This window comes from Sus scrofa, chromosome 2, assembly GCF_054392235.1.
Source record: "Sus scrofa isolate SSC_HxYL_T2T_F1_AM1 chromosome 2, Sscrofa_HxYL_maternal_Yorkshire_Landrace_v2.0, whole genome shotgun sequence".
In the NCBI taxonomy this organism is placed as follows: Eukaryota; Metazoa; Chordata; class Mammalia; order Artiodactyla; family Suidae; genus Sus; species Sus scrofa.
Window position 1 is genome coordinate 84693685 of NC_139384.1, and position 133984 is coordinate 84827668.

Genomic DNA, 133984 nt, shown 5'->3' on the forward strand with positions numbered 1-133984 from the left:
CAGTCCCCATTTTATTGTTGAGGAAATGGAGGCACAGAGAGGTGTCGTGTGGCCTGACCAGTCGCACAGCTAGTAAGTGGCCACCCGAGTTTGAACCCTCTGAGTTGAGAGGCACAGCCTGTGCTCAGTATCTCACTTCCCCCACAGGAGCCGTGGAATCCACAGAACCATGCGCCGCCACATGGTACTGTTATTCGCCCATTATACAAATGAAGAAACCGAGGCTCAGAGGAACTGTTGGGCTGTGCTGGGAGGAGACAGCAGGGCCCCAGCCCTAAGCCACGTGCCCAGAATCTGGTCTCTTAACCACTCCAGTCGCCAAAGGCTCTCCAGGCCTCCGTTTCCACATCCATAAGGTGGGTTTAATTGCAGAATCCAGGTTTTTGAGGACCACCTGTGAGGAAGCTTGTAAAGCACCGGCTGTCTGGCCAAACAGTAGGGTCTGAACTGGAAGGAGGGATGTTGATGAGCTGGGGACATAATGGGGACAAAAAGCTTTCCCATCCCTCCCTCTACCAACCTCTCTCCAACCTGGAGCAATTAGATCTGCCCTCCCCCATCGCTGAGCCTGAGCCCCCCTTCCCCCACCCTGCTCCCTTTCCTGGCGGTCACCTAAGTGCCCGCCGACCCCTCCCAGGGAACAGCGCCGCCTCTGTGTCCGGCACGGGGCCAGCATCGCTCCAGGTTTGTCAGCGTTGCCCAGAGACGGGTGGGCAGCCAGCAGGCCCCGCCCCCTGCACGCAGAACCCTGCCCGCCCGGCCCCCAGGACCCCGGATCCAGAACAATGGGCAGGCCAGGAGAGGAGGGGGGCAGGAGGGGCTGGGGCCTTGGGGAGCCTGGGAACGCAGCGGCAGCGGCTGGGGTAGGCGTGCAGGGAGGGGGTCCTGAGATCTGACGGAGGTTGGGGGGCGCTCAGAGAGGGGCGGGAGACGCCCCTGGGAGAAGGGATCTCAGGGGGGAGGGGAGGGGGATTAGCCCCCTCCTCTACAGAGGCTCCAGAAGAAGAGGCCGCCCCCTCCCCCAGGCCATGGGGCTCATGCCGGGAACAGGTGTGGGGGGTTCTGAAGGCAGGACTATAGGGGTACAATCCCTTTCGGAAGTGAAGTGACATCGGGCCGCACCGCTATAAATACGGACACAGCTGGCTGGGGGGAGGGGGCATCAGAGGGAACCTGAAGGACCCGAGAAAAGAGAGGTAGGGTGCGGGATGGGACGCGGCCAAGTTTCTGGGTGACGTGATACCTTTGGGACCCTGGCATCCTGGGGCCCCAGAGGACAGAACTGGGCAGGTCCACAACCTTTCTGAGCCCCGCCCCTCGCCGAGCCCCCTCCACTCTCTCAGCCCCTCCTCTTTCCGTTGCCTTCTCGGCTCCGTAAGCCCCTCCCCTCACTGAGCCCCCTCTTCTATTAGCCCACTCCTCTTTCAGCGCCCTACCCTCTCATCTTTCAACTCCCTGGCGGTAGGGGTGTCCTGAGACAGCCCCTTCGAGCAGTCAGAATGGAAACTTGACTCCCTGGCTGGTGGGGGCTTCCCTGCTTCTTCCTCACTGCAGCAGCCCCGTCATTGTCTGTGACTGGAACAACCAGAGCTTTTTGAAGTTCCGCCCTCCCCTGGCGCCCTGCAGGCCGAATTATCCAGCAAATACCTGCAGAGACACCCCCCCCAACACCCAGTCCCCCGGTTGGTGCCTCATCTGAAACTGCCAGAAAGACCAACATGAATGCATACTCCCTTCACACCCCAGCTTAGACCTCCCAGCCTTCACTTCCCAGATCTAGGAGCCAATTCTGAAATGAAGGATGGGTAGAAATTCTGATTTCATTCATTCATCTTTCATTCATATCATTCAACAAACTTTTAATGAGCATCTCCTGTCTGCAAGCCTGTGCTGGGGCCTGGGGATACAGCTCAGTCTGGTGGGAGAGATGGTCAGCGGGGTGATGGAGCGTCAAAGGGCTGTGATGGGGGCACACCTGCAGTTAAAGGGGTTAAGGAGCTAGTTGGTCTGGGAAGGAAGTCTTCCCACAGGAGCTGTCATCTAAACTGAGGGCTAAAGATATCATCAGGGGCCAAAAGAGAGTGTTCCCGGCAGAGAGGACAAGTGCAAAGGCCCTGAGGCAGGAGCAAGAGCCCCTGGCTTGCAGTCCCAGCTTTACTGTTCATTTGCTGCCTGACCTGGACGAGTGATCATTTCCTTCCAAGCCTTAGTTTCCCAGTGCTCGATGTAGGGCTCAACAAGGCATCTGATACACAACAAGCAGTCTATAAATATTTGCCAAATGTTAATGGAGGAATTGAGGTTCTAGAGGGGTGTCGTGAAAGAGAAGCTTTGTGGCCCCTGTATGGGGGTGGGTGGGTTGGGGCAGCTTGTGACCTTTTTTTCTGGCCAAGGTGCCCCCTTCTCCTGGGCTGCCTCCCCCAGCCCACCCGTCCTCTACCAGCTGTCCCTCCATGTGTGCACCCGCCTGTCAAGAGCAGGCGCCTGTTCCGGAACACCTGATGCTTTGCTGCCCAGGGATTTCAGAGGATAGATCCATGGAAGTTCAGCTGCCGCAGGGGCTTAACCCTGGAGCCTGGGCACCGGGTCTTCAGAGGCCCAACGTTGTCCCCCTTGACCCCAGGGAGAGCCCTGGCACCACTCCCAACCTTAGCTGGAAACACCCCACTTCAGCTCCTAGCTCTGCCCTTGTTTGGCTGTGTGGCCTTGGGAAAGTTGTCAACATCTCTGGTCACTGCCACCACCAATAATAATAACAGCTGATACATCCTCAGTGCATATTTTATGCCCACAACGGTGCTTAGAGCCTTTCTCTGAATGAACTCTATCTTCTAGCAGGATTCTGAGTTCCCAAGTATTGTTGACTCCATTTTATAGATGTAAACACTGAAGCAGAGAGCAAGTTTATATGACTTACAGGGTGAAAAAACCCAATCAGTAATAACTACAATAACACTTATAGTAGAGTTCCCTGGTTGTGCAGCAGGTTAAGGATCCAGTGCTGTCGCTGTGGCTTGGGTTGCTGCTGTGACACAGGTTCGATACCTGGCCTAGGAACTTATGCATGCCATGGGTGCGGCCAAAGGGGAAAAAAAACACATATTGTGTGTTCACTGTGTGCTTTCTTTACATGCATTATGTCATTTATTTCTCCCCCAAACCAAGTGAGGTTGTGGGAACTGCTAGTAGAGGTCCCTTTTTACAGATGTGGAAACTGAGTCCCAGAGAGGGTAAGCAGTTTGCCCAAAGCCACAAAGCTGTATAACAGGGATCACCTGGGGTCAACAATTTATTTTTTCTCTCGTGCCTCTGTAGTAACGCGTAGCCCATTGGGAATACTCTGTGATTAGGACTGTTATTATTATTGCTGTTGCTCTTACGTTATCTTTTTTTCTTTTTTTCTTTTTTAGGGCTGCACCGGCAGCATTTGGAGGTTCCCATGCTAGGAGTCTCATTGGTGCTGTAGCTGCCGGCCAACACCACAGCCACAGCAATGCAGGATCCGAGCTGCGTCTGCAACCTACACCACAGCTCACAGCAGCGCCGGATCCTTAACCCCCTGAGCGAGGCCAGGGATCGCACCTGCGTCTTCATGGATGCTAGTCATATTCGTTAATCCCTGAGCCATGATGGGAACTCCACGTTATCATTGTTATACCCGTTAAGAAAACTTAGAAACAACTTGGAAATGAAGAAAAAGGGAGTGCAGGCAGAGCCTCCCATGTTCCCCTGGGGGGTTGTCCAAAACAACCACCACAGGTGATGATTTCATTTTCACTGCACTGTCCAGAATGGTGCCACCAACCACATACGACTCAGTCAATTGATTTATTTACTTTTGCTTTTTAGGGCCACACCCGTGGCACATGGAGGTTCCCAGGCTAGGAGTCAAATTGGAGCTACAGTTGCCACGATGGGAACCATGATGAGTTACCATGATGGGAACTCTGCGACTCTCAATTTAAATTGAAATCAATTAAGGAGTTTCCGTTGTGGCACAGTGGTTAACGAATCCGACTAGGAACCATGAGGTTGTGGGTTCGATCCCTGCCCTTGCTCAGTGGGTTAAGGATCTGGTGTTGCCGTGAGCTGTGGTGTAGGTTGCAGACTCGGCTCGGATCCCGCGTTGCTGTGGCTCTGGCGTAGGCCTGTGGCTACAGCTCCGATTCGACCCCTAGCCTGGGAACCTCCATATGCCGCGGGAGCGGCCCAAGAAATAGCAAAAAGCCAAAAAAAAAAAAGAAAAAAAAGAAAAAAAGAAAAGGCAAGAAGACAAAAAAAATTGAAATCAATTGAAATGAAATCAAATTAAAAATCCAGTTCCACTCCCACTAGCCACAGTGTAAGTGCTCAGTGGCCCCATGGCTGATGGCTGCTGTATTAGAAAGTGCAGAGTTTGAACATATCTCATCACAGAAAGTTCAATTGCTGAGCACAGCTCTCTGAGAAAATGCTTCTATTTGACGTTGCTCTTTGTTATCTGGTAGGAGCCCAGGCCCTGGGAAGTTACAGTTAACTTGTAGGTTTCTGTCTGGTAGAAAAAAGAACTCCAATTATGGTTTTGTTGCATGTAGGACACTCCCTAGTTTGTATCTAGCCTAATCCTATTCTAACATTCTTAAGAAAGAAAAATCCTAAGAAATACTCAGCTGCTTAAGTGCTCTCAGAAGCAGCTTGACCATTTAACCGATTCCCGGAATAATGAGTTAATTAATCATTGACGAGAGTTTAACTCTGTGTGGGGATGAGTCACATTTTCAACTTTCTGAGTACTGGCCATTGACAGCCCCATTTTGCAAATGGGGAAACTGAAGCCAGTGTCCAAGCCCCAGGGCCCAGTCACTGGAGCCCCTACCTGGCTCTCCACATGTAGGCACCCCCTCCTGGCTCTCAGGAGCAGCGCAGAGAACCTGTCTTTCCTCCCGCAGCAGCGGAGAACCAGGTCAGCCAACCGCTGGGACATCAAAGGGAATCTATAAATACAGCTGCAGGAGGAAAAATAGACACTTTGCTAGCCCCTCCCGGCCGTGGCTTTCTCCCACTCCAGATCTTTCCTGGCTAGGCTCCCACTCTGGTAGCTGGGCCAAAGCCCCCAGCCCCAGGGACCCCTACTGGAAAACAGTGGGGGAAGCCCCCAGCGTGACTTGATTTCCTCGAAGACCTCAAGGTCGTCTTCTCTCCCCTTCCTCTGCCAGGCGACCCAGAAAAGAGGGTTGCCTCTTTTCATCACTGGGCCTAAGGCTGGGAGGTGCAGAAAAGATTCTAAGTCCAGAGGTGAGGGTTGCTGGCTGGTAGGAATCTTTGAATTCCAGAACTTCAGAATCTTCCCTCCTTCTCAGGGAGCATATCGGGCTTCTATGCTGTGTTGGGTGCTGGGGGGCTGGCAAGGCAGACAGTTTAGACTTGGCCAGGGCAGGCAGGAGGGCTTCTTGGAGGAGGTGACATGAGCTGAGGCAGTGGAAGATGGGAGAGATGAGGGGGTAAAGAGCCAAGCAAGAAAAGAGGTTGTAGGGGAAGGGATTCAGAGTCCTCCCAGATTCTTCCCTCTTCCTTGCTCCCCAAATCCCATGTCTCTGCATCCCAAATGCCTCCCAAATCTGCATTTTTCTCTCTACCTGCTCAGCTCCTGCCCTGATCCAGGCCCCCATCATGCTCCCCTAGACTAGCACAGTCACCTCCTCCCTCATCCCCCTGGGCCCATTCCTGCCCTGGGTGCATGGGTCTCTGCAAGGTAGCCAGAGGGACTTTTCCAAGTTAAATCAGATCATCTCACTTGCTCACTATAAACTCTCCCATAGCTCCCTAGTGCCCTTGAACTAAAATCCAATCTTTTCTGCATGTCCCCAATACCTCCCTCCCCTCCCCTCTTCCCTTCCTCCCCATCACTCATTCTGCTCCAGCCACAGGGGCCTCCTGTTGAAGGTCCCGCCCCAGGACCTTTGCACATGTTGTTCCCTCTGCCCTTCTCCTTTCTTCCCCAGACTTACTCCTACTTCTCCTTCAGGTCTCAGTTCGAATGTCACCTCCTCTGAGAAACCCTCCCTGATGCTTCCAGACAGCTGCTGCTCTTCATTCTTTTTTCTTCCTGTCCTTTACAATGATCTGGAATTATTTTAGTCATTTACTCATTTATTGTCTGCCCCAGAGGACAGAGACCCTGCCAGAGACCTCACCTCCGTGAGGTTCAGTTTCCCTGTCTATACAACATGTGGGCTTGTGACAAGCTGCCTGCCTCATTTGTTATTAAAGTTACTATTTCCCTTACAAACTGCTTGTAATCGATATGCAAATTATGTGGATTTTATGTAAATGACACAAGTATTTATTTATTCGCCCCCCCCCCCAAATTCCCAACTGGCCTAAGGGACCCAGAAGCTGGAGGGTGGGTAGCTATCTCAGCCCACATCCCTTGGGGAACTTTGGGGGTAGGGTTGCAGTCTTGGAGGCAGGCAGGAAAAGGCGGGGAGTGAAATCTGGAGACCTGGGAGAAGATCAAGACCAAGACAGGAAGAGAGCAAGATGGAGGAGTTCCCAGGTGGCTCAGCAGGTTAAGGATCCAGCATTTGGAGTTCCTGTTGTGGATCAGCAGGTTAAGAACCCAACTAGTACGCATGAGGATGTGGGTTCAATCCCTTGCTTCGCCCAGTGGGTTAAGGATCTGGTGTTGCCGTGAGCTATGGTGTAGGTCACAGACGTGGCTCGGATCCTGTGTTGCTGTGGCTATGGCCTAGGCTGGCAGCTAAGGCTTGATTTGACCCTTAACCTGGGAACTTCCACGTGCTGTGGGTGCAGCCCTAAAAAGAAAAAGAAAAAAAAAAAAAGGATGCAACATTGTTACTGCAACTCAGGCCACTGCTGTGGCACAAGTTCAGTTCCTGGCCCAGGAGCTAACACATGCTGCAGGCGTGGCCAAAAAGATTTTTTAAAAAGATGGAGAGATGAAGAAGAGGGTGGGGAGATGGAGAAACACAGCGAAAATAGGGAGAGAAGCAGAGAGGGAGACCAGGAGGAATGAGGTAGGAGGACCGGATAGGGGTCCCCTGCCACCTCAGTGTGTGCTGCAGATGGACATGTTGCCCACCACACACTTGAATTTCCTGGAAGAGGAAACTAAGGCAGGACAAGGAGAACTGCTGGCCTCACTGGCATTTGCAGGGCAGGGATGAGAATTGACCCTTGGCTCCCTGGGACCCTGGAGGCAAAGAGGCCTCCTTGACACTTGCCTGGACCCTCAGCCAATACTCCACTGTCTTTATTGAGTGCCCACTGTGTGCCAGGTCTGTGTGGGGCAGTCCTGGGACCAAAACCAAGTTCTTTGACTAAGACAGCTCGGGGCCTCCCTCCCCAACCCCCATCACGTGGCTCCTCACACAACAGCCTCTTCTAACAGGTCAGGAATGGTCCTGCCCCAGGGCCTTTGCACTGGCTATTTCCCCATCCCAAATGTTCTGTTCTTCCCTACATACCTGCCTGATTTTCTCCCTTACCTCCTTTAGGCCTCTGTTCAGGTATCACCTCCTCCATGAGGCCTCCCCAGACCATCTGCCCCAACTTGGGCACTCCCCAACTTCCTTCCCTGCTTAATTTTTCCCCTTAGCATCATCTGGCCCAGAATAGACCTCACTCATTTATGTTGCTTCTTGTCTGTCAACCCCATTGGGACATCAGCTCCAGGAGGCCAGAGGCTTTTTTCTTTTGGCCATGCCCACAGCATGTGGAAGTTCGGGGACCAGAAAGTGAACCTGTGCCCCAGCAGCGACAACACTGGATCTTTAACCCACTGAACCACAAGGGAACTCCAAGGTCAGAGACTTTTGTCTATTCTGTTCACTGCTGTGTACCCAATGACTAGAACATACTGAGCATCCAATAGGTACTCGAGCAATACTTGTTAAATAAGTTCATCTTCTGCCCTGAGCTGTGAGCATTGCCAGGATAGAAGCTGGCTCTCTCTTGGTCACCATGGTGTCCCCAGGACTGCCCAGCAGAGCCTGGTACACAGTAGGTGCTCAGTAAAGTCTGCTGAGTAAATAGACCAATGAGGGTCCAGACCCATGGGCTCAGCTCTGCTTCCTGAAGACACCAGATGTTTTGTAGCCTGTGCTGAGCTTGTCCAAGGTGGGGCCTGAAGGGTAACCAGCCTGGGCGTGGAGGGTGAGCTCAGAGCCCACCAACTACTCCTCCTCACGCTGACATCAGCGTCACTTGAGTCGAGAGCCTTAGTGGCAATGATGGAATCGCCACCAGCTGATGTCATTCACACACACCCTCTACTGTGGCTTTTTTTTTCTCTATAACAGTTTTTTTTTTTTTTTTACTGTGATAAAGTATGCCAAATGTAATATTTATAGTTTTAACTATTTCTAAGTGTTCAATTCAGTGCCATTAAGTACATTCCCATTATTGTGCAACCATCTATCTAGACCCCAAACTTTTCCATCTTCTCAAACTGAAACCCTATCACCATGAAACACCAACTCCTCATCCACTGGTCCCCACCAGCTACTTTCTGTCTTTGTGGATTTGACACCTCTAGGGACCTCCTATAAGTGGAATCTTATGTTTGTCCTTTCCTGTCTGGCTTCTCTCACTCAGCATCACATCCTCCAGGTTCATCCATGTTGCAGCAGGTGTTAGAATTGCCTGCAGAGGAGTTCCCATCATGGCACAGCAGAAACGGATCTAACTAGGAACCATGAGGTTGCGGGTTCAATCCCTGGCCTCGCTCAGTGGGTTAAGGATCTGGCGTTGCCATGAACTGTGGTGTAGGTCACAGAAGTGGCTTGGATCTGACATTGCTGTGACTGTGGCATAGACCAGCAGCTACAGCTCCATTAGACCCCTAGCCTGGGAACCTCCATATGCCTTGGGTACAGCCTAAAAAGACAAAAAAAGGAGTTCCCGTCGTGGCGCAGTGGTTAATGAATCCGACTAGGAACCATGAGGTTGCGGGTTCGGTCCCTGCCCTTGCTCAGTGGGTTAACGATCCAGCGTTGCCGGGAGCTGTGGTGTAGGTTGCAGACGCGGCTCGGATCCCGCGTTGCTGTGGCTCTGGCGTAGGCCGGTGGCTACAGCTCCGATTCGACCCCTAGCCTGGGAACCTCCATATGCCGCGGGAGCGGCCCAAGAAATAGCAACAACAACAACAACAACAACAACAACAACAAAAAAACAAAACAAAAAAAAAAAAACGGGGAGTTACGGTCATGGCGCAGTGGTTAACAAATCTGACTAGGAACCATGAGGTTGCGGGTTCGGTCCCTGGCCTTGCTCAGTGGGTTAAGGATCCGGCATTGCCGTGAGCTGTGGTGTAGGTTGCAGACACGGCTTGGATCCTGCGTTGCTGTGGCTCTGGCGTAGGCCAGGGGCTACAGCTCCAATTCGACCCCTAGCCTGGGAACCTCCATATGCCATGGGAGCGGCCCAAAGAAATAGCAAAAAAAAAAAAAAAAAAAAAGAATTGCCTGCAGAAAGCATGCCCATTCCACTACCAGCTTGCTTGCTTCTGATGATGGGCAACTCATCACTCCATCACTGACTAAAAAATGAAATAATGGAGTTCCCTGGTGGCCTCACTGGTCAAAGATCCAGTGTTGTCAGTACTGTGGCTCAGGTCGCTGCTGTGGCATGGATTCAATTCCTGGCCCTGAAACTTCCATGTGCTGTGGGCACAGCCAAAAATAAAATTAACAAAAGGACTCTCATTGAAAAAAACATTAGCCAAACACTGGAGGATATTCCCAAGAAGAGGGAACAGCAAGTCCAAAGGCCCTGAGATGGAGTTGAGCTCCATATGTTGGCTAGGCTGGAACAGGAGGCTTAGGGGAGGGCAGATTTTGAATAGGGAGATTTTGACACTTTTCCCCCTCCCCCCAAGTGATGCTGGTTCCCTGCCCTCTCTGAGCCTCAGTTTTCTGTACACACCTAGGATAGACCCCAGGGAGCTCAAAGGTCCCTGGGTCCCTCACCACTTACCCCTTCTGGGGACTGGGGTACCCCTTACCTCATTTGCATATGTAGATGAAGTCTTGGGGCAGGGGGTTCTGGGATGACCCTGGACACACCCAGGCCTTTCTGGGGTTCTGAGCTGGAGGAAGTGCTGTCAACTGCTCTAATTTCCACTCATAAATCAGGCAGTGGACACTGCTGCTTACTTCTCTACTGTCTGCTGAGGGTATGTGTGGTGCTTTCAGCTATAGTCAGCTGAAGCCACAAGACTGGGTCCAAGGCGCTGGAAGAGGGTCTCAGGCTGGGCAGCCCCTAGCTGTCCATGCTGGCTGCCTGGCTGCAGGCCTGCTGTGCGCCCAGGCCTCACACTCACCCTCTCCACTGCAATGGAGGGGAACTTGGGCATCCTGGTTTGAATCCCTGTTCTGGCTCAAAATGTGTACAGTATTTGGAGCTGTGCAGTGCACACAGTAGGCACTTAATAAGTGTTCCTGAGGTTATTATGTCACTGGATACCACCCTCCCAGCCTGAAGAGGTGCCTTAGTTTGTCCCCTTTTGCTGCTGAAGAAACTAGTGACCCTGGGCTCACCTTCTGCCCAGCTGGGCCTCAATTTCTCTGTTGGTACAATGAAGGCAGGTACTCAGGCCTCCATCCATCCATTCATTCATTTCTTTTGTTCGACACATTTGTTGAGTGCTTACTGTGTGCCAGGCCCATTCTAGAACCCAGGGACAGAGCCAAGACCAAGGCAGACTGTGGCCTTGCCCTGGCAAAGCTGTTTGTGGGGAAGATAAAAGGGCGAGGAATGGAAAAGGAACAAGTAAATGGATAAGGAGGAGTTCCCCTCGTGGCTCAGCGGAAAGGTATCTGACTATCATCCATGAGGATGCAGGTTTGATCTCTGGCCTTGCTCAGTGGGTCAAGGATCTGGCATTGCCTTGAGCTGTGGTGTAGGTCACAGAAGCAGCTTGGAACTGGCATTGCTATGTCTGTGGCTAGAGGCTACAGCTCCAATTCGATTCCTAGTCTGGGAACCTCCATATGCTTCAGGTATGGCCCTAAAAAAAAAAATAATAATAATCCTATTGGTAAAAAGTACAGCAGGAGTTCCCTGGTGGCTCAGCAGGTTAGGGATCCATAGGTCTAGCCAAAAAAAAAAAAAAAAAGTACAGCAAAGCAATCCTAAGAGAGAAAAGGGGATGATTATTTAGATGGGGGGGGGTGTTGGGGGAACATTTGAGCTGAGACCTGGAGTAGGTGAGGGAGGGAGTGATTCAGAGATCTGGGGCAAGACTACCTCTCTGGGGCAGTGACAGCCAGTGCCAAGGCCCTGAGGCTAGACTGTGTCTGACATGTGGGAGGAACGTCAACAGTCAACATCATCAACATTGAGGAAGGAGGTGTTCAGTGTGGCTGAAACAGTGATGGTGGGGGGGCGGGAGAAGGTGGGGCCTAGGGAAGGACCTAATGAAGGGGGCATAGGACAAGGTCATGGCTTAGGCTCCTAGACACACACCAAGACCTAACTACCATATAGGCCTTCCCCATGGCTGCCCTCTGCCCTCTAGCCCCCATTGGTGCCAGGGTCTCTGAGATTTCTGGATAACAAGCATTTATCAAGTGCCTACTGTGTGCCAGGTGCTGTTCTAGCCAACGAGGACTCATCAGAGAACAAAACGGCTCTGTGGAGGAGACAATAAACAATGTTCGAGTGTGAAAAAGAGTGAATTAAACTAAAGCAGAGTAAGAAGATAGAAAGGGACAGCATGTTGCTATAGGAGCAGGATCAGGGGGGCCTCACTGTCTCACTTTCGAGGTGACATTTGAGCTGAGACTTGATATCTGTGGGAAAAGCATTCCAGGCAGAGAACAGCAAGTGCAAAGGCCCTCAGCAGGACAGGCTCAGTAGAAAAACTACCCATTCTGAGACATATTCAAACCCTTAACAGCTATGCCCCTAGCATTTCAGAGTGGAGCTGCCTCCTCCTCCAGGAAGCCCTCCTGGATCCTCGGCACTTCCAGATGAGAGCAGCAGCCATTAGGTGGCTGAAGAAGCAAGAGAAAGAGGATCTGTGCCAGGCTCCAAGGTGCCCAGCAAAAGGCAAAGAGGAGGTCATCAGGACCCCACTCGCCCAGGTGAGTGACACCAAGTCATTTGCCTGAAGAACCTTCCAAGCTAGGAGATCTCTGAGCCCTTGGCAATGATTCAAAGCATGGAGTTCAAATTCCAGCTTCATTTCCTGGCTGTGTGAGTGGCCAAGCCATTTCTCTCTGGGCCTCAGTTTCCACAACTGAAAATGGGATAATAATAATAGTAGCTATGCTCTAGAGTCATGGGGCTACAGAAGGAAGGTGCTCAGTAAATGTTAGTTCATCATTATAATCATTACCATATGCACAATATGGGGCATTTTCTGGGCTGCAGGCCCAGGGGTGCTGTGTAGTCTCTGGAAAAGGCCACACCCCTTTCTGGCCATCAGAACCCCCAAATCTTCCAGGGGCCCCAGGAGTGTTTTTGAACCAGGGGAAGGGTCCAGGAAAGGAGACCCTCAGCCTGTCTTGCAAGCAGGCGGAGTCAAAGGGCAAGGGGCAGGGGTGGGTCAGGTCCATCTCTCTTTCTCTCTCTCTCTCACACACACACACAACACACACACACACACACACTCGCACGCACGCACATATGCACACACACACACCCCTACCCTCCCACCGTGGGCTCTAGGCGGTTAGCTCTGCGGAGGGACCAGCTGGGCGGATTTAGCCAGCGCATCTGCCACCAGAACAGCTGCCTTTCTGGGGGGGCTGAAGGGGGATTTGGGACGAGGGAAAAATCTGTCCGAGGAGAATCGCGTCTGCGCTGCCCAGCTGCCGGCTCAGACTAGGGGGACACCCCGAATCCGCCAGGACCCTGGGCCCCTCCCCTACTGAGGCCGCCCCCACGTGCCTCTGGGGGAGGGGGCGTCGGGGAGGCCCTGACGTCAGAGGCGGCCTCAACCAATCGCAGCTGCCCCTTCCGAGCCCCGGGGGGATTCCCAGGTCCGAGCTGGGACCCTGGGCGCAACCAGGAAGCTATGACCGCCCCCAACCTGGGCTTAAAAGAGGACCCAGACTGGGGAAACCAAGGCTGGGACCCTCCAAGAAGAGGGAGGATCCTCGTTGCCTCTTCCCAGCCTTTGCCCACGGGTTTGGCCGGCGCAGCCCAGAGAGGGGCAAGGACCCGCGGGAGTCACACAGCGGGGCGGCGAGGCGGGGAGCGCAGATGGGGGCGCGCAGGAGGCCTTGGGGGGCGGGTTCCCTTCCCTGAAGGCGCCAGGCACCCAGGCTGGGCTTAAGCTCAGCCCATTCTCGGGGACCCTACGGCCGCTTGACTCATTCCAGGTCTCCCAGGACCCTTCAGACTCCGGGCCGCAGCCCCGACGCTCTGGGAGGAAAGTGTTGGTGGCTTCGGGCATTGGAAAAACCTGCACCGGATTCCTCCCGGGCCGGAGCTGGATGGGAGCGCAGCGCCGCCCCACCCGGCCTGAGAAACTGAGGCCCAGAAGGGCGAAGCTTTGCTCAGAGTGACACAACTAGGACCTTACTGCTGGCGCTGGTGACCTCGGGCGAGGCCCTGCCCCTCCCTGGACTGCCTGGCTTACCCGGCGGGCAAGCTGTGAACTTCCTGCCACCCTCCTTCAGGTCAAGGCTCAGACAGTCAGGAGCCCAGGGTGGGGGAAGGAGCAGCCCGGTCTGACCTTGCTCTGGTCCAGGGCATGAAAGACCCATTCATGGCTGCTGAAGCCTGGGTGGCAGCTGAGCCGGTCCGTGGAGGTGGGGCCTCCCTCAGGGCCTTTGTCCCAACTTGTCCCTCTGGCTAGTATACCCTTCCCACTACTCCCTGCACCCGAAGTGCTCTGCCAAATCTGCCTATGGCCCTTCTGTTGCCCCCACATCTCCTCCTGGGCCTCCACAATGCCTTCATCTATCTCAGCAGGTATCTCTACCTTGAGTTCTGCAGCCACTGGTTCTTCTCTCTCCCCTGCTAAACTACAGGCAGGAAGCTAGTTTGCTTGTTGACTGCTCACTGCAGGACCCAGCATCCAGTAGATGCTCAATAAAAGTTTGTTGAAGGATGACGTTGCAGAGGAACCCAGTTGGGCCAAGGCTGCAGGTGGGAGGGCATCCCAGGGCGTAGGAACAGCATGCCTACTGGTGTGGAGGTGGAAAGATAATGCAGAGCCTCGATGCCAAGCTGAGGTGCTGGGATTTAGCCCCCCTCCCTTGCCTTGCTGGGGCAGGCCTCAGTCTACCCAGAGGGACGGAGTCCAGAGGCAGGCAGGTGCTGGCTGATTTGCCTGGCACTCGGGCTCAGCCGGAAAGCAGGTCAGAACAAAAACCACTGACAGGAAGGCATGGCTGCTGGCGGAGGTTTGTGGTCTCCGGGATGGCCCCTGGGCAGATGCTGGGGCCTGGAAGAACCGGGTTGTCTCCATGGATGCTAGGGAGGCTGCACTTGGCCCTGGCAGGACCCAGAGTGTCTTGCAGAGCAGGGTTCAAGTTCTGACTCCCACGTCCTCACTGCATCTGGGAAGCCACACAGCCTGCCTGAGCCCCAGGACTGGGACTGCTGGGAGCCCTGGGTGGGACTCAGCAGGTAAGGCACACACCCAGAGGTGCTCAGTAACTGGAGGCAGGAGGGTCAAGGCAAACTTTCGACCTCTCAGTTTCCCATCTAGGGGAGCTCCTGAGGTTGCCCTGAGGACTGAATGACTTGATTTATGCATTGAATATAAACACACAGTAGGTGTGCAAGAAACGCCACTAGATAAATACACAGTAGTAAAACATTTATTGAACACCTCCTGTATACTAGAGATGCCCTAGGGACTAGGATAGCACATAGCCCAGCGTGACACATGGTCACACCCACATGGGGAGGTGCTTGGGGAAGAGAGGAACATTGAAGCCCTGAGAGGGGCTCTTGCCGTTCCAGGTCACAGAAGGGCAGGGAGGTCTCTGAAACAGGAAGGCCAGTTTGTCTTGAAGTCCCAAAGGCTAGGAGCAGGAGTACTCTCCACAGGCTGAGAAGACTGGGACTGCAGTTCCCCCCCGGGGGAACTTTTTCCCAGTCAGGCCCCACTGGCCACTGGTAGGTACCCTTAAGGCCTGTGTACCATGATCTTTGCAGCCAGCTTGCTCTGTTCAAATCCCAGTTCTGCCACTTTCTAACTGGATGACCTTGGACAAGACCACCCCACCACCACTCTGCCTCAGTTTCCTTACCTACCTACTGAGTGTTGTTAAATATAATGCTTGTGGGTTGAATATATGACCTCATAAATGAAGAGGGCCTTGTAGATCCCCAGGGTTCCTGACGCCGCAGCGTCCCCATACCCCGAGAATCTGATAGGGTATGGATCCTTGGGGATGCGGGTCTGGCCAGAGTGGACTGGCGAAGTAAGTCGGGGAGGGGGTCGACAGTTAAGGCTTCCACCTGGACAAAAGCAGGTCATCTTCTCTTCGATCGTTCTTCCACCCCCCCCCCCAGCCTTGCCCCCGCCCCCAGCGTCTCTCCAGCCGCCCACCCGGCTCCGCCCTCCGTTCCGCGCAGCCTTTGCTCCCGGCCGTGTTTTGCGCGGCTCCCGCCCAGCTCGGTGAGGTGGGGGGTGGCCGGGCGCGGAGTGGGGGGGGGCGGAGGTGGCGGAGTCGCGAGTCGCAGCGGCGGCCGCGGCGGGCAGAGGAGATGCGGCCGCGGCGCGCCCCCGGTCCGGCCGCCGCGCAGCGCCTCCCCCGGAGCCGACGCCAGCGCGCGGGGGGCCGGGGCTGAGCCCCCTCCCCCAGCGCAGCGCCGTGGGCCCGGGGGCGGGGAGAGCGCGCGCCCCCAGCCCCCCACCTCCCCACCCGGGGATGCCTGGCTGAGTCGGCCGGGCCGGGACAGGTGCGCGCACGGACCCCCCCCCCCCCGCCACCCGCGCCCTGCCGCCCTCGCGCTCCCTCCCGCGCACTCGCGGCGGCCGCGGCTCCGAGGTAAGCGCCCCGGGGCGTCTGCGAGAGGGGGCTGGGGAGGAGCTATCCTGGGGGTGTCCGTCGGCACGCAGCTGGGGGGCTGAATTGTTGGCAGGGGTGGCCGGGTCAGGCGCTGTAATGAGGGGTCTGGGGGCCCCGCCACTGGGAAGGGAATGGATTTGGGCCGGAGAGGGGGTTTGTGGAGCGCTGTAACCGAAGGATCTGTCAGCAACGCAGCTGAGGAGGGGGCTAGGTTTTAGGGGAGTCGCAGTATGGAGCGGTATAATGGGGGTCCAGGAACAGCGCTTTGAAGGAGCTGGATTGGGGCCTGGGGCGCTGAATGAGACTCCATAATGGGGGTGTCTAATGGCACTGCAGCTGGGGGGGGGTTGGATTGTTGACTGGGGGCCTGTATGTGGAGCTATAATGGGGGTTCAGTCGGCACCGCAGCGGGTGGAGATTTTGTCCGGGGCGGGGGGGGGGGCTGTAGGAGGCACAATAATGGGAGCTCGCCGCTGCGCCGCTGGGGAGCTGGATTTGGGCCCAGGTAGGGGGTTCAGGACAGGCAGGGGGCCTGCTAGCCCAGGGTGGGGGCGGTGTTGGGGGGCGGGGCCCTGAGAGCTAAGTCGAGGGCGACCAGGGGCTGGTGAGGGGGTCCCGGCGCAGTGAGGCCCCTCCGCCCCACTCCGAGGTCCAGCCGCCGCACCTTGGGCGCCCCTGAACCCTCTCCAGCCTCACGCCCGGCCCAGAACAGTCCAGGGCCCGGGCCGCGGGGGAGGGGCCGCAGTGGGGGGGAGACAGTCAGCCGGTCCGTCTGCCCTCGCTGCAGTGGGGGCCCAGGGACTCGGGGGGCCCCCCCAAGAGCTGACAAAGGGACAAAGAAAGCATCTCTTTCCAAGCGCGCCGGGAGGGGTGGGGGGGTGCCAAGTGTGGCCCCCCTCCTGCGGGAGCTGATTGGTCTCTGGGGCGGGGGTCACGTGCCCCCCTGTCCCACTCTCCGCCTCCTGGCACCCTTGGAGTTTGGGGCACCTCCTAGATGGGGCGCTGCCACTGTAGGGAACCTTCGCCCCCGCCTCAGCCCCTAACCGGGGCTATAGACACTGGAGCTGAGAGTATCTGCAAGAGTCTTGAGGCTGGGGGTGACTCCTAGACCTTCAGCCCCGATTTGGTTCTTTCCGACTGAGGTCTTTCACATCCTCCCTCTGAGGTTGTCATCTCTGACTCTCAGACTGGAGGGGAAGTGGGGCTTGGGGTTAGAGGAGGAGGCCCTCAAATTTGGGGAGGGGATCTCTTTGGTGGTTTAAGGAAGAAGAGGGAACTGATGACTGAAGCTTCAGAAGGGCCCCCTAATTTGCAAAATTGCATGGCTTCACGTTTTTCTGGGTTCCCTCGATTCTCAAGAGGCATAGTGCACTCTCCAAAATCTAAGTAGAGTCCCCATGGGCCAGCCCCTCTCCTACAGACACCAGCCAGCCCCTTTCTCACATCCTAGCAGATTTGGTTTCATTCAAGGATGAGATTTTAGTATATCTGGGCAGTTGCCGAAACTCCATTTAGACAGAGTACGGATTGTTGGGGGGATGCCTGGGAGTTGTGCATAGGGTCAGGATTCTCCTGAGAGGGAGTCCTGAGCTCTTGGGGAAGGTAGCTGGGGGTCCCTGTGGCCCATAGGAGACCCCTTGGATATCAGGTAGATGGCAGCCTGGCAGGAAGTCATTAAACTGTAGTTTGTCCACCCTGAACTGGCCCCTTCCCAAGAACATATGGGGGAAACTGAGGCCCAGGGAGGCAGCAGAATGGGCAGAGAGGGAAGCCAGGGCTCTCTGCTGCTGGGGCTGTTAGATAGGGTCAAGGAGGAAAGGAGCCCCCTCATCAGCTGAAACCCAGATGCTAGCCCAAAGGTTTCCTTGGAAACCCAACCCCACCACCACCCTGTGGACTTGGGCAGGGCAGAAATTAGACCTGGAGTTTCCAATGCCCCACCTGGCTCCAAAAAGAAAAAAACAGAAACGCAGCATTGAGAAGTCAGGGACTGAGAGGAGAGGTGCTGCTGTGTGGCCTCAGACAGATTCCTAGCCCTCTCTGGGCTTCAATCTCCCTAGAAGGTGCTCTTGGTTTTAGGACCTGAGTAAGGGGAGGTGAGGCAGCAGAGAGAGGTCCCAAGGAATACCCTGGATTTGTGACTCCCCCTCCCCCTCTCTAGTCCCCACGTGTCCTCTGCCCGGGCTGAGCACCCACAGGGTTCCTGTAGCCTCGTCTGCCTTGTGGTGAGACGGTATCTCCCAGCGGAGGTATTGAGTCACTTGGGAGGGAAGGGGCCATTTATCTCTGTCCGCTGGGTAAAGAAGGTGCTGGAGGTTTGGACTTTAGGAGGGTTTGGCATCTGCAGTGTGCTCAGGGCTTGAGATCTGAGTTGCTGGGGTTACCTGGGGCTGGACCAGGAAGATAGAAATGAAACTGTCCTTGCAAAGGTGACCCTGACGTCAGCTGGCAGGACAGGTAAGCTGGGTCCCTGCGGGCTGAAGGATGTGCTGGCTGATGACCATCTCCTAGGAAGGAAGGTGTCCCTAGCTGACCCTGAGGTGTGGCTCTGTCCTGTGTGCCCAGTCCTTTGCCAGGTGATGATGGAGACCCAGGGGAGATTCAGCCAGGGTCAGGACAGGTGAAAGCAGGGAAGGCTGCCTGGAGGAGGAGATGCTGGCCTTGGGCTTGAAGGACGAGAAGCTCTTTCCAGGAGGAGAGGGGCACAGGGACTCCAGGTGGAGGGAGCAGTGAGGATAGCCATGGAGGAGTGTTTGGGGGAGCCCTGAATGGCTGGACTATTTTAAGGGTGGGAGACAGTAAGCAATGAGGTCTGAGAGGTGGCAGGGGCCATGGATGCCGAGCTGAGGAGTGGGTCTTATCCCTAGGGCAGCAGGGAGTCATGAAAAATTTTAGAGCAGAGAAGGGAATGGGCAGTGTTTCAGAGCAGCCATGAGGAAAGGTAGCTACTAGGAGACAGATTCCTGGAAACCAAGTGAGCTGCTCAAAGGGGTGGAGAGCCACCCATCCTGGGAGGCAGGCAAGTGGGTTTGGGCAGCCATTTTTCCAGAATCGTGGACAAAGGTTTAAGATTCAGTGAATCTGAAACTCTCAGCCTTTAAAGGGGCTGCAGATTCCTAGACCGATTCATCCAAGCCCGGTGTGATTGGGGTTAACTGGATGGGGCCTCATTCAGGAGAAACAGGGACATGGAGGCTCAAGGCAGCTGGGGAGGGGGCTCCAGCCACCTGCCTCACATCCTGTGGTCAAATTATCTTGGAGCTGGCCTCCGGGTAGGGGGCCCAGGGGACAGACCCCCACGCTGGATACCCCCAGCAGCATGAATGGCGCAGGTTTGGTTTGCCAGAGACAGGGTTTGGTGTGTGGCCTGAGAGGTCTGGGCCTGAGCCACATAATTCTCTCTTATTATCACAGTCATTCATCACCTGCCCTTGAGGGATGTCCAGATGAAGTGGCAGGCATTAGAATGCACTAAGGAGGTGACTTGGAAGGCCAAGGACCCCTCTTTTCTCTCCTTGGGCAGGGTTACAGGCCTCCCCCCGACCAGCCATCCTTGCTGCCCCTTCACTGGCCCCAGAGTCCAAAGGTGGCCGCCCCAGGGCCTGCTGGGAGGAAAACCTAGTCTAGTAAGGACTACATTTCCCAGGATGCATCTCGTCCCAGGCTGAGCCTGACTTCCAAGAGCAGATCTAGGAGAGAACTTCCCAACTTCAGCATCCCAGAAAAGGTTGTGGGTCCGTGGGTTCTCAGGAGGGCCATGGGGAACACCTGGTCCAGAGCAGTTGGGAAGATCAATCACTGAACAAATGCTCCCAATGCCCCCCCCCACCATGTGATGCTGGAATTCCAGAGAGGGAGGTTTAACTCTAGTGCTTGGTCAGCCCTCAAGTGTCTTCCAGGATGGGGGAGGGGAAACAGAGGCAGACACTGGCCCTCTTTGCTATGTGGGATTAGAGTTGGGGCAAAACGGGGCTGGGGAAAGCTGGCTCTGCCCAGTGGATCAGGGAAGATGCAATTGAGGAAGGGGCATTGCAGCTAGGACCATGGTGGATGTGTAGGAGTTCACTGGGGAGTGGGGGAAAAGCCACGTATTTTCTGATAGTTTCAGAACCTTCTCCCTTCCTTGAAGGCCCAGTCACAATCCCATGGGGGCAATTAAGACAGCCCCTCTGAATTTTTGCCCTTGGAGGTTACCACAGTGGTTGGATCAGACTTACCTGGGTTTGAATATATCTCATCATGCTTCCTCTCTGAGCCTCGATTCCCTCTTCTGTGAAGCATGGATGCTATTCTTTCTCTCAGAGGGTTGAACGTTTAAGCAAGAGGATGCAGGCAAAATGTCAGGCCTGATCCTGTTCTTTTTTTTTTTTTTTTTGTCTGTTGTCTTTTGTCTTTTTAGGGCTTCACCTGCAGCATATGGAGGTTCCCAGGCTAAGGATCTAATCGGACCTGTTGCCACTGGCCTTCACCAGAGCCACAGCAATGCCAGATCCGAGCCGCGTCTGCGACCTACACCACGGCTCACGGCAACACTGGATTCTTAACCCACTGAGCAGGACCAGGGATCGAACCCGCAACCTCATGGTTCCTAGTTGGATTCATTTCCGCTGCACCACAATGGGAACGCCTGATCCTGTTCTTTTCTTACTCTAGAAAAAGGAATATTTTTGAAAAGCATAAACTTGTGGCCCCTGGCCCTGATCTCACTGGGAGCTGTAGGGTCTTAGTTCTCATTTCATGAGTTGACATTTATTGAGTGCCTACTGCATGCCAGGTGCTGGGAAATCAGTAATGACCAAGGCAAACCAGGCTCTTCCCTTGTGAGAAAGTAAATCAAGTATAACAAATGCCCTGAGGATGACACTGGATGATGTCGCTGAGAAGGGTGGGGCTGTTTTAGCTGATGATGTCAGGGAGGATGTCTCTGAGGAGGTGGCATTTGAACTGAGACCTGGAAAAGGAGCTACTCATGCAGAGAACTGGAGGAAGAGAATTCCGGGCAGAGGGCACAGCCTGTGCAAAGGCCCCGGGGCAGGACCGGGCCTGGCGTGTTGGAGGAACAGGAAGGAGGCCCGTGTGTCTGGAGCAGAGTGAGTGAGGGGGAGAGAGGGAGGAGGGGAGGGCAGAGAGGGAATGGGGGCAGGTCATGCAGGGCCTTGTGGCTACAGGGAAGGACCTGGGCTTTTACTCTGAGGAAAGTGGGAGCCCTGGAGGGCTGTGGGCGGAAGATGGGTGGGACCTGGCTCAGGTATCCACAGGTACCTTCTAGCTGCTGCAGGGAACACAGATTGTGGGCAGCAATGGCCAGAGCTGGGGGATCAGGGTGGAGGGGACTGCTCTGGTCCAGGTGAGCAATGATGGGGACCGGCCAGGCTGAGGCAGTAGAGGGGGAAAGAAGTGGGCAGATCAGGGTAGACCTTGCTGTTTTTTTTCTTTGGCCATGTCATGTAGCAGCTTGATGTGGGTTCTCAGTTCTCACATTGATTGAACCCGGGCTGCAGCAGTGAAAACACTGAATCCTAACTGCTAGACCACCAGGGAACTCCCCTGCTTTCTTTCTTTTTTTTTTTTTAAACTGGAGTATATTGATTTACAGTGTTGTGTTAGTTTCTGGTGTATAGCAAAATGATTCAGTTATCCATATATATGCCTCCTTTTTCATATTATTTTCCATTATGGTTTATTATAGGATATTGAACATAGTTCCCTGTGCTTCACAGTAGGACCTTGTTATCTATTTTATGGATAGTAGTTTGTATCTGCTCATCCCAAACTCATAATTTATCAATCAGGGTAGATTTTGAACTTGTTAGATGTGCAGAGGGACTGAGAGCCCCTTTCTCTGGAGGCAGGTGGCGCTTCGCTTAAGAGTGTGGTGTCTGGACCATAACACCTAGGTTCAAATCCCAGTTTGGCCATGTCCTAGCTGTGCAATCTTGGTCATATTAACTTGCCCACTCTAGGCCTAAATTTTCTCAACCTATAAAATGGCGAGGAAACCTTTTCCCCCTACCCCAACAGTACTTTCTGCAGTAGGTGCTCCATAAATGTTTGCTATTATCCCCTTTTGTGGGTTTTTGTTTGTTTGTTTGTTTGTTTTGAGAGGCTACTCCCATGGCATGTGGAAATTCCTGAACCAGGAATCAAACCCATGCCACAGCCTTGACCCTAACCACGTTAGTGACAATGCCAGATCCTTAACCCACTGAGCCACCAGGGAACTTCCCAGCTATTACTGCCTTTGAATGTCTAAGCCCCAGGCTCTGAGAAGACATGAGGCACAGATTGGGGTGGCAAATTCCCTGAGTTCACTCAGCAAAACAGGGGCTGCTGCCCCTCACTGTTCTCCACTGATGCACAGTTCTCACGCCCCATCCCCCAGAACCCACGTCACTCTGCCAGCATCTCTGCCATTCCTCAGCCCTGACTCACCAGGACTTGTGGTCCACTGTGACCCCAGGGCCATCCCCTAGGACCTATTTCCCGCCTTTGTCTTCCTCAAGATCGATCGCCAGGTATTCTGTGCCAGCAGCACTTGGCATGGCCCACCTGCCTCTTGCCCAGCATCTCCCAGCGTTGCCCCCTTCCAGACCTGCCTTTCTGGTCTCATCCCACCTGAGAATCCCCATGGCCCCCTGGACAGGGCCTCTAGGGAGGGGCAGTGATGAGGAATTTGGGGTGGGAGAATCAGCCTGGGGGAGAGGATGGCTCCCAGAACGTCAAGTGAGGGGGGCCAGGCTCACCACCTTCTGCTTCCAGGTCAAGGACCCCAAGGGCAGGGACCAGATCTGTCTCTCCTCCCTATAGTGGAGCCCCATCACCCCTCTTTGCCCCCCAAACTGGGCCCTAAGAGCAAGAAGGACTCTTCTGTATTTTTTGCAAATTGGGGGCAAGACCAGGGTCTGTTTGTCCCCAGGCTTGTTCCGAGCCCCCATCTTGGGAATCTGTGGGTTCCTGACCCCCAAGCCCCAGCCTGGATTTCCTAGGGGTCCCCAGCTCCTTCCAGTGGTCCCCTCCCAGGCCCCCTAATTATCCACTGGGTATAAATGACACTTTAATTTCCTTGGAATGGTCGCCGCATCATGGAGAAAGCAGCCCCCCCTCCCCCATTCCTAATTGCAAGTTGCTGCTTCTGATTTGCCTCCTGGCAGCCCAATTTCCAAACAGTGATTAAAATTAATTACCCGGGAGGGCACCCCCCCATCTGGGCTTGGAGCCCTAGGGACCTGTCCTGTCCCCCAGTTGAGGTCCTGCCTCTGCCACCTGGTCCCCTTCCTGGCTCCCTGAGTGGCCTGGGACTGGAGCAGCCTCTCTCTGGGGCTCTGCTTGTGTATCTGCAAAATGCGCATTTAGGCAGTTCAGCTTTGCTGACAGATGGTACATCTTGGGCGCCCAGTGAATGTCAGCAAGAGGCAGTATAGCCACATGGCCTGGGTTCGAATCCCGACTGCACCATTCTGTGCTGTGTGACCTTGGCCAAGTGTCTTAACCTCTCTGAGCCTCAGTTTTTCCCTATGCCAAATGAGGATAATAGTGCTGGTCTCCGCTCCATAGGTGTGGGCAGGAAACAAGATCAGACATGTAAAGGGCTTGGCCCAGCACCTGGCACACAGTAGGGACTTCATGAGAACCTAAATCCCGTCTCTGTTGGGCTGCTGTGGAGTATACCTGGGAGACAGCTCGTGTACTTTGAGTACCATCCTCTTTAAATGAGACGCTCAGCATTTATTGGGTGCTTACTGCATGCCCAGCTCTGGGCCAAGCCCTTGACACACATGATCCTGGTCAAGGCTGAGTCCCTGGCCATGTTGGCACACGGTAGGTGCTCAGGAATCCTGGAACAAACACCCATGTAGCTCTTTCCTAAGTAAGGACCATTTGTAGGATGTTCATTCAGCTGGTATTTCTTGAGCACCTACTCTGTGCCAGACCCCCTGCCCCCAGGGAGCCGGCATTCCATCCCCAATTTACAGAGGCAGAAGCAAACCCAGAGAGGGCAAGGGTGTAATCCTCGGCTGCACAGCAGAAAATGCAATTTACTAAGCACCTGCTTTGTGTGTAGCTCATTTGCCCACGATGATAACCCACTGGGAATGGTTGTCATGCTCGGCGCACCAGTGCGGAAAGGGGTCTCCAGGAAGCAAGAATGCTGGGAGGAAGGTGAGGCCTGACGTGGGAGCACTGGCTGGCCCCCCAGGCTAGGGAGGGATGGGCTCACCAGCACGGAGGGAGCATTGAGAGTGAGGGGCCTCTCTCGTCGGCGCCCCCATGGCCCAGGACCCAAGGGACTCCCTCTGGCCACTCTGCCAAGTTCCTAGACAGCCCCAGAGCCTGGCTGGGCTGCACCAGGGGCAACCAAGGCAGCTGGAGGAGGCAGCTGTAAGCAGAGCCGGTAACTAGACCTGGATGGCACAGGGGCCCGGCTGCCCAACAGGGTTACTCGATCCCCCCAGGGACGCTGGGCCCCGGAGCTGGAATCCTGGGGCGGCTGGGCCGACAGGAGCTCCTTCTATGGAACCAGAGACGGGCATCCCGCCCCCATCCTTGCCATGGCAGATGGAGAAACAAGAGCTCCAGGCCCGGCCCAGGGTCACCAAGTCACCTGCTATGGTATAGAGAGGCCCAGAGAGGGCGAGCTGCTGGCCCACAGTCACCCAGCAAGGTCACTTCCCATAGAGCAAACACATGTACCAGACTTTGTCCTAGTGCCTTATGTTATGGTCTTATCTGGAAAAGGGAGAAGTCCCAGGGGTCCTCATAATCTTATGATATGGCAGGTCCCCTCCTGCCAGCATCTTCTTACTGTTCCTCTCATGGTTCCAGCCTCCAAGTCTTTACCTTTTCAGTTTCCTCCACTTGGAGCACCCTTCCCCACCTCTTCCCCACAGCTTCCTCCTCCACCTTCAGGTCTCAGTTCTTTTTTTTTTTTTTTTTTTTTTGGTCTTTTTAGGGCTGAACCTGCAGCATATGGAGGTTCCCAAGCTAGGGGGTCAAATCGGAGCTGCTGCTGCCGGCCTACACCACAGCCGCAGCAACTCAGGATCCAAGTCGTGTCGGCAACGCCAGATCGCCAACCCAGTGAACAAGGCCAAGAATTGAACCTGCGTCCTCCTGGATACTAGTCAGGTTTGTTAACCACTGAGCCACAACAGGAACTCCCAGGCCTCAGTTCTAATGTCCCTCCTCCAGGAGGTCCTCCTGAGCACTGGCTAAAGCAGCCCCGTTGCCATCACTTTCCCATCATCCTCTGCATTTTCATCTTTTAAGCTTTGCCATCATTGTCAGAGACAGGCTCTGTTTTTCGCTAAGCTTTTCTTTTTTTAATTTAACTCTTATTGGAGTATAGTTGATATACAATGTTGCCTAAGTTCTGGTTTTTTGGTAACGTGTGTACCCTCATCCCACTGGACTGGGAGTCCCCAAAGATTAGGGTTTTGCAGTTTTGGCCACTGCTATGTCCTGATGTGGGGAACAGCGTCTGGCACTCAATAATTGCTCATCCAGTGAGTGAATGAATAGCTTCCAATTTGGGATAGAAGGAGCCAGAGCTGGCCAAAGATGCTTCCAAGTTAGTGAGGAAGGGTGAAGCCAAGGTAGGAGTGGTGGCAGGGAAAGCCCCGAGAAACTCAGCTCCCCCAGGAAAGCAGTCAGGGAAGGCTTCCTGGAGGAAGAGGCATTCACAGGTAGACTTGATGGGCGAGCAGAAGTTGACTCGGGTTTCAAGGAGAAGAAGCGAGGTTACGATGTCTGGGTGATTGAGAGGGCCTTCTGAGGGAAGTTTGTGGCTTAAGAAGTCTGAAAAGGTCCCCCTGGCAGAAGGGACAGCCTAAGCAAAGGCCTGGCCATGGGACTTGCGAATTTGGAGCCTGCTTGCCAGGAGGTGAGGGCAAGTGGAAGGTAAAAGTCATTCCCAGGGTGAGAGGTGTCCTTAAAAAAATCAAGTTATATGGAGTTCCCGTCGTGGCTCAGCAGAAACGAATCTGACTAGGAACCATGAGGCTGCAGGTTTGATCCCTGGCCTTGCTCAGTGGGTTAAGGATCCGGCATTGCCATGAGCTATGGTGTAGGTCGCAGACACAGTTCAGATCTAGCATACTGTGGCTGTGGCTGTGGCCAGCAGCAACAGCTCCCATTCGACGCCTAACCTGGGAACCTCCATATGCTGAGGATGCGGCCTTAAAAGGACAAAAGACAAAAAAAAAAAAAAAAAATCAAGTTTATGAAACTGGCTCTTTTCCCTGTGGGCACTCTGGAGCCACAGCAGGGCTTTGAACAGGGGAGTGGCAGGGTCTGAGCTGAGCTTGTGATATACAGTAAAGGTGTTGCTTGTTAGTGGGGGTGGAGGATTAGAGAGGAGGGTGGGCATTGCCCTTCAAGCCCAAATTCTCAAAAGTCCAGGTTAGGAATGCCCAGGCCAAAGGGACCAAAATGCTAGCCCCCAGATCTTTCACTTCTGGCAGTCTCTGGAAACAAGAAGGATTTATGGCAGATTGACAGTAGAACTTCCTGGAGTTCCCATTGTGGCTCAGTGGGTTAACACAGCTAGTCGGGGTTCCCATTGTGGCACAGTGGAAACAGTCTGACTAGTATCCATGAGGATTCAAGTTCAATATCTGGCCTTGCTCAGTGGGTCAGGGATCCTGCATTGACATGAGCTGTGGTGTAGGTTGCAGACATGGCTCAGACCCTGAGTTGCTGTGGCTGTGGTGTAGGCTGGCAGCTGTAGCTCCGATTTGACCCCCCCAATTCAACCCCATATGGGAATGCCCATATGCTGCAGGTGTGGCCCTAAAAAAAGGAAAAAAAAAAAAAAAAAAAGGACCCAACTAGTATCCATGAGGATGCATTTCACTCCCTGGCCTCACTTAGTGGGTTAAGGATATGGTGTTGATGCAAGCTGTGGCGTAGATTGCAGTTTCAGCCTGGATCTGGCATTGCTGTGGCTGTGGCATAGGCCAGCAGCTGCAGCTTTGATTGGACCCTTAGCCTGGGAACCTCCATATACTGCAGATGAGAATCCTAAAAAGAAAAAAGATAGACGAAGGAAGGGAGGAAGAAAGAAAGAAAAGAAATAAAGAAGTTGTTAAGGCAGAGAGGAACTTTCATAGGAACTTTTTATTTTATTTATTTATTTATTTATTTATTTATTTATTTTGTCTTTTTTTGCTATTTCTTTGGGCCGCTCCCACGGCATATGGAGGTTCCCAGGCTAGGGGTCGAATCGGAGCTGCAGCCGCCGGCCTACACCAGAGCCACAGCAACACGGGATCCGAGCCGCGTCTGCAACTTACACCACAGCTCCCGGCAATGCCGGATCGTTAACCCACTGAGCAAGGGCAGGGACCGAACCCGCAACCTCATGGTTCCTAGTCGGATTCGTTAACCACTGTGCCACGATGGGAACTCCCACTTTTTATTTTTTTTAATTTTTATTTATTTATTTTTTGTCTTTTTAGGTCTGCACCTGTAGCATATGGAAGTTCCCAGGCTAGGGATCCAGTCGGAGCTCCAGCTGCCAGCCTACACCACAGCCACAGCTATGCGGGTCCAAGCCATGTCTGGGACCCACACCACAGCTCACAGCAACGCCAGATCCTTAACCCACTGAGCAAGGCCAGGGATCGAACCCAAGTCCTCATGGATTCTAGTTGGGCTCATTAACCCCTGAGCCAGGATGGGAACTCCGAGGAAATTTTTTGTAACTGCTCCCTTGGCATATGTAAGATCCTCCCTACTTGCATGCTTATTTCTGGGGAGCCTGTGGCTAGACTCTTCAGCACAAAATTGGAACATGAAATGGAATTGGATATTTTTTGCATAATAGCAACATCATGGTAATAATATAACTGATGCCTCCTATGGGCTTACTATGTGCTAGTCCTGTGCTCGCCCAGCCCTTCCTCTACAGCTGAGTTGTCCAAAATAGTGGCCACTGGCCTGGTGTGGCTGTGGAATCACATGTGGCCAGTCCCAGTCGAGATGCACCATAAGTGTAAAGCACAGATTGTAAAGATTTAGGAAGAGAATCAGGGAACTCCCTGGTGGCCTAGTACTTAGGACTTTGCTTTCACTGCTGCGGCCCAGGTTCAATCCCTATTATGGGAACTGAGATCCCACATTGAGCCACTCCATGCTGCAGCCAAAAAAAAAAAAAAAAAAGTACGAGAAGCAGAATGTGGAATGTCTTGTTAACCATTTGTATGTTGGAGTGCCCTTCATAGCTCAGTGGTCAACAAACCCGACTAGTATCCATGAGGATGCAGGTTCGATCCCTGGCCTAGGATTCTGCGTTGCTGTGAGCTGTGGTGTAGGTTGCAAACACGGCTTGATCTGGTGTGGTGTAGGCCAGCAGCTACAGTTCTGATTCACCCCCTAGCAGGGGAACTTCCACATGCTGAGGGCATGTCCCTAAAAAGACAGAAAAAAAAAATCATTCATGTGTTGATTACAGGTGGAAATAGCAATCTTTTGGATCTATTGGGTTAAACGAAACATATCATTAAAATGAATTTCAGGGAGTTCCTGTCGTGGCGCAGTGGTTAACGAATCCGACTAGGAACCATGAGGTTGCGGGTTCGATCCCTGCCCTTGCTCAGTGGGTTAATGATCCGGCATTGCCGTGAGCTGTGGTGTAAGTTGCAGATGTGGCTCGGATCCCGCGTTGCTGTGGCTGTGGTGTAGGCCATCGGCTACAGCTCCGATTCGACCCCTAGCCTGGGAACCTCCATATGCCGCGGAAGCGGCCCAAGAAATGGCAAAAAGACAAAATAAATAAATAAATAAATAAATAAATAAAATAAAATAAAATAAAATAAAATGAATTTCAGGAGTTCCCGTCGTGGCGCAGTGGTTAACGAGTCCTATTAGGAACCATGAGGTTGCAGGTTCGATCCCTGGCCTAGCTCAGTGGGTTAAGAATCCGGTGTTGCCGTGAGCTGTGGTGTAGGTCATAGACGTGGCTCAGATCCCGCGTTGCTGTGGCTCTGGTGTAGGCCAGTGGCTACAGCTCCGATTAGACCCCTAGCCTGGGAACCTCCATATGCCACAGGAAGCGGCCCTAGAAAAGGCAAAAAAGACCAAAAAAATAAATAAAATAAAATAAAATAAAATGAATTTCAGGGAGTTCCCATCGTGGCTCAGCGGCAACAAACCTGACGAGTATCCATGAGGACAAGTGTTCGATTCCTGGTCTTGCTCAGTGGGTCAAGAATCCAGTGTTGCTGTGAGCTGTGGTGTAGGTCACAGACAAGGCCAGGATCCCGCATTGCTGTGGCTCTGGCATAGGCTGGCAGCTGCAGCTCCAGCTGGACCCCTAGCCTGGGAACTTCTATATGCCGTGAATGCGACCCTAGAACAACAACAACAATAATAACAACAACAAAGGAAATTTCACCTTTTGAATGTGGCCACCAGGAAATTTAAAACCACATATGTGTGTGGGTGGTTGTCTGTTGGATGGTTCTGGACTAGATTATGTCCTTGCATCTTCATAGCAGTGTTTTAAGGTTGGGCTTATATAGTTGCCAACAGTTTATAGATGGGAAAACTGGGGCCGAGACAGAGGAAGTGATTGTTGGAGGTCTGGAGGCTGGTAAGAGGCAGAGCTTGAATTTGAACCTGGGTTACAAGATACTAGAAATTGGAGTTGACTGGTGATCTAGTGGTTAAGCATCTGGCGTTGTCACTGCTGTGACTCAGGTCACTCACTGCTGTGGCGAGGGTTCAATCCCTGGCCCAGGAACTTGCATATGCCACAGATGCAGCCACATACAGAAAAAGATTCCAGAGACTGAGCTGTCACCTCAGGGCTCTTCAGTGTTGTCTGTCCAGCCCTCATTCTGGGCCTCAGTTTCCCGTTGTCACCAGAGGGATTGGGCTGACCAGGGCTAGAGGGATTGTAGACATGGGCTTGGCCAGCTGGTGCCTGCAGCTAATTGAGGTCCTTGGAAACTGTTTCATAGCCAGAGAGCCATCCATGGGGGGCTGTTGGCAGCAGCTTCATGAGGGGTTGTGTACAGGCTCTGACACCTATAGGCATGTGCACACATGTGCAGCCAGCCCTCCCCTGCTGGGGCACACACGTGCACTGCACTTGCATCTATGGATAGGTGTGAACACAGGTGCCAGGGCCTGCGGAGGTTGGTGAGGGGACCCGGTGGCCTGTGGCCACATGTGCGTGTTGTGAGGGTGATGATGAGCAAGGGTGAACCAGGAAAGAGGTCTAGTCTGGGTTAAACTCCTAATGCTGACACTTAGTTCATTCCCTTACATCAGGCCATTATTTTATTACTATTATTATTATCATTATCATTATTTTTAGGGCCGCACCTGAGGCATACGGAGGTTCCCAGGCTAGGGGTCAAATCGGAGCTGCAGCTGCCGGCCACAGTCACAGCCACAGCAACGCAGGATCCAAGCCGCATCTGCAACCTACACCACAGCTCACAGCAACATCGGATCCTTAACGCACTGAGCGAGGCCAGAGACAGAACCCCCATCCTCATGGATGCTAGTCGGGTTCGTTAACTGCTGAGCCATGACAGGAACTCCTACAGACAGCCATTATTGAACACCAGTGGTGTACCAGAGGTTGTGGGGACCTGTCACTGGCCAAGACACACCAGGCCTGCCCTCACAGGGCTCACCATCCAGGATGGCAGATGGACTCTGAACAGTCTGTTACGTGGGTGGTTATTTTATTTGGTGAGATCCGTGCATAAGCTGAGCTTCTCAGGATTCTTCTGCCTAAAATGCAGGTCTGGGGTGGGCACAGGACTCAGCATTTCTTTTCTTTTTTTTTCCTTTTTTGACCACCCTGCGGCATATGGAGTTCCCAGGCAAGGGATTAGACCTGAGCTGCAGTTTTGACCTATGCCACAGCTGCAGCAACACCAGATCTTTTAACCCACTATGCCAGGCCAGGGGTCGAACCTGCGTCCTGTTACTGCAGAGATGCCGCCTATCCCGTTGTGCCAGAGTGGGAACTCCAAGGACTCAGCATTTCTAATTTCTCTCAAGTGGAAGCTGCTGCAGCTGCTTGTCAAAGGACCATATTCAGAGTAAGAGGGTCTAGAGGAAGCTTTGAGAGTGTGTCATTGGACACTGGGTGGTGAGGGGGCCAGAGGCAGGTTCATGGGGAGGGGAGTGGTTGCTGGAGTCCAGGGGGTGGGGATGGAGACCTGAAATAAGGAGGGAGCTATGGGTGTCTGAGAGAAGAGGCTTTCACTGATGAGGAACAGCCTGTGCAAAGGCCCTGGGTCAGGACTGGACCTGGTGGGTTGGAGGAACAGCAAGGAGGCCAGTGTGGCTGGAGCAGAGTGAGCGAGGGGGGAGAGAAGGAGGAGGTGAGGGCAGGGAGGGAATGAGGCAGGTCAGCCCTGTAGAACCTTGTGCGCTTTACCGGCAGAGAGGTGGGAGCCCTGGAGGGCTGTGGGCGGAAGCGGAGCAGGGGCTGATTCAGGTGCTCACACACGCCCTCTGGTGGCTACTTCAGGAAGAACAGACTGGAAATTAAAGATGGGAGCTGAGGACTGAGCAGACAGAGGGAACTGTGGGGTCCAGGCAGGAGATACCGGGGGCTGATCAGGAAATGGACTGGTGAGGGGTGGGAATTCTGGAGGAATTTAGCAGACCCTGCTGCATTGTATGAGAGGGTGATAGAATGTGGAGGGTGCTGGCAGGAGTTGGGGATGACCCCCAGGTGTGCCCTGAGCCATCAGTGGAGACAGGGAGTCCGTCAGTCAGCAGATCAATTTGATCTATGTGTTCAGCACCATGCCAAGGAAAATCCCAACAGGTTTCATGCTTTATATTGTTTGTTTTGGAACTTACCAGCTGATCCTAAAATTCATGCTGAAGGGCTGGGGGCCAAGAGTGGCCCAGACACCCTGGTCTGAAGAAGTGCCAGGTGGGAAAAAGGTTCCAGAAGGAAATGTGACCCTCTGACGAAGTTACAGTCACTAAGGCCACATGGTAGCTGGGAAGGTGGATGTGAGGCTGAAGCAGGGTGTCCTGGAGGGAATTTCCATCTGTGCCTCGGTTTCTTCATCTGTGCAGTGGGACTGTGCCAAGACTTGGAGTGACAGCTGGGGGTCAGGCAGAGAGGCTGTGCCATCCTGGGGGTGACGACCCTCCTGGATAGGAGCTGGATCTGTATCCCTATAGCCATCCCTCCCACTCCCATGGGCGTAAATACATGTCCCCAGGGCTGCAGACAGGAGGCACATGGGTGCATGGATGCCCAGCACACGCCAGCCACGCGGCTTAACCCACCCCCACCCTCCACCCCCGCTCCGGGCCGGCTCCCGGTGGCCAGGTGCCGGGGCAGGTGGTGGGGCCGCTTCCGGGCAGGCGGGCGCCGGGCGGCTGCTGGCAAAGGCGCCTCGAGTTTCATGGAGAGAAGCAGATGGTCTTAGGGGGAGTGGGGGAGGTGTTGAGGCCTCCAATAACCCCAGGTCACAGGGGTAAACTGAGGCCAGGTGCAGTGGGTTGGCCCTGAAGCAGCCTAGACTCCCCAGGAAAAGCCTGTGGGGTTCAGTTCTGCCCGATCATCAAAATAAAAAATGTTGGGAGTTCTGGCTGTGGTGCGGTGGGTTAGGGATCCAGTGTTGTCTGCAGCAGCGGCATGGGTTCAATCCCCAGCCCAGTGTAGTGGGTTGAGAATCTGTAGCGTTGCTACAGCTGTGACATAGGTCACGGCTTTGCCTCAGGTTTGATCTCTGGTCCAAGAACTCCATATGCCCCAGGTGCAGCCATAAAAAAAATAATAATAGCGAATGTTGATTGAGCGGGTTTCACTCTTGGTGCCACCATTTCCATTTGGGCAAATGACTTCTTTCTGTGTCTCAGTTTCCCCATCTATATAAAGGGTATATTCATAGCACCCACCTCTCAGGTGTGTTGAGTGGATTTAATGAGTTAAGCTCTTACAACAGAACCTGGCACATGGCACATACTTGGTGTTTGCTACTTTTATTATTCATTGAGCTTCTCCTATATGCCAGGCCTTGTGCTGGGTGGTGGGGACACACTGGTGATCAAGACAGACTGAGCCCTGCCCTCTCGGGGGTCTCAGAGTCCAGTGGGGAAGATGAACAGAGAATCAGGCGTTTAGAAGACAGGGTAAGCGGGCACTCGTGGGGGTTGCTCCAGGAGTCTGGAGGAAGTCAGTTTGGGCTGATCTGGGAGGTCTTCCTGGAGGAGGTGTCTGAGAGGTTTCTGGGAATAACTGTGCAGATTACTGGGAGCAGGAGGAAGGGCTTCCGGGCAGAGGGAACAGCATGTGCAGATGCCAGGGTTGGAAGTGAAAGGGAGGGGGCTTCATTTCAAGGGCACTGGGGGGCCTAGGAGCCTTTAGAGCAGTTCTCATGGGGGTGGTTGTCCCCCCCAAGGGCATACTGAGTGGAGTCCGAGGACATTTGGTTGTCACGACTGGTAGGGATCCTGGCATGGAGTGAGTGGGGCCAGGGAGGCTGCTCCACACCCCACCATGCCCAGGATGGCCCCACCCCAGGGAATGATCTGGCCTCAAATGTCAACAGTGTTGAAGGGGAGAGACCCTGGTTTAGAGCAGGAGAGAAACAGATGAGATCTGGGTTCTGGAAAGACTGCTTTGCTACCTTGAGGAGGATACAAGGGGGCAGGACTGGAGGCGGGGGACCAGATAGGAGATGAAAGCTGGGCTGTGGGGCTTTCGGGGTGGCAGGGAGGGGTCTGGGAGGTCAGCATCCTGGTCTTTGGTGCAGGGACGATGGTGCCATCTGTAAGTTGGGGATCTGATAAGAGAAGCAAATTCAAGGCAAGAAAAGCGCAGTTTGGGTTTCAGGGGCCCCAGGGTGCTTCTGTGGGGCTGGGGCAGCTGTGGGCAGAGAGAGAACATGAATATCCTTCTACCTCCGAGGTGCCAAAACCAGGAGAAAAAAAGGAGCTGTGAGTTCCCATCGTGGCTCAGCGGTAACAAAATAATGAACCCACTAGTATCCATGGGGACGTTGGTTCGATCCCTGGCCTCCCTCAGTGGGTTAAGGATCCGGCATTGCTGTGAGCTGCTCGGATCCCGTGTTGCTGTGGCTCTGGCGTAGGCCAGCAGCTACAGCTCCAACTAGACCCCTAGCCTGGGAACCTCCATATGCCACGGCTGCAGCCCTAAAAAGTAAAAAATAAATTAAAAAATAAAAAATGGAAAAAGAAGCTGTGAGGTCCCATCCTGACCTGGGGCCTCAGTCTGCTCATCTGTGAACTGGGTGTTAAGTTCCTCCTGGCCTCGCTGGCTGGAGGGATGAGGGAGTGGGTCATTATTCCTCTTGTTATTCCTGTTCGTATGCTCAACCTGTAGCAGCAATAACTAAGAGCCGGAGAACCCTTGTTCAGTCCAGCTGCCACACCCTCTCTGGTGGGTCATGGCCCCTGAATTAGCCCCTCAGTTTCCTCATCTGCAAAGTGGGTTTCCAGAGCCATTGGAAACCACCCAGCCTGGCTTCTGGTACTTAATATACAACAGTAACAACAACAATGATAATTATTAGCATTTATTGAGCACCTACAGCTTGCCAGTCGCTGCTCCAACACCTACCATAGGCCTGTGAGGTTGATACTGTTCCCACGCACATTTCACAGATGAGGCAACTGAGGCCCAGAGAGGTGGTGTGACCTGTCTGGGGTCACACAGCATGTACATGGCAGAGCTGGGGTTAAACATAGAATCACCATATGATTCAGCAATTCAACTCCTATGTATACGCCCAAAAGAATTGAAAGCAGGGTCTCAAAGAAATGCTTGCACACCCATATTCATAGCCATTCACAATAACCAAAATGTGGAAGCAGCCCCAGTGTTCGTTGACAGGTGATGGATAAAAAATGTGGTCTATCCACACAGTGGAATATCACTTGGGCTTAAAAAGTAACGGAATTCAAAGAGTTTCTGCTGTGGTGCAATGGATTAAGAATCTGACTGCAGGAGTTCCCGTTGTGGTGCAATAGGATCTGTGGCATCTCTGTAGCACCAAGATACGGGTTTGATTCCTGTCCTGCCACTGTGGGTTAAAGGATCTGGTGTTGCCACAGCTTCAGCATAAGTTGCAACCATGGGTCAGATCTGATCTCTGGCCTGGGAACTCTGTAGGCTGAGGGGCGGCCATAAAAGGATTAAAAAAAAAAAAAAAGAATCCCACTGCAGTGGCTAGGGTCTCTGTGGAGGCACAGGTTCAATCCTGTAGCCCAGGAATTTCCACATGCTGCCAGTGCGGTCAAAAAAAAAAAAAGGGAATTCTGACATGCACTTCAACAGGGACGAACCTTGAGGACTGATGCTCAGTGAAATAAGCCAGAAACAAGGGGACAGATACTGTGTGTCGACTTAAGTGAGGTCCCTACTCTAGTTAAATCCATAGAGACTGGAAGTAGAGGCTGGGGCCCAGGGTTGGGGGAAGGGATGAGGAGTTAGTGTTTTTCAATTTTTTTTTTTTTTTTTTTTTTTTTTTGTCTTTTTGCCTTTTCTAGGGTCGCTTCTTGCGGCATATGGAGGTTCCCAGGCTAGGGGTTGAATCAGAGCTGTAGCTGCCGGCCTACGCCACAGCCACAGCAACGCGGGATGTAAGCCGCATCTGCGACCTACACCACAGCTCACAGCAACTCCAGATCATTAACCCACTGAGCGAGGCCAGGGATCGAACCCTCGACCTCATGGTTCTTAGTCGGACTCGTCAACCACTGTGCCATGATGGGAACTCCAGGAGTTCGTGTTTTAAGGGGTCAGAATTTCAGTTTGGGGAGATAAGAACATTCTGAAGATGATGGTGGGGATGGTCGCACAAGAATATGAATGTACTTAGTGCCACTGTTGAACTGTACACTTAAAAATGGTTACTGTGGCAAAGTTTATGTTATATACATTGAACCACAATGTTAAAAAAAATGTTTAAAAATAAAAGAAGGCAGAGTTCCCATTTTGGCTCAGCCAGTTAAGAACCCAATTAGTGGGATTCCCTTCGTGGCTCAGCAGTTAACGGTTAACGAACCTGACTAGGATCCATGAGGATGCAGGTTTGATCCCTGGCCTCGCTCAGTGGGTTAAGGATCTGGAGTTGCCATGAGCTGGTGTGTAGGTCGCAGATGCAGCTTGGATCCCACGTTGCTGTGGCTGTGGTGTAGGCTGGCAGCTGTAGCTCTGATGCCGCAGGTGCGGCCCTAAAAAGAAAAAAAAATTAACCTGACGAGTATCCAAGTATCCACAGGATTTGGGTTCAATCCTTGGCCTCCCTCAGTTTGTTAAGGATCTGGCATTGTCCTGAGCTGCGTTGCAGATCGCCGAGGCTTGGATCTGGCGTTGCTGTGGCTGTGGCTGTCAGCTGCAGCCCCGATTCAGCCCCAAGCCTGGGAATTTCCATATGCCAGAGGTGCGGCCCTAATAATAAAATAAAAAACAAGCGTTCCCGTCGTGGCTCAGCAGTTAGTGAACTGACTAGGAACCATGAAGTTGCGGGTTCGATCCCTGGCCTTGCTCAGTGGGTTAAGGATCCGGCGTTGCCATGAGCTGTGGTGTAGGTCACAGATGCGGCTCCAATCCTGAGTTGGCATGGCTGTGGTGTAGGCTGGCGGCTACAGCTCCAACCGGACCCCTAGCCTGGGGACCTCCATATGCCACGGGTGCGGCCAGAAAAAGACAAAAATACATAAATAAATAAAATAAAATAAAAGAAGGCACAGAACAAAGAGAACACCAGAGAGGCCAGGGTGACCTGGCAGGTGTGGGGAGGAGGCTTGCAGGCTGAGGTGGGCAGCAACGGGGCTGGCAGTGGAGATGGGGGCCTTGAATGCCAGGCAGTGTCTGGAGCCTGGATCAGGGGTCAGTGGGAGCCTCGGGGTGTTGTGGAGCAGGGGAGGAGCCGGGGAAGGAAACTCTTAAGGAAGCAGAGTCAGATCCCCACACACATGGGATCCAGGCATCCTCTGAGTCACAAATCCTGGAAGTTCAGGGTCATAGAGAGGAAACTCTACTGGCCCACGCAAAGCCTTCCTGTTTTTTGGCCCCAGTCCTCGGAGGCGGGCACTTCAGGGCCAAGGTTCTTGCCTCACATCCATCTCCATGGGCTCGGAATCCCTGAGCCCCAAGGCCAGGGCAGGGCTCAGAGATGGCCCCGCTGCTCAGTTGGGGAAACTGAGGCATGAGGCTTGCCTGGGACTTCCCCGAGGGACGAAGCTTCGGGCTTTTTATCGGGGTCTCCGGACTGCACCCCTCCTGGAAGGGGCATGGAGGGCTGGGTTCCAGAGGGTGAGTTCTGCTCACACAATCAACCAGATCATCACTTGTGGTGGGGGGCGGGGGGTGGGACTCCTCTCCACATACCTGGAAGGTTCTTCAAATTCTCTTGAATGGGAGCAGGAAACAGGCCCTCTGGAGAGGTCGTGAGGCTCCAGTTGCAGAGGTATTCCAGCTGAGGACACAAAGGCTGGACTCAGGAAGGAAGTCAGACTTACCGGGGCCTCTGAGGTCCCTGGCCAACTGAAATATTCTGTGGTTCTGAGGTACTGCAGTTCCTGGGTTGTGGTTTGCAAAATTCGTAGAATATTTTTTTCGAACCTTTCATTTTCGTTCCAAGAATTTTCTTAATGAGTGTTTTGAGATTGAATTTTTAAATATATGTTTTGAAATGTTGTATATATATTAGGTTTGAATTTAAAATCATTTAATAAATTATTTAAATATTATCATTATTATTTTTTGTTAGCCTGTTTCCTGAGCTTTCACTAGAATGTGGTCAGAAAGTTGTCCTGGTAATGAATAAGCAGTGGTATTATTATTCTTATTGCCATGATTGTTGTTATTTAAAAATTATTGTCCTAGGACTTCCCTGTCTCGTGACTCAGTGGTTAAGAACGTGACTAGTGGAGTTCCTCTTGTGGCTCAGCAGTAACGAACCCAGCTAGTATCCATGAGGACTCGGGTTCCATCCCTGTTTTGGCTCAGTGGGTTAAGAATCTGGTGTTGCGGTGAGCTGTGGTGTAGGTCACAGACGTGGCTTGGATCCCAAGTTGTTGTGGCTGTGACTCCAGTTCGACCTCTAGCCTAGGAACTTCCTTATGCTTAAGTGCAGCCTCAAAAAGCAAAAAAAGAAAGAAAAAAGGAAAGAAAGAAAAAGAAAGAAAGAAAGAAAGAAAGAAAGAAAGAAAGAAAGAAAGAAAGAAAGAAAGAAAGAAAGAAAGAAAGAAAGAAAGAAAGAAAGAAAAAGAGAAAGAAAGAACGAACCTTAGTAGTATTGACTAGTGTCCATGAGGATTTAGGTTCCATCCCTGGCCTCACTCAGTGGGTTAAGGATCCAGCGTTGCAGCAAGCTACTCCAGATGCTGCTTGGATACCAGGTTGCTGTGGCTCTGGTGTAGGCCGGGAGGGACCCCTGGCCCCTGAACTTAAGAAAAATAAAAATAAATTTTAAAAATTTGAAAATTATTCCCAATGGGGAATTTTTCTGGGCATTGAGGGTCCCAGCTGTTATCGCCCTCTGCTGGCGACATTCGAGACTGCAAGAAGCGCCGCTCACTGCCGGGCCCTTTGCTCACAGGTATCACCACCAGTCGCCCTGACCTCGCCATGCAGACCCTGCGAGCGCTCTCTCCTTGCCCGGCCCTACTGCTCCTACTGCTGCTACTGGGAGGCGCCCGTGGCCTTTTCCCCGAGGAACCGCCGCCACTCAGCGTAGCCCCCAGGGACTGTGAGTGGGATTCCTGGGAAGGGGGAGTTCCTAGGGAGGGGAAGTCCCGAGAGAGGGTCTTGTAACCCAGCTGGATCTGCTGCCCCCTCCCCCGGGGGTTCAACAAGCCAGGTCACCCTGGCTCTGGATCACACTCCTCCCGGTCCTCCCTCAGACCTGAACCACTATCCTGTGTTCGTGGGCAGTGGGCCAGGACGCCTGACCCCCGCAGAGGGCGCTGACGACCTCAACATCCAGCGGGTTCTGCGGGTCAACAGGACGCTGTTCATCGGGGATAGGTATGAGGGGCTTTGGGCAGAGTGTGCAGGATGAGGTGTAGGAAGCAGGGGGATAGTGTTTTAGGGAAGTTTGCATGATAGGGCCTGTTGTTTGGCTGGGATGTGGAACTTTTAAGGGTGTTGAGGGATGGGTGTAGTAGGAGCCCAGAGCCTGCTCTGGTGTATTGTCGGGTTGGTCAGAATTAACTGGGTGCTACACAAGGTGCTCAAGTGACACCTCTAGGGCTTCTCTGAGAAGGGGACATTTGAGTTGACACCTGAATGATGAGGAGCCAGCCATGGGGAAATCTGAGAAAGAGGGAGAAATCAGGGCAGAGGACACAGCCTGTGCAAAGGCCCTGGGGCAGAAAGGTTCCTGCCGTGATGGAGGAACAGTAAGAGGGCCCTTTGTGGCCGCAGCCGAGTGAGTGAGATGAGGGAGGAGGTGAGGGCAGGGAGGGACAGAGGCAAGTCATGCAGGTCTTTGGGAGCTTTGAGGAGGACTTGGGCTTTTAGCCTGATAGAGGTGGAACCCTAGAGGGCTGTGTGAAGAGGGACTGGATGGGACTCAGGTGCTGACAGGTGCCGTCTGGTGACTGTTTTGGGGAGGACAGACTGTGGGGGCGAGGGTGGGACCTGACTAGGTGCTCACAGGCGTCCTCCAGTGGCTGCTGGGGGAAGGACAGACAGCCGAGGACAGGGAGCCTCTAGCTTAGGGCAGAGGGGACTCTGCTGGTCCAGGTGGGCAGTAATGCGGGCTGCCCTAAGTTTGATGACCTTAGAGGGCATGAGAAGTGGGCGAACTTTCAATGGTTACTGATGGTAGGGTGACAGTATTGGCCGATGTGGGGGAAGAAGAGGGGAATTGAGGGTGACTCCCCTGTGGTGGCCTGTGTTGTTGGAAGGTCACAGTTGCCTCATCTGAGATGGGGGACAGGGCAGGAATAGGTTTGGAGGCTGGTTGGGTGCAGCGTGGCCAAGCTGAGTGTGAGACACCTATGAGCCCCCTTCATAGAAGCCTTAAGGGTTCGCTGGACCGCAAGTCTAGAGCCCAGGGGAGGCCCCAGCTAGAGTTAGGATGGTGGGTTTTGTCTGGGCAGAGATGCGTTTCCAACCCTGAGGGGGGACAAGGCCACCCAGGAGGAGTATGGGTGAGAGAGGGAAGGGGCTGGAAGACCCAGGGAAAGGAGAGAGGAGGGCCCAGAGAGGTGGGAGTGCAGCCAGGCGAGTGCAAGGTCCAGGGACTCAGTGAGGATGGAATTCCCAGGAGGAGCGAGGACTGGCCTGTAAGACTCCGTGGAGAGGGGGAGGAGGACAGAGGAGTGACCAGTGGACTTTAAAATGGCCAGTGACTTTGACCAGGGCAGTGTTTGTGGTGTGGGGGGAGGGGTGAGAGCCTGTGGAAGACTGAGGGGGTGCCGAGAGGGGACCTGAAATGTAAGGGCATCGGACAGTTCATCGCGTTGAGTGTAGACCAAGGCCATGGGGTGTATAAGTGAGAGGTGGCCTGGTAAGGCGTGTGGGGTATGCTTGAACCTGTGGCTCATTTTAGGGCACGAGGAGGCGTGTTAGGACATGCACTCCGTGTGAAGGCATGTTCAGAGTTGCGCATGGCAGAGGCTGTGGTCCGTGTTGGACATCACAGCCAGGAGAATAGAATGTATGGGGGGAGGCCCCCCACGCTCTCTAACTACCCCCCTCCTCCAGGGACAACCTGTACAGGGTGGAACTGGAGCCCCCCACGTCCACAGAACTGCGGTACCAGCGGGTGAGGAGCGGGTGCAGGCCGGAGCGGGAGGGTGGTGCTTGGGGCTCCCACCAGGGGAACCTGACACTGCGCTGGGGAGCAAGGTGGATTTTGACCAGCCTAGAGGGGTTCCTAGGGCTGTTTTTAGGGACCCCATGCCCCTCACCAGCTCCCTGTGTCCTCAGAAGCTGACCTGGCCCTCCAACCCCAGCGATATCAACGTGTGTCGGATGAAGGGCAAGCAGGAGGTAAGTGGGCCCTGACCACGCCCCCATCAGACCTGGCAACACCTCCAACGACGCCCCAATCCATCCCGGCCACCCCTAGGGCAAATCCTCCTCTGCTCTCCTGCAGAGCCTGGGCCCTGGTGTTGCCATGGCTACAGCTTAAGCCTGGCCACTCTCCCAAAATGGTCCCTAGTAGCGGCCACGCCCCTAGACTTCCTCTTGCCTTAGCTTCACCCGTTCAAATGCCCTATTTCCCTATCTGGGCCCCTCCCTTAGTCAAGGGCACGCCCCCAGCCGGGTCCAAGTTTAGCTTTCCTGCTTTGGCCACACCCACATCCCTGACCCCGCCCTCCGCCGTAGCCCTCTGTGTCCTACAGTCCTGGCTCCACCCACACTCTTGACCACGCCCCCTGGCTTCTCTCTCCCTCCCCACCCCAACCCAGGGCGAGTGTCGAAATTTTGTAAAGGTGCTTCTACTTCGGGATGAATCCACCCTCTTCGTGTGTGGTTCCAATGCCTTCAACCCCGTGTGTGCCAACTACAGCGTGAGTCCCTGCCCTTTGAAGCCCTACCCGCTCCAGGTTCAACCTCTTGCTCACTGGCCCTCCACTGGTCGTGCCCTTTCCCCAGACCACATCACCTCCTCCTGGAAGCCATACTGGATATGCCCTCCCCCCACCAGTTCCAAGGAGGCTTCCAAAGGAGTCCTATACAGGCTGCAGCTACTTGAACTCCAAGTCAGTTTTAGGATTAACTAGGATCAACTCTTAGACCCCTCTACAGATCAATAAATTGAGTGCCAGAGGGGTTAAGTGACAGACCAAGTCACAACAGCCAAGCTGGACTCAGTATTCCCCATGGAGTGGGCTGCTGGGGGAGCCAGGGGGCTGCTCAGCATAGCCAGGAGCTCTGTCGCTCAGGCCCTGTCTGTCCTCCCTGCAGATGGACACACTGCAGCCCCTCGGGGACAACATCAGCGGCATGGCCCGCTGCCCATACGACCCCAAACATGCCAATGTCGCCCTTTTCTCTGGTGAGTATCCCCCAGCTCTGAGCATCTGACGAGGCCCCAGCCCCAAGCAAGGTGTGGCATTTCCCACTCTTGTAGTTGGGTGATTTTGAAGGTGGCTGGGAGACCATCTGTCCAGCTGTGAAACAGGCAGAATCTCAAGGTCAGGATCCAGCCGAGGGGGCTCAGCTGGGGAGTTGGGGATTAGCCTGAGGTCAGGGCCTCAGCAGGGTCGGGGCTCAGCCTGGGGCTTGGGGCTCACTTAAGCTCAGGGCTCAGTCTCAAAGATCAAGTTTTGACCCAGCCGGCCCCTGGCCGCCACAATCTAATCTCCTACCTGCCTCTCCGGACTCACCCCAACCAGAAGGGATGCTCTTCACGGCCACCGTGACCGACTTCCTAGCCATCGACGCTGTCATCTACCGCAGCCTCGGGGACCGGCCCACTCTCCGCACTGTGAAACACGACTCCAAGTGGTTCAAAGGTGGGGCCATAGGGGCCGACCTGGCAGGGCTAATGTCCATCATATTCCCCCACCAGAATAATAGTCCTAGAGAGGGCAGGCAGGGAACTCCCTTCTCATCTTTGGAACTTACTGGTCTCTTTGAAGATGAAGTTAGAGGAAAAGATTTAAGTTGGATCTAAAGAGTTAACTTGTGGAAATGGGTGGCTTAGCAGCCCGACATGAGGGATACGGCAGGAGCCGAGAGAGGAAGGTGACAAAATAGATGTTGCTGTTTGTGCAGAGTAGACACAACGATCATAGGATTCTGACGCTCAGTTCCTCCCCCCCAAAAAAACTTTGAGTCTTTTATGTTGCCTGAGTAAAAGCATCTACCCAGGCTAATGTGTTCCCAGCCCCAGAAACTCCCTTTCTCATGGCTGGGTTCTGACCCCGCCCCCCTTCCTACAGAGCCCTACTTTGTCCACGCGGTGGAGTGGGGCAGTCACATCTACTTCTTCTTCCGGGAGATCGCCATGGAGTTTAACTACCTGGAGAAGGTGAGGCCCTGTTTCCCCTCCCAGAGAGGCCTGTGAGATGGGGCATGCAGCTGAGAGCCTCCCAGGCGGGAAGTAGGGAGCGGAGATGGGTCTGTGAATCTCTACCTGATCCCCAAGTCCCTCCCCTCCAGCCAGGACCAGGACCCTGAGATGAAGACATTTCTGGAGCAGCCCTGGGAAGGGTCCCTGGTCTGAAGTCAGATACACCCCTGGTTCCAGATCTGGCACTGTTGCTGTTTGCCTGTCCACCCACCCGTTTACCATCCATTTATCCATCCTTCATCCATTGCCCATCCGTCTGCCCACTCACCCTCCCACACCACCGCCCTCCCGCTTACCCATCTATCTGTTTTCAGCCCACCTACACTTCCATTGAACCATTTATCCATCTGTCCATCTGCCCGCCCCTTGACTCAGCCACTCTTCATCCATCTATCCACTCATCACCTTTCCATGCATGAATATATCTATCCACTCACCTCCCACTTATTGACTTCTTCATCCATTTATCCATTCATTCATACACCTGCCCATTCATTCATACACCTGACCATCCATCAATCCATCCTCCTACTGATCAACTCATCCATCTACCTGTCTACCCTTCTATATATCCAATTATCTAGTCCCATCTCCTCATAATCTATTTATTCATTCCATTCAACCTTCTGTCCACCCATGGATCCACCCATCCATTGATCTATCGTTATCTCCTTCTTCATTTGCCTACCTATCCACTCATCTTCCATGCAATCACCCCTTCATCTACTTGTCCAAACTTTCATCCATCCACCCACCCACCCATTCATCTACCCATCTATTCATTGACACATCTGTCCATCCATCCATCCACACACCCATTCATCCTTCCACCCACCCACACATCCATCCATCTATCCACATACCCATTCATCAATAATCTCCTGCTTCATTATCATCATTGTCCATCATTGTCTTCTTCAAATTCATTCATGCATCCATGAATTCACTCATCCATTTACTCCTCCATCCTTCCACCCAGCCGTCCATCCCATCCCTCAATCCATGCAGACAGTTAAGTGCACAGACTGCCATTTGCTACCAGCGTGACCTTGGGCTGGTCACTTTCCTTTCTCTGTGCCTCAGTCTCCACAGCTGTACTATAGGGTACCAGCAAGCCCTCCTTTGTAGAGCTTTGGGAGGAACGTGAAAGATGATGAGAATGAGGCATCTGGCACATAGTGAGTGATTCAGAGGTGGAAGCAGTTAGGATTATGATTGTCATGGTGGCTCTGGTCATCGCCATCTACATATTTCTGCTGGGGAATCCGGTGCCCACTGGGTGACCAGCTGGGAGCCCACAGTCAGCTGGGGCCTGGCTCCTCTATCCCACCTTGGGTGGTGGGCAGCGTGACCTGTGGGCAGGCCTTACCAGACACAGGGCTTAAGCCCCCATCTGCCCACTGATGTGCCAGGTGGTGGTGTCCCGCGTGGCCCGGGTGTGTAAGAACGACGTGGGTGGCTCCCCTCGTGTGCTGGAGAAGCAGTGGACGTCTTTCCTGAAGGCACGGCTCAACTGCTCTGTGCCTGGGGACTCCCACTTCTACTTCAACGTGCTGCGGGCCGTCACGGGAGTGGTCAGCCTCGGGGGCCGGCCTGTGGTCCTGGCTGTTTTCTCCACGCCCAGCAACAGGTCAGGGGACTCCGATGGGAGCAAACTGGGGGCATGGGGTGGGTGTGGGTGGAGAGGTCCTATATTCCCCCACCACTTGAGCAACAGTGGACTCCCGGGATGCCTCAGTCCCAGGCCAGGGCCGGACCTAACCAGACATGGACCCTCCAAGGCTCCTTGGCCAGAATTGGGCAGATGGGGGACATCCATCCTCTGCCTTTGGAGGAGAGGTCAAGGAGGGCTTCCTAGAGGCATCAATGGATGTGAGATGGAGGAAAAGGGAAGCATGTTCCAGGTTGGCAGAACAGCATGTGCAAAAGCCCTGAGGCTGCAATGAGCTTGATATGTTTAAACCATAGGGAGGAGGCCTGTGTGACTGGAGAGGAGGGAGCAAGGGGGAGAGTGGAGGATATGAGGACTGGGAGGAGCCTGGATGTTATCCTGAGAGCACAAGGGAGCTAAGGGAGAGTAAAGAACAGAAGAGAGACAAGGTCAGGTTTATGTTTTTAGAAAACTCACCAGGGAATGGGTTGAAAGGGAGCAAGAGTAGCACCTGGAAGACTGGATGTCCAGGCAAATGACAGTGGGGCCTGGACACGGCTGGCTGTGGAGGGGCTGAACTATGCCAGTCTGAGGACAGGTCAGGAGGTGGAATGACTGGATTGGACAGACAGCAATCCCTGGCCCAGGGGACTGGACAGCTGGCAGCTCCAGAGGACAGACATTCCTCCACACACTTGCCCTCGGCACCCCCCCAACCCCCTCTGTCTTGTGCCACGCTCACCGCTCCCTCTTATCCACCCCCACCCACAGCATCCCCGGCTCGGCCGTCTGCGCCTTTGACATGACTCAGGTGGCTGCCGTGTTTGAGGGGCGCTTCCGTGAGCAAAAGTCCCCTGAGTCCATCTGGACACCCGTGCCAGAGGACCAAGTTCCACGGCCCCGGTAAGAGGCCCCCCCGCAATCCTGAGTCAGGTGCCTGGGTAGAATCCTGACCCTGGGTCCAAGGGCTGGGACTTCTAGGCAGCAAATAAGCTGTTGCAGAGTTCAGCTGTACCCATTTGGCAGATGGGGAAAACTGAGGGCCTTGGGGCGGGGCGGCAGATCCCCTGGGGGATCAGATCCTCTGTGGGGAGCCTCCAAGTCCTTCCTGACCACCCTCTTGCCCCCACCCAGGCCTGGGTGCTGTGCAGCTCCTGGCATGCAGTACAATGCCTCCAGCGCCTTTCCCGATGAGATCCTCAACTTTGTCAAGACGCACCCCCTAATGGACGAGGCAGTGCCCTCGCTGGGCCATGCTCCCTGGATTGTTCGGACTCTGATGCGGTCAGTCCCTGCACGTGGCTGCGGTCCAGGGTGGCAGGCTAGGAGGGAGGCCAAGGCCAACCTCCAACACTAGGGGAAGATGGAGCCAGGCACTCAAGGCAGCTGAGCATGTGGTTCCAGGGCTGCGCAGAAAGATGGAGGCAGAGAGGAACACAGCGGGAGAGAGATCATCAGAGACAGAGGGATGGAGAGGTGGAGGGAGACAGGGAGAGAGAGACAGGCAAGCTGGAAGGAGCCAGACTTAGGGGTCTGTTTCCCTCTACAATGTGCACCCGTGGGGCCACGTCCATGCCCACCTTGACTGGTGGTGCTGCCTCTGAGTGTGCCCAGGGGACCTCAGGGGCTGGGAGGCAGCCTGACCTCTGCCTCACCCTGGCCTCAGGCACCAGCTGACACGCGTGGCGGTAGATGTGGGCGCCGGCCCCTGGGGCAACCAGACTGTCGTCTTCCTGGGATCTGAGGTGGGCACCGTCCTCAAGTTTCTTGTCTGGCCCAATGCCAGCACCTCGGGCACCACAGGGCCCAGTGTCTTCCTGGAGGAGTTTGAGACCTACCGGCCGGACAGGTGAGGCCAGGCAGAGGCCAAGAGGTAGGGTCATCTGGCAGGGACATAGGGCCAGCCCATGAGTTTTCCCAATCTGCTCACCCCCAGGTGTGGACGGTCTGGTGGCGGCGTTGAGACAGGGCAGCGGCTGCTGAGCCTGGAGCTGGACGTGGCCTCAGGTGGCCTGCTGGCAGCCTTCCCCCGCTGCGTGGTCCGAGTGCCTGTGGCGCGCTGCCAGCAGTACTCAGGATGCATGAAGTGAGTGCCCCCCGGGTCCAAGTGTGGGCAGGGGAAGTGGGGAGGTGAGCATAGGAGGAGAGGGAGAGTCAGGTTCAAGGTTCAAGTGCAGGACCCAATAACATTTTGACTCACTAAATGATGAGCAGGATAGAGAGCACAGCATGTATAAAGGCCCTGGGGCAGGACTGGGCCTGGTATGCTGATGGAATAGCGAGGATGCCGCATGGCTGGAGCAGAATGAGCAAGGGGGAGAGAGGAAGGTGACAGGACAGGTCCTTCAGGGTCTGTGGGCCATGGGAAGGACTTGGGCTCCTTCCCCATCCCCAGAGTGAGGTGGGAGCCCAAGAGGTCTGTGGGCAGAGCAGGATGGGATCTGACTAACATTTTTAAGAGCAACAGGAGCAGAAGTAGGCAGCGGTTTGCCTGCCTCTAAAATGGGTGGGAAAATCAGATGCAGAAAACATACTCGCACACCTTTACTCAGTGTGAGCCCCCCCCCCCCCCATGGAGCACCCTGTCCCTCTGGCCATGGCAGTAATGACACCACACAGATTTAAAGCATAGATTCAGAGACAGTCCTGACTGGGCCCCAATCCTGGCTCTGTCATTTGAGCAAAAGTAAATGTTCCTGAGCCTCAGTTTTCTCATCCGTGAAATGGGGAAGGAACAGCCCCCACTGCAAAGATGTGCCTTGAGATCTCCCAGAGTTGACAGTAAGTGGTGCCGCAGAAGGAAGTGTGGTTGATCTGCCCACCGGGTCCCTTGTCTGCTCCAGGAACTGTATTGGCAGTCAGGACCCCTACTGCGGGTGGGCCCCCGACGGTTCCTGCATCTTCCTCAGCCCCGGCACCAGGTACTGGGGGAGAGGGAGGTGGGGGGAGGGTGACAGACCCTCACCCTCGACCACAGCCTTGTAAGGGGGTTCCTGCTGACAGTACCTCTCTGCCCCCCACCAGAGCCACCTTTGAGCAGGATGTGTCCGGGGCAAGCACCTCAGGCTTAGGGGACTGCACAGGTGAGTAGGGGGACAAGGGAGAAGGAGGCCTGGGGATCCTGAGTCCTGGTCCTCCGGGGTCCTCACACCCTGGGCTGCCCATGCCCAGATAGGTCGGGGGGACTAGCTTCCATCAGAGCTTGGGAAGGGCAAGGGACCCCGCTTCCGAGTAGGGGGCCTGATGGGGGCAGAGAGAGACCAAGAGAGAAGACAGATGCCAGGGGACAGACAGATGGGACAGGCAGGCTCTGAAAGGGTCAGAGAGACACCAGGAAGCAGAGAGAGGGACAGACAATCCCAAGGCCCTGGGAGGTGCGCACGGGACTGACCTGGCCGCCTCTCTCACGCGGCCCTCCCGGCCAGGACTCCTGCGGGCCAGCCTGTCAGAGGAGCGCGCGGGGCTGGTGTCGGTGAACCTGCTGGTGACGTCGTCGGTGGCGGCCTTCGTGGTGGGCGCCGTGGTGTCCGGCTTCAGCGTGGGCTGGTACGTGGGGCTCCGCGAGCGGCGAGAGCTGGCCCGCCGCAAGGACAAGGAGGCCATCCTGGCGCATGGGGGCGGCGAGGCGGTGCTGAGCGTGAGCCGCCTGGGCGAGCGCCGGGCCGGCGGCCCCGGGGGCCGGAGCGGCAGCGGCGCCGGCGGGCCCGGGGGTCCCCCCGAGGCCCTGCTGGCGCCCCTGATGCAGAACGGGTGGGCCAAGGCCACGTTGCTGCAGGGCGGCCCCCACGACCTGGACTCGGGGCTGCTGCCCACACCCGAGCAGACGCCGCTGCCCCAGAAGCGCCTGCCCACCCCGCACCCGCACGCCCTGGGCCCCCGCGCCTGGGAGCACGGCCACGGCCACGCGCTGCTCACGGCCTCAGCCTCGTCCTCCCTCCTGCTGCTGGCCCCCGCCCGCGCCCCCGAGCCGCCCCCCGCGCCGGGCGAGCCGGCCCCCGACGCCCGCCTCTTCACCGCGCGGCCCGGCCGCGCCTCCCACGGCGACTTCCCGCTCACCCCCCACGCCAGCCCGGACCGCCGGCGGGTGGTGTCGGCGCCCACGGGCCCCTCGGACCCGAGCTCCGCCTCCGACGGCCTCCCGCGGCCCTGGAGCCCGCCGCCCACGGGCAGCCTCCGGAGGCCGGGCACGCACGGCCCTCCCGCCGCCGCCTTGCGCCGCACGCACACGATCAACAGCGGCGAGGCCCGGCCTCGCGGTCGCCACGCCCGGCCCAGCACGGACTTGGCCCACCTGCTCTCGTACGGGGGCCCGGACAGGACTGCGCCCCCCGTGCCCTAGGCCGGGGCCCCGCGCCTCGGCGATGCCAGCCACGGGAACCAGGAGCGAGAGGCCGGGCCAGCTCCGAGTGGGTGCTCAGCTCCCCCGCCCAGCCGCGTGGGAGCCCCCTCCGCCGCACCGAAGCACAACTGGCTCGGCCCGGGCCAGCCCCGCCCCAGGGGCCGCAGGTTACTGAGGCAGTCTGGGGCGGGCGGGCGGAATGTGCTATGGATTTGAGGTTGACCTTCTGCGCGTGGATTTTGGTTTGTTTTCCAATTTGCGTTTCTTTTGCAGTTTTCTAACCAATTGCACAACTCCGTTCTCGGGGTGGCGGTCGGGGGCTTGGAGGCGTGGGAAGCGGGGGAACAGCGGCAGACCCAAGCTCCCCCCCACCCAGAGGCCCCCTCCTCAACCCGAGCCCCTGGCGTGTGTGGGTGTGTGTGCGTGTGTGCATGCCGTGTCCGTGTGCAAGGGGCCGGGAAGGGGAGGGAAGCGTGCGTGTGAGCCCGCGGGCTGCTGCCGCGTGTGCGTGTCTGTGTGCGAGCGCGGAGGCCCCAGCGGCCTGGGCGTTGGCTGAGCCAACGCTGGGGCTTCCAGAGGACCGGGGGCCTCCGAGGTGCCGGTTAGGAGTTTGAGGGGAGATGAGGAGGGGGTTTCAGGCGCAGTGTCGGGAGGGCCTGCCCAGAAGTTGGCAGCTGTCTAAGGGCTTGGGTCTGGGGGGACGGCGAAGGCCGGCGGGGGGGCCCCCCTGTAAATATGGCCCCAGGGTTGTCAGAGGGTCCTGTGCCACCCGTCCTCTGTGACCTCCCCCTTGACCTCTAGCTGACCATGCATGCCAGCTGAGTGGCCAGCTGAGTCCTGGACCCTCTCTGGAGTTTGCCTCCCCCACCCCCACCCCATCAATAAAACTGTTTACAACCACCGGCTCCCAAGGCTCTGGGTCTCTTCTGTCTCCTGGGGTGGGACTTGGACAGTGGCGTGGCCTGGGACAGTCAGCAATGCCCCAACTCACGGCTGGGTCACAGCAGCCAATAGAATTCTGGGGAAATGAGTGTGGAAATTCTGAGAGTTGCAGGGTGGGGGCCCCTCTTCATCTGGGTGGGGGCCAGTGTCTGGATGTTCAGCAAATATTTACTGTGCATCTACTATGTGCCAGGCACTGTGTGGGGTCAAAGACCCCTGTCCTCATGGAGTTCACAGCCCACTGGGGAGACCAACCACCTACAAGCAGATTAGTATTTAGTTTGAATTAGCGATATGTGTAATGAAGAAAAAAACAGAAAATGTGCTAGGTAGGGGGTGACTTGAGTATGGGGGCGGGGGGAAGTTGAGGAGAGCCTGCCAGAGGAGATGACATTTAAGCTGATATGGGATGGGCTAGAAGGAGCAGCTATGGGGAGACGTGCAGAATGTTCCAGGCAGAGGGAACAGCCAATGCAAAGGCCCCGTGGTAGGACCAAGCTTGGAGGAGGAAGGAGGCCATTAGTGTGGCTGGAGCAGGCTGGGTGAAAGGGGAACAGCTGGAGATGGGGAGGGAGAGGAATACAGGACCCCAGGCAAGTCCTCACCGGTGAGGAGTACTATATATATATATATATATATATATATATATATTTTTTTTTTTTTTTGGCAGCGCCTGGCAGCATATAGAAGTTCCTGGGCCAGGATTTGAACCCATGCCACAGCAGCACCCTGAACCACAGCATTGACAATGCTAGATCCTTAACCCATCAAGCCACCAGGAAACTCCTACAGTTGGGTGGTTTTTTGTTTGTTTGTTTGTCTTTTTATCTTTTCTAGGGCTGCTTCCCGTGGCATATGGAGGTTCCCAGGCAAGGGGTCGAATCGGAGCTGCAACCACCACCCTACACCATGGCCACAGCAACGCCAGATCCGAGCCACATCTGTGACCTATACCACAGCTCACAGCAACGCCGGATCCTTAACCCACTGAGTGAGGCCAAGGATCGAACCCGCAACCTCATGGTTCCTAGTTGGATTCGTTAACCACTGCCACGACGGGAACTCCTAGGTTTTTTTTTAATCGTGGTGAATAACATATGAGATCAGAGTTTCCTGAATCTGTGGCATGGGTTTGAACCCTGGCTGGGAACTTCCACATGCTGTGGGTGCAGCCAAAAAAAAAATTAACATCTAAGATCAAATTTACCACTGAACCTGTTTAGTGAGTGGCATTAAGTACATTCACACTGTTGTGCAATCACCCTCATCCATCTCCAGAACTTTTCCGTCTTCCTGAACTGAAATTCCTTCCCCAATAAATGCTAACTCCCCACTCCTCCCTCCCTCCAGCCTTATGAATTTTAAGTGGGACATGAAGCCACTAGAGAGTTTTAAGCAGGGGACCTGATCTGATTTCATTTTCAGAGATTGCTTTAGTGTTATGTCACTACAGTTAGTTCACCACTCTTCCTTCCAGCCCATGTTGATGAAGCATCTGCTGTGTGCTGAGCTCTGGGGAGAGAGCGATGAACAGGACAGACCCCATCGCCCCTTATTAAGGGGAGACCGATTTAAACAAAGAAGCACAGAACACCATGATGGCATCTAGCAGCTCCTCCTGATCCTGGGTGTCTGCTTTTTCAGCTTGATTGAAATATATCTGACATGGAGTTCCCGTCGTGGCTCAGTGGTTAACGAATCCGACTAGGAACCATGAGGTTGAGAGTTCGATCCCTGCCCTTGCTCAGTGGGTTAAGGATCCGTCGCCGTGAGCTGTGGTGTAGGTCACTGATGCGGCTCGGATCTGGTGTTGCTGTGGCTCTGGCGTAGGCTGGAGACTACAGCTCCGATTGGACCCCTAGCCTGGGAACCTCCATATGCCACGGGAAGCAGCCCTAGAAAAGGCAAAAAGACAAAAAAAAAAAAGAGAAGAAGAAATATATTTGACATAACATTGTGTAGGTTTCTGGTGCACATCTTGATGACTTGATCTTTTGATGCATATTATAAGATGATCACAGAAGATAAGCACACCCATTATCTCACATAGTTACTTAAAGTATGTGTGTGTGTGTGTGTGTGTACATATGTGGTGAAAACATCTCAGATCTGCTCTCAAGAAAAACAAAGATCTCTCTTAGCAACTTTCAAATGTAACAACATGGTATTGTTAGCTGTAATTAGCAGACTGAGCACTAGATCCTCAGGACTTATTTTCTAGCTGGGAGTTTGTACCCTTTGAACAATATCTCCCCGCTTCCCCACCCCCCAGGCCCTAACAACCACCATCCTCCTCTCGGCCTCTTTGAATCTGGGTATTTTATTCTTATTTTATTCTATTTTTGTCTTTTTAGGGCCACACCCATGGCATATGGAGAGTCCCAGAACTGTAGCCAACGGCCTATGGCACAGCCAGAGCCACGCCAGATCTGAGCCACGTCTGCGAACTGCACCACAGCTCACGGCAAGGCCAGATCCTTAACCCACTGAGCGAGGCCAGGGAAGCGAAGCCAGGGATTGAACCTGTGTCCTCATGGATACTAGTCAGATTTGTTTCCCCTGAGCCACTACAGGAACTCTGATTTCGGTTATTTTATATAACCAAGATCACTCAGTATTTGTCTTTCTCTGCCTGACTTAATTTTGCTTAGCACAATACCCTCAAGTTTCATCCATCTTGTCACGAATGGCAGGATTTGCTTCCTTGTTATGGCTGAATAGTATTCCATTATATATAGATACATATACGTATACCACATCTTCTTTTTCCATTCATCAGGATTTTTGGCCATGAGCATAGCATATGGGAGTTCCCAGGCCAGGGATCGAACCCGTCCTGCAGCAGTGACCTCAGCTGCTGCAGTGACAACACCAGCTCCTTAACCCACTGAGCCACCATGGGACTCTCCTGTCTTTTTGATGAAACCATTTTAACAGGTGTGGGTAACATCTCATTGTGGTTTTGAGTTGCATTCTCCTGGTTATTAATCATATTAAGCACCTTTTCATGTAGCTCTTGGGCCATTTGTATGTCGTCTTTGGAAAAATGTCTGTTCAGATCTTTTGTGCATTTTGTGTGTGTCTGTTTTTGTGTGTCCATCTCTGCAGAGCTGGTGTTCTCTGCTTTGTGTCCTGCTCCCTCTTTGGCCTTGGTTCCGTGTATTTTCCTCTCTACGTCCTTATCTATGTCTGTGTATTCATGTAGGTGGTTGTCTTTATCTGTGCCTATCTCTACCAGCCTGCAGGTTTACCTCTCAGCCCATGTGTCTACTAAGATCTCTTAGTCACCCTGACAGCTGAATAGGGACAACAGCCTTCAGAGATTGGGCTGGGGAAAAGAGGTCATGGCCAGGCATGCAGAAAAGGATAAAAAGATTCATCACACCTGAATGTTTAGATTTCAACAAGAATTAAAGCACTGGAATAGCCAAACCTGTGAGATGCAGTCAAAGCAGTTCTCAAAGGGAAATATATACCCTCCAAATGTACTTGTTAGGAACCAAGAGAGATCCAGAACAACAAATAACACATCAGCTTCTGCTGCAGAAAGAAAGAACAGAAGGGGCCCTTGGAAACTGAGTTCAGCTTCACAGATGGAGAAACTCAGGCCAAGAAAAGTTAAGTCACTTACCCAAGTTCACAAAGCAAACCGTTAAAGCAGAGCTGGGATTCAGAAACAGGTTTAGTCCCTCCTGGATGTTTCAAAGACTGTAGAGACTTGTGGCGTCATTTGCTTTTGAATTCTTTTTTTTTTTTCATTATTTTATTTTTAAAAACCCAACAACAATATGTCATAAATTTAGGACAATTTTTTGTTATTGTTCTTGTCACTCAGCTTCCTGGTTGCTTAAATATATTATAAACAGCACTTCTTCCTCAAAGAGCTGTCCCCATCCCCCAGGACTGGTGCCTTGCAACTTGACCCCTGATTACTAGGTTGGGAGAAGTGGGGACTCACCCTCAGAGACTTTTGGGTACCCACTCCCAAAAGCAAAACTCAGGGTAAAGAAAAACTGGGTAGTAGCAGGGTTAAGAAGGCGAAGGTGGTGGGTAGCCCCCACCCCCATCGTGCCCTCCCCCTGCCATGACCCAATCTTGCAATCCTGACCCCTCCCTTTCCCCTGTGTGGCCCAGGTCCAGCCCCTAACGGGAACAGGATGTGGGTGGGGACTTCCCTAAGGTTAGTGCTCCTGCCCCCAGCCCAGGCAGGTATAAAGCCACCTTGCCAGACCAAGGGAGCCTAGATGGAAAAGGGAGAGGCCACCATGTCCTCTTGGAGCCCAGAAGGAAAACAGAGGTAGGTGGCCACCCCGCCCATCCCGAGCAGGCCTGGACACCAGGCAGTGCAGAGATAGATGGACATTCTGTCTGACCCACTGAAGTCACAGGGCCAGACATAGGCCTGCAGTCTGAAACAGACTGACCCTCGGGCTCTAACTATGGACAGACTCCTCCCCTGCACACACTCACTGCAGAAGCCCCAGGTGGTCCTCAGACTGCAGTGACCGAGGACGTTTGGTGGTCCCAGGTGCTAATAAGCTAGGGTACTACTGCTGGAGGGACTAGGAGGAACAGAAGCCCCAGCCCTCCAAGAGTTCCAGTAACAACTGTAAATCACCCCATCCCAGAGCCAAATGCCTGCCTCTGGACTGTGCAAAGCAGGATGCATCTTTCATGCTCAGAATCTTGTTTGTCTCTGGAGCCCTGGGTTGCACCTTAGCACTTTGGGAAAAGGTGGGGCTGGACCCAGATAATCCTAACCTGGTTTGGTTAAGGCTAGACAGAAAGAGGAAGAGCCCAGAGTGGGAAACAAAGTTCTGTTTTGGGAAAGTCAAAGAGAGCTTTGTGGAATTGGGACATTGGAGCTTGGGCTTTGTAGGATGAGTAGGAGTTTGTGGGCTCTGCCTTCAAAACATAGAGACAAAGAGCTAAGAAATGTCCCAGAAAACAAGTGAGAGTGGAAGAAATTAGCACGTTGGACTGAGAATAATTAATAGCACATTGGGGCTGGGCTGGCAGTGGGGAAGGGTAGCATTTAGGGCTCAGAATAAGAAATTCAGGTTTCATAGACTTATTCCTGGGACAGGAGTTCCTTCTGGCAGCTGTGGGCGGGGGGGTGGGCAAGGGTGGAAGCCAAGAGAAGAGGAGGAAGTGACTGCATTAGTCCAGGCTAGCAATGTGGTGGCATGGTCCAGGGTGGTGACAGTAGAGATTCTGGGTATGTTTTCACCCAGCTGGGTATATAATAGCTTTATTTTGACTTATTAAGCACTTTCTGTCATTGCCTGAAGCCCAGGGAGCTGGGAACCCCATCTCTGTAGAATCCTCTTCCTGCTGCTGCTATTTGTGGTCTCAGCCAAGGGAGTCACCCCAGATCCCAACGCCTGCCTGGTATTCCACTCGAGTAATGGCAGCTCCATTTCCTGCCAACCACCTGCCAAATTCCCCCACTATCTCCCAGCTGACACCATTTACCTGGCCACAGAGTTCTTCAACCTGACTCAGATGCCTGCTGACATCCTCCAGGGCATCCCTAACCTCCAGGAACTGCACCTTTCCAACAACCAGCTGGAGGACCTTTCAGCCAAGTTCCTGCTGCCTGTGCCTCAGCTAAAGGTGCTCGATCTGACCCGCAACGCCCTGAAACGCCTGCCCCCTGGCCTCTTCAAGGTCTCGGCTGCCCTCCACACCCTGGTGCTGAAGGAAAACCGGCTAGACATTCTGGACGCCTCGTGGCTACGTGGCCTGAAAGCCCTCAGGCATCTGGACTTGTCAGGGAACCAGCTCCGGACACTGCCCCGCAAGCTGCTGGCCAACTTCACTGACCTGCACATCCTTGACCTTGGCAATAACCAGCTGCAGACTTTGCCCCCTGACCTCCTGAGGGGCCCCTTGAAGTTGGAATGGCTGCACCTTGAGGGCAATAGATTGCAGGTGCTCGAAGAGGGCTTTCTGGCGCCCCAGCCAAAACTGCGCTACCTTTTTCTAAACAACAACAAGCTGACCACGCTGGCAGCTGGTGCTTTCCGAGGTCTGCAGGTGCTGGACATGCTGGACCTCTCCAACAACTCACTGACCAGTGTTCCCGAGGGGCTCTGGGCATCCTTGGGAAAGGCTGCCGGCAACATGAAGGTTGGTTTTGACATCTCAGGGAACCCCTGGATCTGTGACCAGAAACTAGATGACCTCTATCGGTGGCTTGTGGCCAACGAAGACAAGATGTTTTTCCAGAACAACACTCACTGTGCTGGCCCCAAAGCCTTGGAGGGCCAGACGCTCCTGGCAGTGGCTGCGTCTCTTGAGGCCTAGGGCTAGGGTTAGGGTGGGGAGGCGGGGTTTGGCAGAACACCGCACCCCCTTAAATAATTCCACCTTCTAAGGGTGTGAGACTGGGACCACCCATAGTTGCTGGGGCCCCTGTCGCTCACGCCTCCCACCTTGGCCTCTTCCTGCCTCCTTGCTGTTGCTCAAGCTGTATCCCCTTCCAGAAATGCCTTTCCTCCATTTCCCAGATCTTTTGGTCTCCGGCTTCTCCAGCTGGCCCTGGCCACACTGGGGTTGTCTCAATCTGGCTCCGTCTCTCCCAGTTTGTGGGGTTCTCTGAGTGCAGGGCCTGGGGCTGGCCGTGTTCCCTTTTACCCAGTATCACTCAGTTTGGTGTCAGACCAGAAGGGGTTAATAAATTGCTATAAAACGGAATGGGAGGTATTTGCTGCTGTTCCTTTGCATTTCCCAAGTGGAATTCCTAGGTCCCCAGGATGAAGCAGAGGGAAAGAAGACGCATGTCATGAAACCCCAAAGGGAGAGCAATTGGGATCTGATGGCCTTGACTGCTCCCCCCCCTCCCCCATCCTGGGACTTAACTACAAATAAAACCCTGACCATTGCCCAGGGTGTCATTTTACTAGTGGATTCCTGCCAGGGCCTGTGTCCTGGGGAAGGTTTAAATTAAACCAGATTGCTTCAGGGCTCCAAACCATTTTTCACGCTGGCCCATGATAACCAAGGGGGCACCCTCCCAGGGCAAGCTTGGACAGGCTGGATGGGGCTGAACTATTAGGCAGAGGCCCAGGGGGGCTGTGTTTTCCTAGGTCCAGAAACCCAGGGCCACCTGCCAACACAATGTTGGGCATGGTTGGGGTCAAGGTCAGATTGGGGGAACCCTGGGATGTTGGGGGCATGCTGGGTTTTGCAGCTCCCTGGATTTGCCCATGCTCATGGTCATTCCAGGTGTGGTGATGGAAGCCAGGTTTCTGGAGTCTGGCAGATCTGGATTTGAGTCAGATCCCTCAATCGTCAGGCGATCCAAGGCAAGTGGTTTAAGTATTCTGAGCCTCACTTTGCTCATCTATAAAACGGGGTTCCGAGGGGATGGGCTGGCCTATCTCCTGGCTTAGTTAAGTGGCAGATTTTTTAAAAAATAAAAAGAGAGGAAGTTCCCATTGTGGTGCAGTGGAAACAAATCCAACTAGTAACCATGAGGTTTGGGGTTCGATCCCCGGCCTCGCTCAGTGGGGGTCCGGCGTTGCCATTAGCTGTGGTGTAGTTCGCAGTCTAGGCTCGGATCCAGCGTTGCTGAGGCTGGATTTAGGTGAGCAAGCTGTAACTTTGATTCAACACCTAGCCTGGGAACCTCCATATGCCATTAGTGCGGCCCTAAAAAGCGAAAAATAAAAATAAACAAATAAAAAGAAAGGAATTCCAGCGGTGGTGCAGTGGGTTAAGAATCCGACGAGAGCTGCTTCGGTCGCTGTAGAGGCACGGGTTCGATCCCCGCCCCTTCTCAGTGGGTCACAGGATCCAGGTTCGGCACAGCTGTGGTGTAGGCCGCAGCTGTGGCTCGGATGCAATCCCTGGCCCCGGGAACTTCCACATGCCACGGGTGAGGCCATAAAATGAAAAAGTTTAAATTAAAAAAACCCAAAAAAACCTTGAGGTTTGCCCAAGGTTACTGGGAGAGGCGGTGGGAGCTGTGATCGCCCTCCACTGTCTCTGCGGCAACAGCGGTGAGGGTGACTTGTGGCCAACCTTGGCCAACAAAGTAGCTCAATCCTTCGGTATCCAATGTCCCCTGGTTGCTATGGCAACCACGAAGCGCTCTGGGAGCCCCCTGGGAGGGCCTGGAGGGCTGGAGCCCCGCCCTGGGACACGCCCCCTACATGCCTCTCCCCATTGGTTGGTCCCCGCCCGTCCCGCCCCCAAGCCACTATAAGGTGGGCGGGGCGGACTGGGGGCCGGGACTGGAGCTGGAGTTGGGGTCTGCGGCCAGGTTGTGGTTGAACGCGCCCAGGTGAGTGCCCTGCGAGCCGCGTCCAGGAGCGCCCAGCAGGCCCGGGGGCCTGGTGGGTGGGTGGACGGGCGAGAGTCCAGCGGCCTGAGGGGAGAAGGGTTGTGACAGGCTGGAGCAGGTGGTTGAGACCCTTGGCCCAGTTGGCAAAAGTTCAGGACCTAGTTGGGCAAGGGCTAGGGTTCTGAGGGCCCTGGGTGGGGACAGAGGAAGAATGGCAGGCAGGGAGTCTGAGGTTGAACGCCCGCTCTGGGTCTACTTAGCTAGTGACCTTGGGCTCAGCATGGACCTCCTGTGTGCCTCAGTTTCCTTGTCTGTCAAACTGGCCTTCGGGTGTACTGAGATTCGGCAGCTACCACCTGCATCCCTGCAGGGGGCTGCTCACATGGTTTGTCCCAGGCCGCGGGCAACAGGGGTCTCCCTCACTCAGCAGAGGTGGTTACAGCCCACACAGGTGAAGGCATTTGCCCAAGGTCACACAGCACCTGATGGTAGAATTTGAATTCAGGTGTCTCTCTTCCCAGAGCCCATGTGTTAAATCACCGTAGTATCCACACCTTGCCAGAAGTTCTTTTTTTTTCTTTCTTTTTTTTCCCTCTTTTTTTTTTTTTTCTTTTTTGGCTGCCCCTTGGCATATGGAGTTCCCAGGCCAGGGATCAGATCCGAGCTGCAGTTTCGACCTAAGCCACAGCTGCAGCAACGCCGAATCCTCAACCCACTGTGCTGGGCCGGGAACCAAACCTGCATCCCAGAGCTCCCAAGATGCCACCAATCCATTTGTACCGCTGCAGGAACTCCCTGAGGTTCTCTAGTATGCACCTACTGTGTGCAGAGCCCTGTGCATGCATTGTCCCTGCCCATGATGTCTGAGGTCAGTATTACCATTACCTCATTTTGCAGGTGAGGAAACTGAGGCCCAAGTCATCAAGCCCAGCTGGACAGAAGCCAGGGCCTGGGTGGGAGCCGGGAGGTCTGGCATGTAGGGGCCCGTCACTCTGTCCTACCCACAGGGTGGCCCTGTTTGCAGCAGGCATGTCAGAAGAAGAGGGGGCTCAGGCCCCCAGACCCAGCTTGTGGGAGCAGGACCAGCAGGTGAGGGGCTGCGCCTCCCATGGAGCAGGGCTTGGGGAGGGGTGGGGGGACAGTCCCTCTTGGGACAGTTTCAGACTAGGGTCCCCACCCCTTCCTTGCTGCAAGCACCTTACTCTGAGTACATTTTGGACCATAGTCAGGGGAGGGCACATTGTACCCATTTCCCAAAGGGGCAAAGTGAGGTCCAGAGAGGAGAGTGTCTCTCCAGACACTCCCAGCCAGCTTAGCTGGCCTCTGTCCAACTCTCTCTCTCTCCCATCTCTGGGTCTCTGTCTGAATCTCTCTGTTTCTGTGTCCACCATCCTGACACCCCTAACAACAACGACAACAGTAGTCACAGCCTAGACTCTGCATCATTCACTCTTCCAAGCACTTCACATACAATGGCTCCTGGATGCCCAGCACAGCCCTAGAAAACCATTTTACAGATGGGGAGACCGAGGCCCAGAGCATTTCACTCACTTGCCCAAGTTAACGCAGCTCGGAAGCGATCAAACCAGGACTTAATGACCAGACCCCCTACGCGTCCCCCAGTGGGACGCGTTGCCTGTACGCAGATGCGCTCAAAAAACTGTGTCCCAACCCTCTCGCCCACCCCTCAAGTGGGCTCTCTAGCATTTAGCTGAGCCCCCCACCTCCACCAGGGGCCCCTCTGATGCCACCCCTTCCTGCAGAACGCAGTGCAGCGCGTGGCAGCCCTGCCCCTGGTCAGGACCACATGCACCGCGGTCTCCGATGCTTATAGCGCCGCCAAGGACCGGCACCCGCTACTGGGCTCTGCCTGCCGCCTGGCTGAGCACTGCGTGTGCGGCCTGACCACCCGCGCCCTGGACCACGCTCAGCCACTGCTCAGCCACCTGCAGCCCCAGTGTGAGTCCCCCTGGCCTGTGTCCTCAGTGCTGTGGTTTGTCCCACTGCCCCACCTTCTAGCTCTCTATCTGTGTGACCTGTGCTGCAGGGGATCCCCTGAGTCTATGTCGCTCCTCAGTCATACCTGTCCTGTGTGCTTCTAGTCTGTCCCCCATCTACCTATGTCATCCTCACTCAGTCCTTCCGCCCCTGCCATTCTACCTGCATCTCTCCTGCCCTCTATCTCTGCTTACTATGTTTTTCTAGTTTGATCACCTGGACATCTGCCCTTAGCAATTGACTTGTGCCCCCCCCCTCGCCCTTCTGTCCCCATTTTGTCTCCCTCTCCTTCCTTTGGCCGGCCTAATGTGCCTTGGCTCCCTTTGCCTGCCTGTCCAACCTCCCTCCCCTGTCTGCCCCTCTGTCCCTGCCTCCACCTTTCCTGAGTCTGTGACAAGCTCAGGGGTCCAGCCTATTAGTGGAGAGAGAGTTGACGAGGCAGGGGCGGGGGACAGAGACACCCGTGGCCTCACATCTGACTGAGGAAGGGCATCACCTGAGAGTCCCAACCCAGGGCCTCACCCGCCGCCTCCTCAGCTGGCTTGTGTGACCTTGAGCCTGCTCACCAGGGCTTCTGAGCTGGGCATGGATGAGGAGTCACCTTGGTGCTGGCAGCATCCAGTGCCAGGGCAGAGGCAGGAAGGGCAGAGAGGCGGGGTCTAGCCTGGTGGCCCACCCACACCCTCAGGACCCTGGCCCCTTGCAGGGGGCCAGCCAGGTACCCCCTGTGGTCCAGGCCTCCCAGCTCCCCCCCCCCCTTTTTTGTCTTTTTGCCATTTCTTGGGCCACTCTTGAGACATATGGTAGTTCCCAGGCTAGGGGGTCTAATCGGAGCTGTAGCCACCGGCCTACGCCACAGCCACAGCAATGCTGGATCCGAGCCGCGTCTGCAACCTACACCACAGCTCACGGCCATGCCGGATCCTTAACCCACTGAGCAAGGCCAGGGATTGAACCCGCAACGTCATGGTTCCTAGTCGGATTCGTTAACCACTGTGCCACGACAGGAACTCCCCAGCTCCCTTTTTCTCCCTTTCCTTCTGTGTGTGTCTCGCCGTTTTTCTCCATCTCTCCCTCCAGCATCCCTTCTCTCTATGTCCCTCTCTGTGTCTGTAGCTCCCTTCCCATCTGCCTGGTTCTCACTCCCTGTCTCTCTGTCTCCAGTGGCCACCGTGAATGATCTCGTCTGCAGGGGCCTGGACAAGCTGGAGGAGAAGCTGCCCTTTCTTCAGCAGCCTTCAGAGACGGTACCTGGCACCACCAGCCCATGGGCATCTGTAGGGGGTGGAGGTGGGGGTGAGGAATGCAGCCTCCCCCCAGACCCGGCCTGATCGCCAGGGCCAGCTGGACTCCCGGGCGGAGTCAGGCTTTGGGCAACTCAGAAAACACCAGCCAGATGAAAATAATGGCCACCCATGTTTACTGAGCACTTAATATGTGCTAGCTGGTGCCAGGAATTGTTTTAACAACCCTACAAAGGGAATCCCCCTCGTGGCTCAGTGGTTAATGAACCCAACTGGTATCCATGAGGATGTGGGTTCAATCCCTGGCCTCGCTCAGTGGGTTAAGGATCCGGCCTTGCCATGAGCTGTGGTGTAGGTTGCAGACACAGCTTGAATCTGGCATGGATGTGGCTGTGGTGTAGGCTGGCAGCTACAATGCCGATTCAACTCCTAGCCTGGGAACCTCCATATGCTGCGAGTGCAGCCCTAAAAAAAAGACAAAAAAAACCCAAAACCAAGAAAACAACCCTATGAGGAAGAGATTGGCTTTTCCTCCCTTTTATAAAGGGCAAATTGCATCCAGGTCCAGGCAGGGGCCAGAACCCTTGCCTCGCAGCCCCAGGGAGCTAGGGGCAGGGGAAGGGAGCCAGAGACCGATGGCCCCTGGTCCTCTCCTACCAGGTGGTGACCTCGGCCAAGGACGCCGTGGCCAGTGGCATGACAGGCATGGTGGGCCTGGCCCGGCAGGGCCGCCGCTGGAGTGTGGAGCTCAAACGATCCATGAGCCATGCGGTGGACGTCGTGCTGGGCAAGTCAGAGGAGCTGGTGGACCACTTCCTGCCCATGACTGAGGAGGAGCTCGGTAAGGCCGGCGCCCACCCCTCAGGCCCCTCCTGCCCAGTCTCCGTTCCTGGAGGTTACAGATCAGAGAAGTCCGGGACTCACCCAAGGCCACACAGCAGATCAGCAGGAAACACAGAACTCCAGCCTAGGCCTGTCCTCCACTTCCACCACCCCCGACCTGCATCCTACTAGAAATCTGACTGCCCAGACCCCCAAGAGTGCATAGGCCTTGTAGACTTAAGGACTCAAGCTGGTGGCCCTCTATATTGTAGTATTTGGCCTACCTGTGCATGTCTTTTTTTTTTTTTTTTTTTTTTAACCTGTAGCATATGAAAGTTCCCAGGCTAGGGGTCGAATGGGAGGTACAGCTGCTGGCCTCCACCCCAGCCACAGCAACTTGGGATCTGAGCCGCATCTGCAATCTATGCCACAGCTCACGGCAACGCCAGATCCTTAACCCACTGAGCAAGGCCAGGGATCTAACCCACATCCTCATGGATACTAGTTGGATTCTTGACCACCTGAGCCACAATGGGAACTCCCCGTGGAATGTCTTTAAAATGGCTGAATTTGGAGTTCCTGTCATGGTGCAGTGGAAACGAATCTGACTAGGAACCATGAGGTGGCAGGTTCAATCCTGGCCTCGCTCAGTGGGTTAAGGATCCGGCATTGCTGTGAGCTGTGGTGTAGGTCACAGATGCAGCTCAGATCTGACATGGCTGTGGCTGTGGTGGAGGCCGGCAGCTGTAGCTCCGATTGGACCCCTAGCCTGGGAACCTCCATATGCTGTGAGTGTGGTCCTAAAAAGACAAAAGAAAAAAAAAAAAAAAAAAAAGAAAAGGCTGAATTCAGCACATGCATGTAAAAATCAGATTTTATTCTACAAATGCTGACTTCTAACTTGCCTGGAAAAAACAAGTACTTGGGTTGAATAGCATCCTCCCCTTCACAGGGTTCCCTTAAACCCCTCTGTTCTCCAGTGTTCCCCATCTTCTCAGCTGGCCCTGGAGACAATCTGACATCTCAACCCTGCTTCATGGGACTAGAACAACAGGGGGACATTCCCCCTCCTTGATAGAAAGGCTTGAGGCATTTTTGAAGCACCTACTGTGTGCCAAGCATTCACACTCTGAGTGTCAAGCTTTCACTCCTATGAGCTCCCTTTGCAGATAAGGAAAATGGACATAGAGAGACCCGGGATTTGAACTGAGGCAGTCAGTAGAGTAGTTAAGAGGGCCTGGGTTCAGAGTTCCTGCTGTGGCACAGTAGGTTAATGAACTGGCTTGTCGCTGTGGCATTGAAGGTTCAATCCCCGGCCCTGCACAGTCAGTTAAGGATTTAGCGTTGCTGCAGCTGGAGTGGAGGCCACAGATATAGCTCAGATTCAATTCCCGGCAGGGAAACTTCCAAGGCTGCAGGTGCAACTGAAAAAGGCGGGTGTGGGGGAGATCGCCTGGGTTCAAATTCTGGGTCTGCCTCTTGACCGCTATGGGACTTCACCTCTCTTTTATTTTTTTCCTTTTGTCTTTTTAGGGCCGCACCCCAGCATATGGTGGTTCCCAGGCTAGGGGTCTAATCGGAGCTATAGCCACCGGCCTACACCAGAGCCACAGCAACACAGGATCTGAGCTACATCTGCAACCTACACCACAGCTCCCAGCAATGCCGGATTCTTAACCCACTGAGCATGGCTGGGGATTGAACCCGTGTCCTCACAGATACTAGTTGGGTCTGTTAACCACTGAGCCACAACGGGAACTCTGGGACTTCACCTCTCTTTCCCGTGGCTTTCTTCATCTGTAAAATGGTACTAATAATAGTGCCTGGAGTTCCCGTCGTGGCGCAGTGGTTAACGAATCCGACTAGGAACCATGAGGTTGTGGGTTCGGTCCCTGCCCTTGCTCAGTGGGTTAACGATCCGGTGTTGCCGTGAGCTGTGGTGTAGGTTGCAGACGCGGCTCGGATCCTGCGTTGCTGTGGCTCTGGCGTAGGCCGGTGGCTACAGCTCCGATTCAACCCCTAGCCTGGGAACCTCCATATGCCGCGGGAGCGGCCCAGGAAATGGCAACAACAACAACAACAACAACAAAAGACAAAAAGACAAAAGACAAAAAAAAAAAAATAATAATAATAGTGCCTATATCATAAGGTTTGGAAAAGGTTGAATGAATTTATATTGTAAATGGAAACCCTAAATTCGGGAGCCCATAGTCTTGTTCACCCAGAAGCGAAGGGTGTGGCCATGCTAACTTCCCACCCCCATCCCACCCCCCAGCGGCACTGGCAGCGGAGGCTGAGGGCCCGGAAGTGGGCTCCTTGGAAGAGCAGAGGAGACAACAGGGCTACTTTGTGCGCCTGGGTTCCCTGTCAGCACGGCTCCGCCACCTGGCATATGAGCACTCTCTGGGGAAACTGAGGCAGAGGAAGCATCATGCCCAGGACACGCTGGCCCAGCTGCAGGAGACGCTAGAGCTGGTGAGAGCCCTCCATGCCTACACCCACCCCACCCCCGTCCCATGATGCAGGCCAGCAAGTGTGGATTGAGTGCCAGGGAAGTACCTGGTCCTGTGCCAGTCTGAAGCAGGAGGCAGGGCTGGGGCAGAGGAAGGAGCTGGGTGCTGGAGGGCACTTAGTAGGGGTCCAGGCTCAGCCTGGGAAGGCAGGAAGGGGTTTTGCAGAGGAGGAGAATGAGGAGCTGGGATTTTATAGGCAGTTAAGGTAGATGAGAAGAGAGTATAGGTACCTCTTCCCAGGCTCTCTCATCACCAATCCCCATCTTTCCCAGCCTTTTGGTTTTAGCTCATAACTCAGCTTCTTCCCCCATTGTACACCCCTCCCTGCTCCAGAGGAACATAATAGCTCATGTTTGCTGGTCTCTATAAGTTCAGAGGCCCCAACCCTCTCCCCCTCTCCACTGATGCACCTCTGTCCTTCCAAGGATCAGGCTAAAACCTGGAAGCCATCTTCAACCCCTTCTCCTCCTCCTCCTCTCCCACATCTGACACATTGGCCAGTACTTCTGGCTCTGCCTTCAAAGTCTACCCTCAACCCACCAACATTGCCTCCCTCCTCTTCCTCCTCCTGGATCCTGCTCCCACAATTGCTCACTTGGTTGCTTCCCATCCTGTACCCACAGTCTGTCCTTCCTGAAGAAGCCACCAGAGGGCACCTGTGAGCACCAGAGTTGGCTAATTTCACTGAGCGCATTGTCCTCAAGGTTCATCCATGTTGTAGCATTCGTCAGAATTTCTTTTTTTCTTTTTGTCTTTTTTTGCCTTTTCTAGCACCACTCCCGTGGCACATGGAGGTTTCCAGGCTAGGGGTGTAATTGGAGCTGTAGCCACCGGCCTACACCACAGCCACAGCAATGCAGGATCTGAGCCGCGTCTGCGACCCACACCACAGCTCATGGCAACGCCGGATCCTTAATCTACTGAGCAAGGCCAGGGATCGAACCCGCAACCTCATGGTTCCTAGTTGGATTTGTTAACCACTGCGCCACAATGGGAACTCCAGAATTTCCCTCCTTTTTAAGGCTGAATAATACAGTCGTCCCTCGGTGCTCAAGTCACTTTTGTAAAATGGCATAGTACAGTTTTGTCCCTGTGGATCTTGGTCAAATCCATGGATGCAAAACCCATGGATATAGAGGGCAGACTGTAGTCTATTACATAGATGGACCACAGTTTATTTCTATTAATCTTCTAATCCTGCCCTGTCTTGGGCACTGAAAGCACAGCAGCCCCCTCAGAATACTCACAGTCCAGTAGGGGGATCAGGGTCATGACTGGAGAGCATGCTGAGTGCTATGGGACCCAGGGGAGGGATCTGCCAAGCCAGCAAGTCTTGGAGGAGGAGACGCCTACAATGAGACTTGAACTTGAGAGAATCAAGCAGGGGGATGCTGAGAAGAGGAGAGTATACCTGGCAGAGGCACTAGCATGAGCAAAAGCCTGACCTTGAGTCTGAGCTTCAGGGGAACCACAGGTCCCAAAGTCTGGCCAAGGGGCAGAGGAGAGAATGGGTGGATTGGCCAGGCTGGATCAGCAAGAGTGGAAGGCTGCATACAGCAGATGCTCCCTAAATGCTTATTGAGGCCAGATCCAGGCTAGGGCCCTGGCTCCCCCAACCCTTCCCAATGCTCCAGCTCTGAGTATCACCACCGTCCTGGTCCCCACAGATCAACCACATGCAGTGCGGAGTGACCCCCATCATCCCAGGCCGGCCAGGGAAGGTGCACCAGCTGTGGGAGGACTGGAGCCAGCACCCCCCAGAGAACGGCCGCCGCTGCCGCCGCCGAAGCCAGGTAAGATGGCGTGGAGGATGGGGGAAGGGAGGGTGTTCTAGAGGCACCCAGGGTTGCCAGGGGCCAGGCTCTAGCCACCTCCATCCTGGTGCAGAGGTCAGCGGTTTGGAGGGACCGTGGGGAAACTGAGGCAGGGCGGTGGTTCTGGCGGGAGTCCATCTGGGACACTGAGGCCCCACTCCTCCCCCTCAGGCAGAGCTGGAGACCCTGGTGCTGTCCCGCAACCTGATGGGAGAGCTGCAGAGCACGGTGGACTTGCTGGAGACCAGCGTGCGGGGCCTGCCCCCCAGCGCCCAGGAGAAGGTGGCTGAGGTGCGGCGCAGCGTGGACGCCCTGCAGGCCGCCTTCGCCGACGCCCGCTGCTTCAGGGATGTGCCAGCTGCCGTGCTGGCCGAGGGCCGGGGCAGCATGGCCCGGGCCCACGCCTGTGTGGACGAGCTGCTGGAGCTGGTGGTGCAGGCCATGCCCCTGCCCTGGCTGGTCGGGCCCTTCGCACCCATCCTGGTGGAGCGGTTGGAGCCCCCTCCTGATCTGGAGGCCCTGGTGGATGAGGTCGTGGGGGGCCCCGACCCCCGCTGGGCGCACCTGGACTGGCCGGCCCAGCAGAGAGCCTGGGAGGCCCAGCACGGGGATGGGACAGGCCTCCCGGGGGACGTTCCCAAGGAGGAGCCTGAGCCTCCCAGCCGCCCCAAGCACACCCTGATGCCAGAGCTGGACTTTTGATCCGATAGGACCCTAGGGCAGCAGAGGCAGCAGGAGGCGGTCACGCACCTCGAGAACTCTGCTGCCCCATAGTGGCCTTGAACCGCTTCTAGTAGCTGATGTCTTGGCCTTGGCCCCTGCCCAGCAAGGAGTTGGGGGGTGGGGGCCGGATTCAGAATCCTAGATCAGTTTCATGATAGCAGAACATCCCCAGTCTTTCCCTTGGACATATGAGGACTTGAACCCAACTCAGGCCGGGCGAGCCCCCAGCTGGGCTCACTGCCTGTGGTCCCCTTGCCCCACCCCCAAGAAGTTGGTCAAAACTCCCCAGAGAAGCACAGGTTTTGCCCAAATAGGAACATGTGCTTCTCTTTGGGGCTCTGAAAAGTGAGCCCCCCTTCCTCCCCCAGCTTGTCTATCCTGGACTGAGGGGGCCCCAAAGATGCCCGGCTGCAACTGTTGGACCTGCCACACCCACTTGCTTCGCCGCTTGGGATTTGATCTCCAGAATAAAAGTGCTGTGCGTTGTCCAAGTGCCCTCTGTTTGGGCTGAGGTGGGTCTCGATGGCAGGTTGCTGGGGGCCTCAGAGATGTGGGACTGCATGGTGCAGGCCAGGCTTTGTGATTTGAGAGGAGTCATGCCTTCCTGACCAGCTTGTCGTCCTGTCTGGAGTTCCACTAGGTAGCCAGGTAGCATTCAGCACCCACCCTTACTAGTTAAGCATTCAGAGGTACCTTCCTGGAATGGAAGCTATTCACACTTTAGTATAAATGAATTTCTTGGAAGTTGCAAGGAGCAGGAGCGGGGGGGGGCGGGGATCAGACCCTCCTTTTTTTTTCCTTTTTTCTTTTTTGGTTTTTAGGGCCACACCCACAGCACATGGAGGTTCCCAGGCTAGGGGTGGAATCTGAGCTGTAGCTGCCACTGGCCTACACCACAGCCACAGCAACACAGGATCTGAACCACAACTGCAACCTATACCACAGCTCATGGCGATGCTGGATTCTTAACCCACAGAGTGAGGCCAGGGATCGAACCCACATCCTCATGGTGACTAGTCGGAGTCATTTCCACTGCGCCACAACGGAAATTCTGAGCAGCCCCTTCTTCGTCCTTTTCCCTGGACCTGCAGGAGCTGAGCTTGCTGTGGCTTCTCTGGGTACACCAGTCGGTCAGAACAGGGGAGACAGAGGCAGGGCAAGGGCCACAGGCCAGTCTCATGGGGGCTCTCCCGTCCTCTGACCGTGTTCCTGGCTGCCCCTGACTCCCCTGTGTTCTGACGGGCTGTTGGGAAACCGCAGTCTGTTGTGGTGAGGTCAGGGTGGCCCTTGGCTTCCCTGGGATCTAGTCCAGGGTGGCTTTGGGAGTCCCCACTTTCTGCCAGCCAGACTGACCTCCTTCCCCTGCTCAGCAACATCCATGGCTCCCTGCTGCCCTCAGACCCAATATCCATGCCCCTCACCCTGGCACTTGAGGACTCCCAGTTTCTTTCTCAGGCCCGACACAGACACGGCTGTAGCCCCACTGAACTCTGCCCAGTCCCCCAGCTCAGGGCTTTTGCTCAGGCTGTGCCTGGAATGCCTTCCCTCCAGCCCTCCCAGCCATCTCAGATATATTTCATCCATCCCCAAGCCCAGCCCTAATGCCACCTCTTCCAGGAAGCTTTCCCTGACTCTCCCCCAACCGGATAGCTCCGACCCTCCACAGGCCACCTTCTTGGGGCTCCAAGCCCTGGGGCTCCCTGCCCAGACAAACCACAGGCAGCCTTGCCTTCTCTTTCCTGCCACGAGGCTGGGGGTTCCCAGAGGGCCAGGCTTGGTGAAGATGAGGATAATGGCACACAGGGCATTTGGCAGAGGGACCGACCGGCTCAGGCAAAAGCACCGCAGTGGGGAATCAGTGTGGCTGGAACAGAGGGGGATGAAAGAGAATGAGGTAAGGCCTAGACTTTTGGGGGAAGGAGGGAGCAGTAGTTGAGGCCCTGGGATTGAGTCCCTGCCCTGCCTACAAATGGGTGGGTAAGCAACTGCTCCTCTCTGAACCTAGTTTTCTCCTCTGTGAAATGGGTATGAGAGTAGCAATAAAGCAGTGTGCTTAATCCTAACAGGGCTTCACTCACAGAAGCTACCATTCACTCATTCATTTGTTCATTCAGCAAATAATTACTGGAGTTTTTCTGGGGCGCAACAGGTTAAGGATCTGGCGTTGTCATTTGCTGCTGTGGAGCAGATTTGAGCCCTGGCCTGGGAACTTCTATATGCCAGGGTGTGGCAAACAAAAACAAAAACAAAACAAAAACTAATAGTTATTGAATATCGGAGTTCTTGTTGTGGCGCAGCGGAAACAGATCCGACTAGGAACCATGAGGTTGCGGGTTCGATCCCTGGCCTTGCTCAGTGGGTTAAAGGATCTGGTGTTGCCGTGAGCTGTGGTGTAGGTCGCAGACGCGGCTCGGATCTGGAGTTGCTGTGGCTCTGGCCTAGGCCGGCGGCTACAGCTCTGATTCCATCCCTAGCCTGGGAACCTCCACATGCCGCAGGTGCGACCCTAAAAAGGAGAAAAAAAACAAAAACAAAAAAAAAAAGTTATTGAATATCTGCTGTGTGTGCCAGGTATTCCTCCACCTTGAAGGCACACCAGTAAACAAAATGGATAAAAATTCTGCCCTCTAGGAGAGAGAGAGAATATAAAAAAGAAAAATAAGTAAACTACTTGTTTATTACTTATTTATTCATTTATTTCTTTTTGCCATTTCTTAGGCCGCTCTCGCAGCATATGGAGGTTCCCAGGCCAGGGGTCGAATCAGAGCTGTAGCTGCCGGCCTACGCCGGAGCCACAGCAATGCGGGATCCAAGCCGCGTCTGTGATCCTTAACCCACTGAGCAAGGCCAGGGGTCGAACCCGCAACCTCATGGTTCCTAGTTGGATTCGCTAACCACTGAGTCACGACGGGAACTCCTCCTATGATATTTTTTAAAACAGGAGAGAAGGGGTCCAAGGAAGGCCTTTCTGAAGAGATGACATATGTGTGAAGACTGAGGTGCATTCCTGACAGAGAGCACAACCTGTGCAAAGGCGCTGGGGCTGGACTGGCCCTGGTGTGTTGGAGGAACAGTAAGGAGGTCTGTGTGGCTGGAGCAGAAACAGGAGGGGCAGGGAGGGGACGGACAGTTCATGTAGGGCCTTGAGGGCCACAGGGAGGACTTAGTTATTTTTCTTGTTTTTGTTGTTGATTTTTTCTTTTTAGGGCCGCGCCTGCGGCATATGGAGGTTCCCAGGCTAGGGGCTGAATTGGACCCACAGCTGCCGGCCTATGCCACAGCCACAGCCATGCCAGATCCAAGCCCTCTCTGTGACCTACCCCACAGCTCATGGCAACGCTGGACCCTTAACCCACTGAGCAAGGCCAGGGATTGAACCTGTGTCCTCATGGATGCTAATCAGATTTATTTCCGCTGAGCCGCAGTGGGAACCCCAGGACTTAGGTTTTTACCCTGGGGGAGGTGGGAGCCCTGGAGGGCTGTGGGTAGAGGAACGACAGGAGCTGATTTGATGTTTATGGTCATTTTTATGATTTTTGCTGGGTTTCTCCCTCCTTGCTGTGCTGTGGCGGCCCTGTGGGGAGGTGAGAGGCGCTCCCAGGGTTTCCCAACCTCCCCAACCCCTCTCCCACTGGCCACTGCCCGCCACCTTTGGGAAGCATTGGCTGGAGAAGAGACTTCGGGAGACACCCCTGCTTTGTTCCCCAACTGTTTGGTAAACAGAGTGATAGCTCCAAGGAAACCATCCAGGGGTCATCACAGCGGCTGGACCCTCCCTCCTCCCGGCTTACAGCCCAGGGCCACCAACTGTCCTCCTGTCCTGTCAGCCCCACCAGCCCATAGCTGGGCTCCCTGGCCAGGGGCAGGCTGGGGGCATTCAGGGAGGGCACAGCTGGTTATTTTTCTACTTGCCTGTACCCCTACCCATAGACAGCCTGCTTGGCACACAGGCTCAGGCTCTGGGGCTGGGTTCAATTCCTGTCCCTGCTGTTTCCCAGCTCTATGGTGTCAGGCACTGGTTACCTCTTCCAGGAAGCCACCCTGGGTTGGCCCCAGCCCACCAGGACTGGATCTCATTCCTAAGGCACCCCTAGTTCTGTTGGTACCCTGTCTTGGTCTGTATTTCGGCCCTTTCTCAAGGCAGGTCCCTTCAGGAAAGTGACATCCCCTTCTCTGCTCAGGACAGATGCTGCTCCTCACTTTCTGCCTGGGCAGTGCTAAGCTGCTATTTGTTGAGCACCTGCTGGGTACCAAACACTGGGGTAAACAGGGCACATGCTTGACCTTATTTCACGCTCACAATCACCCTATGGTCCATTTAGCCAAACATTTATTAAGTACCAACTGAGTGCCAGGGATTGTTCTATGGCTGGGGACATAAAAGGGAACAAAAGATGGACCTGGTGGAGGTGTGGGAGGAGGCTGTGTGTGTGTGGGGGGAGGAACAACAGAGGGAACAGCAGGTGCAAAGGCCCTGCGGCAGCTCCAGGCCTGGAGATTTGGAGGAACAGAGAGGAGGCCTGTGTGGCCAAAGCACAGTGAGTGAGGGGGAGAGAAGGAGGGAGGGCAGAGTGGAGATAAGAACCATGCCTATCACAGAGGCCAAGAGAGTATGTGGGCTGTGCCTTGGGGGTAGAGGATTGCCCATGAATCATTCAGCCTGGTTAGGGCAGGTGCCACGGGCAGAGGCTGCTCAGTGCTGAGAGCAGGGGAAAGGTGCTGGGCCCAGGGCCCACGCCGGGCCTGGCAGGCAAGCACGTGACTGTCCAGGGCCCTCCCCCGGCCCACTGGCTGCCTGCCTCTGCCAGCCAAGCCTGCACCGCCCCAGACCCTATAAGGCCAGGGAGCTGAGAGCAAAGCCAGCTGCCAGCTGCGCCACTCGTCACTCCAGGAGACCCTCACACGGTCCAGGTGAGCATTGTCGGGGTGAGACTAGCCTGCAGGCAGGTGGGTTTCAGGGGACTGCTTGGGGTTAGGGGTGGGGGCAGGAGGCCCAGGAGCCCCTGTTCACACACCCTCTCTGCCTCCTTCCAGCCACTTAGAGGATTACCATGTCTGCACAAGAAGAAGGAGGCCGGGAGGCCCCCAAACCCAAGGGCAAGGTGAGGGCAGGCTTGGGAAGGAAAGACTCCAGATGGGGCCTGGAGAGCCCCCAGATCCATAGAAAGGTGACCTCCACATCCTGGGGGCTGGAGGGGCTTCCTGGGTGGGGTGGGAGGGCTCTGAGGGCCATGGGGCCAATCTTCCTTCCCGTCCCAAGCCGGAGGGTGGGGGTGGGGGGATGAAGCAAACCTCAGCTTCCCCCCACCGCTGGGTTACCTCAGCCCCTCCCTGGGCCTCAGTTTCCCCATTTGTAAAACATGGGCCGTGGAAGGAACAGGTCTTTGGAGATTCAGAGGATGAGTTTTTTCCTATGTCCACGGGAGGCAGGCTGAATCTGCCCATTGCCCAGGTGAGGAAACCGAGGCCCAGAGGGGCTGGGATGCTTTCCTGAGGTCACTCCGGAGCAAGGGCCCAAGGCGGTTTGGGAAGCCAGGCCCATCTGATGCTCCCCTCATGCTGCCTCCGCCACAGCCTGGCCCTACTCACGTTGTCCCCTACCCCATGCAGACCCTGAGCAGCTTCTTTGGGTCCCTGCCTGGCTTCAGTTCTGCCCGGAACCTAGTGGCCAACGCCCACAGCTCAGCGAGAGAGGCTCGGCCAGCCGCCGATACCGCAGGCGCTCCAGCCCCTGAGGCCACCCAGCCCCAGGCTCAGGGTGAGTGGCCAGCTCCATGGGAGGCAGGGGCTCTGGGGGTGGACCCCAGCACTGGGACTTCTTGGGAACACTTTGTAAGCACCTGCGGCATCTCAAGAGACCCTACAAGGCTGGCACACTCCTTTAGTGCCAGAGGGAACCGAGGTATAAACAAGGAAGGTGAGTGGCCCAAGGCAGTACAGCCAGCAAGCCTGGGGGTGTGGACGCGGCAACGCCTCCTCCCGCATTCTCAACCCCTCCTCCACCTTCCCTCACCTCGTTTCAGATGCCCAGAGGACCAGGGACTGGGCATTCTGCATGTCTAAGTTCATCAAAGATTTTGATCTTGGTTTCAGAGAGGAGCAGTGGCTTCCCTAGGGTCACACAGCCTGGGGGGCTCCCCTCTCTCCAACTGCTCATGCTCAGCCAAGGTGCTTGGGGCAGCCCCAGCCCCAATGCACACAGAGAGGCTGGTGTAGATGAGACCGATCTGGGGCGGGCTGCCCGGGCTGAGCCCTGCTCTGGGCCCGGAGCCCCAGGCACCTGACTTCTGCTCCGTATATCCAGGCTAGGCAGGCAGCTGCCAGCTGTGGTGGGGGTGGGGCCGGGTGAGGCCCCGACTCCTCTCCCTACAGCCTCCCTGGGTGTGTGTCCAGCACCCAGGACCCAGGCAGAGAAAACTCCAGAGAACCCCTGCTCTAGAAGACTGATCTTGGGGGTTAAGGAAACCCCTGGTGTAGCCAGTAATTAAGCCAGGCCCATGGCTGTGGATGTCACCTTCTGCTGTCCCTGGCAGGGCAGCTGGACATTCCTGACCTTTCAGGCTATGCCCACTGATTGTGCAATGGACACCAGGGTGGCTGTCCTCCCTGGGTTGCCTGACTGGCTCTTGTCCCCACAGCGGCCACCGACTTGGAGCAGACGGCCAGGGGGACAGAGATGCTGTCGCCTTCAGACAAGGTGAGAACGGCTGGCAGAGCCTGGTCTGATGGCCTCCGCCTCCCTCTGGGGTACCTCTTCCCAGGATGTTTAGGTTCCTAACAACTGGGGGGGGGGTGTCATAGGCCCAGGAGAGAGCAGACATCCCTCTGTGTCCTGCTGTGGGAATCCAGGTAGTCTTCCCCCCTTAGCCTGTTTACACATCTGTGAAATGGGTGCAGTACCACTTCTGCCCAGCACAGTAAGGCTCCACATGGCCTAAAGACCTCCACCCCTGGTTCTGTGCCTAACACGATGTTGAAACAGTGGTGATTCACTCGCCACATGTCAGGCTCTGGGCTAAGTGATTTAAACATGCTGCTTAATAGTCTTCCCAACCACCCTGGGAAGAAGGGAGTGATAGCCCTCTACACAAAAGCTGAAGCTCAGAGAAGCTAAGCCATCTACCAAAGGTCACACAGCAGGACATGGGAGCGTAGGATTTAAACCTTGGGCCACCAGAGGATGAATGATGGCTGACGCTGCATCTCCCCTCTGCCCTGGATTAAAGGGGATCACCCCTGTTACCATGTGCCCAAGGCTAGGGCAGGTGGAGTGGCTGATATGAAGGCCACAGCAGGGGGACGGAGCCCTGATACAACGCTTCTGCCTAGCACGTGCCCTACTCTGGAGTCTTCCTTCACTCCCCTCTGCCTTCTGCTTAGCCAGATCTGAGCACCTTGGAAGGCAAAGGACCCCCGGGCTCACCCTCTGGCCCAAATTCAAACAGCCTCCGGCAGCTGAGGGCCCTCCTCATTTTCTCATTCCTCGCTCTCCACTCCTCCTCACTCACATTAGTGGAGCAACTATGACCTGCAAAGTGCTTCAGATGCCTTGACTCATTTCTTCTGCCAATCTTGGAAGGAGACACTATTTTGTTTGTCTTTTTAGGGCTGCACTTGTAGCATATGGAGGTTCCCAGGCTAGGGGTCCAATCAGAGCTACAGCTGCCTGCCTACACCACAGCCACAGCAATGCAGGATCCGAGCCACATCTGTGACCTACACCACAGCTCACGGCAATGCCGGATCCTTAACCCACTGAGCAAGGCCAGGGATTGAACCCATGTCCTCATGGATGCTAGTCAGGTCCGTTAACTGCTGAGCCATGATGGGAACTCCAGAAAGAGGTGCTGCTTTCATCACTTTTCAGATGAGGCCCAGAGAGGGGATGTGGTTTGCCTGAGGTCACACAGCCAGTGCGGGAAAGAGCTGGGATTCGAACTCAGGTCTCTGTGGGCACAGAGCCCAAGATGCCCTCCTGAGATGATGCTGGGCAGGAGGCAGGGGGTGAGAATAACACTTCCGGGCTTCTCAACCTGAATAGTCTGGCATGACACAGGGCTGGGTCAGCCTCTCGGGGAAGTGGCTGTCCAGAGCCTTGTGGGGTGTTGGGCAGGATTCCTGACCGCCACCCACTCAATGCCAGGAGCCCCCTCTCCCTGCAGCTATGACCACTACATATGTCCCCAGACACGGCCCAGTGTCCCCTAGGGGGCAGGGCTGCCCTGGTTAAGAACCCCTGAAGTGGAAACAGCACATTCATGGTTGAACCTGAGTGGCGGCTACCCTGAGGTCCCCACAACCTTTCAGCACGCTGGACAGGCTAGAGAAAACTGCCCTTTGGTAGGTCAGAAATGACTCGAGTTATCAACAAACACCTATTTGGTATATAGTTGGTCCTGTAGTTCTCCAGTTATTACTTTTCTAAACATAGATCCCCTTCTTTTACTTAAACATGGTTTTGCTTGTTTGTTGATGGGTTTGATTGTTTGTTTTTTGCTTTTTAGGGCCATACCTGTGGCACATAGAGGTTCCCAGGCTAGTGGTTGAATTGGAGATATCGCTGGTGGCCTATGCCACAGCCACAGTGATGAGGGAATCCTAGCTGCATCTATGACCTACACCACAGCTCACAGCAACATCAGACCCTTAACCCACTGAGTGAGGCCAGGGCTTGAACCCGCATCCTCATGGATACTAGTAGGGTTCGTTACTGCTGAGCCACAATGGAAACTCCAAATTTTAAGAAGCATTTGCTCTCTTCAAATTTCTCCCTGTGATGGGGAAACCAGGCTCAAAACTTGCCACTAAGATTAAGCAAGACAAAGAGAACGTAACTCAGCAGCTAGGTGAACCCAAGCCAGGGAGGGAGGGAGGCTGGGGTGGGAGGTGAGGTTCCTCGCCCCAGGGCCCACCAGGGATCAGGTGGAGGAGGTCTGGATGGTCAAGTGGCTTTCAACTCTCCGCTTGACCATGAGTGTTCTTCCTCATCAGGTGATCTCTGGAGCCAAGGACATGGTGTGCTCCAAGATGACCAAGACCAAGGATGCCATCTCCTCTGGGATGGCCAACATGGTGGACACAGCTAAAGGTGTCGTCCAGGGAGGCCTGGGCATGACCCGATCCACGCTCACAGGCACCAAGGATGCTGTGGCCAGTGGGGTGACAGGGGCAATGGGTGTGGCCAAAGGGGCTGTTCAGACGGGGGTGGACACCACCAAGACTGTCTTGACGGGCACTAAAGACGTCGTGTCCACAGGACTCACTGGGGCAGTGAACATGGCCAAGGGCACAGTCCAGACCGGCGTGGACACCACCAAGACTGTCCTCACTGGCACCAAAGACACAGTGTCCACTGGACTCACAGGTGCAATGAACGTGGCCAAGGGGGCTGTCCAGACCGGAGTGGACACCACCAAGACTGTCCTCACTGGCACCAAAGATGCAGTGTCCACTGGACTCACTGGGGCAGTGAACATGGCCAAGGGCACAGTCCAGACCGGCGTGGACACCACCAAGACTGTCCTCACTGGCACCAAAGAGACCATGTCTGCTGGGCTCACTGGAGCAATGGGTGTGGCCAAGGGGGCTGTCCAGACTGGCATGGACACCACCAAGACCGTCTTAACCGGCACCAAAGATGCCATGTCCACTGGACTCACTGGAGCCATGGGTGTGGCCAAGGGGGCTGTCCAGACTGGCGTGGACACCACCAAGACTGTCCTCACTGGCACCAAAGATGCAGTGTCCACTGGACTCACTGGAGCCATGGGTGTGGCCAAGGGGGCTGTCCAGACTGGCATGGATACCACCAAGACTGTCCTCACTGGCACCAAAGACACAGTGTCCACTGGACTCACAGGTGCAATGAACGTGGCCAAGGGGGCTGTCCAGACCGGAGTGGACACCACCAAGACTGTCCTCACTGGCACCAAAGATGCCATGTCCACTGGACTCACTGGAGCCATGGGTATGGCCAAGGGGGCTGTCCAGACTGGCATGGACACCACCAAGACTGTCCTCACTGGCACCAAAGACACAGTGTCCACTGGACTCACAGGTGCAATGAACGTGGCCAAGGGGGCTGTCCAGACCGGAGTGGACACCACCAAGACTGTCCTCACTGGCACCAAAGATGCAGTGTCGACTGGGCTCACTGGGGCAGTGAACATGGCCAAGGGCACAGTCCAGACTGGCATGGACACCACCAAGACTGTCCTCATGGGCACCAAAGACGCAGTGTCCACTGGACTCACTGGGGCAGTGAACATGGCCAAGGGCACAGTCCAGACCGGCGTGGACACCACCAAGACTGTCCTCACTGGCACCAAAGATGCCATGTCCACTGGGCTCACTGGAGCCATGGGTATGGCCAAGGGGGCTGTCCAGACTGGCGTGGACACCACCAAGACTGTCCTCACTGGCACCAAAGACACAGTGTCCACTGGACTCACAGGTGCAATGAACGTGGCCAAGGGGGCTGTCCAGACTGGCGTGGACACCACCAAGACTGTCTTGACTGGCACCAAAGATGCCATGTCCACTGGACTCACAGGTGCAATGAATGTGGCCAAGGGCACAGTCCAGACCGGCGTGGACACCACAAAGACTGTCCTCACTGGCACCAAAGAAACAGTGTCCACCGGACTCACAGGTGCAATGATCGTGGCCAAGGGGGCTGTCCAGACTGGCATGGACACCACCAAGACTGTCTTGACTGGCACCAAAGATGCCATGTCCACTGGACTCACTGGAGCCATGGGTGTGGCCAAGGGGGCTGTCCAGACTGGCGTGGACACCACCAAGACTGTCCTCACTGGCACCAAAGATGCAGTGTCCACTGGACTCACTGGAGCCATGGGTGTGGCCAAGGGGGCTGTCCAGACTGGCGTGGACACCACCAAGACTGTCCTCACTGGCACCAAAGAGACCATGTCTGCTGGGCTCACTGGAGCAATGGGTGTGGCCAAGGGGGCTGTCCAGACTGGCATGGACACCACCAAGACCGTCTTAACCGGCACCAAAGATGCCATGTCCACTGGACTCACTGGAGCCATGGGTGTGGCCAAGGGGGCTGTCCAGACTGGCGTGGACACCACCAAGACTGTCCTCACTGGCACCAAAGAGACCATGTCTGCTGGGCTCACTGGAGCAATGGGTGTGGCCAAGGGGGCTGTCCAGACTGGCATGGACACCACCAAGACCGTCTTAACCGGCACCAAAGATGCCATGTCCACTGGACTCACTGGAGCCATGGGTATGGCCAAGGGGGCTGTCCAGACTGGCGTGGACACCACCAAGACTGTCCTCACTGGCACCAAAGACACAGTGTCCACTGGACTCACAGGTGCAATGAACGTGGCCAAGGGGGCTGTCCAGACCGGCGTGGACACCACCAAGACTGTCCTCACTGGCACCAAAGATGCAGTGTCCACTGGACTCACAGGTGCAATGAATGTGGCCAAGGGCACAGTCCAGACCGGCGTGGACACCACCAAGACTGTCCTCACTGGCACCAAAGATGCAGTGTCCACTGGACTCACTGGGGCAGTGAACATGGCCAAGGGCACAGTCCAGACCGGCGTGGACACCACCAAGACTGTCCTCACTGGCACCAAAGACACAGTGTCCACTGGACTCACAGGTGCAATGAACGTGGCCAAGGGGGCTGTCCAGACCGGAGTGGACACCACCAAGACTGTCCTCACTGGCACCAAAGATGCAGTGTCCACTGGACTCACTGGGGCAGTGAACATGGCCAAGGGCACAGTCCAGACCGGCGTGGACACCACCAAGACTGTCCTCACTGGCACCAAAGAGACCATGTCTGCTGGGCTCACTGGAGCAATGGGTGTGGCCAAGGGGGCTGTCCAGACTGGCATGGACACCACCAAGACCGTCTTAACCGGCACCAAAGATGCCATGTCCACTGGACTCACTGGAGCCATGGGTGTGGCCAAGGGGGCTGTCCAGACTGGCGTGGACACCACCAAGACTGTCCTCACTGGCACCAAAGATGCAGTGTCCACTGGACTCACTGGAGCCATGGGTGTGGCCAAGGGGGCTGTCCAGACTGGCATGGATACCACCAAGACTGTCCTCACTGGCACCAAAGACACAGTGTCCACTGGACTCACAGGTGCAATGAATGTGGCCAAGGGGGCTGTCCAGACCGGCGTGGACACCACCAAGACCGTTCTCACTGGCACCAAAGACACAGTGTCCACTGGACTCACAGGTGCAATGAATGTGGCCAAGGGGGCTGTCCAGACTGGCATGGACACCACCAAGACTGTCTTGACTGGCACCAAAGATGCCATGTCCACTGGTCTCACAGGTGCAATGAACGTGGCCAAGGGGGCTGTCCAGACTGGTGTGGACACCACCAAGACCGTCTTGACCAGCACTGAAGAGGCCTTGTCCACGGGGCTTTCTGGGGCAGTGAATGTGGCCAAATGGGCTGCCCAGGGGAGTCTGGACACCTCAAAGGCTGTCCTCATGGGCACCAAAGATGCCGTGTCCACTGGGCTCAACAGGGTAGGGAACCTGGCCCATGGAGATGTGCAGACTGGTCTTGGCACCATCCAGAACTGGTTACCTGGTCCCCAGGATGCCATTGCAGGTGGACTCGCCAGTTCTAGGGCCCCAGACAAAAAACAAACCCTCCCAAACCCTCCCGAGGCTCTGTCCTATGAGGTCTCCAGGTACCCAGACACTCTCTGTGCAGGCCTGGACGTTGCTGGGGAAGTCACCACAGGCACCAAGGGCCTTGTGTCAGCCGAGGCGACATTCATCCAAGGGGCTGAACTGGGCAAGGAGGAGGCAGGACATGGAGCCACTGCTCGTGCCCACGAAGGAGTCCAGGGCTTTGTGACGCTCCGGGATGAGTTGGAGGAACTGGGGGAGATCTTCCAGCCCATGAGCGCTGAGGAACAAGGTGAGAACAAGATGGCTGGTCCCAGCTCTCAGGGGGCTGGTCAGCTATACAACCCGTGCCCCAGTGCCAAAGGGACCTCTTGGGTTGAGCAACCCTGTCTTCCCTTGCAGCTCGGCTGGCTGCCTCCCAGTCTGGGCCGAGGGTGCTTGCAGCTGACCAGGGCAGCTACTTTGTGCGTCTGGGCGACCTGGCCCCCAGCTTCCGTCAGCGAGCTTTCGAGCATGCCCTGAGCCACCTGCAGCACGGCCAGTTCCAAGCCAGGGCTGCACTGGCCCAGCTCGAGGATGCCTTCAGACTGGTAAGAGCCTTCCCCTCCCCAGCCGTGTGTGGGGACTCAACAGACATACTCAGCATGGAGCAGACGCTGCCTGTTGGCCATTAAGACAACCATGTGTCTGCTCTCATGGGACCAGGTACTTGCAGTCAAGAATCTTGGGGGTGGGGTGTGCAGAGATGGGCTGGGCTGGGCAGGAGCATGTCCCTTTGAGCCAATTTGTGCAGAGTCGGGGAAAAAGGGACCACAAGGACAGACAACGGCCTGAGAATAAGCTAGGTGTGTGACAAGGCACTGAAGTGTGGCCACAGCAGGGAGGGTAAAGTGAAGGGGGGGACAGGGTTGGGGAGCCCACGCAACCTAGGTGGGGTTTAGTGATGCAAGAAAGGGCCCAATGGAAGGTGACTTGAATGCCACCCTGGGGATAGGAGCCGGGCTAGCGCAATCTTGCTCTCTGGCCACCCCCTGCTTGCTTCTGGCCCAGGCTTCCGCCCCCACAGCACCACCGACACTAACTCCTTGTGGAAGTGGGGGCGAGCCTGTGTGCAGTGGGAAGTTCAGCACCATCCTGTCTCTGGCTAATGTCCGGGAACATCTGTGGTTGTCACCCTGGGGGTGCTCCTGGCATCCAGTGGGTAGGGGCTCCATACCCCACAGCATGCAGGACTGTGAGCCCCGAGGAGTGACCCGATCCAAGAGGTTTTATTATTCAAAGGGGTCACTCTGGATACTGTGGGGAGGACTGGCCACAGGGCTCATGGACCAGAGCCGGGAGATGAATGAGGTTTGTGCAAAAGTCCTGGCACATGCTAATGGAGCCTTGGGAATAGCGCTGGCAGTGGCGAGAGGCAGTTGAGTTCTAGATGTGTTTCAAAAGCAGAGCTGCCAGGGTCTGTGGCCAGGCTGGATGTGGGAAGTGAGAGAAAGAAGACCCTATGCGGCATCGGTGACTTTTAGCAGGGGACACTTCGAAATGTCAGGTAGGTAGGTAGAGAGTGATAATTAAAATCTTGTTCTTGGGCGTTCCCATTGTGGCTCAGTGGTAACGAACCCGACGAGTATCCAAGAGGACAGGGGTTCAATCCCTGGCCTTGCTCAGTGGGTTAAGGATCTGGCATTGCTGTGAGCTGTGGCACAGGCTGGAGGCTACAGCTCCAATTTGACACCTAGCCTGGGAACCTCCATATGCTGAGGGTGTGGCTGTAAAAAAAAACAAAAAACAAAAAACAAAAAAGAGCTTGGTCTTGGACAGGGTAAGCTGTAGATGACTAGCAGGCTTCCTGATGGAATCTACTGCAGGGGTGAGAGCCAGGGCAAGGAGGGCGATATTTGGAGTCAATATTTGGTCCATGCGCCGCCCCCTCCCTAGCTCTTAGGTGGACAAGAAATGTCAGTGGGCAGTGAAGGGCTCCATTTTTTTCTTTTTTTTCTTTTTGGCTGCACTGGCAGCATGCATAAGTTCCCAGGCCAGGGATCAAACCCACGCCACAGCAGTGACAATGCCAGATCCTTAACCCACTAAGCCACAAAGGAACTCAGTTGGGGGGGGGTCCTATAATCCAAGACCCAGAAAGTGAGGAGGAAAAGGTCCCGACAGAGCTCCCACCCAAGGGGGGAGCTAAACAACAAAGAAACATGCTAACTCGACAACGATATGCCTCTGAAAAGAGTAATAGCTATCTGATTCTTTTTTTTTTTTTTTTTAGGACCGCACCCACAGCATATGGAGGTTCCCAGGCTAGGGGTCGAATCAGAGCTGTAGCCGCCAGCCTACACCACAGGCACGGCAACGCAGGACCCAAGCCACAGCTGTCACCTACACCACAGCTCACAGCAATGCCTGATCCATAACCCACTGAGTGAGGCCAGGGATCAAACACACAACCTCATGGTTCCTAGCTGGATTCGTTTCCACTGTGCCACGACGGGAACTCTATTTAACAGCTATCTGATGTGGAGGGACTGGGGGCCACCCCAGAGGAGGAATGCTCTAGGCTTAGTGGGTAGCATGTGCAAGGGCCCTAAGGCGGCAGCATGCTGGACATGGTTGGGGGAAAAAAAATGTGGCCAGCGTGTCCTGAGCGGAGAACGTGATGGGGGTGTTGGCAGGTGATGAGATCAGATGCGTGCCAGGCAGACCACACAGGCCATAGTGAGGGGCTGGATTTGGTTCAAAGGTCCCTGGGAGACGTGAGAGGGTTTTGAGCCTGATGTGATGTAGGACCACTGACACTGTGCTAGCTGAGCTCCCAGACAACTTCATGAGGAATGTGGATTATTGCCTCTTTCCATGCACCATCCTGGTGCAACTGGCTGTGTACCTGAGGCCTTTCCACCATGCCACGGGCAAGGGGGACATGAGGCTCTGGGCCAGGCCCTTGGACTGCCACTACAGGGAGAGAGTAAGGGAAAAGTCTCTGCCAAGAAGCCATCACGTCTCTACTGGGCTCTCTCTCTCCAGATTGAGAAGCCCCAGCAGGCTCCAGACCAGCAGCTGTTGCCAAACCAGGATCTGAGCAGCACGGTGGAAGGAGCCGGTGGCCAAGAGGTGCGTACAAGGGGACCAGCGCTCCGGCCCCTGCCTTCTCCTCCCCTCCAGCCCCGCTCACCTGGCTCCTTCTGCCCACAGGTGCCAGGCGCTGGGGCTCTGTCCAGGGCCTGCGGCCTCGTCCAGCAGCTCCATGTGGCCTACAGCACTCTGGCCTCCGGCCTCCAGGGCCTGCCCGCTGAGCTCCAGAGGCCGGTTGGGCAGGCAAGGCACAGCCTCTGCAAGCTCTACGGCGTCATCTCCTCGGCCGCCTCTGTGGAGGAGCTCCCAGCTGAATGTCTGGCCCGCAGCCGTGAGAGCATAGGCCAGGCATGGCAGGGGCTGGAGCAGCTGCTGGAGAGCGTGCAGCACAGCCCCCCGCTTGGCTGGCTGGTGGGGCCCTTCACCCTGCACCCCGGTGGGCAGCAGCTTTAGGAACCCCTCCCCTGTCCTGAGCCCTTGGCCGAGCCTTCTCCCCGGCCTGAAACCAGCTCCGGCTCTAGGCCTGCCTGCACCGTCCACCTTCCTCCCCCAGCACAGCTGGCCCTGCTCCTGGCCAAGGAGCCCAGGGCTGCTAAGACCCTTTTGACAAGGGGCCTTCGGCTGAAGACCTGCAGCACGCACTCCAATTAGGAAATAAGAAGTGGACAAGAAGCCTGTCTCGAAGTTTCTCTGCTCAGCACCCCCACTAGAGCCCTTTTATCTTTCACTTCTGCGGGGTCTTCCACCCCAGTCTGAGCCCTTTAGCTACCATCCTCGCAGTGGTCCTGCTCCTCCAGCCTGGGCTCCAGGCAGCTCCATCCTCACTCTGAAAGCATAGTCACTCAGCAAACAGCTCATATCAGAAGGTACTAGAACATCACCATCATCCTGAAGCAGGAAGGCTCCCACCATCTTCTGCCGAGCCCCATGTGGCCAAGGGGTTTGTGCAGGCGAAGCTGCTGCAGCCACCACCCGGGAGCTGGCACTGACTCAGCCTGAGGACTGAGCGAGTAGGCAGGGGATGAGAACAGGTCTCTTTCCGCAGCAGCCTGCTTGCCTGCCAGCTCTGCCCAAGGTGATGGCTGATCACAACCATCCCAGAGCAGAGGTTCTTGGGTGCCCAGGGCAGAGGCTGCCAATGAAGGAATAAAAGGGCTTCCTCACAAGGGACGGGGCCCTGTGACCAAATGTGCCCTGCATGTGTTCAGGTTTTGGTCATGTGCTCCAGGCTGGAGGCCAGGGGCTGGGATGGCGGCCACTGGACAAGGCTGGCTGCGCTCTCCCTGATCCTCAGGGTGACCTGCGAGGTGGGGCCTCGGCGGCGGCGGTCCATTCCCCAGCTCCTGCCCCCTGGGGCACCTGCAGATGCTGGGGGAGCTGCTGCGTCAGAAGGCCAGCAGCCCGAGCCTGGTTGGGCCCCCACTTCCCAGAGTCCCCATCATACCAGCAACCCCCCATCTGGTTCTCTCCGTGCCAGAAGGCTTGAAGCACCCTCTCTTCTCAGAAATGAGGAGGTACTCAGAGCTCCTGGATGGATGGGCCAGCTCTCACCAAGAGTCACCACAGCTGCCAAGGACCCCAGCCGAGGTGAGACCCTGGGGACCCGTCCAAGAACTCTCCCGGCCCTTCCCTCCTCGCTCTCCATCACGTTCCATCATCAGAGGTGGCAACACTGGAAACAGTTGTTCACAGAAACCAAGCTCAGCGACAACCTCAAGGCCAATCAAACCAAATGGGGAATGCCAGGCCCAGGATGTCCTACCACATCCTGACCTCTCTCTCAGCCGGGACAGGGGGGCGCAGCCAAGGCCAGGACAAGGGACACAGAAGGAACCACTGTTTAACCAGCAACTGCTGTGTGCAGGTGCCACGTACCTCGCCCATCTGAGTCCATGTGATGGGTGAGAAGCCCAGAGTGGGGGTGCCACTCACCCTCAATGTCTACACTCTCTGAATGTTAAGGACAACAGAAGCCTATAGAACCCTCCTGGCCTGAAGACCCTGAGTTGGGGGCCTCTGGGGCTTTGGGTCTGGCCTCGGAGTGTGTGGGGGGGGTGCAAGAGCCACCACAGCCTGCGTAGGAGCAGGAAACGGTAGACCCCATGGAATGAGGCAGTGGCTGCAAACAAGAGAGCAAACCCCAGCCTTCTTTGGACATGGTAAGTTGAGAGGTTTTCATTCCTCCTTTTGAAAAGGCCTTGCCCCACTCCCACTGCCTGCCAGCCTGCAGGGCCAGGAGCACCTTCACAACCAACTTCTCATTCATTGTTAATGGTGACCCGATGGCTTAAAACTCTTGTCCCTGGATAGGCCCCTGACAGCCTGCCAACCAATAACACAAGAAACCAAGTCAATAAAAGCGACATTTTTCATTAAAAAAACCCTTTATAGTCATTTCATGTTGGTTGGAAATCACAGAAATTAGGCAGAAAAAAAACCCCAGGGGAACAAATACAAACGAATAGCACGGGGTCTCCCCAATAGTTCTCTGCTCCCTGAGCGCCGCGAAGGAGCTGGGTGAGCCTCGGGGCACCTGTGTGTGGGGCGGGGCCTGGCCGCAGGCTGCCCAACTCAGCTGTCCTCGTCATCCAGGGACTCCGAGTCCATCCGCACCCGCTCCTTCCCGGGCCCATCCAGGTCAGGGCCCTCCCGAGCGCTGCTGGCGGAGGACAGCACGGGCAGCGGTGAGCAAGCCGCTCTCCTGTATCCCTCCTACCGCCTTCAGAGCCCGACACACACACGCTGCCCAACCGTGCCCACAGCCCACGACAAACAGGTAGGTCCCACCATGCTCCGCATGGCCAGCGCCAGGAGGAAGCCACCCTCCTAGGGCAGCTCTGAGCTCAGAATCCCTCAACGGAGCTCTGGGGCTCAGCCGAAAGGGTTGGGGTGTGGGGGCAGAAGTCCCTGTGGCCCTTTCCCCAGTGGGAGCTGCTCAGACACAGGATGCCTTTTCAGGAAGATGACACTTACTCGTTGTGTAATGGGTCTTCGGAGGAGCCGCCCCCTGGCCCCTCCTCTGAGTTCTGTCCTTCCTCCTGCTCCTTGTCCTCTGGGCTCTCCCCCTTCTGGGATGTGGCCTCGCCATTCACGGGGGCTGAGAGATCTGAGGGGAGAGGCTTGTGGGACACTCTGGGGCTGTCATCGGGGGCCTTAACTCTGCCCGGGGAGAGCAAGCAGCAGGCAAGCTGGTTTGGGCCAGGGATCCTGAGGGCCCTCGATCCACTACTGCACCTGCATCCACCTCCACCCCTGAGCCTCCAACACGTGGGGACAGCTGGCTGCCTACGGTTCCTTTCTCCAGCCAGCCTAGGCCCCCTGACCACACAGCCTGGAGGGAGGGGCCGTGGGCAACACAGGGAAAAGCCTGGAACAGACATGAGGAGAGATGCCCCCCCCTCCTCACTCTCCCTCAGGCAGTGGTGGCTGTGGCTAAGCCGTCTCAATGCCAACCTGAAGGGCTGCTCCAAGCATCTCTCATGAGGACTGTGTGACCCTGGCAGGAGGGAATGCCCTCCTGTCCCCCTACAGATACTGGACCGGCTGGAGACACCCTTTCTCCTCTAGGTCCATGTGTGGCCCTGTCCTCCCGAACCTCCGCACAACAGCCCATGCTGGGTCCACGTGCACACCTGGCCACATGCACACAGCCTCCTATGCTGCTGGCTGGCTCTGAGGCTCTAGAGTCCCTGGGCAGTGGAGGGGTGTGTGGGCCAGGCGCTAGCTGCCTTGGGGACACAGCCAGGCTGCGCAAGTGTGCCACCAGGATGGCGCCACCTGAGCTGTCTGGGGAGGAGCTCTGGGCTCTGCTCAGGACCTGGACGGCTGCTCTGCTCCTCCTGCCCACTCCTCACCAGCGCTCGTCTTGTCCTCCACTCTCTCTGTCGGGGCCTCCTCTCTGACCAGAACCTCGTCGGCCTTCTCCACCTCGGCCCTCTCCTTCTCTGTCCCGGTTCTGGTGGCCTTCTGGATGGCTTCAATCTTTGGTCCCAGGACCCGAGACTTGAGCCGGGTGTAGACCTCCGCAGCCTTCTCCATCACCTCCTTGTTGGCCTTGTAGCGGCGGATCTGGCCCGCCAAGAGGCCTGGCTCAGGAGGTGCAGCCACCTCACGCCCCGGCCCGAGACCCTCCCATCACCACCACCCTTGGCCCTTCCATGAGCACGGCTTCCCCCTCACTGACCGAGGGCTGCTCTGGCTGGGAGCCAGCTCCCTGAGCAGTCCTGCACCCCTGCCACCAGCCCTTCAACCCCTGGGCTCCCACTACCTTTTTCAACGTGGCCACCACGTCTGTGTTCTTCTGGAGGATCTGTGAGGTCACCTGCAGGGTCCCTAGTTCCTCTAATGCATTCAGACACCTCTTCACATCCTGCAGGACAGGGAGAGCAGTGAGAAGGGACAGCACCTCACAGAGGGGGTCCTGTGGGTCCGACGGGGCAGAGCAGGACAAGCTGGAGCTCTCCCTTCAGGGGAGGGCTGAGTGACAGGGAACCCTGGGACGGTGAGAAGGCTCTTGGGGCCTCACATGGCACCATCTGGTGGGGATGCAGAGCACTGCACTCAGGAGGCCAAGCTGGGCCCTCAGCTGGTGGACGGCCTCGTGCACGAGGACCTTGCCCCACATACCCTGTGGAGCCTGGATTTGCCTCAGTTTCCCAAGACTTCTCAGGAAGCTCTAGTGGTAAGGGGGCAGGGGGGCCTGACGTGACCTCTGCAACCTGAGGAAGGTCTCACCGGATTGTCAACCTTCAGGGCGAACTTGATCTCGCTGTGCAGCTTCTGAAGCTTCTCCTCCACGGAAGGTTCTGTGGCCAGGAGAGAAGGCAATGTCCAGGCCGGCAGTCCCAGTCCCAGGCCACGCGTGCTCCCGCAGCCCCTCCCAGGAGATGGCCCCAGCACCACCCTGGTGGCAGAAGTGAGCTCTTCCAGAATGGTCCCTCCTCCCACCCAGCAACCTCAGGCTACAGCCAGGCAGGGTTGGGCAGCTGGTCCCTTACCCTTCTTCTTCTCAACCTTCCGGTCAGGCGGGAACCCTTCTGACCGCTTCCGGGTCCGTTCCACCTTCATGGCCCTGTGAAGAAGTGTGCCTTAGATGGCCCCTGACCAACATCCCCGCAGCCATCATCCTCCCCATGGGGGGCAGAGGACCTGTGGGGGGACCTGCAGACGCTGTGGAAGGAAACCTTCAGGAGGTCCAGGAAGCTGGAGGAGCCTCAGGGCCGGCGTGAGCCGGTCTCGGGCAGCACCCAAGGGAACCAGAGATGTCAGCATTTCTTCTGGGTCTTTCCAGAAAACAATGTGAAAGTCCAGAATGCTTTTTTTTTTTTTTCTTTTTAAACAGGAGGCAAAGGGTCAGTGGCTAGTTAATGCAAACCCCAGTGCATGAGATATTAAAAATGGTGCTCCTCGAGTTCCACTGTGGCTCAATAGGTTAAGGATCTGGTGCTGCCATAGCTGTGATGTAGGTTGTAGCTATGGCTGGGATTCAATCCCTGGCCTAGGGACTACCATGTGCCTTGGGTGCAGCCAAATAAAAAAAAAATTTTTTTAATTAAAAAAAAAAGGCACTCCATTGTGATGCTCCAATTTAGCAGGCATGTCACCATGGTACTCTGGCCGCTCCATTGCTGACAAGCAAGTTCATTCACTCCTAGATGAGCTTCCACATAGAGGGGGGCATCTGGGAGATGAGCTCCGGCCCCCAGCTTGGCGGGATCTGGGGACAGTAGCCCATCCTCGGCATTGTTGACATCTGGCCAGGACAGTCTCTGCAGGGGGCTGTACATGGCCCCTACTCCCTGGATGCCAGGAGCATCGCCCATGCAATAGTCACAGGTATCTCCACATGTGCCTGGGCAAGAGGCCTGCACTACAGGAAGAACCGCAGTCCTGGGCCCCAGCTCCTACACAATCTGATGGGGACCCAAGATCTGACATGTCAATGGAATCCATCTCCAAGACTGAATTCCCGTGAGCTATGGGGGCCCCTGGAGGGGTGCGGGAGGAGAGGCAGTGTGGTAACAGACCTGGCTCGGGGCTTCTCCTCGGAGCGCCCTCTCTTCTCCTTCTGGCTGGGTCTCCTTGCGGGCTCTGTGCTTTGTGGTTGCAACTTCTTAGTCGATTTCTTCACCTGTGGCAGCCAGAGCAAGGGAGGGGCTGGAGGGATGGGCAGTGTGGGGTTGACCCGGACCCCGCACTCCCTGCCACCACCTTTGCCTGATGGGAGTTGGTGGAACAAGCAGGGATGGGATAAAGGACCCCGTGTCTAGGGCATCTCCGAGCAGCAGTTCCTCTGGCCTGGAAAGGACCACCCAATGGTGGGATGGCCCCGATGCACACCTCTTGCCAAGCAAGACACTTCCTGTACCAGGGAACTTGGTTCCCCTTTTGTGACAAAAGGGAGAGCAATGGGTGGAGAACAAGGCAATGTCCTGTTCTCCCAGCCCCTATCACATGAAGTCCTGGGCTCAGTCTAGAAGGTGATGCTTCTGGGAGCTCAGATTCCTGAACTCAGGCTGGACTGTGAGCCCCATGAGGACAGGGAGCTGACAGGGCTTCATTGGCACACATGCTAACGGTCACCCCCAACATTCACCCGAGGCCCCCCTAGCTACTCCCATGCTCACCCCACAAGCCATTCCCCCTCAGCCCCCAGAGCACCTGCCCCTCTGCCCACAGCCCTCGAAGGCTTCATCTCCTTGTGGATAAAAGCCCAAGTCCTTCCCAGGACTCACAGGGTCCTGCACCACCTCTCAGCCCTCCCCTCCTCCCTCGCCTCCCCTCGCTCACTCTGCTCCAGCCACACAGGCCTCCTCACTGTTCCTCCAACACACAGGCAGGGTCCTGCCCCAGGGCCTTTGCCTCTCCCTCAGATTGCCTCTTAGTTCATCTCACCTCATTCAGACCCCTCACCTGAACGAAGCCTTTTGGGTCTACCCGATTTGAGATGGAAACCTACCCACCCTACTGGCTCACACCCCTTGGCTTCATTTCCTTTGCAGTGAACACTCTGGACCTCACCACACAGTCCCCAAGCCGTCCACTGTGATGGACCGTTGCCAGCCTCCCTCCCTTGAGGGGCAGGGAGTTGCTGCGCTTCCCCAGAACGTTACCTCTCTGTCCAGCTCAGCCTCCGGCTCAGAGTCAGAGGAGGACTGGGGGCCACGGCCACGGCCCTTCCGGCCTCGCTTCTTGACGGGCTCATCGTCGTCCTTGAGCTCGTCGCCGCTGCTGCCTGCACTGCCCCCCTGGGTGGCCTCCCCACGCTCGCGCTCACGCCGCCGCTCCTTCTCCTCCTTCTCCTGTTCCCGCAGCCGCCGCAGCTCTTCCTCCTGCTCCCGGCGCCGCCGCGCCTCCAGCTCCCGGCGCCGCTCCTCGTCCCGGCGCTTCCACTCGCTGATGCGGTCCACCTCATCGCTGTCGCTGGGGGTGCAGGCCGGTTAGGGCTCCCAGTCTTGGGGCCCACTAGCTGGGCCTGCCCGCCACCTGCACTCCGTCAAGGGCCGGGCACCCACCTGTCACTGCTGGAGCTAGTCGGTGGCCGCTCAGGCTTCGGCTTCCGCCCACGGGGCTTCGGGGGAGGCTTCTCCGCTACGGAAGAGGAGGAGGGGGTGGCCTCTCGCCGAGCTCCCCCCAACCCCAGGCCCCAGCCCCACCTCCCCGGTGAGCCTACCTGGCTTCCTGCCCCGAGGAGGCTTCTTTACAGATACATCCGAGTCAGAGGAAGAGGAGGAGGAGGAGGACGATGATGACGCCGACCTCGCCACGGGCACTGGCGCAGCCATGGCCCCATCAGAGTCTGCTTTGGAGTCCGAGTCAGAAGCCGATGGTGCCTTCTGGGAGAGCCAGGCGGAGGTGAGAGCAGCCAGGGTGAGGGCGGCCCCAAGCACCCCATCTCCCCCAAACTGGAAACGCTTCCTTCTGGCCTGGGACCCCGGGCAGCCCAGCTGTGCCTGTGGCTGCCACCCGTTCACCTAGGACAGGGTGCAAGCTACCCTAGGCCTCCTCTGCAAAATGCAGGAGGCAGACATTCGTACCTGCAGACACATGCACACAACACATGCACACCCACTGAAACACAACACACTCGTACGTATGCAGTCTGATACCACATGTTCATACACAATGTTCGTACACACAAAACACATGTTCTCCTCTACATGTGGACAACACACACTCCTACGTGCCCATGTGCACATACCATACCCGTACCCTTGTGCACACATTGCACACAGGGTACACTTGCACATGCACACTACACACACACACACTCTTTCATGGGGAACCTAGGAGTGCTTCGATCCCTTCCAGCCCCAGCAGCCCAGCATCCCATTCTCCAAACCAGCCTCTAAGTCCCTCCTGGAGACAGCAGTGGCAGGGTGGCCCCTGCTCCTGAGAGGTGCTCCGCACACACAGTACTCAGAGGCTATGGATCAAAACCTCGAGTGAGGTGGAGCCAAGTCAGGGGTCCCCGGGGTCTCCCTGGGGGCCTATGGCCTAACCTCCTCCAAAACACACCGACTCTAACCGCCCTGGCTGGTGACCATGGAGAGATGCCTGAGGAGCTTTCAGAGGCCAGTGGGTAGGAACAAAATAAAACGAAATACTAGTACCTTTTTCTTCCGGCCAGGAAGGGGGCCCCGCCGCGGGGCCCGGACCACGGCTTTCTTCTCAGGGGTGAAGTCCTGGGAGAAGAGAAGGGAGCTGGATGCGAGGCCCACTGGCCTGCCACCCACCACGCGGCCCCGCCTGCGCATCCCTCCTCGTGCACCTGCCCTGGGTCTGGCCAGCTGCCCCCACCTGGTCGCTGGTCTTCTCTGACTCCGAGGAGCTTTCCGAGTTCTCCTCCTCAGAGGGAGACATGCTGGCTTGATCCAGATCGCTGGAGGCCTTTCGAGCTCGTTTTGAGACCGACATCTGGAAGGGGAACAGCCAGAACAGATCAGCAACCGAGAAAGCCATGTGCCCGGGAGAACCAACTCCCTCCTGAACAGCCACAGCTGGGAAAAGTTGAGGTTCTGAAACTTTGGGGGCAGGGAGCCCTTTGAAAATCTGATGAAAACCAGGAATAATTCCTAGAAGACATGATGTTCAGTGAAAGAAGCCAGGCTCGAAATGACAAATACTGTCTGATACCAATCACAGGAGATCCTCAAGCAGTCAGATCCACAGAGACAGGAAGTAGACAGTGGGGCCAGGGACTGGGGGGAAGGGCATCAGTGTTTCAGAGGGACAGAGTTTTAGTTTATCAGAGAAGATAAACGTTCAGGATTAAGACAGTGGACATGGTTACACAAGAGAATGAATGGAAAATGCTACTGAACTGTGCACTTAAAAATGGTTACGATGATAAATTTAATGCTAGTGCATTTTACAATTAAAAAAAAGAAAAAAAGAAAAAACCCTCAGAGATTCTTTCCCCAGAAAAGCACATACACGTTTCCGAACTACACAGAGGTGATAGTTGTACCATCTTGCGAATGTACTAAATGCCGCTAAACTGTACATTTTATTTTACTTGTTATTTTTTTGCTTTTTAGGGCCATACCCATGGCATAAAGAAGTTCCCAGGCTAGGGGGTTGAATCAAAGCTGCAGCTGCTGGCCTACACCACAGCCACAGCAACGTGGGATCCTAGCAGTGTCTGCAACCTACACCACAGCTTGTGGCAACCCACTGAGCAAGGACAGGGATTGAACCCACATCCTCTTGGATACTAACCGAATTTGTTTCCAGATACACAACGGGAACTCCCTAAACTGCACATTTTTTTTTTTTTTTTTTGTCTTTTTATGGCTTCACCCATGGCCTTTTTTTGTCTTTTTATGGCTTCACCCATGGCCTTTGGAGGTTCCCAGGCTACGGGGTCGAATCGGAGCTGTAGCCACCGGCCTACGCCAGAGCCACAGGAATGCCAGATCCAAGCCACATCTCTGACCTACACCACAGCTCACAGCAACACCTGATCCTTAACCCACTGATGGAGGCCAGGGATCAAACCAGCAACCTCATGGTTCCTCGTCGGATTTGTTTCTGCTGCGCCTTGATGGGAACTCCCTGAACAGTTAAATTTTTTGTTTCACCTCAGTAAAAAAGATTTTTTTCAAAACACACACATACGCACACAATTCTGAATTCAGTTTCAGGGGCTCACTTACTCCCACAGATGCCAACCCAAAGAAGCCAATCTAAGAAATCATATAGAAGTTCCCATTGTGACTCAGTAGGTTAAGAACCCAACTACTATCCATGAGAATGTAGTCAGATCCCCGCCTCGCTCAGTGGGTTAAGAATCTGGTGTCTCCACATGCTGTGGTGTAGGTAGCAGATATGGCTCAGATCTGGCACTGCTGTGGCTGTGGCGTAGGCCAGCAACTGTAGCTCCGATTCAACTCCTGGCCTAGGAACTTTCATATGCTGCAGGTGCACCTATAAAAAGGAAAAAAGACAGTCAGACAGAAAGAAAAGAATGAAGGAAAGAAGGAAGAAAGAAATCACATAGGGAGTTCCCTGGTGGCTTAGCTGGTTAAGGATCCAACACTGTCACTACTGTGGTTCAAATCGCTGCTGTGGCACAGGTTTGATTCCTGGCCCAGGAACTTCTGCATGTTGGAGCCAAAATAGAAAAAGTTAAAAAGAAGAGAAAGAAATCACACAAAGAAAAAACTGAAGAGGCAAAGAGGACGGCACTTTGGCCACAGGTCTCCGCCCACTGACTGCCTGGTACGGTGCACCTTAGCCTCTGCCCTGTCACGGCCAAGACTCACTGGTTCTTTTCACAACCACTTACTGAGCATCTCCCCCCCCCGCACCCCGCCCAGGGCCTTTCAAAAGCCAAGGCACAAAGGACGGCACGGTGTTCCTCTAAAACTCGCACACTGAACCCTGACCCCCAGGACCCCAGAATGTGACTATCTGGAGACAAGGTCTTTGAAGAGATAATTAAGGTAAAATGAGGTATCAGGGTGGCCCTGATCCAACATGTTGGGAGGAGTTCTTAGAAGAGGCGACGAGGACACAGATCTGCACAGAGGGAGACCGCGTGAGGACACAGGGAGAAGGTGGCCATCCACACACCAAGGAACGAGGCCTCAGAGGGAACCAGCCCCACTGACACCTCGATCTTGGCCAGCCAGCCTGTGGGCCTGTGAGAGGGTAAATGACTGTTGTTTAAGGTGCTGTCTGTGGGACTGTGTCATGGCAACTCCAGCAAATGCCCAGTGAAGCGCCAACAAGAGGTGAGGACTCTACCTGGCCCAACTTATCCTCCAGTCACAAACTGGAACATCAAGGAGGATGCTTCAAGAAGAGTAAGTTCTGGTGTGTGAGGGCTGCAGGGGGATGGTCTGAGGAAGAAAATGTGAGGCCTGCAGGAGGGCCTGAGGAGACATTAAGTACAAAGCCCCCAGGAGGAAAGGAGCGGGGGGGCTGGAGGGGTGGGGGGTGAGGTGGCAGTGAGCCATCAGGGAGGGGATGGGGCCAGGCCTGCAGGGCTGTGCAGCTATGTTTGGAGTCTAGTCCCATTTCCCAGATGGCCAAGCTGAGGCCCAGCACTCTTCACATCTCAGCACCCTCCCTCTTAAAAGGAGGATGACGGGGATGAGCAGGACCCTTGGCCGGTTCCTGGGGAGGAAGAGGTAGTGTGTTTTCCCTTCTTACCTGACAGCAAAGGGGCTCAACCCAGGCACTCAGGGAATCCACCAGAATCCCAGGAAGTTTCTGTCTCCCTGCACATTTAAGTTCCATCAGATGCTCGAAGCAGTTCCAGACTAAGTGTTTCAAGCTGGGGTGAAGCCTTGGTCCTCAGATAAAAGGGCAGGAATTGTGAGGACTTTGGGGGACCTTTCAGGCAGGATGTTCCCTCCCGGCCACTGTGGGGGAGGGGCCCCAAGCAGTGAGAGCCCATAGCCCCGGAGAGAACAGAGCTGGCAAGTGGCTCAGCAACCCACCCACCAGGCCCCAGGGACCCCCTTCTCAAGGCTGCAGAGGGATCCTCCATGAAGCCCCGACAATAGGAGGCCTTTCTGGGAGCCACTGAGAAGGGTAAACACTAAGACCAGACCCACGGATAACGCAGAAAAATAACAACAAAATAACACTAACTGGAGAGAGAGCACAGAGCTGAGCTGAAACCATATAGCCCCCCAGTGTCTCCCTGGTCTGGTTCAAAGGTGTTGTAATGACTTATATTTGTTTAATGCAAAGTTGGCCAAAAAGAGAAAACCAAAAACTGAATACATACTATCTGACTAAGGGGTAGGATGGGGGGTCATTTTCTACATATTCCTGTTCAACTTCTCCAACAACTGTAAACAGAAACAACAGGGACTTCAAAAATCAATGCTAAAGAGGAGTTCCCGTTGTGGCACAGCAGAAACGAATCCTACTAGGAACCACGAGGTTGCAGATTTGATCCCTGGCCTTGCTCAGTGGGTTAAGGATCTGGCATTGCCCTGAGTTGTGGTGTAGGTCGCAGATGTGACTTGGATCTGGCGTTGCTGTGCTGCGGTGAAGGCTGGCAGCTATAGCTCTGATCAGACCCCAGCCTGGGAACCTCCATATGCCCCAAGTGTGGCGCTAAAAAGCACTCACACAAATCAATGCTAGGGAGTTCCCTGGTGGCTCAGTGGGATAAGGATCCAGCATAGTCACTGTTGCAGTGCTGGTTTGATCCCTTCCACATGCCACAGGTGGGGCCAAACAAACAAATACCAAGTATATCATGAGAAGTTGGAAGAGGGGTCCTGCCTGTGGCTCAAATGGATCAGTGGCATCTCTGCAACACCAGAATGCAGGTTCAATCCCTGGCCCAGCACAGTGGGTTTGCAGCATAAGTCACAACTGTGGCTTGGATCTGATCCCTGGCCCAGGAACTCTACATGCTGCAGGGCAGCCAAAACACAAGAAAGAATTGGGGGCAAAAGCTAAATGATGTCCAACAATCTTTTGGTTTTTCTGCTTTTTAGGGCCTCACATACAGCATATGGAGGTTCCCAGGCTAGGGGTCGAATCAGAGATACAGCTGCCAGCCTACGCCACAGCCCCAGCAACCTGGGATCCGAGCCAAGTCTGCAACCTACACCACAGCTCACGGCAATGCTGGATCCTTTAACCCAATAAGTGAGGCCAAGTGTCGAGCCCACATCCTATGGATCCTAGTCAGGTTTGTTACTGCTGCGCTACGACGGGAATTCCATGCCCAACAATCTTAAAAGTGAAAACTGCATATTAGAATAATATTTAAGGAGGAGTTCCCGTCCTGGTGGCGCAGCAGAAACGAATCTGACTAGGAACCATGAGGTTGCAGGTTCAATCCCTGGCTTTGCTCAGTGGGTTAAGGATCTGGCATTGCCATGAGTTGTAGTGTAGGTCACAGACATGGCTCGGACCTGACGTAGGTGTGGCTCTGGTGTAGGCAGGTGGCAACAGCTCCCATTAGATCCCTAGCCTGGGAGCCTCCATATGCCACGGGTGCAACCCTAAAAAGACCAAAAAAAAAAAAAAGTACATTTTAGCTACTACTACTACTAAGGCTACTAATAATAATTCATAATAAATCATCCAAAAAATAATAATAATAAAGGGGAGTTCCCTGTGGTCTAGTGATTAGGGCTCTCCACTTTAACCGCTACAGCCCAGGTTCAATTCCTGGTCTGGGAACTGAGGTTCTACATCAAGCTGCACACATAGGGGAGGAAAAGTAGCAAGACACACACTGTATGCACGATTACCAATTCTGTATTTTACACACACACACACAAAAACATACACACCCCTCTACATGAAGCACATACAGGATCAAAGAGAAACACATCAGGATATTTCTAGTCCTTGGTGCAGAAACCTCCTCAGATAGACGAACATTTTTTGCTAGCTTCTTTACACTTTTTGCACCTTCTAACTTATCTATGATGAGCATAGGCTTATTGTTATAATTGGAACTGAAAGTACATGATATTTTTAAAAATCCTAAGAAGAATGTCTTAGTCCATCAAAAGAATTTCCTGCTAAATCCTGGTGCTTTCATTCTACACCCAAATATTCAGAAGCAGTCAAAAGGCAGGGGTAGTAGGGAAAGGCAGGAAAGAGAATCTATCCAAGAGAACTTTAAACTCACATCCACACAAAAATCTGTACATGAATATTCACAGTGGTGTTAATTGATTTTGTTTTGTTTTGTTTTTAAGGGCCATACCCACTGAGCAAGGCCAGGGATCAAACCCACAACCTCATGGACCCTAGTTGGATTCGTTTCCACTGTGCCACGATGGGAACTCCGACAGAAGTGTTGTTTGCAATAGCCCCAGAGTGGAAACAACCCAAATATCCATAAATGGATGATGGATAAACAATGTGTGGTCCATCCTTACACTGGAATATCACTGAGCCACAAAAAGGAGAGAAGCGGAGTTCCCACCATGGCGCAGCAGAAACAAATCCAACTAGGAACCATGAGGTTGCGGGTTCTATCCCTGGCTTTGCTCAGTGGGTTAAGGATCCAGCATTGCCGTGAGGTGTGGTGTAGGTTGCAGACGAGGCTCAGATCCTGCGTTGCTGTGGCTGTGGTGTAGGCCGGCAGCTGTAGCTCCAATTGGACCCCTAGCCTGGGAACCTCCATATGCCACAGGAGCGGCCCTGAAAAGACAAAAAAAAAAAAAAAGATAAAAGAAGAGAAACACCAACTCACTACCACGTGGATGGACTTTCAGAATATGATGCTCAGTGAGAGAAGGAGACACAGAAGGACACACAGTGTGATTCCATGGATGGGAAACGTCCAGAACAACAAGAGAGAAAAACAGCAGATTCAGGGTTGTAAGGGGATGGGGATGGGGATAGAGGGGAGACTACCAATGGGGATAGGCTTTCTTTTTGGGTGATGGAAAGTTCTGGAACTAGATAGAGGTGATGATGCCACAATTTTGTGAATGTACTGAAAATCACCAAATTGTATACTTTGAAAGGGTGAACTTCATGGTATGTGATTTGGTAGCTTGATTTAAAAAAAAAAAAAAAAAAAAAAAAAAGCATGTTTTAAAAAAAGAAAGACAGAAAGGCCAAGGAGGGAGAGCAGGCTGCTGGGTGGGATCAGGAGGAGGAAGCCCCCCACCCCACTACCTACGCAAGCCAGGTGCGCCAGCCCCTGTGCCCCTACCTTCAAGGCCACTGCCTTCCGCTTCAGGCCACTATTGTCACTGCTCTTGTCCGAGTCTGAGTCGCTCTCCATCCTGTCACTGGCAGCTGCGGCGGTCACAGCTGTGACGGCCATGACCCCCCGGTCCTCGTCGTCTTCACTCCCGCCTGCCGGGTCCGCTTCGGGGGCCTCGCTGTCTGAGGAGCTCACCGGCTGGGGACAGAGGCAGAAACAGCGGGTCACCCCTCAGGCTTGGCTGGGTTTCCCAGCCAGGACAGTGACCCATAGGATGACATCCATCAGCAGTGGTGGCGGGTTCTTAAGTGTCAACCTACTCGCTTTCCACATGGGGAACTGAGGCCCAGAAAGCTCCAAGAACTGAGGCACGAGGGCGAGATGGACACACATGTGCTGGGCACTAGGATTCAAGCATTGCTGATGCAAGGACAAGCCCTGGGCCACTGACTCAGCCTCTCTGTGCCTCAGCTCCCATGTCTGAGCAAGGAGGGTGATGCCATTTTGGCCTCACAGGGCTGTGGTGAGGATGAGACAGAAGTGAGGTACTTAGGACAGGGCCCAGACTGGCAAGAGGTCCATCAAGGTTTGCTTTTATAAAACTATCATTATGCTGGGAGTTCCCATCGTGGCGCAGTGGAAACGATTCTGACTAGGAACCATGAGGTTTCGGGTTTGATCCCTGGCCTCGATCAGTGGGTTAAGAATCTGGCGATGCCATGAGTTGTAGTGTAGGTCACAGACAAAGCTCGGACCTGGCGTTGCTGTGCCTGTGGCGTAGGCCGGTAGTAACAGCTCCAATTAGACCCCTAACCTGGGAACCTTTATATGCCACAGGTGTGGCCCTAAAAAGACAAAATTAAAAAAAAAAAATTATCATTATTCCAATTTTTTTTTTCTTTTTCGGCCAGCCTGTGATATATGCAGTTCCCAAGTAAGAATCAGATCCCAGGAGTTCCCTTCATGGCTCAGTGGTTAATGAATCCGACTAAGCACCATTGTTGCGGGTTGGATCCCTGGCCTCACTCAGTGGGTTAAGGATCCGGCATTGCCGTGAGCTGTGGTACAGGTTGCAGACTCGGCTCAGATCCAGCATTGCCGTGGCTGTGGCGTAGGCCAGTGACTACAGCTCCAATTGGACCCCTAGCCTGGGAACTATGCCACGGATGCAGCCCTAAAAAGGACAAAAAGACAAAAAAAAAACAAAAAGAATCAGATCTCAGACACAGTAATGACCTACACCATAGCTGAAGCAACACGAAATCCTTTAACCCCTATGCTGGGCTTTGGATCGAACCTGCAGCCTGATGCTGCAGGGAGATCGCCAATTCCTTGTACCACAGCAGAAACTCCTATGCCGATCATTATGAGGGAAAACCACCTTGGAGAGGGCCTCTAGACTTGAACTGCCAGGTGCTTCTACTTGTTTTACCCAAACTGCCCAGTCAGGCAGTAACAGCCACGAAAGTAGCAAATAAGCAGATGGTAGAGTTCCCGTCGTGGCAAAGCGGAAATGAATCTAATCAGGAGGTTGCAGGTTCAATCCCTGGCCTTGCGCCGTGGGTTAAGGATCCAGCATTGCCATGAGCTGTGGTGTAGGTCGCAGACGGCTCGGATCTGGCATTCCTATGGCTGTGGTGTAGGCTGGGAGCAATAGCTCCGATTAGACCCCTAGCCTGGGCACCTCCATATGCTGCAGGTGCGGCCCTAAAAGACCCGGAAAAAAAAAAAAAATCAGACAGCATTTCTTCCATGCTAGCCGCATGCCAGGTCCATCTTACACACACTTAGTTGCCATCTGTGAGCAGAGGCCGGATGCCAGGCACCACGCAAGGTAGCTGGTGAGCACCAGGACATGAACGAGGCACAGTCCCTGCCCCTGGGGAGCTTACGATCCAGTGGGAGACCAACTGTGGCCATTTAAATAGATTGGCATTGGAGTTTCCATTGTGGTTCAGTGATAAAGAACCCAACTAGTATCTATGAGGATACGGGTTCCATCCCTGGCCTTACTCAGTACATTAAGGATCTGGCGTTGCTGTGAGCCGTGGTGTAAGTCGAAGATGTGGCTCAGACCTGGTGTTGCTATGGCTGTGGTGTAGGCTGGCAGCTGTAGCTCTGATTTGACTCCCAGCCTAGGAAATTCCATATGCCACAGTGCGGCCCTTAAAAAAAAAAAAAAAAAAAACACCTAAAAGATTTTAAAAAATAAATAAAAGCAGACCAGTGTGACGCTGTGGATGTAGGTGTGAAAAAATCAGGGCGAGGTGGGCGTGAAGTGGCAGGCATATTCTGAAATGGGGGGCTCCCTTGGATGGTGTGACATTTTAGCTGAGGAGCTGTCCCCAGCATGCAAAGGGGTAGGAGCTAGAGGCCTCCAGAAAGCAGGACCAGCGTGAGTGAAGGTCCCCTTAGAAACCAGATAGTGGGTGTGGCTGAGGTGCAGCAAAAGAGAAAAAAGGGGCAGGAGAGAGGACAGAGAGAAGTAGGCTGGAGCCAGATCACACAGGAGTGACTGAGGGTCCAGATCAGGCAGACAGCACAACGAGTCCAGCCACAGAGTTTTCTTGGATTTGGATTTTTTTTTTTTTTTTTTTTTTGGCCGCACCTTCGGCATGCAGAAGTCCCCGGCCAAGGATCAAACCCACACCATTGCATTGACAAAGCCTGATCCTTAACTCATTGTTCAACTGTGGAACTCCCTCTCAGATCTGTGTTTTTTATTTGTTTTGCTTTTTGGAGCTGCCCCTGCAGCATATGGGCGACCAATGGAGAGTCCCAGGCTAGTCGTCGAATCAGAGCTGTAGCCACTGGCCTACAGTAACACAGCCACAGCACAGAGCCACAACAACAGCAACGCAGGATCCTCAACCCATTGAGCAAGGCCAGGGATCAAACCTGGGTCCTCATGGATGCTAGTCAGATTTGTTTCCCATGAGTCACAACAGGAACTCCTCAGATCTGTTTCTGAACCTGTCCTGAATGTTCTATGTTTGTGGAAGAATAGGTGAGCCCTGGTCATATCCTGCCATTATTTATTCATCCCATGAACATCGAGGAATACCTACTATGCACCCGGACCAGTGGTGGGACTAGAGACGAGCAACACAGAAGAGTCCCTGCCCTCGGAAGCTCTCAGTCAATGGGAGACAGACAAGTAAATGCACTTACCACCTGGTGTGATGGGGGAGCCACTACCACTCAGGGTGCCCAGCCCTGCCGAGTCCAAGTGTAAAATCTGACCGCAGTATTTATTTCATTGTACTTCTTTCCTAAACGACGGAGTTTTGTTTTTTTTTTTTTTTTTTTTTTGCTTTTTAGAGCATATGGAGGTTCCCAGGCTAGGAGTCGAATCAGAGCTACAGCTGCCAGCCTACACCACAGCCACAGCAACTGGGCTCTGAGCCACATCTGCGACCTACACCACAGCTCACGGCAACGCCGGATCCTTAACCAACTGAGCAAGGCCAGGGATCGAACCCGAATGCACTCTCGTGGTTCCTAGTCACTTTCCTTAACCATTGAGCCACAAAGGGAACTCCCCGGATTTTGTTTTTTGAAGAGAGATTGATTGAGACTTTTAAAGGCAACATTCTCTGGAAACAACCCAAATGTCCATCTACCGATGAATAAACAAACCGTCACCAGCTATAGGATGGAATATTATTCAGCCAAAAAAAGGGACGGCAGCTCTGATACATGCCACAGCATAGATGAGCCTTGAAAACATGCTAAGTGAAAGAAACAAGGGACCTAACAAATGATTCCATTTATATGAAAGTCCAGAAAATGCAAATTCATAGAAATAGAAAATTGACTGGTAGTTCCCAGGGGTAGGAGGGAAGGGAAAATTAAGGGAAAAATGTGGAGGGGGTTTCTCTTATGGGGTGATGCGAATGTTCTGAAATTAGATAGTAGTGGCGGTTGCACAACATTGTGGATGTACTGAAAGCCACTGTAGGGTATGTGTTAAGATGGTTGAAATGGTGAATTTTATGCCATGGAGATTTCCTCTTAATTTAGGGAGTTCCCTTGTAGCATAGCAGGTTAAGGACCCGGTATTGTCACTTCAGTGGCTTGGGTTTGATCCCTGGCCCAGGAACTTACATATGCTGTGGGCGTGCCCCCCCCGCAAAGCCACATCCCCCAGGTGTGATTACAGTCAAGGGGGTCAATGGATAGGAACAGGGCATGCACACTGACTGGCTGAGAAAAAAAGGGAGGAAGAGCAGAAGTGTATGGGAGCATCTGGGAGGGGCTCCAGGGCCTCAGCGATGGGATGCACCAAGTGAGGCCAGGAACGAGGAGCCCGGAAAGGCAGGAGTGTGTGTCAGGTGGCTGGAGGAAGGCACGGAGCCCAGGTAAGGCCTGGGCAGCACATCAAAGCAGAAAAGCTCAGGAGGGAACAGAAATGTGGGAGGAGAAGTGGGCGCTAGAGTCAAGCCTGGGACACTTCAGGTGGAGGACATGGGCAGAGGGAATGGGGCTGCCCCTTCCCCCGACTCTGTGCCCACCCTGATCTCCCCATTGACTGAGAGGTCGTGAGCCTGCCACAGGCTTTGTGCACACAGGCTAATGGAATCCACCTCAAGGCCCAGGACCTCACCACTCAACACCCTTGAGTCACTGTGACTGAGGGTCCCCAGGCATAGCGGGCAGGCTCGTCTGTGTGATGGATGTGTGACAAGAATAAAAAGTGCCACATGAAGCAGGCCAAGCCCCAAACCTGAAACGCCAGGATAGGAGATGATAATCAGGCTTCCAGCTGGATTTCCCTCACGCCTCTCCTCCGAGCACTGCTGCTGCTCTTCAGGGCACCCCTTGCAAGTGGCGAAGGGAGAGGACGCCCCCAGGTCTTCACAGGGCAAACAGCAGCTCAGGGTGTGGGCGCTAAATGGGTGGCCAAGACCCTCCTGTCTCCTACAGGGGAATGGGTCCTCCCCGGGGCAGTGAGAACTAGGCTTAGTTAGGTGCGAGCCACTGGACCAGCATGACACCTTTCTCTGTGTAATGTGTGGGAGTTGTCGTCCTCACTCTGCACACAAAGGTGGCATGACAGCGCCAAGTCACAAGGGTAAGAGACAGAGCCAGGGTGCAAGCCAGCTCAGCCTCAACCCTGAAGCCTGGCCCACAGGACACAGCCACTGCTTGGTAAAAATCCCTCCTTTGCTTCTGCCAAGCTCTTAACCAATCGTGACCCTATTTGTATCTCGACGGCCCGGGCAGACACCTGAGACAAACGGGCACGTCCCACAAGTAGGGAAACTGAGTCTCCTGGAAGGTGAGCGACTTGCCCTCCACTGTGCTTTGTGGATTAAGCCAGAGATTAGATTTCCTGGGGTCGGCCCACAAGATCTAACTACCTGCCAGCAAAATCGGATTGGGAAATCCAATCCCCATGGAAACAACTGGAGGACAGGAATGCTGGTACCTTGGAAGGGAACTGGGAAATTAAGGTCAACCCGCACCATCCCGTGACCACCGGTTGAGTGAGACAAGCACTAGTTTCTCTCGCTACTGTAATGGGTTAGGAGGGTGACTGAGGTGGAAATGAAGGTCAAACCCCTGGCCTGGTCTCCCTGTGTCACAGCACTGCCTCCTCACCTACTGAGCACTGCTGTGGGCCCTGGGCCAGGCGCCTGATGGGCACTGGCTCACTGCACTCTCCCAACAGCCCCATGAGAGCTGGTTCCGCCTTGAGCCTGTTTGAGATGAGGAGATGTCAATCCCCAAGGTGCAGAGTCAGCAGGAGGAAGAGCCAGCCTTGAACTCAGGTCCATGCGCCCACATGGCAGGGCTCTTACCCTCAGGTTCCATTGTGTATAGGTCGCTCTTCAAGCCCGCCTCCCCCACAAGACCCTACCTGGCTTGTACTGACTAGAAAAGAAATTTGGCCTGGGAGACGGGAAGCCTGGGTTTCAGTCCCATCTCAGCTCCAACCAGCTACTGGCACAGGTCCGTTTACCCCCTCCCCTTTCAGGCCACAAGGCTGTATTTATCAGCTTGGATCCTTCTAGGTCAGTGGTTCTCAACCAGGGTTGATTCTGTCCCCCAGGAGGCATTTGGCGATGTCTAAAGACATGCAGCGTATAAGACTGGGGCAAGGGTGGGGGTGGGGGTCCTGGCACCGAGGGGGTGGGGCCAGGGATGCTCAGCCCACAGCGCCCAGGATGCTCCACAGAGAGTGACTCAGCCCCGAATGTTGACAAATCCTGGTAGAGGTCTAGGAGGTCCCTCTAGGTAATTAAGCAAACGCTCCAGGTCTCAGTATGCTCAGCTGTAAAATGGAAAAGATGTCACCTGCCCAGCCCACGTCAGTATTACTGTGAGCAGCTGGAACCACAATGACATACCGTTTTCCACCTCCTGGCTTGGCAGGGGGACATGGTAGCAGAACCTGCCCTACATCCCTTAGGGGGAGCACACTGAATTAAGGCTGTTGAAAAGAATGAAGCTGTTCTCTGCACAAAGGGGACCAACTGGCAAGACACGTTATTAAGGGAATGAAGCAAAGCAGAGAATTATATGCTTTTAAAAAAGCAAGCTATGCAGGGTTTTATGTGAATAGAGAATCTTGGAAAGGAAACCCAAGGAAGTGGGAGCCGGGGCTACCTTGAGAGGAAGTCAAAACAGAGCAGCTGGGAGCCAGGACTGACCTCTCACCATATGCCCTTTTGTACTTGGTAGTCTTGTACCATGAGTCTGTGTTCCCACTCGAAAACGTAAAAATAAACTAAAACCTTACAGGATGAAAAGACCAACTGCCCAGGAACCCTCAGAGCAGTGCTTCTGAAAGTCTGCGGTGGACCTGCTCCATCAGAACCATCTAGGGAGGTCCCACTGTGGTTCAACGAGGTCATCAGCATCTTCAGAGATGGGTTCCATCCCCTGCCCAGCATAGTGGGTTAAGGATCCAGCATTGCCAAAGCTGCAGCTTAGGTTAAGACTACGGCTCAGATCTGATCCCTGGCCCAGGAGCTCCATATGCCAAGGGGCAGCCAAAAATAGGGGGGTGGGGGGGAGGGAGAAGCATCTAGGATAACGTGTGGGATCAAATACTTCAAGGTGCCCAGGCCTCAGCCCTAAACTACCACACCTACGTCTCTAGGGGTGGGGTCCAGGGATCTGCATTTTTTTTTTTTTTTTCTTTTTTAAGGCCACACCTGTGGCATATGGAAGTTCCCAGGCTAGGGGTCAAACAGGAGCTGGCAGCCTACACCACAGCCACAGCAGATCAAGCCGCGTCTGCGACCTACACCACAGCTCACAGCAACGTCAGATCCTTTAACCCACTGAGGAGGGCCAGGGATCAAACCCACATCCTCATGGATACTAGTTGAGTTCTTAACCCATTAGCCACAACAGAAACTTCCAGGATCTGCATTTGTAAACCAATGTCGGGTCTGGAGCATAGATGGGTCAGAAAACCAAAGAGTAATACTGTACTCTCCCATTTATAACTACTTCTCAACTTGGGGAGTCTGCACAGGGCTGGTTTAATGTCAAGGTTACACCATTTTTGGGTTTCATTTCCTCGAGGGCAGGCATCTACACGGTACTTAGTAGGCTGAAGGTGTGTAATAAATATTAAGTAGTGTGATGATTCACCACAAGGCAATAAGCTTAGGACTAGACTAAACAGAACTTGAGCTGGAGCCAGAAAAGGATCTCATGAAACTCAACTACCTTAACGTCCCATCTGTTTACCCAAGTCGGGAACGTGCAAAGCCCAGAGAGACTTCAGGGATCAAAGCAGGGGGAACCTCTGACTCCCGGAACCATCATGGTAGGTGAACGACACCACCCACAAGCATGGAAAGTGAGCTGAACCCCTTGAAGAGGGGCTGCCAAACCCTCAGCGCTTGAGAGACTTGTTCAATGGACTCCAAGTTCTGGATCGTGAGCTCCCGGAAGGCAAAAGGTGTGTCGGCTTCATCTAGGATTCCTGGTCCCCAGTACGGCCCGTGACTCGCACATGCACTGCTGGGGTCTATACAGGAGTGTCTGCTGGATCAGTGGGTAGACAGATTAGTGGGTAGATGGTGCCACAGGAGAGGCACACCCAGATCAGATCCAAGTCCTAGGATGCTGAGCTCTCCAGCAGGACCAAATGCTACAGCACTACTCTGCTTGCACGAACCAGACCTCGCCAACTCCTGCTTCCCCACCCACAGACCATGAGGAACACTGTTTCTTCCCTGACAGCCAAGTTCCAAGTCAAATAGCTTGGCCTCCCGGCCAACCCTGAGCTCGCCCCTCCTGAGGCCAGGCTACTGCACCTCCCCACATCTCCGGCAGGAACCCCAAGAGCGGTGGTGAAAAGCAGAGTGGGGAAACTCAGATCAGTCTCCCCTCATCTGCATCTCACCCCAAAACACCCAGAGCAAGGCACCCCTCTATCATCTTTCCACGGCTTTTTATGAATTTCACTTCAGCTTCTGTAAATTCTTTTTTTTTTTTTTTTTTTTTTGTCTTTTGTCTTTCTAGGGCCCCACTTGCAGCATATGGAGGTTCCCAGGCTAGGGGTCTAATCCGAGCTACAGCTGCTGGCCTATGCCACAGGTGCAGAAACGACAGGTCCAAGGTGCAACTTATGCCACAGCTCACGGCAACTCGAGATCCTTAACCCACTGAGCGAGGCCCATAGCCTCATGGTTCCTAGTTAAATTCGTTTCCACTGCACCACGATAGGAACTCCTAAATTCCTTTTTTAAAATCTTATGGCCACACCTGCGGCATATGGAAGTTCCTGGCCCAGGGACTGAATCCAAGCCACAGCTGCGGCAATACTGGATCCTTAACTCACTGTGCTGGGCCAGGGATTGAACCCAAACCTCTGCAGCAACCCAGGCCACTGCAGTCAGATCCTCAACCCAGTGTGCCACAGTGGGAACTCCCTCTATATTCCTTTTTCTCCCTGAATGTTTCCAGACACTGATTTGCCACAGAGATATCATCTTTGTGATTGTTGGCATTCCTTTCCTACCTAAGCAAGAACTCTCCCATCTACTAACTGCAGCCTTTTCCCAGATCTGAAATCTGGCAATAATGGAGGAAAAAGAGGGTATTACTGATAGAAAAAAATTTTCTTTCCTTAGAAAACATAAGGTTTCTTAGAAGCTATGACAACACTGTCATGCACAGAGGCTAATCCTAGAGCAGTGAGTCTCACCAGGGGTGATTCTATACCCCTCCACTGAGCCACAGGGCACTTGGCAAAGTCTCCAGACATGTTCGGCTGTCACAAGTGGGTGAAGGAGCTCTTGGAAAGGAGTGGGTGGGGCCAGGGATGCTGCTCAACACCCTGCTGTGCTCAGGTTGGCCCCCTATAGAGAATGATGAAGCCTCAAAAGTCAGCATTGCTGAGCGGGAGGAGCCTTTTCCAGAGGCCTCATCTCTTTCTATGAGGCAAATTAAGACCACTTCTGGTCCCCAATGTGCTCACCTGCCCTGGGCTCTGCAGACCCTGCATGACCACACTCCCCTTGCACAGACTCACCGGAGGAGCACTGTAGCTGGCATGCGGATTGTTCTGGATCTCCCAGAGGCCCTCATTGAAGCCTTTCCTCTTGTTGGGTTTCCCGTACTTATCTTTACACTTGTCGTAGGGAAACAGGTCCTTGGGTCCCAAGAAGGCTCTGGAGAAAGGAATCATGGGCCGGGCCCAGGTGAGCCAGGCCACCTCCAGAGGCACCAGGAGGGAAAATCCAGCCCCAGTGGGGGACACTTACGTTTCGTGTGTACCAAAAAAGAAGATGGGGTACTTGTTGGGTGGGGGCTTCACAGCACCGTCGGCGATGTCATCGATCTGCAGTGAGAGGTCAGTCAGGGGTGGCTGGGGGCAGCTTCACCCACTGACCCAGGAAATCAAGAAAGCATGCTGGGAGGAGGGCAGCCTTCAAAGGAAGAAGACGCAGCACCTTCCAATTAGGCATCTGCATTCTTCCGTGGAACCCCTAATTGCATACCTGTCCCCTCCCCCCAGGGGGCTCTCTCCACCCTCAGGTTAGGAGTTTCACCTGGGGAAAGCCAAATACGGTCCTCTAAGCAGCCAGGGGGTGGGGCCAAGCCCAGCTTCTACGAACTCCTAGGACACTCCCACGGGACCCCCACCCGCAAAGAGGCCATCAGTGAGGGGATCGCTCTCCCAGAGGCAGCAGCTGGCAGCTCCAAGGATGCAGAGGGTGGGGGGTGGGCTGCAGGAGACAGGCCCAGAGCATCCAGGAAGTCCCACCCTCTCCCTATAGGCCCATGGGCTCCGGCAGCTGTCAATCACCCCCCTACAGGAGGCTAGCAGCCCCTTCACTTCCAATCAGGTGCTTGGAAGTGTTCTGGGCTTAGAGAGCCGGCAGGAGGAGGGGGGACGGAGAGGGAGAAGCTGGTACTCTGGGAGGAAGGGAAGTGCCCATAAAGTTTTATCACTCCGGTGCCCCCAAGAAAGTAAGCCCAAGCAAATCAAGTTAGAGTGGGTTCTCTGGTCCCCATTACTTCCTTCCCATGCTCTGTAAAGCCTGGGGGCTGCTGGAATCTTGCCTTCCCCCCCCCCCCAGCTTCCTTCCTCAGTTCTCTGGGCTACTTTTCAAAGTCCTTGGGCTCTGGGCTGCAGACATCCATCCCAAGCATCCCACTCCTGCACAGAAGCATCCCCAAACTCCATCACCCTGAGGACCAGCCTGCCATGTCTTCCAGACCTGGTTCTGCTCAGACCTCACCCAGGACCCGCCTCTGAGCCTGAGGCCCAGATATCCTAGTGGCGGCACCAGATGTGGACTGTTCTCAGGGCTGCCTGGTTAGCAGTCCCCAGGCCCACTCCTGGAATCCTGCGGCGGCCTCTCTTCAAACAAACACCCAGCTCTGAGCGGTGCCCTTCTGCTTACTTCCACCCAGAGGGAGGGAGGGTCTGGCAGGGAGTGAGACTGAACTCTCCAGCCACCCCATAGTATGGCCCAGGCAATTACTGTTCTTCTGTTCTAATCAAATTTTCAGCTTCGTCCTTCTACTGTCCCTCATGCTCTACTGCAGCCTGGGGTTCCCACCCCCCAAACTCCTTCAGTCCTACCATGTATATTCCACCAACCTCAGTCCTGGGTTGCCTGGGACCTGGAGATGACAACCACCTCTTGGCCCCTCCTCCACACTGGGCTGCCCCAGAGACACCGCCTGGAGATGAGACTCCCCTCTGCAGATGAGACTCCTTCTCAAGATGTCCTTCAGACCTGGACCCCTCATGTGAGTCCTCTGGATGCCAGCTTCCTCAAAGGGGATTTCCAAAGTCCCCTTGGCCCAGTCCCCTCCCTCAGATACTCTTCTCTTTCCAGCTGAAGTCCCAGTGGCTTGTCTCTGATTCAAGCATCACTCCCCCCAAGCCCTCCCTCCACCCTGTGACCCAACCAGCTTCCTCCACCAGGGCCAGCCTCCTCACAAGACACCTAGTCTCCAGGACACCCCCAAACAAGTCTTATTCCAACCTCTGGTCTCTGATGTCCCACATTTTCAGACAGAGTCCTCTTAGCTCCAGCGACCTTGTGAATATAGCCCCCAGCCCTATTTCCGGCCCTGACCCTCCTGAGCATCTCTCAACCTCGAACTTCTACTTTTCTCCATTACTGGAACCCTTACCCTAGGCCCACCTCGACCCCCAGGCCCTCAGAATTTGGCTTCTTGTTGCCCCCCCAAAGAGGTCCAGAGCACCTCCTTCTCATCAGTTTGAGCCTTCTCCTCAAATCCAAGGTTCTTCAGCTCCAGTCATAGCTACCGACCTCCTTCAAACTTAAACCCTGAGCCCTGAGACCCCAAGTCCCTCAACCCATATACCTCGGCTCTGGGAGCCCCCAGAGGGTCCCCTAATCTCAGCGCCCTCGACAGCCCCGGCGCCCGGGCCCCTCAAGCCCAGGTCCCCATAAAACTCCCGGCAGGTGCGTCCCTCAGGCATGGGACCCTCAGACATCCAGGCCCAAGTTCCCCCATACCTCACGCGGGAGAATCCCTCAGGCTAGGGACCCCCAACCTGCAGGCACGCGAGTACCCCAGGCCTGGGTGCCTCCAAACTCCTGGCAAGCGGGTTCCTCAAGGAGGGGTACTCCCAGACCCCCGGCGCGCGGGTCCCTCAGGCCTGGGGCCCCTTACTGCCCCACCCCCCCACCCCCCTGTCGCCTGGCCAATCTCCCGCGCGGCCTCACCCGGGCGGGCCAGTGAGGGTAGCCCTTCATCTTGGCGAACACCAAGTCCCCGGGCTTGAAGGCGTGCGGCATGCTGGCGGCGAGAGGCCCAGGCCGCGGGAAGCGGCAGCGGCGGCGACAGCGGCTGCGGCGGAGGCGGCGGCAGCGGGAGGCGAAGCTGGGGGCGGGAGCAGGGCGCCGAAGGGGCGGGGGCGGCGGCCTGGTTAGCGAGTCGGAGCGTGTTTATTGGCTTGTCTGCCGCCGGAAGTCCCGCCCTCCGACCATCAGGGGTGGGCGACGCCGTCGCTCAGGACCACGTGCGGGGATAGAGGAGCATGGGGACCAATAAGAAGAGGGGTTGGAGCAGAGCAAGTTAACGGGATTGGATAACGGATACAGGCAAGGGGGCGTGACGTGGAGGCCTAATGGGAGGGGACGGAGGTTATGGGAGGTGAAAGAGGAAAGGTGGGAGGAGGGAAACAGGCGGACAGCAAGTGAAGAAGCGGGCAGCCAGAGTCGTTTAGGGCGGGGTATAGGGTAGCGGGGAGGGCATTAGACGGCCATAGGAGGAGGAGCCTTAAGTAGCCAGCATGCTATTGGATATCATAGGAAAGAAGGCCCAATCAATGTAAAGGGAGGGTCATTGGTAGCCTCCCGGTACCCTGAGGAGGGGCTTAATATAGATCTGCAGGCCATTGGATACCACGAGAGAAGCGGCTCAAGGTAGAGAGTGGGCATTGGCTATCACAGGAGGAGGAGCTGAAGCACCTGTCCACCATTGGATATCGTGAGACAAGGTTCAACTCAAAATAGGGACGCGCCGTTGCAGGCTTGAGAGGGTGGGGCTTGGGTAGAGGCGGGAGGTATGGGGGGTTCTGAGGAAAAATAGCCAAAAAAAAGGGCACGAAACACTTATTTCTTCACTCAGGACAAGTTTATTGAGCGCCATGTGCCAGAGCCACAAAATATGCAATATACATAGTAATTCAGTGGAGAAAAATGTATTGAGCACTGCCATGGATAAGTTACTGTAAATTACTATAATCTCTGCTTCAGTATCCCCATCTGTAAAATGGGATTCATAATGGTAGGGATCCTATGTGAAGATTAAATGACATCACCACCCCTAAGGCTCCGGAAACTGTGCCTGGCAGTAGGAAGTACTTGAAGCACTAAGTGCTATTAACCCTGCTTTTGAGAATTCAGTGTCTAGCAGGGCAAGGAAATGTTCATTTCTTTCTAAATAACTCAAAAGTAAAATAGAGTTCTTGAGAAAGAGCTGAGTAATGGCGGAAACTTTCCCTATCCTGGGGAACCAATAGGTTTTTCTCTGAAGAAATAGGTTTTTTTTGTTTTGTTTTTTTGTCTTTTTGCTATTTCTTGGGCCGTTCCTGCGGCATATGGAGGTTCCCAGGCTAGGGGTCCAATCGGAGCTGTAGCCACTGGCCTACGCTAGAGCCACAGCAACGCGGGATCCGAGCCGCATCTGCAACCTACACCACAGCTCACGGCAACGCCGGATCGTTAACCCACTGAGCAAGGGCAGGGACCGAACCTGCAACCTCATGGTTCCTAGTCGGATTCGTTAACCACTGCGCCACGACGAGAACTCCTGAAGAAATAGTTTAACCAGAGGTCAAAGATGATTAGACCAGTGGGTGCTGGAAGGGCATTTGGGGCAGAAGGATCCTATTGTATGCCTTGTGAATATCGATGGCCTGTTTGGGTTTTATTTTAACTTTATTTGTTCCCTTGGAGGCGCAGCAGAAACCAACCCGACTAGGAACCTTGAGGTTGTGGGTTTGATCCCTGGCCTCGCTCAGTGGGTTAAGGATCCGGCGTTGCCATGAGCTGTGGTGTAGGTCTCAGACGCGACTTGGATCTGGTGTTGCTATGGCTCTGACGTAGGCTGGCAGCTATAGCTCCGATTCTACCCCTAGCCTGGGAGCTTCATATGCCTTGGTTGCAGCCCTCAAGACAAAAAACAAACAAACAAACAAACAAAAAAACTTTATGAAAAAAATGGAGGGATTTGATCCCAGGGTACAGATATAATACTTTAGTTTCAAGAAACATCCCTAAGCATGTGAAATCTATCTCAAAAAGACGAGTTTTCTTTCTTTTTTCCAAAGTTAAACCGACACTTACCATATGAGCCAGTAATTCCAACCAGGTGTCTATCCAAGAGAAATAAAAGCAAACATCGATATCAAAACTTATAGAACCAGGGGAGTTCCCGTCATGGTGCAGTGGTTAACGAATCCGACTAGGAACCATGAGGTTACGGGTTCGGTGGTCCCTGCCCTTTGCTCAGTGGGTTAACGATCCGGCGTTGCCGTGAGCTGTGGTGTAGGTTGCAGACGCGGCTCGGATCCCGTGTTGCTGTGGCTCTGGCGTAGGCCGGTGGCTACAGCTCCAATTGGACCCCTAGCCTGGGAACCTCCATATGCCATGGGAGCGGCCCAAGAAATAGCAACAACAACAACAACAACAACAACAAAAAAGACAAAAAACAAAAACAAAAAAACAAAACTTATAGAACCAGAGTTCCCGTCATGGTGCAGCGGAAATAAATCCGACTAGGAACTATGAGGTGCGGGTTCGATCCCTGGCCTCGCTCAGTGAGTTAACAATCCAGTATTGCTATGGCTGTCGCGTAGGGCAGCAGCCATTGCCCTGATTGGACCCCTAGCCTGGGAACCCCCATATATGCTGAGGGTGTGGCCCCAAAATGGAAAAAAAAATTAAGATTGTCAATTTTAATTATATATACAAACAGTAAATTAAACAATAAGTCATATATATAAACAGTAAAGTATTTGGATCTAACTGGGCATTCCATTTTTGGGTTTTTTTTTTTTTTTTGGCTACCCAGAGACATATGGAGTTCCCCAGCCAGAGATCAGATCCAAGCCACAGTCAGGACCCAAGCCACTTTAACCCACTCTGACAACCTGGGGATGGAACTTTTGTCCCAGTGCTCCCAAGATGCCACTGATCCCATTACGCCACAGTGAGAACTCCCCGTATTTTTCTTTACTAATAACTGGTCTCCCTCACATTGGGGTAGAAGTTGCACCATAATCAAGGAAGTTGGTGCAGAGGAGTCTAGACTAGGCCAGAGTACAAATGGGGACCCTGAGGCCCAAAGAGGGACCTGCTTGCCTGAGGTCATACGTTCAGTCAGTCTGAGGGCAAGAATGCCACTTCTAGGAATTCTCTTTTGGCACATCAGGCTAAGGATCCATCATTGTCATTGCAATGGGTTGGGTCACTGCTGAGGTGCAGGTTCCATCCCTGCCCCAGGAATCTCCCCATTCTGTAGGCGCAGGGAAAAAAAAAAAAAAACAACAACCATTTCTGCAGGTCCCCATCTCCAGGGCCCTCCTGATTCAGCACAAACTTCTTTTCCCCCAGACCTGAACCAGTGCAGAAAACCTGGCTGCTCCATGTTGAGCAGCTGAACAAAGATCAAGTTCTTTTGGAAGCCAGAGGACAGAATTCACCAAGTGGGACAGGAGGGTCCCCAAAGTGGCAGGCTGGGCAGGAAGAGGAGAGGATCCACACATTCCCACCAAATCAGAGGCCAGTGAAGCCAATAGTTGAGCCATTAGTCATTACCTAGGGAGATGACATTGCTTCCTGTCCCCTCCTTGTGATAGGACCTACTACTTGACCAGAGTAGGTAACAAACTAGGGAAGTTGCTATCTCATTCTCCACCTAGAACTGCATGAAACATCCCCTACCAGGAGTTCCCGTTGTGGTGCAGCAGAAAAGAATCAGACTAGTAACCATGAGGTTGCGGGTTTGATCCCTGGCCTCACTCAGTGGGTTAAGGATCCAGTGTTGCTGTGGCTGTAGTGTAGGCCGGCACCTGTAGCTCCCATTCAACCCCTAGCCTGGGAACCTCCATATGCTGTGGGTTCTGCCCTAAAAAGCAAAAAAAGAAACATCCCCTACTAATCAGCAGGTAACCTAAGTACCTACTGTGTGCTGCAGGCTTGATCTCCAGTTATTGCCTGGGCCATCAGCTTTCAATCCTATGATTTTCTTTTTTTTTTTTTTTTCTTTTTGCCTTTTCTAGGGCTGCTCCTGCGGCATATGGAGGTTCCCAGGCTAGGGGTCTAATCAGAGCTGTTACTGCCAGCCTATGCCAAAGTCACAGCAATGTGGGATCTGAGCCGTGTCTGGGACCTATACCACAGCTCATGGCAATGCCGGATCCTTAACCCAATGAGCAAGGCCAGGGATTGAACCTGCAACCTCATGGTACCTAGTCGGATTCGTTAACCACTGTGCCACGACGGGGACTCCAGAACGTGGTCATCTTTAAGGTGCACTATTCTGCTGACTGCAGAGATTAAAAGTATGGACCCCACAGGAATTCCATCGTGGCTCAGCGGAAATGATCCTTAACCAACTGAGCAAATCCAGGGATTGAACCCATGTCCTCATGGATGTTAGTTGGGACCGCCAAGCCACGATGGGAACTCCCAGCAACTTATTTTTAAAATGTGCTTACCTTGGAGTCCCCCTGTGGATCAGTAGGTTAGGGATCCAGCATTGTCACTTCAGCGGCTTTGGTTGCTGCTGTGGTGCCAGTTTGATCCCTGGCCCTAGAACTTCCCCATGCTATGGGCGTGGCCAAAAAAAGAAATCTTAATTAATCATATACCTCAATGTAAAAGTTAAACTACAAAACTTTTTGAAGAAAATATAGGAAAGGAGTTCCCATTATGGTACAACAACTAAACCACCTGGTGTTGTCTCTGCAGCCACTTGGGTCACTGCTGAAGTACTGGTCCAGTCCCTGGCCCGGTGCAATGGGTTAAGGATCTGGCATTTCCACAGTTGTGGTGTAGGTTATAGCTGTGACTCTGATTGCATTAGATCCCTGGCTGGGGAACTTTCATATACCACAGGTGTGACCAAAAGGAAAAAGAAAAGAAAACATAAGAGAAAGTTTTTGCAACTTTAGGGTATCTTTTTTGTTGTTATTGTTTGTTTGTCTTTTTAGGGCCACACCCATGGAATATGGTGGTTACCAGGCTAGGGGTTGAATTGGAGCTACAGCTGCTGGCCTACACCACAGCTACAGCAATGCAGGATCCAAGCTGTGTCTAAGGCCTACATCACAGCTTATGGCAACGCTGGATCCTTAACCCACTGCACCGGGCCAGGAATTGAACCTGCATCATCATGGATACTAATCAGATTTATTTCTGCTGAGCCACGATGGGAACTCGAACTTTGGAATATCTTTGAATGCAAAAATCAAAAGCTATGTAAAAACTCAACAACCTTGAGCAAGTGATTTGATTTCTCTAGGTCTTAGTTTACTCATCTGCAACACTGGAGAATCAGCAGTGTTTATCAACCGAGCTGCTATTAAGTCTATGAAGATGACACAAATATAGGCATATAAACAGCACTCACCAAATATCACCAGTGATTATTATAAGAGAGAGGTGCCTTGGGAGCTCAGAGTAGACTACATCTAGCTTAAGAAAGGTACTAAAGGAGGGCTTCCTGGAGAAAGAAGATTAGAATTTATCATTGTCTGGCTATGTGATTTGGGGCCAGTCTCTTTATCTTCATTTGAGACTATAAGGGATATAATCCTTTATTTCACAGTGATAAATTGTTATTTTCAATATTTCAAACATTTAGAAAAGTTGAAAAGGTTAGCGCTATGAATACAGTATGTTCTTCCATTACTTATCTATTGCTGCCCAACAAATTACCCCAGAATTTACTTGCTAAAAACAAAAAACAGGAGTTTCCATTGTGGCTCAGTGAGTTAAGGATCTGATATAGCATCCGTAAAGAGGCAGGTATGGAGGTCCTGTTGTGGCTCAGCAGAAACAAATCTGACTAGCATCCATGAGGATGCAGGTTCGATCCCTTGCCTTGCTTGGTGGGTTAAGGATCCGGCATTGCCGTGAGCTATGGTATAGGTCATATACGAGGCTTGGATCCCACGTTGATGTAGCTGTGGTATAGGCTGGCAGCTACAGCTCTGATTAGACCCCTATCCTGGGAAACTCCATGTGCCAAGGATGGGGCCCTAAAAGGACAAAAGCCAAGAAAAATACATAAATAAAAATAAGTTTTTAGGGAGTTTCTGTCGTGGCGCAGCGGAAATGAATCCTACTAGTATCCATGAGGATGTCAGTTGGATCCCTGGCCTCACTCAGTGGGTTGGGGATCCAGCATTGTGGTAGGCTGTGGTATAGGTCACAGACTTGGCTTGGATTCTGCATTGCTCTGGCTGTGGTTTGGCCAGCAGTTATAGTTCCCATTGTACCCCTAGCCTGGGAACCTCCATATGTTACGGGTGGGGCCTGAAAAGACAAAAAGAAAAAAAAAAGGGAATCTATATCTATATATATGACTGGGTCACTTTGCTGTACAGCAGAAAGTGGCACATTATAAATAAATTGTTCTTCAATAAAAAATTAAAAATTATACCTGAGATGTCATTTCATACACAAATACCTCAAAGTATCTCTAACTGGTAAAAACTATTATTTTTGGGGCTGTACCCATGGCATACAGAAACTCTCAGGCCAGGGATCAAACCTATGCCCAGCAGTAACTAGAGCCACAGCAGTGACAATCCTGGATCTCTGAACTGCAGAGCTGTCAGGGAATGACTAAAAACATTTTTTTAATTTTTTCTTTTAGGGTTGCATCTGAGGCATATGGAGGTTCCTGGGCTAGGGGTCCAATGGGAACTACAACTGCTGGCCAAACCACAGCCAGAGCAAAGCAGAATCCAAGCCTAGTCTGGGACCTATACCACAGCTCACCACAACGCTGGATCCCCAACCTACTGAGAGAGGCCAGGGATCCAACCGACATCCTCATGGATACTAGTAGGATTCGTTTCCGCTGTGCCACAACAGAAACTCCATAAAAACTTATTTTTATTTTCTTGGCTTTTGTCCTTTTAGAGCCCCATCCTCAGCATATGGAGGTTCCCAGGCTAGGGATCTAATCAGAGCTGTAGCCGCCGGCCTACGCCAGAGCCGCAGCAATGCAGGATCCAAGCCTACACCATAGCTCATGGCAACGCCAGATCATTAACCCACCGAGCAGGCCAGGGATCGAACTGGCAACCTCATGGTTCCTAGTCCGATTTGTTTACACTGCGCCAGGACGGGAACTCCCTAAAAACTTATTTTTAAACATCACTATCTTGTCATTACCACTCTTAGCAAAATCAACAATCTCTTTATATTACTTAATGCTCAGACCCATTCAGATTGCCCAGGCGGTTTCAAACATGCTGTTTTCCTGTGCCTGACCCTTATTTGAGGTTATAGACTGCTCCCACTCTAAATCCTATTTTCTACAAAATTCTTCTCCATAGCACTGAACTGGGTAGTTTTAATCAAATCACCTGCCTCTTTTCCCGATCAAAAAGAAAAAAAAAAAAAAAAGAGTTCTCCACGAAAGGGAATTTGGTTTGTTTTTTTCAATGCTGGTACAGAGGTGACGCTCAAGAACTACTGAAAGAGTAAATCTTTTTAACCCCTGCCATTATTGAGGGCTCTCGAGTTGCATCCTCATCCTCACAATCCTCCTACTAGGCCGGTGCTATTCTTCACTCCTATTTCACAGGTAGGAAACAATTCAGGAAGGTTAAAGTTTGATCTGCACTAGATTTTTCCTTAAATTCTGTCAGCGCTCTGAGAATAACCTCCAATCCCCTAAACTCAAACCCCTCTGGGATCCATGGCATCGTGGATCCCCAAGCCCCTGCTCTGTGCATCCTCTTCATTCTCTTCCACAGTGTGCGTGGGGGGACTACTGGTGTTGACCACGGGGCTGGGCTTTGGGGGTCTTGAAAGGCCCCCATATTGAATTGAGACTGTATCACGTAACCGCTGGAGAGCCAGAGAAGATTCTTGAGCAGGGAAAAAGTAGGCCCGTTCCTCCCTCTCCTGTCACTCTTTAGGAAAAGCGGTGAAAGGTGCCCAAACCGTCTCCCTCTGGAAGCGCCCTCGTTGCCCCTGGCAACAGATTCCTGGAGAACCACCGAGACGCAGCGCCAGAGTGTAGAGCGGGCACACCAGGCTAGCGAGCTGATGAGAGCTAGAGGCACGCCGGTCCGATTGTCACGTGGTTTGTCGCGCGAAGGCGGGACTTCCGGCGGGGACGTATTTTCTTTCCGGTTGTTGGCTATTGCTGGCCCCTCCCTGACTGGGCCTTGCGCCCCCCGCCCCCCCGGGGCTCCCAGCCGCCGGGCCGCCGCCACCATGAAGAAATTCTTCCAGGAGATCAAGGCCGACATCAAATTCAAGAGCGCGGGCCCGGGACAGAAGCTTACAGAGTCGGTCGGGTTAGTGACGGGCGCTGGGCCTTGAGGCTAGGGGGCGGGATGGGTGGAGGTAGGGCAGACTAGGCGAGAGGTGAGGGGCGGCGGAGAGTCTGAGGAGCGGGAGAGACTTCGGGGGGGCGGGTCAAGAGGAGGGTGGAAGTAAGGGGGAGGGGAAGCCTCCGGGGGCGGGGCAGGAGGGAGGGGGCGGGGCTGCAGCATTTTAGTGGTCAGTGGAGAGACCCTAGGGGGTTAGCGCGGGCGGTAAAGGGAGAGGCGGAGAGGTGGAGACGGGACCCTAAAGAGGCATTGCCTAAGATTTGGGGGAATCTAGGTGACCAGAGCTTTGGGACTGAGCCTGGAGAAGTAGAACTGGAGTGGCAAAAAGTCGTGAGGCTTAGAGTTCATGGCAGTAGCGGTCTGGGCTTTGGTTCTGGAGCAGGAGGGAGAATGGGGTGAGAATCTGGATCTCCAGGAAGCCTAAGGCATTGTTGGAAGGGTAGGGAGGGGCTTGGGAGGTCTGGGTGAATTGGGAGGGGCTGTTCTGAAGGTGCTGAGGAAGATCTGGAAGGAGAAAGTGGGCAGGTGGGTGGAGGTGAGGAGCCGGAGGAGTCTGGAAGGAGACTGGGGCCTCCTGAGTGATGGCTGAGCCAGCCTGGATCCCCTGGGGGAGACCTGGGAGGGGAGGGGAAGTTGGCCTGCACTTCCAGGCCTCTGAGACTTATCTGGTGAGGACTTTGAGAGAAGAACGGCTTGGAGACCCACAGGAAACTCCGTAGGGAGGTGGCCAAGGGGCCAGTGCTGTGCAGAGGATAGTGAAGAGCTAGAGCAGGTGAGGATGCCAGTCTGAGGGCCAGTGGGCTGAGAAGGAGGCTTCACTGGTGGGTGGGACAAGCAGAGGGGCTGGGGGACATGAGGGGGGTTAGGCTTGGGAGGAACTGGAGAAAGATGTCAGCTTGGGGAGGGGTCTGCGAAGAATAATGGAAGGATTGTAAAGAGGTGGGGGCTAGGAGGGGTTTGGAGGAGAAGCAGGGAGGCTGGCAGGAAGGGGGTGGTGAGGGACTCATGAGGCATTGGGGGTGGGTGAGGGAGGGCGAGTGCGTGGCAAGCACATCAGGGCATCTGTCACGAGGATTGGGGGTTCCCGAGGTTCTTGGGAGGGGATCGCTGAGTGGGATGAAGGAGGCCCATGAGGGCCCAACCCATGAGTAAGGGAGGGAAGTGCAATTCCTGGAAGCTTTAGAGGGAAGAAGAGGGCAGCTTAAGGGGGGCCTGGGGAGAGCAGTGGGGCAGACAAGGGGGTCCATTCATGTGTTAAACAACTAGTGGGTGGAGGTGGGGGGCTGGTGCAGCTGGGACAGTGCGTGACAGGAAGGAGGTGGGGGCTGAGTGGGTGATGGTTGTGTCAGACTGGAGGCCTGGGAGGAGAGGGGAGGGACTTCATGTGCAAATCTAGGCTTCTGGTGTCTGGAGCAAGATGGGAGATTCAGGGTACGTGTGAGGGTGTGTGTCCCACACTGTTACAGGGTGAAAATCCCTGCACTCTCAGAGGGGGAAGGTGGACAAGTAAACCAATACAGAAATGGTGAAAGATAGGCTGCGAAGAAAATTATACAGGGTGGAGTTAGCAAGCAATGTTGGGGACTGTCAGAGGGCCTGGGAATGCCTCTCTGAGGAGGTGATGTTGAGTTGAGAGCTGGAAGAGGTGAGAGTCAGGCATGTGGAAATCAACCCCTGTCCACACGCACACGCACATACCCTTGATGCAGCCCCTGCGTCATCCCAGCGGAATGCTTCAGGCAAAAGGCACAGAAAGTGCAAAGGTCCTGTGGTAGGATGGACCTGTGTAGAGAACAGCAGGGAATGTAAACAGAACCAAAGGAGGAAACGGGGCAGCTTGTGAAGGGCCTGTAGGCCGCAGAGGCTCTAGGAATCTGTCGTGCGTGCCGTGGGAGCACTTTGCATCGAGAAGTGACTAGCCCTGGCCTGGGTTTTAGAAGGATCCCTCTGGTGGCCCAGAGGAGTCATGAAGGGGGTGGGTGAGGGGTCTTGGAAAAAGGGCGTTTTTATGGAAAGATGCAGTGGGGGTGGAGCTACATGTCTTGTGTCTGAGCCTGAGGCCTGTGAACTGAGAGTCTTGGCTCTTGAGAAGGTTCTAGAAATAGAGCACAGGTGATTCCAACTATTGGAGTTAGAAGAGCGTCCTGAGGCTAGGAGGAGAGTGAGGTAGGTGAGTCAGACCAGGGTGGGAGGAAGGACTTCTCTGCTGGAACGTCAAGTCCAGGTCCTTTTCATGCTTGGTCGGGTTAGGCAGCCGCCCATCCCATGGGGTGATCGCCCTACTTACTCCCCGGGGTGGAAGGGAGATTAAAGCAGCTCTTTGTCACACTCTCCACATAGAGCCTGCCTGTGGCCGGGCACACTGCCTGAGCGTCCATGCCCCTCTGGGGCTTGTGAAGGGGCATCTGGGGACCTCCCTTGGAGGAACAGCTAGCTCTTGGCGTGCTGCCTGGTACACGATAGGTGCTCAGTAGATGAAGCGTCAATGTCTCACCATTGTAGACAGTAAGGGTGGAGACTTGCCCAGGGAAGGGAGTGGAAGAGGAGCAAGGTCTGTGCATCGCATCAGCCCCTGTGGACTCTAGCTGCCTTCCTGCCTGCTCCATGGCCCTGCAAGCCCAGGTGGGCATGCTTACCTGACAGATGACTCTGAGGCCCAAGCCGGTGCAAGATTGCCTGAAGGGGCAGAGCTGGGAGCCAGACCATCATCTGCTTCTAGGGGCTCCTCCATCTGTGTTAGGACCCTCTGGTGGCCATGGTGGCCCATGGGGAACAGACATGGGTCTGTCTGCTGGGGCAGAAGCGCCTCTGCCTGTCCCATGTCACCTCACTGCTCCTCCATTCCTCCTTAGGGAGAAGGCCCCCAAGGAAAAGCCCAAGCAGCAGGCGCTCCGGCAGCCCCGCCAGGGACCTACTGATGAGGCTCAGATGGCGGCCGCGGCGGCCCTGGCCCGGCTCGAGCAGAAGCAACCCAAGGCGCGGGGCCCCACATCCCAGGATTCTATCCGGAACCAGGGTGAGCCTCCACTGTCCTCCAGCCACAGCTGGGGTGTGTGGGGGAGGCAGGGCCGGCCTCTGCCCTTCCATCCTCGAGGCTGATCTTCCACTGTTCATGGGTCCCAGACCCTGTGCTTGGCTCTGGATGAAAATAACTACGTAACTGATGCTTTGGAGTGGGAGAGATTTTTAAATCACAATTGTGAGCAAGTCCACAAAGGGAAACGCAGGTGAAAAGGCAGAGGGGTCTGCGGTGGTCTGGGTGACATGCATGTCAGGGGAGCTGTGGCAGGGAAATGGGAGCAGGGGCTCAGAGGAGAAGCATGTGTCTGGTGCAGCCTGCGGGGCATGGAGAGACGGTGGGCTGGGCAGATCTCAAGCTGGACGGACCAGAACTTGACTCACATGAGGCTCTAGGCCAGAGATGGCATGCCTGGCTCACGGGGCCACATACTGACGCATCTCTGTCTCTCCCTCCAGTGAGAAAGGAACTTCGAGCTGAAGCAACTGTCAGTGGGAACCAGGAGGCCGCAGGGACCAACACGGTAAAAGTGGCAAAGCCTCATGGTGGCAACATGATGCCCCCGGGGAGTGAGAGACCTGCGAGCCCTTAGAGGGCCCATTTGAGTCCTCTCCTGTGTTGGTCTGATTGGTACCTAGCCCTGGGCTGTGCGCATCAGGTGCTGGGGAGGGTGGGGAGACACAAAAGAGATTTTGGAGTGGATTGAGGTTACTGTCACCTCTGGGAACTCCCCCTTAAAAAGTGGAGGTAGCCTCTCTTGAGCATGGTGCCTTCCGGGACCTGAATACTTGGCACCTAATGATGCCAGGCACTGGGAGAGGGATTGCACCTCCATTAAGTTGTTGCCAACCCACTCCCCTTAACACCATGAGGGTAGGTGCTATTGTAGTTCCCACTTTTCTGAAGAAAAAAACTGAGGTTCAGAAAGGTGAGGCCAGTTGTCCTTGGTCATGTACCTCGAAGCCACCAGCAGCAGGACTAGAACCCTAGTCTGGCTGAGTCCAAAGCCCTTACCTTTAGTGGCACCTTTAGCCTTACCTCTGCTGCCTTCCTTGGAGGTAGGAGGGCACCATGCAAATTGGTGTAATCAGGGAGGCCTTCCTGGAGGAGGTGGGCCTCAAAAGAGCCTGGCAGAAAGGGTGTTCTGAGCAGCACCACCTGTAAGGCCTCCCTCAGTTTTAGAGTGGAAGGGACCCTGGAGATTGCCTAGACTGGAGGCCCAGAGTGAGGCCAGGACTTGTCCAGGGCACTGTGACTCCCACGTTTCCTACCAAAGCCCCTTCCTCACCAGATAGGGGGATGGGAACTGCAGGAGCCATCAATTGAGCACTAATTCTCTGTCCAGAGCTATTACATTCTTTCTGTTCCTTGTATAATTCAGAGCTGGTCCCTAGGGGACATCTTAACAGATCAGAAGACAGGCTCAGAGGGGTCGGCCACTGGTCCAAGGTATCCCATGGCTGATAGGTGAAGGAGCAGTCCTGGGACCAGGGATCTCTGCCTCCCAGGGCCACACTCTCAGTCCTGTGGCACTAGGGTGGCTCAATGAGGCCTCTGTTTACAGTCCAGGCTCTGATACCTTCACCCATCCTTCCAGGTGCCCGAGCCCAAAGAAGAAGGCTCAGCCCACCTAGCGGTGCCTGGAGTGTACTTCATCTGCCCGCTCACGGGGGCCATCCTGAGGAAGGACCAGCGGGATGCCCGCATCAGAGAGGCCATTCTCTCGGTGAGTACCAGCCCCAGAAGCCCAGGTGGCACAGAGCCCCTGTAGTTTCTCCATCTGCCTATTTTGCAGTCCTGTTCTTTTTTTTTTTTTTTTTTTTTTTTTTTTTGGCTGCATCCACCCACTGCATGTAGAAGTTCCTGGGCCAGGGAGTGAACCTACACCTCAGCAGTGATCCAAGCCACTACAGTGACAACGCTGAATCTCTAACCCACTGTGCCACAAGAGAACGCCAGTTGTGGTCCTGTTTTAACCTCTCCAAAGAGGGGATACTCTGGAAGTTCCCTGGTGGTCTGGTGGTTAGGATTTGGCACTCGTACCACTGTGGCCTGGGTTTAATCCCTGTTCTGGGAACTGAAATTCTACCATCAAGCTGCCATGCTCCATTACCAAAAAAATAAAATAAAATAAAATAATGAGGGAAAATGAGGGAATACTAACTTGTGGGATAGACTTCAAAATACAGAAGGGGAGTTCCCATTGTGCAGCAGAAACAAATCCAACTAGGAACCATGAGATTGGAGGTTCAATCCCTGGCCTCGCTCAGTGCATTAAGGATCCGGCATTGCCGTGAGCTGTGGTATAGGTGGCAGACACAGCTCAGATCTGGTGTTGCTGTAGCTATGGTGTAGGGCAGCAGCTGTAGCTCTGATTCAACCCCTAGCCAGGGAACCTCCATATGTTACAGGTGCAGCCCTAAAAAGCAAAAACAAACAAACAAACAAAAACCCAACAAAATACAGAAGGGTAGGCTAGGAAAAGCTGCCTCCCACCCACCTCACAGCCACCCTCCTCGAGGTAGCTGATATAAGTAGTTGAAGTCTCTTTTCAGAGATGCTCTGGAGTTCCTGTCATGGCACAGTGGAAACGAATCTGACTGGGAACCATGGGTTTGCGGGTTCGATCCCTGGCCTCACTCAGTGGGTTGAGGATCCGGCATTGCCATGAGCTGTGGTGTGGTCGCAGACGTGGCCCCGGATCGGGTATTGCTGTGGCTGTGGTGTAGGCCGGTGGCAACAGCTCCGACTGTACCCCTGGCCTGGGAACCTCTAGTGTTGCGGGTGTGGCCCTAAAAAGCCAAAAAAAAAAAAAAAAAAAGCTCCAATTACAGGCAAACTTCCAGTGCATCTGTATCCCTCACACTTGTGTTTTTGTTCTTTGTTTGTTTTTGCTTTCTTTATTTTTTAGGGCCACACCCATTTCATATGGAAGTTCCCAAGCCAGGGTAGATTTGGAGCTGCAGCTGCCAGCCTCTGCCACAGCCACAGCAACACCAGATCCGAGCCTCCTTTGTGATCTACACCCCGGCTCAAGGGAATGCCTTAACCCACTGAGCAGGCCAAGGATTGAACCTGTAACTTCATGGTCACTAGTCGGGTTCGTTAACCACTGAGCAATAACAGTAACTATGGCTTGGTTTTGATCCCTGGCCCTGGAATTTCTGCATGCCGTTGGCATAGCCCAAAATTAAATAAAAAATAAATGAAAATCAAAAAGATTCCATTTCTGGGAGAGCCAAAGTCATAATTAAAAAAAAACCTAGGGGAGGGGGAGGCAGTGGGATGGACTGGGAGTCTGGGGTTAATAAATGCAAACCATTGCATTTGGAGTTGATAGGCAATGAGATCCTGTTGTATAGCACAGGGAAGTATGTCCACTCACTTATGATGGAGCGTGATAATGTGAAAAAAAAAATGTGTGTATGTGTGTGACTGGGTCACTTTGCTGTACAGTAGAAATTGAACACTGTAAACCAAGTATAATGGAAAAAATATAAATCATAAAAATTTTTTAGGTGGTTCCCGAAGTGGCCTAGTGGTAGTGAACCCAACTATTATCCATGAGGTTACGGGTTCTATTCCTGGCTTCGCTCAGTGGGTTAAAGGGTCTGGCCTTCCCATGAGCTGCGGTGTAGGTGGCAAACGTGGCTCAGATCCCTCGTTGCTATGGCTGTGGTGTAGGCTGACACCTGTAGCTCCTATTCGACCCCTAGTCTGGGAACTTCCATATGTTGTGGGTGAGGCCCTTGGGGGAAAAAAAGACAGAAAATTTAAAAAAAAAAATCCTTCTGTATTTGGGAATAATTTAAACCTAAAGAAAAACTGCAAGAATAACAAAAAGAACAGCTGACTATTCTTTACCCAGGTTTGAGTATCCTATTACTGTTCTGACAATTACTACGAACTTGGTGCCTTCCAGCAGCACACCTCTCCTCTTACAGTTCTGGAGGTTAGAAGTGGGACTTGGGTCTTGCTGGTCTACAGTCGAGGTGGCCCCAGGGCTGTGTGCTTCTGAGAGCTCGAGGTCAGTTCCTTGGCCTTTTCCACCTTCCAGGATGTCTTCCTCCGTCTTCACAGCAAGGCAGGTCTTTCTCAGCTGCCATTTCCCTGCTTTTCTCTGCTTCTTTCTTCTCTCCCCCCTTTTAAAGGCTCTTATGATTCCACTGGGCTCACCTGTATAATCCAGGCTAATCCTATTTTAAGGTCGCTGATCAGTAGCCTTAACTCCATTTGCCACGTTCACACCCCCACCCCCACCACGTAACATATTTCCAGCTTCCAGGGATCAGGACCCAGATGGCTCTGTCATTCTGCTAATCTTACCCAGGCTTACCAGTTGTTAACATCTTTACCCCATTTGCTCTATCACCCCTCTGTTTTTTTCTGAGCACTTTGAAAGACCTGCCTTCTCTGTAGTGACTGCATGATTCACTGTAAATTCTTCCCTATTTAACCAGCTCTATGTTGATGAGCACGTAGGAAGTTTCTAGTCTCTTGCTAATGAGAACGGTTTATATGATGAAAACCTTGTCTGTACATCACTTTGAGCTCTAGGGTCAGTTCCAGAAGTGGAAGGACACGTATTTAAAAGCTTTGGATAGTTGTAAGCAGATGAACCTCCATGGGGGTTGTCCGGATTCACATTCCCACTAGCAGTGTGGGAGAAGGTACCCATTTTCCTGTCTCCCCAGTATCACTGTGGATTATCAAGCTTTTTTTTATTATCCACATTGCTAGGTAAAAATATGATCTCAGCAGAGTTTTAATTTGCTTTTCCCTTTTTTGGGTCCAGTTAGCTGTTTTCACATAAGAGTTCATTCTTTGCCAATTTTTGTGTTAGGTAGTGGGTTTTTTTTTTTTTTTCTTATTGATATGTCGGCACTGTTTACATATTAGGAGAATTAGCTTTTTGCCTATGATTTGACTTGTGACTGTTTTTTCAGTTGTTTACTTTTAGACTTGTTTTTGGTCACTTTGCCATGTGGAAGTTTTTGATCTTTATGTAATTCAATGTGTCAGTCTTATTTCGGGTTTTGTGGCATACGTAGACAGGTCCTCCCCACTTGGGGATTGAAACAATTCTCCTATGGTTTTTCTAGTGCTGTTCTGTTTTGCCTTTTGTTGTTTGTTTTGTTTTAATGTTTAAAGCTTTGATCCAACTCGAATTTATCCCTGTGTAGAATATGAGGCATGGAGCTAGTGTGGTTTTTTTTGTTTTTTTGGTTTTTTCCCCCAGATTGTTACCCAGTTTTCTCCAATCCCCATTTATTGAAAACATCTATCTTTTGGTCACAGCTGTGAAATCTCTCCTTTTTGGACATTCTGTTTCTTTGTCTGTTGTCTGTTTGTCCTAATTTAAAGGAGGCTGCAGGCTGCCTGGAAACATCTGAGAACAGTGTGTGGAGCTTCAGCTCTTCCCTGTGGGGTGGGTGCGCTTGTCCTAAGGAGGCCTCCATCTCACTGACACTGGTCTGCAGATCTGCTTTCTCTGCCCTTCCTGGCCCTCTTGTCCTACCCTGGTAACTAAACTTGCAGACTGCGCTGGCAGAGCTGAGCTAGCCTTTTGGATCAGCTGTCTGACCCATGGCTGCTGAAGACTCAAGCCTGTGTAGTTGAGGGAAGGTGGCTGGGGTGGGACAGAAGCCCCACCCTGCCTTCCAGGAGCTCTGAGCACTCCCGGGCCAGACTGAGGCTGCCCAGGTAGATGTGCATGGATTGGGTCATAGGTGCTCTGCCACATCACCTCTGGCAACCCAACTGTTCACCCCCCACTGTTATACAGCAGAACAAATGAATTTGGGTCAGATACAGGTGCCAGCCTTGCTTGTGAGACAACACGGTGTGGCTGTGCGCAGTGGCCATCCAGAGCGTGAGCAGATATGCTCCTCGCCTTAGTTATCCATTCATAGCCTTTTCCCACTGGGATGCTGAGAGAGTCCCTGGAGGTGCCTGGAGGCTAGGCTGGCTGAGGGATCAAATGGGGGCCATGTGACCTCTGCAGTTCTGCCCCTCCCCAGGGAAGCAGGTGAAACCCCAGAAGCACAGGGACTAGAAGATTTCCACTATTTTGCCTCCCCCAGCTGTGCACCAGGCAGCCACAGGTCACAGACCTCTTTTGCATCCATCCTGTCTCTGCTGCCTCAGTCTATCCCTAGAATGTCCCTCAGTGGGCTGGGGGATTAGGAGGGATGGTGTGTCCACGGTGGCCAGCAGGTTCCGGATCTAGAGGCTGCAGCGCCCTTGGCGGTGCTTAGTGCTGGGTTTGGGCTCCAGAGCAGAAAGCAAAGATGTGTGTCAGACCAACCTAGGGTGGCGTAACCCAGGCTGCCAATGCCCCCTCTTTCCTAGAGGTGGGGGGAGGGTGAGGCCCAGGCTGGAGTTCTCAAAAGGGCTTTTCTCCTTGTTCTGCTGGGCCTGCACGATCGAGTTTGCTTTGGTCACATGCTAGGGCCTGCTGTGAGAAAGTTCTGTTATCACTGGTGTCACTAGACCCAGTTGCTTGGCTGGCATGGCCTCCAGGCGCCAAAATGGGCACTTTCTTTTTTTTTTTTTTTTTTGTCCTTTTAGGGCCACACCCACGGCATATGAAAGTTCCCAGGATAGGGGTCAAATTGGAAATGTAGCCACTGGCCCAGATCACAGACACAAGGCCAATCCAAGCTACATCTTCTACCTACACCACAGCTCACGGCAATGCCAGATCCTTAACCCACTGAGCGAGGCCAGGGATCAAACCCATATCCTCATAGATACTAGTTGGATTCATTACCGCTGAGCCACAACATGAACTCCGGTGGGCCCTTTCTGACTCGCTTTCCTCCCTCCTCCCAGCACTTTTCCACCGACCCAGTGGCTGCTTCTATCATGAAGATCCACACGTTCAACAAGGACCGTGACCGGGTGAAGCTGGGCGTGGACACCATTGCCAAGTGAGTGGGTGGACCCCACCCCTCCCACCAGGGTCCCAGCTCCTAGGCCTCCATTGCAACCTGCTGAGGGAGCCTGGAGGGAGCATGGCCCTGGGAGTGCAGCCAGGCCCCACCCTTCACTCCCCTAAGCCCTTGGGGAGGGGGCTTGGCCTCTCTGGGCCTCAGTTTAGCTATCTCTAAAACGAAGAGTTTTGCCAATTTAGGGGTTCCCAACCCTGACTTCCCTCCCAGAGCATCAGAACATGAAGGAGGCAGGGTTTTCCCCTGCCCCCAGTTCCTCTGACTGAGCAGGTCCAGAGGGGCCCAGGGGTCCATGTTGCCCAGGAGCCTCTGAGCTATCTCTGGGCACCATTATTCTGTCTCTGCCTGCTCCACCCCACCGTGGTGGTTCCTCAGTGCCCCCAGTGGGAGAGCCTAGACTGAGGAGGCCCAGTGATGGGGGCAGCAGGGGTTGGGCTCCGAGGGTGTCCAGGGTATGATGGCAGGCTTTCCTGGGTCACTCGTAGTACAAGCTGACGTGGCTGTGAGCTGCCATCCTTGTTCACCCCAGGTACTTGGATAATATCCACCTGCATCCGGAGGAGGAGAAATACCGGAAGATCAAGCTGCAGAACAAGGTGTTCCAGGTGAGGGCTGCCACCAGACTTAGCCTGGTGTGGCTAGCATGGCCAGGCCCGAGGCCACCCAGGACCCAGTCCAGCAGTAGGAGCAGGTGGCCTGCAGATAGCCAGAGGGGGCCAGAGCCAGGCTGCAGAAAGGCCCCTGCAGGAGTTGGGAGTTGGCAGGTGGGGAGGGGGATTCCTAAGCACAGGTTGTGTACAGTATGCATACAGTGTCTGCTCTCCCCACCAGCCACAGCATGTTTCGGCTTTTCTTTGAATTCATTGGAAACACATCAGCACTGGGGAGATTTTTCACGGACAGACTTCTGGTTTCTGTGGAGAAATCAAAGGGCCTCCCACCCTGGCCCTTTGGTACCTGTGCAGCTGGCAGGGCTCCACTGTTTCCTGGTGGCCCCCTCTGAAGCCCAGCATCACACAGCCCACCTCCCTCACTTTTGGGGATTCCCTCGCCCCTCAGCCTCCTTTGCTCTGGTGTTGACCTTTCAGGGTCCCAGGCCCTATGTAAGCTAAGCCCCACAGACAGCTTCAGGGGTTCATCCTCTCTGGGGACAGAGCAGCTCTGAGACCCGGGACTTTGGGAGGAGGATGGGGTGAGCAACAAGGCTGGTGGGGTGCATGGGGGCCTCCAAGGTCCCATATGACCTCTGGTTCTGCTCTCAGGAGCGCATTAACTGCCTGGAAGGGACCCACGAGTTTTTTGAGGCCATCGGCTTCCAGAAGGCACTGCTTCCAGTCCCTGACCAGGGTAAGACGAATAGAGAAGAGCCTTGGCTGAGCCCAAAGAGGGTGGTGGGAGGGGCCTGGCTCAGAGTTGACATCCCTGTATGTCACAGAGGGCCCTGAAGAGTTCTACGTGCTGAGCGAGGCGGCCTTGGCCCAGCTACAGAGTCTGGAACGGCACAAAGAGCAGCTGTTGCACGCCGAGCCTGTGCGGGCCACACTGGCCCGTCAGTGCCGGGTCTTCCGGCCCTCGCCCCTGGCCTCCCAGTTCGATCTGCCCATGGATTTCTTCAACCTCACTGCCGAAGAGATAAAGCGGGAGCAGAGGCTGCGGTCTGAGGCCGTGGAGCGGCTGAGCGTGCTGCGGACCAAGGCCATGCGCGAGAGGGAGGAGCAGAGGGAGATGCGCAAGTACACGTACACACTGCTGCGCGTGCGCTTCCCTGATGGCTGCCTGCTGCAGGGTGCGTGCTGGGCTCTTCCCTGGGGGCTCCGGTGGGTCCAGGGTGGTTCCTACAGGCTTCAGCGCCACTCTGACTGTCCCCCCCCCACCCCCCAGGGACCTTCTACGCCCGGGAGCGGGTGGCGGCACTGTACGGCTTTGTCCGTGAGGCCTTGCAGAATGACTGGCTACCTTTTGAGCTGCTGGCCTCAGGAGGGCAGAAGTTGTCAGAGGACGAGAACCTGGCCTTCAATGAGTGTGGGCTGGTGAGTGGCAGGCTCCCCAGATCCAGATTGGCTCTGGGTTCTTGTTGAATTGGCACATACTCCCTACCCTCGTGAGGGGCATGCTTTTCAGTTTGGGATGGCATTAGGGGAAGGCATCCTGGAGCCAGGCTCCCTGGGTGTAAGTCTTCCTTGTACTGTGACCTTGAGTAACTTTTCTGTGTCTATAAAAATGGGAAATCAGTCTCTTAGAGTCCTCGGAGGAGCAGAACCAAGATGGCATTCAGAATACAAAGAATTGGGGTTCCCATTGTGGCTCAGTGGATTAACAACCCGACTAGTATCCATGAGGATGCAGGTTGGCTTCCTGGCTTCACTCAGTGGATTAAGGATCTGGCGTTGCCATGAGCTGTGGTGTAGGTCGCAGACATAGCTCGGATCTGGTGTTGCTGTGGCTGTGGTGTAGGCCAGCAGCTATGGCCCCAATTCGACCCCTAACCTGGGAATTTCCATATGTCATGGGTGTGACCCTAAAGAGACAAAACAAAACAAAACAAACAAAAAACCAAGGAATTACTGGGAAGGATGCAGGAAGGGGCCAGAGAGCAGTGAGACACTGATTCAGGGAGCCCGGCAAGGAGGCCTGGACAGGAAGTCCTGATTGCTGCCTGAGACTGAGTTTGCTTCAGGCAGGCCAGGAGACCTCCCCAAGCCTGAATCACAGTCAGAGGAGCCTGTGTTAAAGGAATGGACTGACTGCATGTGCAATGTTACCAGCGGGAAGTAGCCACAGGGCAGAATGGCCCTGGCTCCAGCACAAAGATTTGAACATGAAGAGAGGAGCTCTGTTTTCCCAGACAGAGCCAGAGTGAGGCTGAGGCTTCTCACCCCATTGCAGGTACCCTCAGCGCTCCTGACCTTCTCATGGGACGCAGCTGTGCTAGAGGACATCAAGGCTGCAGGGGCCAAGCCAGACACATCTATCCTGAAACCTGAGCTCCTGTCGGCCATCGAGAAGCTCTAGTGAAATAAAAGCAGGGCTGGCTTCAGCTCCTGTGGGTCTGTGTTATGCTCTCCTGCTTTTTCCACATTCCCTCTGTCCCGGCCCCTCTGCCACTACCAGGCCTCCCAGCTTCCTCTGGAGACATGGGGAGGATGCCAGCTGGCCCCAGACACATGCTGTGACTGCCTCTGGGAGAGGGCAGCCACGACTAACCTGTTTCACAGAACCCCTGGGCATGTCATCTGTGGGCACTCCCTGGGCAGGAGAATGGGCCTGCAGCTCCGGCCCCGTCCCCATGTACTTGGCCCATGTGGCTGCAGCTGGCATGAGGGTGACACTGGGCCTGTCAAGGACATAATTCTATAAAACTGTAAACTTGAATAAATAGGATGTTTGACTAGTTTCCTAATGGTGAGTTTAAGCTGTGGGATGCAGGGTAGGGTCAATAGCTGCAGTGCCACCTGTAGCAGGGATGGGCCAACGCCCCCCCTCCCCCCCCCGCCAGTGAAGTGGGACCAGATGGATACTTGCTTTCGTGAAGGTATCTGGGGGGGAGCCCTGCATGTCTGAGGTAAGTTCTTCACTTCTTGAGTTTTCCTGGGCAGGGAATCCCTAACCTTTGCCCCAGCTTGTTAGACAAGCCAACCATGCTGAGGGAGGGCTTCCCAGGGCCCTGGGGCTGTGAGAGCCAGAGCCTTACAGGCCCAGCAGGACAAACTTCCCACAGATAGGAGCCTGGTGTCCTCACAGTTTTTATATGTGGGAGAAAGCAGACTGGAAGACGTGATGATGTGGGTTTTAAAGAGAGGAAGGGACCACAAGCCAAGAAATCGGGTGGCTTCTAAAAGCTGGAAAAGGCACAGAAATGGACCCCCCCCTCCCCGTGACCGAGAGCTTCCAGAAGGAACCAGCCCTGCTAACACCTTGACTGTAACCCAATAAGGTCCTTCCTTGTCAGACTTCTGTGCCCAGAACTGTTAAGTTTGGCATTTGTTATAGCAGCCACAGGGAACTAATAACACAGATTGGGAAGCCAAGGCCTGGAGTGTGGGAGGCACTTGCCCCTGGTCACACCCCCCACCAGGAGACACCTGAGCCCATGCTTTTAACCACTCACCTGACTTGTCCCCACTCTCACCTCCAGGCTGGCCCCTGGCTCAAGTCCCTCTTGGATGCTTACCTGCATGGAGCCTGTGGTGGCTGGTCCTCTGGCTGCTGTGAGATTAAAACTTCCAAGACCCAAACATGATTAAAAATAGAACCCTCTGGTAATCCCCTCAGCCAGTAAGCGGCCTTCATACATGCTTTGTCTCACACCTGGGCCACCAGCAGCTCTGTTCTTGCATGGGCGCAGGACCTGGGCCCACTCTTCTTTGCTGCCTTATCACTGGAACTCCACCACTGCCCTGGCTTGTCACCCTGCTCTCATGTCCTGCCCTCAGAAGCTACTAGAAGCTGACTGCACATTGTCAGGTAGCGTTAAAATGGGTTTAAGGTGGGAGTTCCCATCGTGGCACAGTGGAAAACAGATCCGACTAGGAACCATGAGGTTGCTGATTTGATCCCTGGCTTCACTCAGTGGGTTAAGGATCTGGCGTTGCCGTGAGCTGTGGTATGGGTGGCAGGCTTGGCTCGGATCTGACGTTGCTGTGGTTGTGCTGTAAGCTAGTGGCTACAGCTCCAATTGGACCCCTAAGCCTCCATATGCCGGTGTGGCCATTAAAAAAGGGGGGGGGGCTTAAGGTGACTCAGCTGGTCATGTCCACAGATGGAGTCACCTGGGTGGGGCCAGGACCCTTACCCCACCATGTGGAGTTGGAGAGGAAGGGGACTCCTGCGGGAGGATTAGGGTGCTGCCAGGAGAGGCAGGCCTGGTGGGGTCTTGACTGTATCTAGTTGATGCTGAACAGCTCTTCCTTCACATTGAAGAGTCAGCAGGCTCTTCTCCCTGGGGAACAGCAGCAGCATGTGACAAAGATAGCACGTGAGGGGCCAACAAGACAGGAATCCACTTCTGACAGTCTGTGAACTCTGCCAAAATCTCAGCTGCCCCTGGCTTTTGGCATGGGCTTGGATGCCTCTACGGGGCCTAGCCTAGCCACAGGGTAGAGCTGGCTCTGAGCCTGAGACCAGGGCTCAGCAGGTGTGATGGCTGGCTCCACACACTTCAGTTTCAACACTCCCTGAGGTGTGGCCTGACTCAGAAGTTGGCTCGCTGGAGATCAGGAATATCCTATACTTACCTACCTGAGGAGCAGGATGGATCAGCTGGCATAGGTAGCTGTTGGGAAGTCCTCACCTTGAACTA

At 54.3% G+C, this 133984-nt stretch overlaps 6 protein-coding genes and 1 long non-coding RNA gene across 32 annotated transcripts; 5 read left to right on the top strand and 2 right to left on the bottom strand.

Annotated features, from left to right (window-relative positions):
• The first annotated feature begins 243 nt into the window (after nt 1–243).
• Nucleotides 244–49096, top strand: SEMA6B (semaphorin 6B). 3 transcript variants are annotated; one of them, XM_085013222.1, is made up of 17 exons: nt 244–356; nt 38537–38686; nt 38841–38964; nt 40651–40711; nt 40876–40938; nt 41361–41462; nt 41860–41950; nt 42291–42410; nt 42840–42928; nt 44383–44600; nt 45393–45524; nt 45756–45905; nt 46288–46470; nt 46558–46707; nt 47465–47542; nt 47646–47704; nt 48047–49096. In XM_085013222.1, exons 2-17 carry the CDS (start codon nt 38566–38568, stop codon nt 48958–48960), a joined length of 2655 nt encoding a protein of 884 aa, XP_084869348.1. In that variant the 5' UTR covers nt 244–356; nt 38537–38565; the 3' UTR covers nt 48961–49096. The 3 variants fall into 3 exon arrangements, with proteins under 3 accessions (XP_084869348.1, XP_020939711.1, XP_020939710.1); XM_021084052.2 differs by lacking the exon at nt 244–356 and adding an exon at nt 15613–15956; XM_021084051.2 differs by lacking the exon at nt 244–356 and adding an exon at nt 36996–37248.
• LOC110259361 (uncharacterized) lies at nt 32933–38383 on the bottom strand. Of its 3 annotated transcripts, XR_014837777.1 has the most exons (4): nt 38224–38383; nt 37324–37411; nt 35996–36164; nt 32933–33751 (listed from the first exon to the last, which is right to left on the bottom strand). It is a non-coding gene; the product is annotated as an uncharacterized LOC110259361 (long non-coding RNA). The 3 variants fall into 3 exon arrangements; XR_014837778.1 differs by lacking the exon at nt 35996–36164 and having other exon boundaries at nt 33632–33751; nt 38224–38362; XR_002341687.2 differs by lacking the exon at nt 32933–33751 and having other exon boundaries at nt 35841–36164.
• Nucleotides 49097–54113: 5017 nt separating the features above from the next.
• Nucleotides 54114–56601, top strand: LRG1 (leucine rich alpha-2-glycoprotein 1). 3 transcript variants are annotated; one of them, XM_085013233.1, is made up of 2 exons: nt 54114–54199; nt 55172–56601. In XM_085013233.1, the coding sequence occupies exon 2, from the start codon at nt 55408–55410 to the stop codon at nt 56209–56211; it is 804 nt and encodes a 267-aa protein (XP_084869359.1). In that variant the 5' UTR covers nt 54114–54199; nt 55172–55407; the 3' UTR covers nt 56212–56601. The 3 variants fall into 3 exon arrangements, with proteins under 3 accessions (XP_084869359.1, XP_003123119.1, XP_084869360.1); XM_003123071.5 differs by having other exon boundaries at nt 55194–56601; XM_085013234.1 differs by having other exon boundaries at nt 55388–56601.
• A 411-nt stretch (nt 56602–57012) lies between these two features.
• PLIN5 (perilipin 5) lies at nt 57013–67797 on the top strand. Of its 5 annotated transcripts, none has more exons than XM_085007696.1 (8): nt 57013–57212; nt 59090–59281; nt 59956–60151; nt 61355–61437; nt 62095–62275; nt 64532–64731; nt 66437–66562; nt 66755–67797. In XM_085007696.1, the coding sequence occupies exons 1-8, from the start codon at nt 57114–57116 to the stop codon at nt 67283–67285; spliced, it is 1608 nt and encodes a 535-aa protein (XP_084863822.1). In that variant the 5' UTR covers nt 57013–57113; the 3' UTR covers nt 67286–67797. The 5 variants fall into 5 exon arrangements, with proteins under 5 accessions (XP_084863822.1, XP_020932442.1, XP_084863833.1 ...); XM_021076783.2 differs by lacking the exon at nt 57013–57212 and adding an exon at nt 58139–58192; XM_085007707.1 differs by lacking the exon at nt 57013–57212 and adding an exon at nt 58139–58192 and having other exon boundaries at nt 59200–59281; nt 59926–60151.
• Nucleotides 67798–72132: 4335 nt separating this feature from the next.
• On the top strand, nt 72133–85404 carry PLIN4 (perilipin 4). Of its 7 annotated transcripts, XM_085013220.1 has the most exons (10): nt 72133–72217; nt 72341–72408; nt 72917–73064; nt 73945–74003; nt 76298–77005; nt 77297–77669; nt 77760–80240; nt 80351–80538; nt 82976–83062; nt 83144–85404. In XM_085013220.1, the coding sequence occupies exons 2-10, from the start codon at nt 72358–72360 to the stop codon at nt 83474–83476; spliced, it is 4428 nt and encodes a 1475-aa protein (XP_084869346.1). In that variant the 5' UTR covers nt 72133–72217; nt 72341–72357; the 3' UTR covers nt 83477–85404. The 7 variants fall into 7 exon arrangements, with proteins under 7 accessions (XP_084869346.1, XP_084869344.1, XP_020939714.2 ...); XM_085013218.1 differs by having other exon boundaries at nt 76298–77669; XM_021084055.2 differs by having other exon boundaries at nt 72133–72253; nt 76298–80240.
• On the bottom strand, nt 85389–110496 carry HDGFL2 (HDGF like 2). 6 transcript variants are annotated; one of them, XM_085013225.1, is made up of 16 exons: nt 110351–110496; nt 107903–107979; nt 107671–107809; nt 98178–98369; nt 91823–91939; nt 91636–91707; nt 90696–90855; nt 90538–90613; nt 90136–90445; nt 89050–89153; nt 88021–88094; nt 87758–87828; nt 87291–87392; nt 86878–87091; nt 85997–86129; nt 85389–85679 (listed from the first exon to the last, which is right to left on the bottom strand). In XM_085013225.1, exons 1-16 carry the CDS (start codon nt 110420–110422, stop codon nt 85595–85597), a joined length of 1998 nt encoding a protein of 665 aa, XP_084869351.1. In that variant the 5' UTR covers nt 110423–110496; the 3' UTR covers nt 85389–85594. The 6 variants fall into 6 exon arrangements, with proteins under 6 accessions (XP_084869351.1, XP_005661383.2, XP_003123126.2 ...); XM_005661326.4 differs by having other exon boundaries at nt 85389–85682; XM_003123078.5 differs by having other exon boundaries at nt 90696–90858.
• Nucleotides 110497–118547: 8051 nt separating this feature from the next.
• On the top strand, nt 118548–132085 carry UBXN6 (UBX domain protein 6). 5 transcript variants are annotated; one of them, XM_085013229.1, is made up of 11 exons: nt 118908–119485; nt 121216–121335; nt 121566–121729; nt 122191–122255; nt 123330–123458; nt 128567–128664; nt 129215–129290; nt 129948–130032; nt 130121–130471; nt 130567–130715; nt 131572–132085. In XM_085013229.1, exons 3-11 carry the CDS (start codon nt 121642–121644, stop codon nt 131695–131697), a joined length of 1167 nt encoding a protein of 388 aa, XP_084869355.1. In that variant the 5' UTR covers nt 118908–119485; nt 121216–121335; nt 121566–121641; the 3' UTR covers nt 131698–132085. The 5 variants fall into 5 exon arrangements, with proteins under 5 accessions (XP_005661385.2, XP_003123117.5, XP_084869355.1 ...); XM_085013230.1 differs by having other exon boundaries at nt 118908–119108; XM_005661328.4 differs by lacking the exons at nt 118908–119485; nt 121216–121335 and adding an exon at nt 118548–118677 and having other exon boundaries at nt 131363–132085.
• The last annotated feature ends 1899 nt before the right edge of the window (nt 132086–133984 follow it).

Bases quoted from the DNA above. Each gene is read 5' to 3' on its own strand.
- SEMA6B (XM_021084051.2), top strand. From the start codon at position 37,227: ATGGAGGGCTGGGTTCCAGAGG. The intron at 44,601-45,392 runs GTCAGGGGACTC...CCCCACCCACAG, and splicing joins TTCTCCACGCCCAGCAACAG to CATCCCCGGCTCGGCCGTCT. The intron at 46,471-46,557 runs GTGAGGCCAGGC...GCTCACCCCCAG, and splicing joins GAGACCTACCGGCCGGACAG to GTGTGGACGGTCTGGTGGCG.
- LRG1 (XM_003123071.5), top strand. From the start codon at position 54,147: ATGGAAAAGGGAGAGGCCACCATGTCCTCTTGGAGCCCAGAAGGAAAA. The intron at 54,200-55,193 runs GTAGGTGGCCAC...CATTGCCTGAAG, and splicing joins AGCCCAGAAGGAAAACAGAG to CCCAGGGAGCTGGGAACCCC.
- PLIN5 (XM_085007696.1), top strand. From the start codon at position 57,114: ATGCTCATGGTCATTCCAGGTGTGGTGATGGAAGCCAGGTTTCTGGAG. The intron at 60,152-61,354 runs GTGAGTCCCCCT...CTCTGTCTCCAG, and splicing joins CAGCCACCTGCAGCCCCAGT to TGGCCACCGTGAATGATCTC. The intron at 62,276-64,531 runs GTAAGGCCGGCG...CCCACCCCCCAG, and splicing joins CATGACTGAGGAGGAGCTCG to CGGCACTGGCAGCGGAGGCT.
- PLIN4 (XM_021084055.2), top strand. From the start codon at position 72,358: ATGTCTGCACAAGAAGAAGGAGGCCGGGAGGCCCCCAAACCCAAGGGC. The intron at 73,065-73,944 runs GTGAGTGGCCAG...TTGTCCCCACAG, and splicing joins CACCCAGCCCCAGGCTCAGG to CGGCCACCGACTTGGAGCAG. The intron at 83,063-83,143 runs GTGCGTACAAGG...TTCTGCCCACAG, and splicing joins AAGGAGCCGGTGGCCAAGAG to GTGCCAGGCGCTGGGGCTCT.
- HDGFL2 (XM_005661325.4), bottom strand. From the start codon at position 110,422: ATGCCGCACGCCTTCAAGCCCGGGGACTTGGTGTTCGCCAAGATGAAG. The intron at 107,980-110,350 runs GTGAGGCCGCGC...CTCTCACTGCAG, and splicing joins ACCCTCACTGGCCCGCCCGG to ATCGATGACATCGCCGACGG. The intron at 98,370-107,670 runs GTGAGTCTGTGC...CTCTGTCCCCAG, and splicing joins CCAGCTACAGTGCTCCTCCG to CCGGTGAGCTCCTCAGACAG.
- UBXN6 (XM_003123069.5), top strand. From the start codon at position 118,595: ATGAAGAAATTCTTCCAGGAGATCAAGGCCGACATCAAATTCAAGAGC. The intron at 121,730-122,190 runs GTGAGCCTCCAC...CTCTCCCTCCAG, and splicing joins GGATTCTATCCGGAACCAGG to TGAGAAAGGAACTTCGAGCT. The intron at 123,459-128,566 runs GTGAGTACCAGC...CCCTCCTCCCAG, and splicing joins TCAGAGAGGCCATTCTCTCG to CACTTTTCCACCGACCCAGT.